The following is a 118153-nucleotide window of genomic DNA, read 5'->3' as shown; positions in this document are numbered from 1 at the left end:
AAGTTATCAGAAGTGGTCCTCCTAATATTTACACATTTTATTTCTCTTCCTGATTGCTATAATTATCTAGCATTAATTAATTCATAATTAATAAATTTTAAATTTGGGTTTTCAAGAATCCTTTCCAATATGAACATTATTATATTATACAGTTTTTGCACTAAGAATTAGATTCTAGATTCTTTTATTATCCACATTAATTACACACAAATACTCAGCAAAACAGAAAGTAATCTCTTTGAATGTCAGAATTGAACATTTTTAGAATAATCTTATACTATTTTTAGCCTGTAGACTATCCATCTGCACAATCAATATGAGACCTAACTGGTGTACCAAAAACTTCCTTAAGGCTTTGTGCCAACAAAAATAACATTATTAAGAACTTTCATAAATGTACATTTTAGTAGGTAATTTCACTTTAAAGATTCTACATCAATGAATCCCCCTGCAACAAAGGTTTTTCTTTGATTAAGATTTCACACTGTATTACTTAGAGGTCCTTAGAAAGACTAATTTTGTCACAAAGAACACTCCTCTGTAAGTGCTCTCCTTGATCTGTCTCTGTGAGAATTATCTCCACTGAGAATAGAAAATGCATCGTGGAGCAAGAAAGGAATGGAGCAATAGGTGTTAAACTGAGGAACTCTGGTTCCTTTGGCCATAGCAACCCTTCTTCACTTTTCAGTCATCTCACTGCAATCACTTGGCTACGCTAACGCTCTCTGCTCTGAAATTCACACTTTGCCTGAAAAGAGATTCATTAAAAAAAAAAAAATACTAGTAACTCACATTTCAAGTATACACCACAAAAATTTTTAGTGAGAAGCTACAAAATTTTATGGTGTGTTCACAGCAGAGTTAAAAAATACAATAAAAGAGCAACTAAACCGATACTCTACCATTCATTCACTCAGCAAATACTTAACTGAGTATCTACCATGTGCCAGGTCGTGGGAGCTGCGGATACACTGGTAGAAACTCCCTGTCCTCACAGAAGGGTTTACATTCCATTAGAAGAGACAGACAGTAAACAAAATAATACAATGATTTCAGAAAATAAAAAATTCTCTGTTCTTCTGGGAGAAGGGGTATAGAACAGGAAGCTCCTACTTCACAGAAAAAGAAAACTATCCAGGTTAGGGGAAGCAACCCCTCCCAGTCCTGCTCTCTTCCATCGCTTTCCAGCCATCCGCCACTCTGGGAGCTTCTTTTCGGAACTCTTGTCCATTTCCTTCCTTAGGCAAGCTCTAGGCATCATCTGGTCAGGCATCTAGCCTCTGCCTCTTGAGCATCTTCAACTTCTCCCTAACTACTTCTACCTTCTTCCTATCAACATTTAAGCACATTCAAATCCTGACCTCCTTAAAAACGTCTCTTCTTTAGGGATGTGTACACACTTGTCTCTGAGTGCTCATCTTTCATTCGGCTTTCAATATGCTTTTATCTGACATCTGTCTCCACCACTCCAATGAAACTATTCTCATTACGGCCACCACCACCTTTTTTAAAAAATTAAACATGAAAGCCCATTTTCAGTTTTTATCCTACCTTTATCTTCGTAGTGTTTTAGAATACTGATTTTTGCTTCTTCAAATTCTCATATCCTTTAGATATTGGTATATCCTAATTTTCCTCTTACATTGCATATACAGTAATATGCATTCAAAATACCTGGAAATCTTGTTAAAATCAGAATCTGATTCAATAGGCCTGGGCTGGGGTCCAAGAGGCTTTCAGTAGGGTCTCTTGCTGCTACTCCGGTGTAATCCTCAGACCAACAGCATTGGTATAACCTGGGAGTTTATAAGAAACACAGAATCTCATGCCCCACCCTAGACCAACAGAACCAGAATCTGCATTTTAACGAGACTCCAAAGGGTTTTATATGCCCATTCAAGCTTGACAGCATCCCATCCCAGAATTTATGATTCTATAAGCCTGGGAAGTGGGTGCAAGAATATGCATTTCTAACAAGTTCGTAGGTGATATTGATGCTGCTCGTCCAGAAACCACACTTTAAGAACCAATGGTTCTCAACATGGCCTGTACATTAGAATCACCTGCAGAATTTTAACGTGCTTGTTGATGTCTGGTCCACCCTCCAAACAATTAAACGAAAATCTCTAAGGATGTGGCCTGGGCTAGTTATTTTTAAAAGCTCCCCTGCTTGATCTTAAGGTTCCTAATTTAGATAATTTAGAGGTGTGTTGTGGGAGTAGTTAGTCTTGAAAAGAAAACAGTATAGGATGAATGCTAGTCATATTATGGTACCATTGTAATAACATTCCTTAAACATCGATTCTACCTAACTCTGCCCGGTAAATAGTCACTAGAAAGATAATCACCCACAGTTTTGTCCTAGGCCATATCTCTGAAATTACCATTTCAAATAATAGGACCAAACAAATGATACTTCACTTTTAAAACTCACAGAAGAAAAATCTATTATTTGTCAAATGAAAAAGACAATTGAAAGATAGTGTTAGAATTTTGTGTTAAAAAGTATTTGAGGGGTACCTGAAGGGCAGAGTCGATTAAGTGTCCGACTCTTGGGTTTGGCTCAGGTGGTGATCTCAGGGTCTTGAGACTGAACCCCAAGTTGGGCTCCACGTTCAAGGTGGAGTCTGCTAAAGTTTCTCTCTCCCTCGGCCCCTCCCCACCCTTTCTCTCTAAAATAAATAAATAAAATTTTTTAAAAAGTATTTAATTTGGTGCAAAATTAGGGTCTGAAAGATGAAAATTTCAAGGAATATCACAAAGAGAAATGTACTTAATATTAAATGTGTTTTTTTCATTTTCACTAAAAATTGAAAATAGCTTTTTTCTGACTGTAAATCCTTACTGACATACACATGCATGCACACAAGTGTAAGAAATTAAAACCAACTGAAAGCCAAAGTCCCTAAGATAAAACACCTTTAGCATTTGACTAAGGTTTCCTGCATCTTTTTATAAAACTGTGATTTATTTAACAAAAAGTTATAGTGTATAAGGAATACCATGTACCCACCAAAAACTTAAGAAATAAAATATTATACATATGGTTGAAACAAAATACTATATAGTTGAAACTCCTGGTATACTACTCCCAGTTCCTATTCTCCCATTCCATACCCCACCAAGGGTAACCACAATCATAAATTCCAGTGCTTATTTCTATATTCATACTATATATTATATACATATAATACATACACACATACATATGTATGTATGTATTTGTATGTTGGTATTTACAAATAGTATACATTATTTTTCATATCTTAAAATTTTATACCTATCACATAATACTGTACATATTCTGCAACTTGCTTTCTGTCTTAATGTATCTTATAAGGTTTATCCATATTAATACAGATAACTCTAACTAGATAATCTTCACTCCCATATAATATTCCACTGAGTATAGTAGTTTATTTTTGTTTTCAGGATGGTGAATACTTTTTCCAAATTTTCACTGCTATAAATAGTGCTTCAATGAGTCTAATAAATACCTTCCTGTGCACATTTCAGGAAAATTTCAAGGCTATATATATATATATATATATATATATATATACATATACAGCAACAGAATTGTTGACTTGAAGAGAATCCCAATCTCCAACTCTGTTAATGTCCAATTGCTCTCCAAAGACTTTGTACCAGTTTATTCTCCTGTAAGTTATATACAAGATTCCCAATGTTCCACATGGTTGCTAACATCCAAATTTTCAGACTAAGTTTTGGCAACCTGAAAGGTTTCCTATACTGACTTTAGTTTGCATTTCCCCAGTTACTGTGAAAGTGATCATTTAAAAAATATTTTTGTCCTTTTTGACTGCTTCTGTCAATGGCCTGTTCATATCCCTTCCCTATTTTTCTTTTTTCCTCTTGATTTGTAGATCTTTATATATTCTGGGTCTTTTATAGGTTATAGGTTTTGCAAATACCTTCTCCCAGTCTGTGGATTTTCTACATATTATTTAATGATTCAGAGATGTTTTAGATGCTAATGCAGTTAATGTTTATTAATCTTTTCCTTTTATAGTAGTAATTTAAATGTCTTGGGTAATTTTTTTAATCATCCATGATAATTACCAGTTTTAAACACTGTAAAGATAGCTTAATGTTTTAGGAATCCTAGCACTTTGTGCTGCTGTATGAAAACTAAAAGATGAACATGAGTAGAAACTGAAATTGACCTAGCTTCATTGTCCAAGGTCAATGACACACAAAAAGTAAGAAAAAAAGATAAAGGAAATTAGATACTTCATCATTAATAATTTAAGGAATTACTGGTAAAAATTTCTTCAAATCATCTTCCCATTTCTTTTAAAAATAAATATGGTGTTATACTAGAGTGTGTGTATATATACACGACTTATTACACTGTTGGTGATTTCTAAGAACCTGAGAAAACTGAAGTCCATACGTCAACGGAAGAGGCACAATTCATCCTGAAGTGAGGAAAAAAAAAAAAAAAAACCACCCGGAATAGAGATTTTAAAATTAAGTTTAACGAATAATTAACAAATTCTAATAGATGAGTTTATTCATACTCCCAGTCAAAGTCAATTACTTGTTCTTTTTCAGTTACAAAAATGGTTCAGTTACAGTCACAAATGAATGAAATAATTGCAAGGTTAAGTTTGATTTTCATTTATAATACTGGGTAAAGCACAGATTCAAATACAAGCTAGGACGTACAGTTAAGGGACAAGATTGTAAAAACACTTTGGCAAGGAACTCATCTATGTAAGTGATGCCTGATTTTTAGAACAAATTTCCTCTGTGTTTTATTTTTGTGTTTTATCTATTTAAAAATACTGCTTTAGTGTAAGGGGGCAAAAATCCAGATAAAAGTCATTTAACTGTCCATGGGGAAGACTCTTTCCTATTATCCCATTCTACAATAACAAATAATTAAGGGATTAAAATATCCAAAAGGATTTAGGCAAACAATATAAAACAGAGGATTCTTACTTTTATTTTTACAAATACATTTCATAATCCCTCCATGCTACCTATAAAATAGTTTTAAAAACTTTAATAATATCACCACTGAAGAGTTGATTTTTTGTTTTTACTGATAACTGATCCCACAGAGCAGGTTGGGAAATAAGATACAAATTCCCACCTTTGAGGTTTTACCATGAAAAATTCAGCTGGGGCGATGATTTTCCTTTTACAGTGACTTCTCCATTAACCATAATAATGAGGAATAAAGATGCCAGGATATAGAAAATACACTAAGGGTTCCAAAAACTCATTTTGGAACACCATCTTGTTCTCTAAAATCATCAAATGATCTAATAGGCAGGAGAGGAGGAAGAGGACTGTTTTGTCTTTCTCACTTTACTGTGCATGCTCATTAACAAATGGAGGTGTTAATGAGCACAAAAGTATCTCAAACATGGTGCAAAAAAGAAATAAATAGCAAGTAAATCCAACTTACTTAAGTTCTCCTCTCAGGATATGACAAGGCCAAGCTAAACCACACTCGCCATGTCCCACAGAACTCGACAGAGCCAACGCTGCATCATCCTGCTCTCACCCTGGAGTGTTTTCGTGGGAGCAACACCAAGCCACTTTCCAGCAAAGTCTTTAGGGGTCAGTTAGGGATATGTTGTCATTCAACCACATTGGCTGCCTCTCTCTCCAGAAATTATGACAGGCATGTGTTTTTAAAATCAGGTCTCCCCATTTTCTAAGACAAGAACTGGAGTGCTGCCTTTAGCATTTTAGCTGTTATTAAACCAAAAGTATTTTAGTTTCTATCGAAATGATAATATTATAGCTTCTATTATTTCATTTAGGTATTCAACATTCTTTCTTTGAATAGCTTTCATTTTTAAAGTCAACAAATGTTTGTCCAGCTACTGGAAAAATCAGAATAGAGTATTAAATCAGAATAAATATGAGTATTAAATTTATACCGAAAGCATTTAGAGGCCCCAACTAAAAAAGAAATTCAGTCCCACTCTGGTTATATCGAAGTCTATCATATCAAGACTTAAAATTAAGTAGGACATTGATTGGGATATGGACATGGATATGTATTTTACAATTTCTTCCTAATACATATTCACTATAGAAAGTTTGGAAAAAAAAAAAAGTAAAAAAGGAAATAAAAAACCCCTAATCACACCATCAAAAATATAAATATCAGTCACTAGCCAGGCTTTTCTTCAGTGTAAATGTATATCTATATTTTTAAAACAGAAATTGGTTTTATTCTGTATCAATAACTTCATCGCAACTTATAAATAAAGACATTGGGGAGGGTATGTGCTATGGTGAGTGCTGTGAAGTGTGTAAACCTGGCGATTCACAGACCTGCACCCCTGGGGCTAATAATGCATTATATGTTTATAAAAATATTTAAAAAATTAAAAAAAATAAAAATAAAGAAATTTCTCATGTCATTAAATCCTCCCTGAAAGCCTGTGTTTTTAATGGCTGTATAATATTTCAACTGATGGATATACTATTCTATTGTAGTTGCTTCCAATAATTTTGTTATAACAGCAAACGTGTATATAAATCTTATCAATGGTTCTTAATACCGCCTTAGAAGAGATGCCTAAAGGGAGAACTACCAGGTCAATGGCACACACTCTTTAAAAGTACATCTTGACAGGTACTGACTATTTGTTAGATATAACAATTTATACTTCCACCAGCTGTGTATGTGAATAATCATTTCACTGTATCCTCACTTGCAGAGATGTTTATCATTTTATTATAACTTTACTCAATTGTTAGATTGAAATAATATCCCTTTGCTTAATTTGGGTTTCTTTGATAAAGAAAAATTTTTATTTCGTCTATGATAAATGGGTGTCTAAATGCTCTCTATATGTCTTTTGTAAATGTTTTATTTAAACCAACATATAATTGTATACAAATCAATAAGAAAACACCAAAACCTTAATAATAAAATAGATAGTTGCATACATACAGATTTGTGGCAAATAATTTCTCTAGTTCATCATCTGGCTTTAAATTTATATGTTAAATGACCTAGCAAACATACTCCCAGGTATATAGCCAAGAGAAATGAAAACATGCATCATAAAAATTTGTATAGAATGTTCATAATAGCATTATTCATAATAGCCCCAAAGTGGAAATAACCCAAACTGATGAATGGATAGACAAAATGTTGTATTATATACATACAATGAAATACAATTTGCCCATAAAAAAGAATGAAGTAATGACTTGTAATGGATGAACCTTGAAAATATTATGCTAACGAAAGAAACCAGTTACAAAAGACCAAATATTGTGATTCTATTTATATGAAATACCCAGAACAGACATATCTATAGAAACAAAGTAGATGAGTAATTGCCTAGGACTGGGAAGGAGGGGGTGGTAGACAGTGACTGCTAATGGATTCCGGGTTTCATTTTGGCGTGATGAAAATGTTCAAATATTCGAAACGTCAATATACTATAGTCTATTAAGATGTACAAAAATCTCTTGCTCTGATTTTTTTAAAAGATTTTATTTATTTATTTGACAGAGAAAGATCCTAAGTAGGCAGAGAGGCAGGCAGAGAGAAAGAGAGAGAGAGAGAGAGAGAGAAAAGCAGGCTCCCCGCTGAGCAAAGAGCCTGATGTAGGGCTCAATCCCAGGACCCTGAGATCATGACCCAAGCCGAAGGCAGCAGCTTAACCCACTGAGCCACCCAGGTGCCCATGTCTCTTGCTCTAATTTTAGAATTTTTTAAACAGCATAATTTTTGAAGCTATGTTGTTAGGTAACACAGAATGTTCAGGACAATTATATCTTCTTGGGAAACTGTTATTAATATAAAATAGCCCCCCTTGACCTGTTCAATGCATTTTGCCTTAAATTCTGTTTCGTCTGATATTAGCAGTACTAGGACTTTCTTTTTCATTTGTGTGGAATATTTTTCTCCAAATTTCTAATTACAAGGTTGCTTTTATTCTTTAGAAACATCTTGCATACATATACAACTTAGAGCTGTATTTTATTTTTAAAAGTATGAGATTCTACTAACTGGGGAATTTAACCCATTCATCATATATCTATCACCTATACTTATTCCTGTCATCATGTATTTTATTTATTTACTATACTTCCTTGTTTTCTGTGCCTTTGGCTGGGATGATGAGCTTTTAATTTTTTATTCTCATGATGTGCATTAAATATCCTATTTGTGATTATTCTTCATATATTTCAGATTATGTTTTTCTAATGAAATATAAAGTTAATCTACATCTTAATTATTTTCCTGAAAAAGAATCTTGTAAAACTTCGTTTTCTTCTATTCTCCCATGTTAAACTGATCTGGCCCAGATTGATATATTTAAAGATTAACATCATAGATAAAACACTCTGAGGCTCAACTAACATTTTACTGCACATGTGTGTACTATAAAAAGCTCTCCACTGTTTCTTCACCTCAATACTGTGCCTTCACGACACTCCTTTCCCTTTTTTCGTCCCCACTCCCGCTTTTTTGGGGTCAGGAGTATTTTCATAAATAATTCTTTCAAAGAAGATTTGTAACATTCCAAAAAGGTAGATCACTGCAGGTCCAAAAATGTTTTTATTTTCTTCTCACATCAAATTGCTGAGTTGTCCAAATATAGAATTATGGGTTCAAATAACATCTTTCTCACACTTCAAAACTACTGCTTCTATCTTCTATTACTTGTTTTTACCAATAACAGGACTGCTTCTTTCCTTTGTAGGTGAACTGTTTGCTCTCTAGAAGCTTTTAGTCAGTTCTTTTTTTATCACTAGCATTCTGAAATTTCATATGAAGATGTCTGAGTGTAGATCTTTAGTTATCCTTTTATTCAATACTACTGGGCCTTTTCAAAACTTGTCTGTCTTCAGCATGAAGAAATTTCTTCCTATTATTTCTGTGATTGTAACCCTCCTCCAGTCTCTTTATTTGAATTTGCTATGAGTTGAATGTTGAAGCTTTAAAATGGCCTCTGTATCATACAACATTTTATTCATACTGTCCAACTTTCTCAATTTAAGACTGTATTCTAAAGAATCTCCTAGCTCAATCATTCAATTCATTAATTTGTTTTTAAGCTGTGTCCACTCTATTTAGACCATTTGGTTTTTTCCATCTTGACAAGCAGATTTTTTAATTCTAAGACAGACTTAATTCATTTTATCCTAGATTTGTTTTACATATGCAATAACTTCTCTTTTCTCTCTGTGAATATTAATTTTACTTATTTCAAAGCCTGCTGCCTATTCATTGTTATTTTTTGCTCATTATATTTGGTGCCTCATTTTGCTAAGACAAGTTTTCCTCAAATGTTCTGTGATTCTTAGCAGAAGATCATTTCAGAGTCCCCAACTGTCTGTGTATGCTGTTTTTGTTTACCAGCATTGGAATCCATTGATGTGGGATATGATGCCAGGGGTCAGGGATGTGCCAAAAGTTTGTCTTCCTGGCACGAGACTCCTTGAACTTCCTCACAACCAAAGGCTACTTGAGGGATCTCTCAGCCTCCCTCTGGTCTCTGGGTTATACCTAGTGCTTGAGCTTGGATTCACAGGATGTGGAGGGAAGGGGTCATGATGGGCCTAGTTGTTCCACATGCACCTCCTTCTCTAACACTACAGGTCCCCTCCCCACTACTTGAACGTGATTCTCGTTTGAGAACACTATTGATCTGTACCGTTTTTAAAAAAGATTTTATTTATTTATTTGACAGAGATCACAAGTAGGCAGAGAGAGAGAGAAGAGGAAGCAGGCTCCCTGCTAAGCAGAGAGCCCGATGCAGGGCTCGATCCTAGGACCCTGGGATCATGACCTGAGCCAAAGGCAGAGGCTTTAAACCACTGAGCCACCCAGGTGCCCCTGATCTGTGCATTTTAAGCTGCAGCTCCATCAGGTTTTATTTTTCCATGAATGTGATTCTTTATTTTTACTATCTCTCAGGAATTCCTGAAATTTCCATCCACCAACCCTTTTATTCCCAGGTTATCAACTTATTCATATGTGTTTATTATATGGATACAAATATACATGTGCACCTTCTCTGTCATCTTAAAGAAGGTGGAATCATGGATATGCCAGTAATAGTGGTGGCAGAACTAAAGGATATCATAAGCTCAGCTTACCATCTTGATCACTTTCTCAGTGTCATTATTTGCAGAAAAGTCTGTACTCTAATGTTAATATGGCTATTCCTTTATATCTCAGACTTGCATATCCAACTTCTACTTGACATCTTTTGGATTTCTTACAGGCATCTCAACTTAACATGTCCAAAACTGAATTACTGATCTTATCCCCACCAAATCTGTTCTGTCAGGCATCATCCACATACTAGGACTCCTGGAGCAAACTCCCTTTCCTCCACTTATTACCAAGTAGGCCTTACAAAACAGATTTAACTGCTTTCCATTTCTACCGCTATTAACTTTGTCCGAGCCACCACCATCTCTCACCTGAACTAGTATAACAGCCTCTGAATTGGTCTTACTGCTTCTCTTCTTCCTTTCTACGTCATTCTCCCCAGATTAGCCAGAGCCAATGTTTAAAAATAAAAATCAGATCATAACATTCCCTTGCTTAAAGCTCTTCCATTTCTTCTTACTGCTGTTGGAACGATGAACTCTTTCATGTTAAATGCTATATCTCCGAAGAATCTGGAGTCTAAGTCTCTGCTATTTACTAAAGACTTCTTTGATGTCAATAGCTTATTAGCCTGCCTTGGTTCTATGAGTTTGACTTCTCCTTTTCTTTTCTTTGTTCTACTACCTTGCTGAGGTATTCCATAACTTCGTCTTGAATTAATAGTTATAATTCCTCTTAACTAAAATACCTATGTAATAAAACTGTTAAAGTTATACTCTTTAGATACTAGGCATTCCTACCTAGCTATATAGCTAGATCTCCCCTTCAGCAACTATCCTTCCCAAATGAACGAGTCAAGTCAAAGGTCTAGGTGCCTCTTAGTCTAATTTGCTATAAAATGGGAATACTCCCAGTTAAATTCAATATGTGACAAGTTAGTCTAGGCTTTGTCAATGTGTGAATCTGGGTAAAAATCCTAACTACTCTGGGACACAGCTTCCTTTTCTGTCAAATGAAGGGGTAGGGTTATATGATTTCTAAGATCTCTTCTATTTCTTGTGGTCACAGATCCATGACCTAATACATTTCTTAGAGAATAGTACAGAACCTATCATTCAAGTCCCATGAAAATTATACAGAAGATAATATTTTATTTCAGATTCTAAAAAGACTTTCATTGAAAAGAAAAATAATTCAACTTGAGGTTTCTGAAGACAAGATATCATGGATTCACTTTGCCAAGATTTAGTGTTGTCCTCATTGCCCAATGAACACACACACAACCTCAAGAACTGAAAATACAGTGATAGTAATAAGCGCCACTACTACTACTGCTACACAGTAACAACTGAAAGGCTCTAGATCATACTGGATAATGAGCAAAAACTCATTATAATAATCAAATAGAAATAGGAACCAGAAAAAGAAATAAGGCACAGTAGGTACCAAAGGCTTTTTCCTGAAAGATCAATAAAGATCAATATTTCATACTGGCTTACACAAAGAACCAACATACCCCCTTGCTCCATTTACTCTCTTTTTTTACAATAATGGTAAAGGGAGAGGCTCTCTGGATTACGTTACTAGTCTGATCTAATGTTTTAATAGTCTTTAAATATGACTACAGTCCATTCTAAATCTTAATCCAAACCATAAACACCAAAAGAGGAAAAGAAAAAAAAGAAAAACTCCCCCCTTCTCTAGTAACATAACTCCTAACTACCTTCCCATCAACTGTGTAACCTCTGAAAATGGGAAGGTATTCCCACCGACACTTAATTACTATGCCAAGTCTGCATACTATTGACAGGTTTCACAAAGTAAATGACCCACACTGCTTTACCTGGTACATTCCAACTCCAATGTGCTTCGGCTCGATTTTCACCAGCTCAGCTAATGGGTCTTGTACACGCCTTGCTATGGAAACTGAAAAAACAGAAAATAAGTATGGCTTAATGTGAAAAGCAGTATCCAAATAATAACTTAGTTAGGCCTTCATAATTCAAGTATTTAATTCCTTCCTTCTTCTCCCACACAAAGAAACCAACAATTTGACTAAATTTCAGTTTCCTTTTTTCACACAAAAGAAGTGAATGCAAAATTTCAGGATTACTTTTGTTACCAGAATCTGTAGGCATTCCGGAGCACAAATAGACTGAAAGGTTAATACATCTAGAAAAAGAGATATAACACTTACTTGCTATACTTAAATAATCACCTGTTCATTCTTCAACCAGAGCATATCAGCGCACCTCACACTTTAACGAACAAGTCGGTATTTGTTTCACTTTTAAATAATCCTGCATTATTATGACATATATTTGCAAATCAAATATGTTATTAGGACTAGGTCCTGATAGTAATGAGTAATGGATGGAATCATACCTTACTGCAACTGGAGACCAAGTCAGTTGGCTCATGAACACACTTGTATTGCCTTAGATGTCATTGCAAGAGTAACTGTGAAGTGATCTGAATCTCAGCTGCTTGTCTCTGAACACACTCACTCACAGTTCTAAATCACATCCCTTTCCTGACCATAACAATCCACAGTCAAGAGGTCTGAGTTAGCTTCCAACATCCCTTTATCTGTTGTCATGTTTTTACTTGGTCATCATTTCTCATCTTTTTCTTACGAAATGGTAACAAAATTTCATACCTAATTTAACTTATAAGATAGATTTAGCTGGAGAAAAGAAATTTGGTATGAATATATATATATTTTTTAAAGATTTTATTTACTCATTTGACAGAGAGATCACAAGTAGATGGAGAGGCAGGCAGAGACAGAGAGAGAGAGAGAGAGAGAAGCAGGCTCCCCACTGAGCAGAGAGCCCGACGCGGGACTCGATCCCAGGACCCCGAGATCACGACCCGAGCCGAAGGCAGCAGCTTAACCCACTGAGCCACCCAGGCGCCCGAAATTTGGTATGAATATTAAGGATACGTCCAAGGGTAGCTCTTTTTTTTTTTCTTTTCCCAAGTGGTACAGTTACATTGGGTCAACAGCTTTCATTTTGTAAATGCCGGAAAGCTAGTCAGTGTCATCTTCTCACACAGAAAGTTGGATGAAATATAAACCCATTCAGTGAAAACTTTAAGGCCATCAAAGGAGATCCCATGCCTGTTCTTGTGTTATTAAACTGTTCAAGGTCTGGCAACAGAAGCCACCACTTGCAAGTGACTATCGGATACTGATTTGTACAACCTCTTCATCAGAGATAAGCTCTACTCTGAGCATTCAGTTCACTGCATGGACATTCAAGTCTTTTTCATGTATTTTATTATTACTTCTCACAAACAGTGACAATGGCAGCTTGCAAAGCCAGCTTAGAGAGCAATAAGCTGGTGTCATACAAACTGCCTATTTCCCCACTGAAGAAGATGCAGACTCCAGGCTTCAAGGCCTTCACATACATTTTCTTGTCAAACCTCACAACAGGTTAATGAGTGCAAGTGCTGCAGGTTACAGGGGAACTGCTTCCCCCAGTAATCACATGTATAATTACACAGTGAGAGTAGATACCACCAGGGAAACATCTGATAGTCTCTGGAAGGAAAGATCATTTCTTTATTCTAATCTTCAAAAATATAATCCAATAAGACTGATTTTCATATACATACATTGCCAAAATACTTTCAGGTTAAAAACAAAACAAAACAAACAAAACACAACAACCCACAACAGGAAACCAAGTGAAAGACACAGGCATCAGGTACCAAAAATTCAAAAAACAGGTATTAATAATAGATAAATCTCTCAAATCTACCCCTCCAGGAAAACCCACATTACGAAAATCTAAACTTAAAAACTGGTTAGAGCAGTTGCATAATTTGTTAAGTGTGAATAGGTTTCTCTTTTAAAAAAATTTTTTTAAGTATAGAAAAGGACTTTGACCTATTTTCTACCTGGTTCCTCCTAATAGGTTCACTGCTAGCATCTCCTTTGTTCATACTGATTTGCTAAATGACAGTTTCTAGATGACACATTAATTCTCCAGGAAGTCCTAAGAGCCTCTGGAGTTACAACATCCCCAGTAAACAACCTCTACATAGACCCTAATGTTTCTAGAACTGGTATTTTGCTTTCAGATGCTACTCACTCTGCAGAGCATAAAAACTCAAGCAAGCATAGAAGAGATGGGAGATAGAAGAGGAAAATGAACATTGTTCATCGGAAGGATGTTCATTGTTCACGAAGGAGGAATCTAAACACGGTTTAAAGGAAAATTGGAAAGCTGTATGTCCAGGCTTTCAAGAGAAGATGGTGCTGGCAGGGTAAACAAGAAAGGGATTAACAGTAGTAATGCACACCCGTAGGTTGAGAATGATCGGGCTGACAAAAGATTCCTGAAATTAGGATACAGATAGGTAGCTCAGGTAAAAGAAGTCTTATAGAGTGCTGATATAGAGAACGAAGACTAAGGAAGAGTCACAGCCCAAAAGTTGAGGGCATGTGCACATTGTGAGATAGAGAAGAAAAGATGGACACAGTGAAAGAGGGTGAAACTAAACAGTGAGGAAAGTAGCAACAGAAGTAAAAAAAAAAAAAGTCTAGAAATGTTTAGCATAGTAACCATATGTCCGCAAATTTTTACTACTGTGTGGTATATATTCAAGAAAAATGAAAACATATGTCCACATAAAATTCTGTATATGAATGTTCATAGCAGCATGATTTATAACAGCCAAAAAAGTGAAAACAACCCAAATGCCCATCAGCAGATAAATGGATGAACAAAATATGGTATACCCAAATAATGGAAAATTATTTGGCAATGGGAAGGGATGAAGTGCTGATACATGCTACAGTGTGAATGAACTCCGAAAACATTATGATAGTGAAAGAAGCCAGTTACAAAAGACCACATGTTGTAATGATTCCATTTATATGAAATGTCTGCAGTAGGCAAATCCATAGAGACGGGAAGTAGATCAGTATTTATCAGAGGGTGGGGGAAGAGGGCAAGGGGGACCAACTGCTAATGGGTGCTGGGTATCTATTTGGAGTGATGAAAATGTTCTAAAATTGGATAGTGGCGATGGCTGCACATTCTGACTGTACTAAAAAACACTGACTTACACACTTTAAAAGGGCAAATTTTATGCTATTAAATTATATCTCAATGAAGCTGTTATATGTTTTTTTAATGTAGTATATCTAAGCATATACCAATACTATTTTGCCCACATGATGTCAATATATCTCTATGTCACTTTTACTATTCACCATTGTTCAGAAAATTCTAGTCAGTACAACTGGACAAGGAAAAAAAGATGGTATCATTACTGAAAAGATTTGATGGGACCGTAATCAAAGGAGTGAGACTGATACAAAGCGAAGGTCAAGCAAAGGTTTATTTCACACCAAGCATCAAGAATCAAACCGACAGGGGCGCCTGGGTGGCTCAGTGGGTTAAGCGCTGCCTTCGGCTCAGGTCATGATCTCAGGGTCCTGGGATCGAGTCCCGCATCGGGCTCCCTGCTCAGCAGGGAGTCTGCTTCCCTCTCTCTCTCTGCCTGCTTCTCTGTCTACTTGTGATCTCTCTCTGTCAAATAAATAAATAAAATCTTTAAAAAAAAAAAAAAAAAAGAATCAAACCGACAGGTCAGGGCCGCCACTTACAGAGAGGGTGACCCCTCTCTGCCTTGCTGACTAACTTTTAAAGGGCAAAGGCCATGTGGTTGAGCCTGGCCACACACAGGTGGCCAATGAGATTGCAACACACAGAGAAAGCTGCCCAGTCATGCTAGGTCACACACAAGTGACCAATTGAATCACAATTTACGCTATAGTAGATATTTGAACTAGCCTATTACCTTGGTCAGAATTGGCACCCGAAAGGTGGGGCCCACACTCCTCGGTAGCTAGGGAGACAGTATGTGTGCCCCACTGTTTGGATGTCTCCACCTAGCCTGACTCACCCTTGTATTTGGGCTCTGTTACCTGGGACTGGTTTCCAGGACTTGCTTTTAAGTAAGGAAGGGCGGGGAGGGCAGGGTCAGTTTAAGTTTTACTGCATAAATAACAAAATCACTGTTTAACTGGATGGCATCGATAGCATCGCTCTGGCTAAATAGGTCCTTACAGATTAAAACTAGATTACTATTTACTGATGATGTTTGACCGCTTTAGAAAACCCGAACAAGTCAAATGAAAAAATATCAGAACTCAGACTTCAATTGGCTGGTTTAAAAACACCCAGGCAGGGTGCCTGGGTGGCTCAGTGGGTTAAAGCCTCTGCCTTCAGCTCAGGTCATGGTCTCAGGGTCCTGGGATCGATCCCCGCATCGGGCTCTCTGCTCAGCTCTCTCTCTCTCTGCCTACTTGTGATCTGTCAAATAAATAAAAATCTTTAATAAATAAATAAATAAATAAATAAATAAAAATAAAAACACCCAGGCAATAACTGATAGAGTACCATATGCCATCAAAAACCAGTAAGAAAATATTGTGAAGGGCAATCCATTTACTCTGTGTGTGTGTGTGTGTGTGTGTGTGCTGCCTGTGAGTAATAAAGTGTACAGAACTTGGATAAAGGTGCCAATTTAACAGAATTTCAATTAAATGGCTCCAAAGTGTATATGGAAAAAAGGAAATGCATAAGAAAAGTACAATTAAAAAAAGATTAAAGCAAGTCACATCATAAGCCACCATAACTTGAGAGTCTTACACTGTGGCAAAGTGAGACCAAGGAAAAGAGGACTAAAAATACACATAGGAATTTCATCTTTAATGTACGGTAATCTGTTAAATGGTAATAATGTAACTCAGTGGGGAAAGGGAGACAACTAAACTGCTACTGAACAAAAAGTTAAGCATTAGAGGAAAAAAATAGGTTAGTTATACCCAAAGGAGGGGTGAGAGACTGAGTGCTCTCATAGGTCCGTAAGCAGAGCTACCTCCTAGGGTTAGGCAGGATGTCTGGTGCACAGACCTGCACAACCACATGACGTGACCCTGAAAGCACCACCCCCCTCATTCAAAATGTATCTTCTATCCAAAGGAGAAAAAGGGTTCTATGGGTTTTGGTCTTCAGTACTCTGAAATATCTAGAATCTAAAAGCCATTCTAAAGCAAATAAACTTAATGCTTGAAAGACTGTACTAAACTTCATTCTCCTAAAAATTTACCTTATTTTGTTATCTAGGAATATCAAAGTGAAAATTTTTATTTGTTAAAAAAAGTCCCATACTCCCCTCAATTTCCCCTTCTCCTTGCCATCAGATAGCAATAGAGGCAGATAAGACTTCCCATGCTGTTTTTTCATTCAGCAATTCCAAATAAGAATTTTTTCATTATAAAACTTATTAAAATGTTGTTTCAATAAATGATCTTGATCCCCTAATTAATAATTTCATTTTTGAACAAGAAGCAGACTAATCTGTTGGCCAGATAAAAATATTCTTTATCTTAATTGTAGTGTCAGTGGTTGTGGTAACCTGATTAGTTTAAGCTTTTCAAAATTCACAGATAAATTCAAGAATTCACCTAAAAAGGGTGAATATTACTTTATGTCAAGTTCATTTAAGTGAATAAAATACCTTTCTTTTCTCTAAGGATGTAAAAGTTTTCCTTCCTTCTATATAGTCTTTACTTCCTCTCAGTGGCTTTTGCACTACCGCCACATCTGTCTTCAACAGTGTTAAGTCTCCTCACATAATAGGTGACCCTTGACTGTCCACCAGGGCAAGGGTACCAAAAAGCTGACTGTAAGTGCTTTGCCTAAATGTGACGTTTATCAACTGTGGGCTTCATTTTATGGTGATTTGGCTCATTTCTTGTGGCCCTCTGATCTCAGTTTCATTAGGTATTTTCTCTTGTGCAGGTCAGTATTCCCCTATCTCCTGCATGGAAGATTTAGTAGTAAGATCTCTACATCAGCATGTAAATAATTATTTAATCTGTCTTTTTTCAGCAGCTGTCCCCATTATTATGTATAACCTGTGTCCTCCAGCAGAGAGACTTTCTATTTAACCCTCTCCAGAGGAAAAAAATCTCCAGTCTTCTACAAAGATGAAAGAAGGAGAATCACTCAACTGTGTGGAACAGGAGATCTAACAATTTTGGTTTTTTAAATTGATGTGAAATTCACATAACATAAAATTAACTATTTCCAAGTGTACAATTCAGTGGCATTTATTACACTTAACACTATTGTACACACCACCACTTCTACCAAGTTCCAAAACGGTTTTAGTGCCCCAGAAGAAAACCCTATACCCATTAAAGTAGTCCCTCTTCATTTTCTCCTCTTCCCAGTGCCTGCTTTCTGCATCTATAGGTTAGCCTTATTCTAGACATTTCATATAAATGTAACCATACAGTATGTGGCCTTTTGTGTTTGGCTTCTTTCATTTAGCATGTTTTCAAGGTTCACCCACGTTATGGCACACGTCAGTGCTCATTCTTTGTTGTGACTAAAAATAATAGCTCGTTGTATGGATATATCACCTTTCGTTTATCCATCCATCCAGTGATGGACATTTGGGTTGTTTCCAGCTTTTGGCTATGTGAATAGTACGCTATGAGCACTGCGTACACGTATTCGTTTGAGTCCTTGTTTTCAACTCTTTTGAGTACATACTGAGGAGTGGAATTGCTGGGTTAAATGGTATTCTGTGTTTAATTGCATCCAACTGCTTTCTACACAGAACTTTCAATCAATCCTCTCACTTAGGCCTACCTGCAGCCCTCCCAAGATACTTCTAAAGGTAACTTGGTGCATGCATTTCCCAAACCTATAAGGATTCCATGATCATTTCAGATTAGTTCTTGGTTTTCTACAATGCTGTGTTAGTATTCAACTTTCTCAAGTTGGCTAGATCACTTATTATTCAGCCATTTGCTTTCCCATTTCAAAACGATTATTGCTGTTCTTTCCTCTCCCTTCTTTGCCCTAGTAAGTTTGTGCCTTCTTTCCATCACGCTACTGTCACTTTTATGGGAGTTCAGAAGGGAGTAAAGGAATACTCAATCTTCTATTTTAAATCAGAAATCCATAATAAGCATTTTAGTATCACCTACCTACTATTCTATCTAATGTAAATGCCTCTCCAGTATAATGAACTTATTATGGGGGACTGTAAGAATATATAAGGATAACCTCTGCTCTCAGTAAGCTGACAAACTGGTCAAGAAGATACAGTAATATGAAGGTCATCTTCTTACATATGTTTAACACTGCATGAATGTTAAGGTTCTGTTATATTCTGCTATAGTAAACTTATGGAGGGCTGAAAAGGAAAACCCACACCCATAGGTAGGACAGGTCTCATATGAATTATAAAGTCATCCCTGCCATCAATCACTAGAAATGAAGAACTGAGGAAGAAGTGAACTCTAGAAAACCTAGCATGGAAACTCTGACCTTCTTTTAGTAATTGCTTCCAGGATCAGTTCTTGAAGGCTCAAAATGTCTATGTGGATGTTTTGAGTTGACAGGGATCAACATAGTCATTGCCAGGTGAAAGCAAGCTGAGACATAGCAGGAAGGCATACCTGCAGTGAATCCCAAATTGAAGACACAAACAGACTTTGGAATCTGAGTAATTCGGGCCATATAATAATCTTTTTATTATCCCCTATTTTCAGACAGTCCTGTTGGAATGTTACAATCTTGTCTCACCTGTAACACCGTTGACAGTTACGCACCCACATAGGCCAGTGGTGAAGAGGAAACAGTAGCCCCCTTAGCAGGGGGAGGTCTGAGAGACTGCCACTCCCTAGGCAATATTTCTTTCAAATGTTCTTTTGGAAGATTCCCTTTCAGTGCCAACTTGAAAGGTTCTGAATTGAATTTTAATTTATTTTTTGACAGAGAGAGAGTGGGGGAGGGGCAGAGGGAGAGGAAGAGAGAATCTTTAACAGTCTCCACACTCAGTGTGGACCCCAACGTGGGGCTCGATCTCGGAACCCTGAGATCATGACCTGAGCCAAAATCAAGAGTTGGACACAACTGACTGAGCCACCCAGGCACCCCTGAATTTTATCTTTTAATTTAAAAAAGTATCCTTTTATTATACAAGTACACAAGGATTATATATGCACTTATTGATTATGTGGACAATTTAAGCCTTGGTTTATAAGAATAAAACAAAATAATCCTGGTAATGCATTTACCACAATGTTTCACCTACATTAAGTGCTTTAAAAGATTAGTATTAGCAGCTGCCACTATGATTACTGTATCTCCTCCTACTACTATTATTACTATTGTTATTACAAGGTCAGTACCAGAAGAGCACAGGCAAGCAGGCAGAGACCACACTGAGCTGTTGTGATAGGAAAAAGCTTCACAGAAGGACCAAGATTTTGAGCTGGGATCTGAGTTTGAGAAGATGATCATTTTAGACAGAGGATATCATGGAACAAACAACTGAAGGGAAACTATAAACTCTTTTGAATGTAAGAAATAGGTTTTTAGCCTCAGACTAATGCAAAAATTTTCAAATATGTATCTCCAAGTATAGATTTCAAGAACAGCCAATGAAACCTGATGAGAATATTTAAGGAAAATTTTACTTTTTTAAAGATTTTACTTATTTGAGAGAGAAAGAAAGTGCACAAGAACACAAGAGAGGGTAAGGGACAGAGGAGGGAGAAGCAGACTCCCTGCTGAGCAGGGAACCCAATGTGGGGCTCTATCTCCAGACTCCAGGATCAAGACCAAAGCCAAAGGCAGACGCTTAATCAACTGAGCCACCCAGATGCCCCTTAAGGAAAAATTTTAAATGAAAAAGTCCCTTCTAACAAAGTAGTCTAAATACCCCACTATCACACAGAGAGATGCTCTACCAGATTTAATAATTTGCTTATAATACAAATTACTTTCACTAGATGTATGAAAGTATCTCAATTTCTTCACACACAAGATTTTAACTATTCCACAAAACAGAAACCAAAGCAACCTAATACAACTAAAATCAAAGTAGGCTGTTTTAAACATTAATGACTGCCCCATTAGCAAGATAAGAGAAACTGATCATTCGACAAATAGCAAGAAGCTGTGCGTGTTTATGTATATTTAGGTTAATATATTATTTTTTGTCAATAAAAAGCTGTAATAAATATTTTGTAGTAGTAATAAGAGATCTGGAGTATTTTATTAATTTTATTATTAATACTTAAGCACCTAATTTTACTAAAGATGTTTTGGACTAATTTTTTATTATACCTTTTTTTTTTTTTAAAGATTTTATTTATTTGACAGAGAGAGAGACAGTGAGAGAGGGAACATAGGCAGGAGGAGTGGTAGAAGGAGAAGCAGGCTCTCCACTGAGCAAGGAATGTAATCGAGGCTCCATCGCAGGACTCCGGGATCATGACCTAAGCCAAAGGCAGATGCTTAACAACTGAGCCACCCAAGCGCCCCTTACTATACTCTTTAAAAACAGTATTCTTCCTCTTCTTTTCCATAATTTTAACTACTATTCCAATCAACCATTTTCTAACATGCTAATTTGTATACATATATCTTCTAAATTTTCTTGCTTGCTAAAAATAAAAGTCCTTCAAAATATCAAAACCACACACCTTTGTGATGGCCTATAGTTTCTTACCTGCACTTCTCAAATTAGGGTCCAGCCCTGGCATCTCTTTGTTAGCTTCAGGGCTGACACTGTAGATAGACGCCCCTGCTTCACTGACGATACTGAGAAGAAAGAAAAGGGGAGATATGATTTTCCAAACTTTCTCCCTGTCAAAGAAAATTAATGAATAAGACTGGGCATTATAAGAAAAAGAATTGCAGTGCAAAGTGCTTTCTTTATATTTCAGTGGTACCTGTAGCATATAATTTTTCATAAAGTGATCAAGTAAGGTTTGTGTTCTTCACAGAGGAAATACACAGGTTTAAATCCATAACAAATTCATTGAGTTGTTTCCTGTCAGTAGTAAGGACACAGTTTATAGATGAACACAATGGACCCTTTCCCCTAATGCAAACTTTGAATTTCTAGAATATACTGAGATTCTCTTCTGTTCATAATCTGTTACTATGACTCCCAACTGAATTAATCATTCTAAAGTATCATGGAGAACACATACATGTGAGTGGATATGTGCACATATGGGTATATAAAAAATCACTGCCATAAACACTGCCATGATTATTACTCAATTATAATGAACAACCACAAATGTGAATAGGAAACGGATCAGACAGGATATTATCCCACTTCTTTTCAGGAGGGCCTGAAATCATCCTTTTAGTAAACTTGAAGCCTTTCACTTCAGGCAGGTATTAAACCATTATTTAATCAAAACATAATACACATTATCCTCTTCTTCTTCGGCTCCAAATACTTTTCAAACCACGGTGGGAACACTCTTTTACAGTGGACAAGTATACAGTGGTTGACATCACTCCTTCACTCCTTCAACATTTTTAAATTACAAGTATTCTTTTTTTCAGATTTTATTTATTTCTTAGAGAAATAGACATATGTGAGCACATAAGTGGGGGGAGGGACAGAGAGAGAGGGAGAAGCAGACGCCCCACTGAGCGGGGAGCCAGAGACAGGGCTCGATCCCAGGACCCTGAGATCATGGCTTGAGCTGAAGTTAGACACTTAACCAACTAAGCCACCCAGGTGCCCCTAAGTTGGAGGTATTCTTTATGACATAATATGCAAAGGAACATTATCTACCCGAAGTATTCATGATACCTGTGGCTTTACCATGAGACCAGCCAGGTGTCAAGACTCAAAAACATGTTTGTGCTTTTTAATCCACTCTTAGAAACGTCTTCCTTTCTCTGTTCCTCAATATTTACTTTAATTGTGAGACAAGTTTAGTGGGTCACTTTTAACATATTGCCTCACTGTAACAGCTGAACACTGATAAGAAAAGTATGAAAATAGTTAGTTTGCTACCCATCTTTGAAGAATTCTTGACTAAACTTTGACAACAATTACAAGCCATCAAGACTTCAGAAGATTATTTTGGGGAATATGAAGATTTATATGTATTTTTTGCAACCAAGTCTACTGTCCTCAATTTCCTAATAAGAAAAATGAACACTCTGTAATTGTTTACCATCATCAATACTACCATCATCGTACAGAAAGAGGTAACTGAGTGCATATTACACACAAAGTACAAAATCAACCACTTTATAGACTTTATCTCATTTAATCCTTTTATGGTGATTTTTTTTTAACAGATAAGTAATATGCCCAAGGTCACGTGGTTGGTAAACTACTGAGTTGAATTTGAACCCTAATCTGCTTTAAACCTAAGTTACACTCTTAACCAGCACAGAAACAACTTCTGAATAGCTTTTTTTTTTTAAGATTTTATTTATTTATTTGACAAAGAGAGAGATCACGAGTAGGCAGAGAGGCAGGCAGAGAGAGAGAGGAGGAAGCAGGCTCCCCGCTGAGCAGAGAGCCCGATGTGGGACTCGATCCCAGGACCCTGAGATCATGCCCTGAGCTGAAGGCAGAGGCTTAACCCACTGAGCCACCCAGGTGCCCCGTGAATAGCTTTAAACCTCTCATTAAAATGAAAACCCATACTGTTGTGCTAAACAATAAGTGTAATAACAACCTTTTTACGGAAAAACCATCTTCTTCCTTTCTTATGTATCTAAGGTAGAATCTAAAGCACCTAGAAGGCCAAATATATTCTACAGTTTCAGATATGCACTTTAAAATTAAAAGGTAATTGTGCTTTTTCTCCAAAATAAGATATAGATTCCGCTTAACTTCTACTATGTAATGATGAAGGAGAAAACATAATGTTAAATAAAGCTTGAAGTGAAGAAAACTCTTAATGTGGCGTAACAGGATGTTAAAACCAACACTCTAGAAGGGATTTTTCAGTTCCATTATAGTGGCAGTTTCTAACCAGAGGCTCATGATCTTCTGGGTAGGGAGAAACAGGATTAACTAAAACTGCATACAAAATATGGTGTCTATGCATTTTTGTTTAGGAAACGGGAGTATAGTTTTCAGTGATTACTTAAAACCCATAACCCCTCAAAAAGTTAGGAAGCACCATCACAGGGTAAGAATATTCAGTCACTGGTCATGGAAAACTGGTTTCAAACACAAATCAACAGTCTAACAAAGTTTTTTTCTTGAAAAAACCTAGAGTATCCATGAAGTATAGGCTGGACTGATTATTAAGGGAAAGAATATTTTAAAATATTTCACCACAGATTTATTTTCTATCATTTTAAAAAGTCTTCAAAATTGCCACTGTTAAGTAAAGGGTAATGAAGTGGTAAATAAAAATTCCAGTTAACTGTGGCTTTTAGCAGTTTGGTACCTGAGAATTTGCTGGGTGATTCACTGTCTCTTGGAAGTTATAATTCTCAATAGACTGAGGGAAACTGTTGCAAAGAAAAACACTCAGATAATAAATATTCCTCCAAATACCACACTGCCACTTCTTTTAAACAGAGGAATACAAAACAGATGTGACACACTGCACTGAAATATTTTAGATTAATGTTAATATTAAATCAATACAAAACATAGTAAATTTCATATGCTTTAGTTATTAGATAGCATGGGTCCAATAAACAGGTCACTTCTAAGCATAGAACAGAATGCTCCAATACCTAAATGAACAAAAAACCCTCAACACTGATTTCTTCAATATACAACATATAAGGACCTAAGAAGTTTATGTGGCAAGAACTAAATGAAACAAATCAAGCTGGGAGTGGTGATGATTTTTTCCAGGAGAATTTACAAAGATTAAGTGTTTATAATGCTCCCACCCCCATTTTGTTCATTCCCATTTGGATGTCAAAGATAGACACTCAAAAAATATGCTAGATTTTCTAAGCCACTTTCTGTTTATTGCAAGTTTCCCAATAGGCTATGGAAAAGTATTCCAATTATCTCTATATATTTTGAGAAAAGCAAAAATGAACTTTACATAAAATTCAGACAGCTCACGATTTAATAAATATTACATTCCACAAAACTAATTTCTCTCAGGTGTAAAGAAACTGGGTGCATAATCTTAGCAATTTGATTGCTTTATTTATTTTGCCATAAACCAGACAAGATTCTGAGCAGAATTTATTATTTGGGGGGAATTTAACTGACATAGTTGTAAATGAACTGAAGGTTCAATATTATTACAGTGATCTGAAGCCCCTTCAAATTGCTAGTGCACACAAATACTTAAATATATACATACAGTATCTCAAGTGTTAAAAATATGTAGGTAAATTTCAGAAGCTACCACCAGACTTACATTTTACTTAATATATATGTTAATGCGCTAATAGTCTATAATTGAATATGTATTTCTAAAAACAATCAAATTCACACGATTTTAGGGTCTTTTTTTAATTAAAAAAAAAAAATACAAACCACACAGCCAAAACTAAAAAGTAAGTGAAATGCCCAGTATATGGATGCATATACTTTTAAATTCAGTTTTAAAAATTTTAATAAACTCTACATTAAAAATGCTAAATTGTTATATCTCAAGTTAAATTCAATGACATTACATAAACTGATCATTTATCATTTTAATTTACATTAAAAATGCTAAATTGTTATATCTCAAGTTAAATTCAATGACATTACATAAACTGATCATTTATCATTTTAATTTTATTTTTTGGAAAGATATGTTTAAATTACAGAATTTATAAGTGTCTTCTGCGAAAACATTGTATGTTGATGAATCTTTTAAAACCCAATTTGTTGGGGCACCTGGGTGGCTCAATGGGTTAAGCCTCTGCCTTTGGCTCAGGTCATGATCTCAGGGTCCTGGGATCAAGCCCACATCAGGCTCTCTGCTCAGCAGGGAGCTTGCTTTCCCCCCTCTCTGTCTGCCTCTCTGCCTACTTGTGACCTCTCTGTCAAATAAATAAATAAAATCTTAAAAAAAAATAAAACCCAGTTTGAAAGTAGTTTTCTTATAGTGACTATTTGTTCTGACAATAAAGAGAATGGCAATTTTTTTTCTTTTTTTTTTTTTTTTTTTGGAGAATGGCAATTTCTTTTACCAAATTGAGATGGGGTTGGGTGGGGACTCTTTTCATGAGACAGGAAAACCAGCCGTTTGTTTTTTTAAGTTATTAGACTAATACTTTTTACATTCATTTACAAAGTTCCATGATATCTCCTCTCTTCTCCCCATTTCCCAAATACAAAAATAGCTTTGGTGTTTTCTCTTATTTTAAAATAAATCACATGCTTCCTTATGTTAACAGGAGAAATTCAATTCAAAGGTAATCTATTTAAATGAAAATGCAGTTTTTTATTAAGATATCAAAATCAGCCAAGATAGAGAGCTTAAATCAAAAAAAACTGATATGTTCTTGGGGTGCCTGGGTGACTCAGTGGGTTAAGCCTTTGCCTTCAGCTCAGGTCATGATCTCAGGGTCCTGGGATGGAGCCCCACATTGGGCTCTTTGCTTAGCGGCGAGTCTGCTCTCCCCCCCCCCCCGCCTACTTGTGATCTCTGTCAAATAAATAAAATCTTTAAAAAAACAAAAACAAAAACTGATGTGTTCTTCTTTTCAAAAGTACATTAGAATTCTTCAAAATTTACTGTTACGTAACAAGCTTTCTTTTCTTCCTTCTGCCACCAAAAAACATGCACTAAATAGCTACTACATTAAATGCACAATTAATTTCACTAAAGCTTTTAAAAACAATTTATCTAAAAACCATTCTTCCAAATTTTCAGACTAAGGAACATTCATACGGAAAGAGTAATGGCTTGAGCTAAGTTTCCCAACAAGTAACAGAAAGTGCTAAAACAGCCAACAGAGACCTTGATTCTGTGCTTTGCACAAGAGATAACCCATTCTGAAGTATGAAAGGATGGCTGTTGTACTTTTAGGGGGTAGGAGACAAAGCCAAAACCAAACCACCGTGAAAAAAAGGGGGTCTAGGATTTAATGTTTAAAGGATAAAGCTTATTTCTAAGAAAATATCAAAACAATTTTAGGTTCTAGAATTTAGTGATGAACTGCCATTTCAGGGAGTCTCAAATGAACAGTAACTAGTTGCTTTAAAAACCAGGGTAACCTGGTGATAAGGAAGCAAAGAAACAAGGAAAATCATTTGCTGCTGAAGACGTTTAAACTATAGAATTCTTTCAGATGGTACCTTGAAAATATAGATCAAGTTACAAAAACATGCATTCTTTCTGAATCAGCTATTACATTTTTAAGAATTCATATAAAAGAGATCTTAAAATACACAAAAAATGAAAAAGTGCTAGTCAAGCTTTTACTGAAAGAAACTGAAAATCAAAACACCTATCATTAAAGGGTTCATTAAATGAAAACCTATACTGTCGCTAAAAATTGGTTACAAAATACTAGGTGAAAAAAACTGGTTATATGACTATGATATGAAAACAACTCTGATATTTTAAAATATAGATCTATATAAAAAGAAGAAAAGAGAAGGCTTATGTATATAATGTTAATAGTATTTAAATGAGTTATTCCTTTAACTCTAGATTTTTTGGCAATAGCCATGTAATATTTGTAAACAGAAAAAGTTTAGAAATTAAGTCTAAAATAACAATTGTTAATTGCCCAGGAAATCTGATATCACATAATGCCCAACATTTTCTTTTATTCTACCAAACTGTTTTGCATAGTAATTAAAGTTATTTTGAACTTAATCTGGGTAAACATGTCACTTGTTAGTAAAAACTTCCAAACATGGCTTCTAGATCTCAAACGGTAACATTTTATGATATTGCTGTAACATAAAAGGTGGCCAAGCAGAAAAGTCAAGAGTAAGGTCTCAATTTGTACATACAGACCAGATAAGAAACAAATGTATGATAAAAATTTTACAAGAAATTACATACTGTATATCTTTAAGTTTTACTCAGTCCCTGGCCTCTGAACCCACCACCTAAGTTATCCTTCATGATCGCCAAGGAAATATCAATTCACTACCTGCAACATACAAGATGTGAGATGACACAGCAGCGTGCTAGGAAAGCGGTGTATGTGGATAAAACACTAAAAATGAAGTAGGGTGAAGGAGAAAGGCAGAAGGCATACAAGCTCAAAATTTCAAAGCCGCCAAGTTTATCTTCAGCTATGTAACACTAGCACCATCTGGTGGAAGACCAGTTAGAAAGAATTCAATTACCAGTTTAAAAAGAAAGAAACAAGAATTCTAAACCTTCTTTCAGAAGATGAGCATTTTTCAAAGAGAATAAGCCTAGCAATAGTACACTAATCACACGGAGGACCATAATAAGCCTGGGAGAACTTAAAATGTCTCCCAAAGGTGTATGTACTCCCAGATGCACATCTTACTGTATCTTAGCCACAGAGCAAGATTGCAACAGTACAGAATTCCCTCGGCTACCTTTCCTTCAGTGCCCCATACCACAGCAGATGAAAAGAATACTTTCTGGCCACAAAGGAAACCCAAAAAAGGTAGACCCAAATTAGTGACTATGCAGCAGAACTTTAATTTGGAGTTTAAGGTTCCACAAAGCACCAGCTACCTATCTGTCCATGCTAGAAATACACCAAGAGTACTCACGAGAGACTCTGATTCTGCTCTTCAGCATCAGCCGTTTATATGCACAGTGATGCTGAGCCTCTACAGCGAACCACAGTGTGGCAAAACACTACACTGACATCACTATTGCTGCTGGCCCTGGGCCATCCAACAACAGAGAAGACAAAAATCACTGGTATCTTCAAACGCTGTTATGGGGAAAGCAAATCAACAAATTGAGAAACAAAGAGGATGGCGAGCTTGCCTCCTATCTGGAGGTTGGGTCCCTCCACTGAGGTAGAAGCTATTTCTAACCAAGAATGGCACCAGCAGAAATGACCGCTACTTTACACAGTAAGCATCGCTTTTAGTCTCTCTTTCCCTTCCCTTCACCTGCTTTCCTTTTAAAAAATCCCTCCTTTATTTCTCCGCCCCCCCCCCCCATCGACATTTGAGACTAATAAGAAGTTGTTGCAAGTACTGCATGGTACCACTAAGGGAGCTCAAGAAAAAGCTGCCACAGGAGCAACCAATCACAAGGCTGGGAGCCCGAGTCGTGTCAGACTATAAGCAAAAGGACAGGGCCCCCTGCCTCCAAGACAAGAAAATCAGGCAAAGAGAGGAACACCAACTACAGAAGAAAGGGCTGTCTGCGGAAGTACTATAGACATTCCATGTTCATGACTGAAAAGACACAAAAACTAAGAGGGCAGGGAATAAAAGACTGACCTGATTTTACAGTGAAAATGTCCTCTGATCAACATTTTGAAATGTACTGATCTAAAGAACATGATGTCAACCTACCAGCCAACACCCCACCCCACACCAAAAAGTATGCTTCTCCTGATTCTTACATTTAACTCCAAAACTGTCCATTTTTTACTGCCCAATTTTTACTTATTCATATAATAACCAGTTATCTGTATTTGTTTACTCTTTTTCAAATGCAGTTCTATTCAGATATAAATTTGAGAGTTGCATAGAGAATTGTGTTGAATTTTCTTACAAAGGGAAAAATTTGCCTCATTAACTCATCTTTTCACCTTTTCTAGCTTATATACGTCTGCAAGTTTATCCACTAGTAAATATAAAGAGTGCAGATTGTTAGCATACTTTATTCTTTTATTATCCATCCAATAACAGAAGTCAGAATCGAAATTACCAATTAAGAGGATTTAATATTCTCATATTTTGCTAATAATAAGTATTCAATAATGTCATTCTAATTATTAAGTTTTAAGAAAGAACAATAATAACAAAAAAGGAGAGAAGCAAAGGAAATGAGACAATTAAAAGTAAAATAATAACATTAACAATAACTAAAAAGACAGAGGCTGAGACTTACTTTGCCAGTGAGTAGTAGCTCAGCTCTTTTTAGCCACACTAGAATAAAGTTTGGGAAACAGCAATGGTTTTTTCTTTGTGTGTGTGTGTGTGTGTGTGTGTGTGTTCTTTAAGATTTTATTTATTTACTTATTTGTCAGAGAGAGAGAAAGAGAGCACAAGCAGGCAGAGTGGGAGGCAGAGGCAGAGAGAGAAGCAGGCTCCCTGCTCAGCAAATATCTCGATGCGGGACTTGATCCCAGGATCCCGGGATCATGACCTGAGCCTAAGGCAGCAGCTTAAATGACTGAGCCACCGAGACGTCCCAAGGAAACAGTAATGGTTTATGCTACATTCCCTAATACTCTTCTAAATATTACCACTGATAACCTCAGCGAACTCTGCTAATAAATGACGCATATTGATCGGCTTGATCAGCTTTCATACCTTGTCACCCATTCCTACTTTTCTCCCTTCTCATATTAGTTTTATTCCTAACCCTCCACACCCCTATTTTCCTCTGAAGTGAATTTACACCTTGGCAGAAGTCATCGTCCCGGCTCCCTTGCCCCTGTTAAGAGAGACCCTATCTACGAACTTCATCTTACACATGCACCAGATAGCAGCCTGAGTAGCCACAGCCTTCAAAATTTCCTCTGGCCACCCAGATGCTTGGAGGGGTGGAGGGACTAACTTAAACATACAAGCCAGGCATACGATACTACTCTAGATCAACAAATTTTCTAATCGTGGTTTTTGTTTTATTTTTTGCGGGGGGTGGTATGCCTGGGTGGCTCAGTGGGTTAAGCCGCTGCCTTCGGCTCAGGTCATGATCCCAGGGTCTGAGATCGAGTCCCGCATCGGGCTCCTTGCTCAGTGGGGAGCCTGCTTCTCTCTCCACCTCTGCCTGCTTGTGCTCTCTCTCTCTCTCTCTCTGACAAATAAATAAAATCTATTAAAAAAAAAAAGGCTGTTTTTTTTTTTTTAATAGATTTTATTTATTTATTTGACAGACAGAGATCACAAGTAGGCAGAGAGGCAGGCAAAGAGAGAGAGAAGAGGAAGCAGGCTCCCTGCCAAGCAAAGAGCCTAATGCAGACCTCGATCCCAGGACTCTGGGATCATGACCTGAGTGGAAGGCAGAGGCTTTAACCCACTGAGCCATCCAGGCGCCCCCTAATCGTGTTTGTTTGTTTGGTTTTTTTTTTTAAAGATTTTATTTATTTATTTGACAGAGATCACAAGTAGGCAGAGAGACCGGCAGAGAGTTGGGGGGGAAGCAAGCTCCCTGCTGAGCAGACAGCCCGATGCGGGGCTCGATCCCAGGACCCCGGGATCATGACCTGAGCCGAAGGCAGAGGCTTCAACCCCACTGAGCCACCCAGGCGCCCCCTAATCGTGGTTTTTAAAGGTACACTGAACAGATGGAGGGAGAGAACAAATTTCAGTTCAGCTGACTACTCTGTTTACTTCTTTATCTATAGTCAGATCTTTACTTTTTGGGGATCACTGCACATTTCTGGCTCTGCTATATTACACTGTGTAAGTATTTAGGAGAAATAATTCCTTTCAAGGATCTAAACTTCCACTGTCGTTATGGCAAATGAACCTGTTTATGCTATGTTTGTTAAATAACAGCAAGCCTAAAAGAACACAGGAATTTACTAACATATGTGGTACACAAACATCACAATCATAAAGCTTCTTGTGGGGACATAGCAAGAACATGAAAGGCCAGTTTATTTTTACTACCATTGCCCTGTAATTTTCTTTAGCTCTACTACAACATTCCTTAATTCAAATCTTTCCTGAAGCTACAGGAACAGAGTAGACAGAATGTCTACAAACTATACCTCAAACTACCCCCATCTCCATGTGACCTTCATGATCGCCAAGTATGTTTCTAGAACAATGGTTCTCCAACTTGATCCTGCATCACAATCTGTTGCAGGCTGTTAAACCGCAGCGAGCTGGGCCCCACCCCCAGAGTTTCTGCTTCACTGGGGCCAAGAATTTGCATTACTAACAAATTCTCTGGTTGTGCTGATGCTGCTAGTCCTGGGACCATACTTTTTGTTTTATGGTTTTATTGAGGTATAATTTATAGTTCATAAAATTCACCCAATTTAAGTATATAATTCATTGACTTTTAGTAAATGTTATATAACCATCACCAAAATCCAATCTCAGAACATCTCCATCCCCGAGATAGTGTGTGCCCATTTACAGTTCTCATTCCTACCTCCAGCCCAGGTATCTACTTTCTATTATTCTGTCTCTATATATTCACCTCACCTGGACATTTTGCATAACTATAATAATAAAAGCAGTGGTCTTCTATGTCCGGCTTCTTCACTTGTGATGTTTTTGAGATTCCTCCATGTTGAGCATCACTGTTTCCTTTTTATTGATGAAAACTATTCCACTGTTCTAGATATAGCACATTTTATTTATCTGTTCATCAGTCAATGGACTCTGGGGTTCATTACAGTTTTCTGTTATTAGGAAGAATGCTGCTATAAATATCCATGTACAAATCTTTATGTTGGACACACATTTCATTTCTCTTAGGTTCCCAGGAGTAGAAATGCTAAAGTATAAATTTATGCTTAATTTCAAAAGAAACTGCCTCGCTGCAGTTTATTCATTTCCATGATGATACTTGTTAGTGTCTTTTTGAATAGCTATTCTAGTAGTTACTAAGTGGTATCTTTTTACTTATAATTTAATTTACATTTCTTTAATTAATGATGCTGAGCATTTATTCAATGTATATGTTGGCCTTTCCTAATCTTCTTTAGTGAAATACCTATCTAAATCTGTTGCCGATTTTTAATTGGCTCATTTGCTTGTTATCGAGTCATAAGTGTTCTTTATGTATTATAAACATATATTTATAAGCATATAAATATATATAAATATAAGTCTTTATCAGGCACGTGATTTGCATACATCTTCTCCCAAATTTTGGCTTGCCCGGTCATTTTCTTAATGGTCTTTGGTAACAAAACAGTTTTTAATTTTGATGAAGACTGGAACTATACTTTGAGAACCACTGTTCTAAAGCTTCACAAATTCAAAAGAAATAACAAACCCTTGAAAAATGTGAAAGCTTAGTGGTTTCCCATCTGCATAAGCAAATATAAATGTCACTCATATCCACTTTCCTGTTTTGTTTCCTTTTAGCAAAGCCTATTACAACTATCATCCTAAATATGCTCATCATTTTCAGGAGGAAAAGAAAATTTGCAACTAACTGGCTTTAGTATTATTATGGAATGGATAAATTCAGCTGCAAACAGGCCTGAGGTATCAACTGAGAAAAGTGGAGAGAATGCTAGCACAAAAGAATATGAACTTCTGAGCCAGTGTTTTCAGAATCACTGATCAGGCCTATGGCTTTTAATGCCATATTTAAAGCTGTAAGAAATATGTCTACTCTACAGAATAATGGAAACAAAGATAAACAGTGCACCATAGTAGAGGATATAGAGAAAAGAGAATTCCCTGAGATACGTATGATTTATTTTGATATTTTTTTATCCTGTTAAAGGGCTAGCATTTATTTCTTTTTTATTTTGTTAGTCACCATACAGTACATCACTAGTTTTTGATGTAGTGTTCCATGATTCATTATTTGCATATAACACACAGTGCTCCATGCAATACATGCCCTTCTTAATACCCATCACTGGCTTAACCCATCTCCCCAGTCCCCGTCTTCTCTGAAACCCTCAGTTTGTTTCTCATAGTCCGCAGTCTCTCATGGTTCATCTCCCCTCTGATATTTTTGTCTAATTTTATAGCCTTCTTCACTAAAGATTTAAAAACAATTCACGTATCATTACGGCCCTTTCTTTGTTGAAAAGTTATTGAACTCTAAATTAACTTTAAATTAAAAGAAGCCAAAGGTGGCAACCAAAGTTCTAATCTTGTCTAGGACCATAACTTGCAATGTATGAAACATACTTCAAAAAAATATATCAGAAAGGTTTAATTCAGGAAGAAGCAACAGTAAGATTAGTAGTTTCTAAGGTGAAACCCAAAATACTCCATGTTTACTCCTTGATAATTATCCACATCCCCAAATGAAATCTAAGGTTAAGAAGCTTACTGAACAGGGGCGCCTGGGTGGCTCAGTGGGTTAAAGCCTCTGCCTTCGGCTCAGGTCATGATCCCAGGGTCCTGGGATTGAGCCCCACATCGGGGCTCTCTGCTCAGTGGGGAGCCTGCTTCCCTCTCTCTCTCTGCCTGCCTTTCTGCCTACTTGTGATCTCTGCCTGTCAAATAAATAAATAAAATCTTTAAAAAAAAAAAAAAAGAAGCTTACTGAACATTATTTCTACAACCATGACCTAAGCCACATACTCTGTGATTTTTATGGAGAAACCTTAACAATAGGAAGGATTTAAGTTAAAAGTTAAGTTAAAAGATGAAGAAAATCCATTTAGGTTTGCAAAAAGAGTCCTTCTTTATATAATTCAAGTTAACACAGGATGTGAAGCAAAAAGCTTTGTTCACTGTAGAACTACCAGGCTTCCAGTAAAATGCTTTCAAATATTTATGTTCTAATACATGGATATTGTTGGTAACATAAAAGTCATTAGTCCTCACTGCCTTCTAATTGCTGGGGATGGATTTTTTATTTCTACTAACTTTCATATATTACATTACAAAGAATAAGCCCATTAGCCAATATTCATCCTCCCTTTTCCACTGAGCCACTTCAAGCCACTTCAAAGGAAGCTGTCCAAAGAGAGGCCAGAAGATGAGTTTCACAGGTGATCCACAGCCTCTGAACATGGTCTGGCTCCCCATAACTTCACTTTTAGGCATCTTCTCACCCAACTCTTTTATATTTTTTTGCAGTTCAAAATACCTAGAGTCAGTAGAACTTCTCACTCAAACTCTACCAAGTTAGGGCATCACCATCTCTGTGATGTTATGGACTTGAGATCCAACATGAAGATCAAGATAAGAGAAACAGAAGAGTCTACTCAGTAGCACACAGCCAATTATGATTTATCCATACAACTGAAAGGTAACAATAAGCAAAATAGTGTTTTAAGCCTTCATTTTGTCCCAGAGTTCAGTTTCTTTCCTCAGTCATTTAGATGCCAGTCCCTACATGGAACAGACTAATTAGGTTAGCTCTTCCTTTATTCCCCCATCTTTCCTCTGGGTGGCTCAAGGTAGGAAAAAAAAAAAAAAAAGGAACCACCAGGGACCTCAAACAGGATGTCTTACTCCTGGCCATTTAAGATTTGACAATCATTAGTGTGTGCATACATATACGGAAATATGATCATAACAGAAGCTCATCCTTGAAGATCTGCAATTTCCTAGTGAGATTCTTAATAAAAATGAGGAATGTGGAGGAGTTCTCTGGCTGACCCTCACCATTTACCCAGTGAAATCCATAAAATAATCACTAAAACCTTTGCTTACACAAATAGCAAATTAGTAACACACCAAATAAGTATAAAGGAGAGTAAGAACACGCCAAGACATACAAACTTCTACACAAACCCCGTGTGCTCTCCAAAGCTAAGAGAACTGTACCATTTCAGCAATTTATCCATGGATGAATAAATGCGCTCGATTCCTGAGAAAGGGAAGAGTGATCAGTTATATATGTCCTCATCTTGTCTGCTAATCTTGACATTTTTCAGCAAGTAAAAGTTCCAAATGGCAGGTGTCAGGAGGCCTTAGCCTCACATGTGGTGCTAGAAGGCAGGAAAAGCAGCAGCAGCATGTGGTCATGTCAGAGACGCACAGAAGCTGCCTAGAGAGCACATTCTGAAAAGAGCAAACCTCAGACGTGGTTAAATCAATCTAGTGCCAGATGCCGCTACTAGAACAAAGCCTCACTGCCAAAGATTAGCTGCCCAGAGAAACATTCAACTCAAGAGTCTCACAAAAGAGAAAACAGCCGAGTGCAATGGCACCTGTCCATATCCTGTCCGTCTGATAATTTGGTCAAACTGGATCTTCCATGCAGAAAAGAAAATGGCCACAGAATGCTTTGCTTACTCTACAGACGGGTATTATTTTAGCAAGGCCCTTTTCAGTTATTCTAAAGTAATAATACAAATCTCCTGCATTTGCATAATTATAGCTTTTTGAAAGTGCTTTAAGATCTACTAACTCTAACTTCCTATAAGGGAGTCAGGATCACAAGTACCTCTTCATTTTACCTATGGAGTAAGAGAGAATCAAAGAACTCAAATTAGGCCAAGATCATCTGAAACCAAGCCTTAAAAAGAAAAAGTAAGCTCCAGAACTGTTCGGCCAGACTTCTTTCTGTTTAGATATCTACTCTCTGTCTGTTCCTCCCTCCCAGTCGTCTTTTCACAGGTTTTCCCAATAATAAGAAAGTTTTGGAACCTTTTCAAAGTTGTTTGTGAAGGTCAATCAATAAGCATTTCGTTCCCAGAGGTTAATGTAATTTGCATGATGGTCTCTGTTTCTTCTCAGATCTGACTCTTAAGAAACAGTAATGATTTCTGAGGAATATTCAAAGCAGGAGATGCTGGAGAAGCACACAAATACATAAATTGTTTAGGGTGGAACATTCACGATCAGGTCATCTGGTTAGATACATCAGAAACTAAACAAACTAGGATTTTCAGAGAGCAGTACACAATATAATGATATAATCCCTAAAAAAGAAAATCCATTATCATTAGAATTTTATGCTCTATTTGCATATACAAAGGGATCACTGTGCCAAAGATTGTTATGTCAAAACACTAATTTGCTCCCATACCTCAAAGGACAAAGCATATAGACTTCAGGACTTCACTTGGATTCAAGTTAGAGGTTTTTTTTTTTTTTTTTCTACAACGTTTTTCCTTACTATGGCTACACCACTGAAATTAGTTTGTTTGCCATATATTTGTGGCTGTTTCCACACTAAAACAATTCACTGGAATCTTCACTATCTCATCTTGCCTTCTAAGCAACCAGCAAGTACTATTTTTCAACTGTGGGCAGTTGCTCACATAATTTCTCAATTTCATATTTTTAGATCTTATTCTGATCTATATTCAGATCTTATTCTTATGTAAAAGATAAAAGTAAATATCAACACACATCCACATTCACATAAGGACTAAGAGTACTCTCACATATATATTTACTATTTGAAATCAAGCGTATTAAATACAATTTAAAAATAAATTAAATAAAAGTAAAAGTTTCTAAATTAACTTCTTGCTCATCATTAATCTGAAGGTTTTCATTTTTGTAAAACAAGTTATTTTGATATGATTATTTTCCATGTCTGCTATCTTTCTTCCTATATACTTTGCTAACTTAGTTGATTCTTTTTTTTTTTTTTAAAAATTTTTTATTTTTTATTTCTTTTCAGTGTAATAGTATTCATTGTTTTTTCACCAAACTTAATTGATTCTTAAACTTCCCAGCAACTTATATTTTTCTGCTTTCCTCACTGAAATACAGGGATTTGTTTTTTTGGATTTACGTAAATAACAACCAGTCCGTGTTCACATTTGAGGTACAGCAAAGATGAGGGTTGGTAAAAACAAAGTTCCTTGTCAAAGAATGATTGCTCAAAAATCATGCAAATGGTAAACAGACACATGAAATGGACACACTGCACTAGAATTAGATCTGGCACAATTTCAACTGAAATACAAGCAGAACTAAGACAAGCCATATACAGGTATCTCATAATTTTCAGTGTCATGAAAACAGTCATCAGTTTCTCTCCCCAAAAGAGTCAGCACAAACTCAGGCATTTCAATGTTAGTTGGCTAATGATGCAATCTCTTCAACTAAGCAGAAGAACAAAGGAAAAGGCTTATAAAAATCATTGACTGGTCTCTGCAACTTAAAAATAAATCCATATGCAGCCAATTATCTCTTTGGATCTCTAAAATTTTCTAATACCTCTGATGGTCTCCCTGGCCAGTTTAAATACTGGGCCTTATTTTTGGCAAATGTTTTTTTATCTCAACAATCCTCGATGTTAAGAAAATTATAAGCAGAGGGTGCATGGGTGGCTCAGTTGGTTGAGTAACTGCCTTTGGCTCGGGCCATGATCCTGGAGTCCAAGGATCGAATCCCACATTGGGCTCCCTACTCAGCAGGGAGTCTGCTTCTCCAGCTGACCTCTCTCCTCTCATGCTCTCTCTCTCATTCTCTCTCTCTCTCTCTCTCAAATAAATAAATAAAATCTTAAAAAAAAAAAAGAAAGAAAACCATAAGCAGGAAGAAAGGACACTAAAACCAATAAATGAATAAACACAACCTTCTGGTCTCATCTTACCTAAAAATAATGGTATCTCCCCGATACCTTCATAAAATTTCCTGCCCCCAATTTTTAAATCCTGGCCACTAGACATTTACATAATTTTAAAAAACACAATATACTAAAGTTGGGTTGTTCAGATGTTTAGTCATACTGTAACCTACAGGTATATAATATATACTCTTCAAAATTAAAACAATCTAAAAATAACACAAAAGAGAAGAAAGCTAAAGCTGTGTTCTTGAGATTCCCCAAGGTAAGAAAGGAAAAGAAAGTTACAGCTGTCACTTAATATGTACTTAACACCATGTGTAAAGAAAATCTGAGATATAATCTGATCCTGAAGAATTTAAACTACAGACTTCCTGATTCTCCAGTGCTGGCAATCACTTCCAACAGTAACTACACAATGGCTGAAAGAACTTTTAAAATTATTTTATTTTCCCTAAGTTTAAGTATGAAGTCTCTATTCCAAAGTAAATTTTAAATGACTGGATGTTGTTCTAAAAATGTATTTTATATCAAAGGGCTCCAATGAATTTTTTCTGTTAATTTCAAGTTTTCTAATTTAAACTTAGGATGACTGTTAGTTAAATTACAATCACTAAAGTAATGTTAATGTAGCACACCACATACTTGGAGTCATATTCCAACATCATTTTCATTTTAAAGTTATAAAAACAAAAACAAAAATGTTAGAATAGAAACAAACCCAAGTGTATGTATGTTAATGTAACTACGACTTTTTAATTCTCAGAGGAAAATTGGATAGAACTGTTTCTTTTTTATAATTATTTTATAATTATAAACACTGGATTGCTACATGTAATAAATGACTTTACTAAAAATAGATACAAAAACGATTTAAATCGTAAGTCTTTAGGAAACAAAACAAATTATAGACAGAGGCACTCCTACACAGTGATATGGAAGATGTTAACTTTTTCCCCATATTTAAATGGGAGGGAAAAGAAAAAAAAAAAAAAGAAAGGAGAGAAATGGAGGGAGGGAAGGCAAGAGAATTAGACAGATAAATGTTTTCAGGAGAGAGAGAGACAAAGAGAGCGAGTACACACATACATGTACATGACTGGCAAATTCATTAAAAAAGGGCTTTTTTTCCCCACTAAAATATGTAGGATACAAACTAATAATGGCCTGTAAAGAAGTAACAGAATGTAACCAATTGACCTGAAGCAGTCTACTTTGCCAAAGCATCGACCCACTCCACTCTCAGGGGGATATACTGATAGTAAAATGAATGCATTTCCTCACCTGGAATAAATCACTATCGTCATGAACAAGTTTGAGAGTATCCATTTCTAACCTTATCTGGTGGTTAAAAAACAAAACCTCACATATTAGAAACACACGCACACACAAAGAAGAAACTAAAAAATCACCTTTTCCTTTTCTTCCAACCTATGGTTCCCAGGCTTAGAAACCAGGCTTCTGTCAACAGATATTTTTCAAACACCCACTTCAGTTCCAATTTGGCCCTTTAAATATTCCCCAATATACTTGGAGAAATGCAGGCTTTTCAGATAATTTTTAAAAATAATGAGCATGCATGCTTGTGTGTTGTGTGTGTGCATTTTATATCTGCTTCAAGCTTGAACTTCACCATTTAAAAATGTAAATCTGCCATTACACAGAGAGACACAGCAGATCACTTGTATCTGCAATTACCACTTTCAAGTGCTAGGAGCAAAATTTTATTTTATTTTATTTATTTTTTCAGGAGCAAAATTTTTAAGCAAGTAATACTTCTGAGTTGGAAAGAGGTAGATTATAATACAATTAAAGAATAAAGAGGCATAAAATTTACACATTTTATACCTAAATTTATTGTTCTTATGGAAAGCTGTGTTTTCATCACAAAGGTTAAGAATTTACGGCATCAGTCCCCACATCTTAATATCTGTTGGGGGGGGGGGTCTTTCAATTGTGTAAGAATAATTTAGGAGAGCTCCTACGAAAACACCTGCCAAGAAGCTTGAGCTATCATATTAAATGGATCACAGGGCTTACAAAGTGAACAGATGTTCAAAGGCATGCTCGGCACCGAGTATCACAACCCTAGCAAGAGAAGACTTCAATTCAGGCCCATGTCTAAGTCATTTTTCTGAATTGTTTCTTGTCAAATTAAAATGTCAAAAATTATTCTGTCAAATACTGTCCCTAAGGAATGTAGGCTCAACCCAAAGAGCAGCTACCAATTAGTACAGCCTGGCCTTTTAATAGGGAAAAAATTTCTTTTTCTATAGATAACTGAAATTAGCAGGGTCCAAAAAGAAAAGTTTCATCTCAGCAGTTAGTTTAAGTGCTACTGATAGCTATAATCACATGCAGGCTGCAATTCCTTTTGAAAGGCTTTTCAAATGAACAAATACAAAGAAAAAAGAGAAACACAAGTGTTTTCATAGTGAATGACTGCCTAGGATTACTGAGTTATAAAAAGCCAAGGTTAGAGACCCAGATATACATGAGTATTGTGAACTAACAAACCAAAGTCAAATGAAATCCTTGCTCACTCTTTTGACAAGGTCAGTGCACCCATCCCTTAGCACAATAACTGATTGAATTTCAAGTTATAGAAGGTGCTTCAGGAACATAAAATCCACCACAATCATTTAATGTTTCTCTATTGCCTTGGATGAGCAAATAAAATCCTCTAAGGAAAATATTTCCTGTTCACTCGGTTGTTTTCCGAAAGCTTCATGTCACTCAAACTGCCTTGTGGAAGTGTTCATTTGTTAGGAGTGTAAGTGTGCAGATGTAATTGATGTTCTCTGGTAGCCAATCATATTCTATCTTTTTTTACCTGGAAGTCCTGATGAATTTATATAGTACAATTATCTGTAATTTACTCACAGAAGTAGAAGTCATGTTTGTCCATTAGAAAGAGCTACTGCCCGTCCATGAACTTCCCCCCAAAAGTTCTAAAACTTGATTTCAAAGGACAGAAATAAAAGCAACAGGACAAACAAGCTCACGGAATGGAACTGCTTACATGAGGTACACACTTCAGTTATCTAGGCTTACAATTTGGCAATAGTCATTGTATGACCTGTGGCTACTAAAGTAATCAAAAGGTTTGATTTTAACTGTGGCAAGAGACAATGTTAGAAGCAAAAAGTCAATGGTATATATTTCTATGTATATATATGCCTTCTGCACTTTTCACTGAAAGCTTCTTTGATTTGAAATATCAAACATTTCCCAATGTTGTTGCTTCCTAAAGTCTCCATTCCCAGGGACTAAGTTTCCTGGCATTGTAGCTCAAGAGATGACAAACAGATCATTTCCTATTCACTCCACTTACCTCATCATCAACAAGACTGCTAGAATCCAGTTATGTTAAGAATTATTTTCAACAGCCACCTTCAATTACAAATGTTTGACATGATCACAGACTTCCAATGCTAATCCCCTTTCAAGTTGAAATACCCACACAAGGGCCCTTTGAGACACACAGCATGGCTATTTTCTTCACTTTGCCTTATCCTGCAAAGCAGCTGAAATACACTTGAATCTTTTCTCTTCACCCCCATCACTACCATCCATCTCTTATGCAAAGCAGCATACGGATCCACATGCTTTTGTCAAGACCTGAGTCTTGACAAAAGGGTTTTCATGGTTAAAACACTTTTTCTAAGTATGCTTCTAAACCTGAAGGCCGTTTAAAGAATAGGAAAAAAAAAAAATCTTCATGTTATTGACTCTTATCTCCCCAAGTTTTCTACCTATCTTCCTCAGTTTACATATATATGCATGACCTGAGTATACCTAATTTCCAGAGCCCTATTGCTAACCACAATTCTGGACTTAGAAACTCTCAGTCTGGTTTATTCAAGAAGAATACCCATCACTTAACCCAGATGGAAAGAAAACCTGAATCCATAAAAAATAATCCTATCAACATACTAAACTACACTTATCTGCTGAAGAGATCTTTTTAAATTTCAAAGAATAACACAATACTCCGGCACATCAAATTCAGGCATTTATGCCAAGAGCATATATCCAAGTCTCTACTATTTCCAAGTGACAATCAACCTGGGTTTTGAACAAAAAGAGGATGATTTTGCTTTATGTGTAGGTGGATTCATGAAAATCCGCTTTTAACCTGTATTTTCCTAAGTCAATATCCATTTTAAATGTAACAAGAAAGCTCACTAGATAAAGGAAAAAGTGAAATTTTAATAGTGCAAAAAATTAATTGGTAAAGCAACTGATCATCCCCTCCATTATGAGGTTTTAACTTGTGATTTTCTGTTTAGAATTTGCATAATTGAATTATACTTTTCTTTAAGCCTGTATCATACCTATATGAATTATGGAAACATGAACCTCTGTGTTTTACTGTTATAAGACACAAAGGTACGTCCCCCTTAACCTACAGCTAGTTTAGATTCCCAAGGGAAATGGGAAGAGGTTAAAAACCTCCTCTTGAGCATGACCAAGCAAGAATATAATAACCACTCACAAAGTACCCTTGGAGCACACCCCCTCAGCTAAAAGGAAGCGAAATCTGAAAGTGAAGGGAATCAAGGTATGTCACCCCCAAATTTGCCACTTTAACAGAATAATTATTTTAAGCTGAAGGAATCTGAGGAATAGCAGGTACAGGAAGGAATCTCTAACCTCCCCCAACATGAATGAAGCAGGTCATAAGACTCACGTCAGAGCTGTCTTCCCTGTATCTGAGGAAAGAAACTTATCTCTGAAGATGGAGGGATGCCTGGAAACCCAACACACAGGTCTTGCTAAGGTTTCACGAGTTTACTACCCTAAGCCCAAACCCTTGTTGTCCTATTTCCATTTTCATCAAACCTAGTATAAAAACACTCAGTCTTAACCAATTCTTTGGGTCTTCATTCCCTTATGAGAGCTCATGTGTCATGTAAAACTTATATGAAATAACCATGCATGCTTTTCTCTGTTAATCTGTCTTTGTCAGTTTAATTTTCAGACCCAGCTAGGGACTTTAAGAGAGTCAAGGAAAAGTTTTCTCTCCTCAACAAAGCCAAGAAATCAACTCTACCTTCCTGGTCATGCCACTATTCTTACATAATACTTAACCCATAGCTCCAGCAAGGTCATATCCACAGGACACCACACCAAAAGTGGTGGAGAGATCTTATTCTTCCCTCCGCATTCTTCATCATATAAAACTATGTGAAACCAAAGTTGATCAGTCAGTGATTACTTCCTATCAGCTGCTGAGATTTCTGGACCCAAAACTGCCAAGTTATATAACATGGGCTAGTTTACCCCTGAAAGTCCAATCCTCCTGAATGCTTTCTTAAAAAAATGACCAGTTGAAATAGTTGCAACTTAGCACTGAGACCACCTTAGTTCATACTGAATTCTAAAACATTTAAAAGTGGAAGAGGATGGGAAACTCAAGAGGTTCTATTCCACTATTGTAATAAAATACTATTCGAGGATCCACAAAGAACAAAATCTAGCTGGCTTGTTCACTGAGTCTCATGTCCCTTCTGGGACATGAGGACTTGGATGAGGTCTTTGAGGGTATTCTGACTCCAAAACTGTACAATGCATGATTTGGGGAAATTAATGCTAAAAAACAGATGAAAATGGATTAATCTGAATATAAACTCAGCCTTGTTTAGAAGTTTTTTGCGATCCATCTTTTCCAAATGAATAATCAAAGATAAAATATTAAATTAAGAGTGTTAAAAATTGGTTAAGTTTATTCTCTTAAGACAAACTTTTCAGAAACACCTACCAGATTTAACTATTTTATTTATTTGAGATAGAGTGAGAGAGAGAGCACGAGTGAAGCGAGGGGCAGAAGGAGAAGCAGACTCCCCACTGAGCGGAACTCGATCCCGGGACTCCAGGATCGTGACCTGAGCCGAAGGTTGTCACTTAACTGACTGAGCCACCCAGGCGCTTCAACACCTACTATATTTAAACAATAAAGAGATAAAAAAAACATGAGTCCAGGAAATAGCATGAGATTTAAGATCAGATAACCTGGTTCTAAGTCTCCATTCCACTAAGTCTTTGATCCATACTGGCCTGTAGTCCAGTTTCCTCATTGGTAAAATGCAAGTAATACTTAACAACCAGGGGCTTCCTGTTAGAAATGAGTAAGAATCAGTGCAAAGGTACGTGAAAGTAGTACACAGTAGAAAACCCACAGGATAGTATTACAAAAATGTCTGAATTAAAGAATTTACTAAAATCTACTTTTTTTTACCTGTAAGAAAAAGACATCATGAGTTAAGTTAGAAATACACATTATAATATAAAATGATTTACTACAAAGTAGAAATATTTTACAAATAAAACTCCTGAAGTCAGTGTTTGAAAGCAAGTTTCCTGATTTTTGACTGAAGTAACCTTTCTTCTATGCCAATCTGAAATTCTTATTGAGAATAATTCCCAGTTCATGAAATCACAATCCACAAAGCAATGACCTACTGACAAAGCAAATAAGCAGGAATACTTTGTTGTGGTGAGGTAGCATCTTGGCTAATCAGCAATACTAAATAATACAAGTATAACTAATGTGTATGAAATCTCAAAAAACATGTAAGAAATAAAATTTATGTAGCAACTCACTTATGAAAGAAAAGGAAAAAGAAAAGGTTATTTTACTGCCATACATTATTTCCTAAAATGCAAAAACACCATTCAGAAACACATCCCAACACAAATAAGTAAACTATGACTTAGTTTAGCTAGCTTCTAGGCTAAAACTAGGCAGAAAAACAATTTTCTTACATGCCTACATAATCCATGATTGGAATGAAAATAAATGAACATCATACTTCTGGACCCTCTACAGCAAGAATAAAATGGAATAGGGGATATTAGAACTGTCTGAGACCTTCTGGCTCCATCATTATGGAAATCAATGAATAATAGTCTGACTCAGGTTTCCAGAGGAAATATCTATTTTCATCACAATCTCTCAAAGTGTTCCAATTTTAAAAATCACTAACAACTTCCTTATACCTTCAAATGTTATAGCACTAACAATTTTCAAAGCATTTTCAACCCAAAACTCCATGTCTGTCTTAGATTATGAATAGCTATGACAGACCATATTCTTTACCAAGTTATCTTTATTTGGTCCTTCTATCACTGGATGTCACTCTTTCATCTTAAAAGGAATTTCCGTACCTCACAAGAAAACATACTACTGAGCAAGATGACTGAGACATTTAGAAACCAACAGTGCTTTAAACTCAAGAATAGCAAATTTGGTGAGAATCTGGGCCTAAGAGTAGATGAGATGATACCCTATGGACATGAAGTGTGGAGGCACTTCAGAATGAAATGGGACTTCTTATGAGTTACTGAGTAGTAGCACTTACAGTTCTCAACACTGTTGTGCTATAGTATATATTAGTTTTCTTTAATTGTCATAACAACCCTAGTGTTATCCCATACTAACAGCTGAGGAAACGGAGGTACAGAGAGGTTGGGCAATTTGCTGATGTTTATACAACTAGTCAGTGGCAAAGTTACAATAAAAACACATAGTGTCACCTAAGGGCCCATATTCTTTTGTTTTTTTTTTTTTAAGATTTTATTTATTTATTTGACGGACAGAGATCATAAGTAGGCAGAGAGGCAGACAGAGAGGTGGGGGGAGGGGAAGCAGGGTCCCTGCTGAACAGAGAGCCCTTCGTGGGGCTCGATCCCAGGACTCTGGGATCATGACCTGAACCGAAGGCAGAGGCTTTAACCAACTGAGCCACCCAGGTGCCCCAAGAGCCATATTCTTTAGCCATTGTTTTGAGCTATGTCTTATATTCAACAAAATGCAGATATCATTAATCTTCATATTCCTGAGAGGCAGATATTATTCTAATTTTTCTAATTAGAAAACTGTAGCTCAGAATAAAGAAACTTTCCCAAAGTCAGACAGCTAGCAAGGAGCAGAGCTGAGGTTCAAACCTGAGACTGTAGGAATCTGAAGTCTACACCCCCAGACTTAGCACTAGAGGTCTCACGCTACTAAAGGGGTAGATACTCCTCCACCACCACAACCTCTCACCAATCATTGTGATACTTATTTCTCTGCCTCTGGCTCTTCTATGCAATACAGACTCTTCAAGGAATCTACTGAATATTTAACTAATTACCCACAATACTTCCCGACTTCTTTGAGCACTTGCTAGGAGACTTATTTTGATGAAGTCCAATTTATCTAATTTTTTCTTCTGTTGCTCATGCTTTTGGGGGTCATATGTTAAGAGTTCTCTGCCAAATTCAAAGTCAAGAAGATCTACTCCTATGTTTTTGTCATTGCTATGTTTTCATCTAAGAGTTTCATAGTTCTAGCTTTTATATTCAGGTCTTTGATCCATTTTAAGTTAATATGGGTATGTGCCATAAGTTAAGTGTTGAAGTTCATTCTTCTGCACATAGCTATCCAGTTGTGCCACTGCCATTTGTTGAAAAGACTATTTTGCCCCACTGAATGATCTTGGCACTCTTGCTGACATCGGTTGGTCAGAGAAATGAAGATTTATCTATGGACTCTCGGCTCTACTCCATTGATTTATATATAGGTCTCTCCTTGTGCCACTTAGCACATTGTCTTGATGATCATTCTTTTATACCAAGTTCTGAAATCAGAAAATATGAGTCTTTCTTCCACTTTGTTCTTTTTCAAGTTGTTTTGGCTATTCAGGATCCTTTGCAATTCCATATGAATTTTAGAATTGCTTGTCAATTTCTACAAAGAAGTCAGCTGAGATTCAGATAGGGATTGCACTGAATAAGTCCATCAGTCTGGGGAATACTGCCGTTTTAACAATAGGTCCTCCAATCCATGAACTTGTGAGGTCTTTCCATTAATTTAGACCTTCTGAAATTTCTTTCAATGTTTTGTAGTTTTCAGAATGAGTTTTATACTTCTTTTGTCAAATTCATTGCTAGGTATTTTATTCTTCTGGATGCTATTGTAAATGGAATTTTCTTACTTCATTTTTGGATTGTTCAGATGTAGAGAAATATAATTGCCAAGTGGCATTTGGTCTTTTATCTTGCAGCCCTGCTGAACATTTTCATTAGTTGAACATTTTTTTTTAGTATATTCTTTAGTGTTTTCTACAAATAAGATCATGTCATCTCTGAACAGAGATAGTTTTAGTTCATCTTTTCCCATCTGGATATTGTTTATTTATATTTTGCCTAACTGCCCTTGCTAGAACCCAATACAATGCTGAAAAGAAGTGGTCAGAATAGAATCCTTATCTTGTCCTGGTTGTAGGGAAAAGTATCTAGCCTTTCATCATTAACTGTGATGTTAGCTGTGAATTTTTTCGCATGCCATTCATCTGGTTGAGGAAGTTCTCCTAATCTTTGTTTTCTTGGTATTATTATCACAAGATGTTAGATTTTATCAAAAGCTTTTTCTGTGTCTACTGAAGTAATCATATGAATTTTGTTTTTTATTCTGTTCATATTATTTATTACATTAACTGATTTTTGATGTTTCTAACCAACTTTACATTCTTGGGATAAGTCTCTCTTGGTCATGGTGTATTGCTTTTTAGGTTGCTAGATTTGGTTTGCCAATATGTGGTTCAGAATTTTTACACTCATATTCATAACTGATACCGGTCTGCAGTTTTCTTGGTCTGGTTTTGGTATCGGAGTAATACTGGCCTCAGAGAATAAGGCCTCAGAAGTGTTCCTACTGCATTTTAGAGGAGTGTGTGAGGATTCAATATGGTTGTCTGTTCATTTTAATATATGGTAGAATTCAGTGGTGAAGCCATCTGGACCTGGACCTGATTTTCTTTGCGGTTAGTTTTTTGTTTTGTTTTTTGCACTAATTCACCATCTTTATTAGTTATAGGTCTATTCAGATAATCCCTTTTTCCTTGAGCCATTTTTAGTAGTTTGTGTCTTTTCAGGATATGTCCATTTCATCTAAGTTACCTAACTTATAGGTATACAATTTTTCTTATTCCTTTAAAATAATTTTTATTTTTATAAAATTAGTACTAATGTCCTCTTTTCTATTTCTGATTTTAGTCTTCTTTTTTTCTGAGTCTAGTTAATGACCTGTCCATGCTGTCGATACTTTCTAAGAACCAACTTTTGATTTCATTATATTTTTCTTTTCTATATTTCATCAATTTATGTTCTATTCTTTATTATTTCCTTTCTTCTTCTTTCTTATCACTTTCTCTCCCCTGTTTTTAGTTTGTTTTTCTTTATTCAGTGTCATGTGGAAGGTTTAGTTTTTTTATTTGAGACTTCTTTTTCAACACAAACATTTACAGTTAGTTATAAGCTTTCCTCCCAACACTGCTTTAGCTGTATCCCATAAAGATTGGTATGTTATGTTTTCATTTTCATTCAATGTGTCTTCTAATTTTTTTATTTCTTCATAATTAATTATTTAGGATTAATAAGTTAGTATTGTTCAATTTCCATATATTTGTAAATTACCCAAATTTCTTCCTATTTTCATTCCATTGTGTTTATAGAACATACTTTGTACTGTTTGTATCCTCTTATATTTTGTTTATCAGCATCACTGCTTTGAATTTTGTCTTTATTGTGGTAAAGTATCTGTAACATATTTTTAATTATTTTAACCACTTATAAATGTACAAGTCAGTGGCATTAAATACATTGTTAAATGTTTAATAATTACCAGTGTCTATATCCAGAACCTCTTCATCATATCCAACCAAAACTTTATGCCCATTAAATAATTATATGCCCTACCACCTTTCCTCCCACCCCTCCTCCTGTTAGCCTTTATTCCCTTTTTGTCTTTATAAAGATTGCCTATTCTGAGTACCTTATATAAGTGGAATCATGCAGTATTTGTCTTGTGTCTGGCTTCTTCATGTACTTACCGGTTTTTTGTATCTCTTCTTTGGAGAAATGTCTATTCAAGTTGTTTATTCATTTTTATTTAGGATGTCTGGCCTTCTGGTACCAAGCTGTAGGAGTTCTTTACATAAAATTCTTTAAGCGGCACTCTCTTCTGCTGCTTCTCTAGATTTCTGCAGGTTTTTGGCTGCATCCTCGTGGTAAATGTGGAGATCTTCTAGCTGTCATCAAAGATGCCAAAAAACAAAGTGCTCTTTGGCAGTCTGTGTGAACAGGTGTGAATCCACTTTCTCACAAGGCATCCCAGGCTGAAGGAGTATCTCTTCCAGATGCTGTCCAGTGAAACCAGATTCAGAGCTTGAGCAGATAGATTCCTGCAGGCACATGCCTGATTCGAACCAGCAACAGCACGTAAGTACCACTGAGGCCATAGGGTCTGTTGCTGCTTCTGTATTGCTCACTGCTGGCTGCCTGATGGGCCCCCTTTGACATCTGGAAATGCTTTCTTTTGACTAGTAATTGCCTGGGTTATAATTTTCCATCCTTTTACTTTAGTCATTTCTGTGACTAGTGTTTACATATATTTTTTTAAACATGAAGAGCAACTTTACAAGGTTGCTGCAAGGATTAAATGAGTTAATGTATCAAAGTATTTAAAAGATTGCACCACCGCTATATGAGAGGCAAATTCCATCCTTCCTGAAGAAAAACACATTAAATCCAGGCATCAAAGATTCTAGAGTTAAAATTCCAGGGAAAATGAATACACAATTTTTAAAAAATCACATAATGCATGTGCCTAAGTCAGCGGAAGTGACAAAACTTGCTTTTGAACCAACAAACACAGCTGTTGGAATTATCACATGAAGAATATAGTGTATGTATGCTGAATATATTTAAGGAAATAGAGTATACAATGGAGGAGATGGGGTACAAAGAAAATGTGCTTAACCAAAGATAACCTTATAAACTCCTTAAATGGTCACCTGGAAGCACAACAGGCCAGATGAAGGTTTGGTTCCTCTTTTCCTTTGGTAAATAAAGGCCTTCTCTTCCCTGAGCTAACAAGACCAAAGTTTAGTTTGTAAGGGGTGGGGTGTGAGGTAAGGTGGTGGTATGAGCAAAGAGGTGGCCACATTGTACAGCCAGGGACCCTTATACCAACGTTCACTGATTACATATTATGTGCTGACCCCCATTCTAAGTATTTTTAAGTGTATCACCCCACTTCACCTTCACCCAATCTTCTGGAAGATAGTATCATTCCCACTTTTAGAGACAAAGAGACCAAAAGATTAAGTGATTTGACTATACTCACTGTAGCAGTAAGGGATGGAGCTGTAATTTGAACCTGGCTCCACAGACTGTTTTTCTTAACTAGGAAGTAGAAAAAGAAACCCACACAAGTTCAAAGAACAAATATTCCAATTTCCCTGGCATATAAGAATTTCTGATATCTGAGAATACCTGTTCTGAGAGGAAAGGGCATATAAGTAGAATCCACTGAAAACAGGAACCACAATCTCACTACAAATACTGGAAGCAGATCAGAGGAAGATTTAAATGAGATTACTTTGAAAAATAAAACAAAATATTGAAAATGGACTTATTTTAGCTATTTTTAATAAAATATAAATGTATAAATTATAACTTGGTGTTAATTCCTATAAGGAATGTTAACTTATATGATTCCTTAATGAATGGCATCAGTGGCATAACAAAAGAACTATGCAGACTCAGATTACAAGTGCTTGAATGATGAACACCATGCCTTGGGTTGAGAAGGGAATATTAAGAGATTATCTTGGAAATGTAGATTGAGGCCAGCTCATGAAAGGCTCAAACTCTCAAAGGAAGAAGAATGGCAACAGGAGACACTGAAGGAAAGAAATAGTAGAAACATTCCAGAGGGAGAATCAACAGGATTTGATAGCAATTTGAATGGAGTATATTGCCGAATAAGAAATCAAAGATTATCAATATTGTGCCCAATGGAATTGCTAGCAAAGTAGAGGCTTATAAAAGAACAGAAACACATGAAGAAAAAGAGTTTTAGGAGCCAAAGCACGGAGTTAAATTTGGCTGAATGTGAGGCACCAGAGGGATACTCAAAATGACTGGCAGCAAGCCACTGAAACTTGAGTCCAGATCTCTGGAGAGAAATTCAAACTAAGGATGTACATTTAGAATCCACAGATACAAAAGATGAAGCCCCACAAGTGGATGGAGAAATTATCAAGGAAAGAATATCTACAGAGAAGAAAAAGGGAATGAAGAAATTATTTGGAGCACTAAGTTGAAGAGCAAAGAAGAGGTGCAAGGGTGCATAGAAAAAGAGTTATGAGAAGTAGAAAGTAGATTATTGAAAAGAGGTGGGAGAAATAGCAACATATGAAACGGAAAAAGAGTCTAGATGAGCTGGACCAAATAGTAAATGAAAACGATCACTTCTGTATAAAAACAAATAAAGGATACTGTGCTTACACTGGATTTGGGGGACAAACTTCCCTCCAAGTTATTAAATTCAACAAGACAGATATATTTTACATTTTCCCACTTAACACAAACCTGTCACTTCTCACTAAGGAAAGGTAGCCAGAAGGAGAAGATGACCCCCCCCCCAAAAAAAAGCCAATAAGAAAAATGAAGAGTGGAAGGAAATCAAACCTGAAAGGTCTAAGATACTTCAAAAGTCCAACAGTTACCAGATTCCCCAGGCAGCTTTTTTATCCACTTCTCATACTCCTCTGCCAAAAACCATGAATAAGAAAAATATCAATCTCATCTGAACATTTAGGCAGGAGTCTCTAATATCCTTTCAGTATCTCTACACCCAACAAAATTTATTGAAACATAAAAAAGACTGATCTCTTGGTAAAAATTTTACTTATTGGGGCACCTGGGTGGCTCAGTGGGTTAAGCCTCTGCCTTTGGCTCACATCATGATCCCAGGATTCTGGGACTGAGCCCCACACCGGGCTCTCTGCTTGGCGGGGAGCCTGCTTCCTCCTCTCTCTCTGCCTGCCTCTCTGCCTACTTGTGATCTCTGTCAAATAAATTAAAAAAAAAAAATCTTAAAAAAAATTTTTTTTACTTATTATTTTTCCCACCGAAGTCAAAACCACCTAAAAGTAGCATTTCATATTTAGAATGAGATACAGAATCACCTAAAGAGCCTGATAGGGAAAGCCGCAGCCCAACCCACCCGATAAAAAAGTGGAGGTAAGAAAGTAAAAAGATACCTGGGTTCCTCTTACATAAACAGTGAACTTTTTAAAAAAATTTTTTAAAAGATTTTATTTATTTATTTGAGAGAGAGAGTGAGTGAGAGAGAGAGCGAGAAGGAGACTCCCTGCTGAGCAGGGAGCCCCACTCACAGGGCTTGATCCCAGGACCCCAAGATCCCGACCTGAGCCAAAGGCAGACGCTTAACCTTATGAGCCACCCTGGCATCCCAACCAGTGAATTTTAATTCAAAATAAGCCTAGGACCTGGAAGAGAAGGAAATCACTGATCCTTAGAAATCAGCGCATATGATCTGAAATAGAAATGCACATGTTCAAAGTATTTCTCATACACTGAAGACACTACAGAAGCTTCTTCACACCTGTATCCCTCTTCAAAGTTTTAGCATTTTGGCCACACCAACATCTGAATTCAGAGCCAAGAGACATCCGCAATGTATTACTTAAAATATATTAAGTGGAACTTAAAATAGCGAGTAGAACATTACAATGGCAACGGTTTCAAGATGGAACCGTGGAACTGCCTGAATCTAAACCTGTTGGGAGTCAGGAGGGCAGTCTATCACATGTCTTGTGGTCCCTTATATTCCTAGATTCACAAAAATCATTCTGTTGAGAGGAAAAATAAAATGCTTTGAAGAATAAGAGGAGTTTTAGATAAACAGTAACTAAGGAAACAAAAAAGTCAGTGGAAAACATACGAATCAACCGAAAACCGGTGACTCATTTGCAAGCTCAACTTGCTTATCACTAATTGATAAATTTATAATCCTTGACTCTGTTGATCCTTTCAATCAAGCCTAAGACTAATTTATAGTTCATGTTTGAATGATTAAATATACAATATTAGAGCTAATTCATGTGCTTTAACTACACTGACCCCAAATTAGATAGGATACACAAAACCTCAGAATTAAGGGAAAAAAACCAAAAGGGCATGCATCACTATGCCAAACAAAGGACCCCACACTACTCTGCCTCACGAAAGCTAAAAAGCTTGCAAGGTAAGACTGTGATGATCTTTTAGGCAGGATAACATTTCTTTGTTTCCCAATTCCCTGGCACTATGATGAGTCATACCAAATTCTTAAAGGAACATATCTTCTATGCAAAAAAAGATTGCTGTTAACTGTGAAGGGGGATAGGAAAACGTGGCATGAATGGAAAGATACACATCTTCCAGCCTTCATTCTACTACCGATTTCCTAATATCCACCCTTCTCAACCCTCAGTCACCCTTCCTAATGCCAGAGGTTAGCCATATAATGGTGCACAGCAGTGGTAGCAAGACGTTCTGCATTTCCTGTATCAGAAAATGGGCAAGATGTACCTCTTCTACTACCTTCCTAATCATAGACTCAAATGCCAAGTAAACTGCATACATTGCTCACTCCCCACAAGCCATCTTCAGGAGACCTCTGTAGCACTACGCTGATAGTGAGAAAGGCTGTTACCAAACTCCTCTGTGTTAGTTATACTGTTGGTTTCTACACTTTACAGGTCAAAGAGTTTAGTTCAATAAATTGCAAGATAAATTGGTGGGTTGAATTTATTCTCCTGCCATATATGAATAAAATGTTAAGCAGGTAAGTGCAAACAAAATTACTGGATATTAAGAGAATATGCTATTTTTAAAGCATTTTAATACTACACCAATACATTTTAACAAAAATCAATTACAAAAAGTTTTTATTACAATAGATTTTAAAAGACTTCTATAAGTCAAGATTAAGTAATTGGAAAAAAGTATAAATTTGAAAGCAGATTTCATTTTCTAAAACATTCTCTGATTTCTCTTTTTCACTATTTAGATTAAGACAGTTCTGTGGTAAAGATGTTAGAAATAGATCTATGGATAATCCATATCTGAAAAGGAAAATGCTTTTAAACATTTTTTCTTAAACAGAGAGAAACATCCAACACATGCTTGGGAACCAAAGAAGGAATCGGTTTCAAAACTGAGCTACAAGAATTCTACCCCCATATATTTAGCCTAGAACAGAGACAACAGCCTCTAAAATATGCATTTACAGGAAAATAAATATTCCACAATACATATGGCAAAACTTGTCTGAGTCCTGTTTCTTTTGTTCTTAAGACTCAGTTTCCCGCATTATTATGTTTAAAAGCTTTTTCTCAGATGGGTCAGTAAAGAATGAACAGGCTGTGAAGTTAAACAGGTAAAACAAGCTGAGTAAGACCCTGACTTTGCCATTTACTGTGTCTTTCATGGAGGTTTGATGAATTTTCTCTGGCCACCCTCTTCAATCTCCTTATAACCAAAAGGAGTGTCTTCTCAATTCTAATTGTAAGTGCCACTTTGGAATAAAGATTCCCCAACCCAAAGAAAAACACAAAACCAAACCATCTTGGGAGGAGGAGAGCTGAAAAAGAGTATGTCCGTAACTTCTCGTTTACTCCCTTCTGTAGCTAACTATTGCCACCCAACCACCACCACACCAGCCACCACCATAACCAGTCCCCCCACAAAAGACTTGAAACAACTGCTTTAAATCTCTTTGAGTGCAACAAGCAATAGCTTGTAAAAGGATGCAAACCAGCTGAAACATTTGACAGACAGTGTTAAATACCAGGGAATTCCTACCAACCATTTTACTTTAAAAGGTACTTTGATGTTGGCTATCTTTCATGTACCTCTTTCATGGCACATTAATAAAGAAAACGGAGCTGAAGTAAATCAAGTCCCAAGGTCACATCTAGAATTACAGCACTGTAGGTACCTGATGAAATACGGATTAATGCTGCATGAGTAGTGAATAAATAAAAGCACCTCCACCCACCAATCAGGCAAGTTTTACAAGTGCTTCTGAACTTTATTCTGCAACTAGACCTGAGACATCTTTAATCCCCCATGCCCCTGAAACCTAATTATCATAATGTGAACCCAAATGTTAGGGTCCCTTCAAAATGCAAGTGCTGTGAAGCAGAAAAGTAATGGGAATTAAGCTGGGTGTAACCTTAGAAATGTACGGATGTGGGGGAACTTGAAAGTGGTATTTCAATAAGTTAGAAGAGCATAATACAAAGATTTAGCCACATAAAATACATTAGACTCAAAAGGTTCCTCCATCAAAAACAAAAACAACGACAACGACAACAACAAAAAACATATAAAAGACAAACAAGTTGGATTAAAAAACTGTTTGCAAGTAAAAGTTTCTGGTCCCAGAATCTTCAAGTCCCATGCAATCAAATGAAAAGGATCTCAAAAACAAATAATTCTAGCAATTTTGCATTCTCCTAGTGCAAATGAAATGAGAGACAGAATCACAGTGTTTCTGTACTACCCAAACTTCTCTAATTAAAAAACAAAAAAAGAATTAAAAAAACCCTTACATGCTCCCAAATAATCAACTGAACTTGTTTTTTAAAATTCCGACCAAGGGCCCTTTAATGCCAAAGAAAAGAGGAAAATAAGACTCAGAATGGGCCAAGGAGTTAACAATCTCAAGGTAAAACTCATCCATTAGTAATTTGTTGATAATATAGTCTTATTCTTTACATATCTAATTTATTGAGGGACTACAACTTTAAAAATAGTTAAAATACATAATATAAACACATTTATCTTGTACTCACTACATGTCTGTGTTCACTACAACAGAAAATTCAGCATGAATCCAGATTGCTCTGGGCCCTAAGCACAAAGACAGTTACTTAGTATACCAAAAGATCTACAATACAACTTTATAACATAATTCCTATCTTTACAAAGTAAAGCATTTATGAAAGGTCTGTAAAAATTTATTTCATCTACTTATTTATAAACATTAGAGTATTTTTTTAAAGATTTTATTTATTTGAGGGAGGGAGCACAAGCGGGGACAAGGGCAGAGGGACAGGGAGAACAGACTCCCCACTGAACACAAAGCCCAACACAGGGCTCATCCTAGGTTCCTGAGATGATGACCCAAGCTGAAGTCAGATGCTTAACCAAGTCAGGCAACCCTATAAACATTAGAATCTTAAAAATTGTTCAATGCAACTGATGTCTCTATGACAGAAAATAGTATTTACCTGACATATGTATTTTAATAACAGAACTGTGAACAGATGAAAATGGCGAATTCACAGTAAAATGTTAGCTTGGAGGAGGATCTTGGAGTGAAGACTGTACATACACAAACTGGGATAGAGAAAAAATGTAAAACAATAGCTTAAAATAAGGCATTGTTCCTTCCATTTCTAAAGGTTATCAAAAGTACTTGTAAAATCCCAGAGTTCATCACTTGTTACATTAATGCAGAACATACTATTGTTTTTAATTTACATTTTAGGTTCTGTTATAGCAAACACACTTGTCTAAATAGAACATCTGTTTTGGTTATAATACATTGTATCTTTGGCAAGGACTTGTAATAAAACTAACAAAAACAATCACGAATCTTTATTGGATCTGGCAACAAAAACAGATTTGTAACCAAAAACCTTAAAACTAGAAATGACCATCACTGGGCTCTAGGCCAGTTCTAATCTAAGTCAATAAACAAAGATCTGCAAGAAGGGCTACAGTAAAGGGGGGTTGGGGTAACTCCTGCAGATATTTAAATTGGACTTAGAGATACAGAAACACATGGGTTACAAAACTGGTAAAAAAATATTTTATTTTGATTGAAAACTGTCAAACTGAATCTGAATCCAAAATAGTATTTCAAAACCACACATACACACACACACACACACAGACACACATCCATAATTATTCGTCCCTTATGCCTCCTTTCCAACATATCTCATTGAAATGGTCTATTTAAATATATATTTATAAAAGCATTCTGGCCATTTCCACAAAATGAACATAAATTTATATGGGCTGTAAAATAATTTTACTTTAAAATGTATTTAATGTCACAAATATCCCAGAAAGGAAGCCTTATAAACAAGTCTAGTGTTTATGATAGTCAAAGAAATGAAAAGCGGATTACCAGCCAATAGGTGAAGGATACCAAAATCCTGGAATATCCCAGTACATTTTCTCAAGCCATCAGTGTAGAAAGAAAGGAGACAAATATTCTATCACCTTAACTTGTCATTAAGCATAGTATTCAAACTAATATCCAAAAAAACTCTCTTAGGCTGTCCCAGGTTTCAAGGTCAATTCACGGCCTTCATCACTTCTATAAAATAGAGATAGAGGAGACAGTGTTTTGAAATATAAAGAAATTGATCTTACATGAAAAGCAGAAATTATTGCACTAGTCAAAAATAAATAATGGGAGGGGGCACCTGGGTGGCTCAATCAGTTGGGAGGCCAACTCTTGATTTTGGTTCAGGTCATGATGTTGGGGTTCCAGGACTGAGCCCTGTGTTGGGTTCCACATTCAACCTGGAGTTTGCTTGGGCTTCTCTCTTTCTCTCTCTGCCCCTCCCCCAGCTCGCATGAGCATGTGTGCTCTCTAAAATAAATAAATCTTTAAAATAACTAATTAAATAATTAAATAAATAACAGCAACCACAACTTTTCCTCCATATAAAATATTTTTAACTTCACAACATAATGAGCTTTACATAGCTAGATGTATCTTAAATCACACAGCTAAGCATATTTATTAGATGGGAAGTAAATTTTTTTGAAACAAAACCAAAATATTAAGTCCAGGTGGTTCAGGAGATCTGCTACATTTTACTGTGATAGAGTCCTCAATGGTCAGATTTCAAGGAAACCTTAGAAATCACCCTAACAAAATCTCTACTGAAAATTCCTTTAGCATCACAGAAGTCATTTGCCCCTGTGCCAGTTCATCTTGTTAAACTGGGTTCAACAACTCAAGAGTTTCAAAAACTTTCCTGATCCTGACTCTAATACATCTCACCATCCACAAACTTGAAGATCTTGACTAAATCACTGAGTAGAATGTTAACTCATTACAGCATCTGTGGCAAGCCCCTAGAGACCTCACACCAGACCATCAATCCAGTAGCTAATTGACATCCTTTTGGGAGCCACATAACCAAATCTGTATTTCTCTAGTTTCTGCATTCAAGTATCAAGAGACTTCAAAGTTGTACTGAGATCTAGATGTGCCTACCAGTTCTCGTTTTTCTAAACAGAAAATGAAATGGAATAAAGCCAAAAATGTTTTATTTATAGGAAGTATGTGCTGATTTCCAGTAGGTATGTTATATTGTCCCTTCCTAGGTGCTCATTAACCATCCTTTTCTGATTTCATAATAACCTTGCCTGATCAAGATCACACTCAACAGTCATTTGCATCTGAATTCCCTTTTGGAACATTAAATACCATCCGCCCCTCTCCAAGCTTCCATAATTTAATAATTAACCAATAGTGTCACCAAAATTTTATTCCCAAGTCCACCCAGAACTCCAGAAAATATTTTAATCTGTGCCAGAAGATGAAATGAGAAAGTAAACTCTCTTACTAATGCCCTATTTTAGTTACATTCTGGTTTTCTTTGGTGATCTTTATTCTATATTCTTAGCCCCCAATCATTCTATCTCACCAATCGAAAGAAGAGTTGAGCACTTCCACTCTCTGACAGTCCCTGGTAAGGAGGATGACATTATGTACAAGCAGTGGGCTCTCTTCCTTCACTCACTCCTTCCTAAGATAATCATTATAAATCTTTTATGCTACACTTAACATTTGTGGGGAGGCAATAGAGGGATTCAGGCCTGATGCCTTGGTCTTCCTGTACTATTTTTGGCAGACCAGTGACTCTTCTTTTATACACTCTTGGTCACTTCCTTTTTTTTTTTAAAGCTTTATTTATTTTATTTTTATTTATTTATTTTTATTTTATTAACACATAATGAATTATTTGTTTCAGGGGTACTTTTTATCAGCTTTGCATTTGACCTTGTAAAATATACAACTAATTGAAAGTTTGCAGCCAACTCACACAAACTGATTTACTTCCCAATCTTTTTCTGATGGTAGAGCCCCTGGAAGTCAAAGTGCTCCATTTAGAACATGATGGAATATGTGAATTTTAAACCTATGATTGAATATACAGGCCTAAATCAAATACTAGATAATAGCAGACATCAAAAAATTAAGAAAAATATATCAGTGTAAAATAAAAATTGTTCCAAACTTGGTTTGGCAAAGAACCATTCTTGTATAATGTAATTTACAGCCTCCTTCTGGGGGTGGTGGTGGGGGGCATTCTTCATAGAATGTGCGAGCTATTTTCATATACTTTAATGGGTATAAGACTTAGCAAACCAGACACCCAAATGATCTTCTTTTCTAACGTAATTATCCTACATTCTCATTTTCCTACAGAATTTTGTAACCAAGAGTGAATCTCTGAATTGGCCGACTAGAAGACTTTTCCTTTGCAAGAAGATTACCAAAAAACTGACATATGTAAATGAGGTGTTCAGAAAGTTTTCTTCGACATGAGGAATTTTAACTGAGAAAATTCTATCCATTAACTTTTTCCACAGAATTTGGAAAGAATCGTAGTTCAGAATTTTAGTGGTGAAGCACATTAGTCCAGCTTACATTTTCTAATGTGCTGAGGACTGCTGCCTTATTTTCTTTCCTTAAGAGGATCCTTTGCAATTTTTAGGGTAATCTGAATTACATTTCTAAGAGTATCCCAACAGTATCATTAGGGACTCCTATAATCTTACCTCTTAACTTTGCCTTTTTATTTTTAAAGTATGCTGTGGAGCTGAACACAGGGCTTAAACTCATGACTCTGAGATCAAGTCCTGGGCTGAGATACAGAGTCTGACATATAACTGGCTGAGCCACCCAGGTGCAGTGAGCCTCTCAACTTTGCATTTTTAAAGGTTCAAATATGGGATTTCATATAGCAATATTTTTCAAACTTTTCTATTATGGACAATAAGAAATATACTTTACATGTATATACCCAAAACCTATATTCATGGAACAATACCTAGATTTAATAACATGAGATACACTCTACTTTTTATCCTTCTTTAATTTTTTTTTTTTAAGTGCTGATTGGGACCCACTACATGGATGTCACCTTCCTCCAATGGATTGCACCCCACAATGTGAAACCATGGCTCTAGAGAGCTCATATGACATGGAAAGATAAGGGTAATGAGGACATGAATGTGGATGCGGATAAATGAGGGGCATAAACTCATCATGCTTTTCTTCAGCCTTTATACCATAACACATGGAAAGAATTTCTATCACTAATAGATAACAATATGTGTTATATCTAGATCTACCTACAACTGCACTTGTTACTTTATCTTCTTACCTTGCTTTTAATTCTCCATACAGAATTCATCACTAATTAGCATAATATATATAAACAAACACATACACTTATCTTTTCATCTATTTTCCCCACTAGGTAAAAGCTTCAAGAAGTCAAGTTAAGGAGTGCCTTGGTGGCTCAGTTGTTAAGTGTCTGCCTTCGACTCAAGTCATGAGCCCAAGGTCCTGGGATTGAGCCCTGCCTTGGGCTCCCTGCTCAGTGGGAAGCCTACTTCTCCCCCTCCCACTCCCCCTGCTTGTGGTCCCTCTCTCGCTGTTTCTTTCTCTGACAAATAAATAAATAAAATCTTAAAAAAAAGAGAGAGAGAGAGAATAGAAGTCAAGTATCTCCCAGAACAGTACTTCGTCGGCCACACAGTCTGAGTGCTAACAGTACTTTGCTGACCATATGAAAGAACGTGTAATGGGATGTTTTTATTCAGGCTTAAGTCCTAAAAGTCTATTGTGCCACTAGAATCAATCACCTATAAAAGGGGGTGTGTGTTTGAGAAGGACAGGAGGGCCTTGGAGCCGAAAGAGAACATTTCTTCAAGAAGACCGTTGGAATGCTGTGGCATTTTTCCTGCTGCCTGAACATCTCATGTGGAGGAATGTCCCACTCACCCCATGCCAGGTAAGAGGAGCTTCCCTGGGACCAATATGTGAGTGTGACATAAGAAAGAGCACAGATGTAAACACATACATAAAGGGAGGAGGGAGAAAAAATGGGGGGGGGGGTGAGAGATAGAGAGAATAACAAAGGGAGAGAGCCACACTAGGGATAAGTTACTGATCCCCACTATGAGAGAAGACAAGGATGTATGAACCAAACAGGCCTGTAGGAGGCAGTGTGAGGGAGCTCTAAAGAGATTCTGTCCAAGATGAATGTGTAGCAAAGTGATTCAGATAAGAGTAGTCCGCCTGGGGGTGCCTGGGGGTGCCTGGGTGGCTCAGTGGGTTGGGGCCTCTGCCTTCCGCTTGGGTCATGGTCCCAGGATCCTGGGATCGGGCCGGCGTCTGGCTCTCTGCTCGGCGGGGAGCCTGCTTCCCTTACTCTCTCTCTGCCTACTTGTGATCTCTGTTCCCCCCAAAAAAAATCTAAAAAAAGAGTAGCCTGCCTGAAACCCAGGACTGAAGGAGGGTCACGGTCAGCCTGAGAACCTATCTGCAAAGTCACAGAAACAATTCAAGGATCCTGTTGGAGAAGATCTCAGGAAACAAAAATAAAAACCAAATTCTTCAAAAGTTCTTCATGGAAGAATGAATCTACAATTGCATGTAGGCCACCCAAAGGGCCTTATCCTCAGACTGCAACTGTCCCCAGTGTGTAATAATACTATGGCTCCTTTTCCCTCTTCTCAACTCTGAAGACTATACTTAAAGTAATCTGGAAATTCAGCTGGTGAGTTGGGCAGAAAGAGAAGAATAACAAGGAGGGAAAAGCAAGGAAGCTAACCATGCCCCTGCAAACCCCTAGAGTGAAGAAGTGGAGTTTCCCCGGAATGAAACAGAACTGACACAGAATGCACATCAAGTTTGGAGCCTTGATTATTAAAGGAGGTATTTCGATTGTTGAAATGAGACTGTTCTCCAGACTAAAAGGGACTGAAAGAGCAGAGACCCTTATCACAGCCAGGGATGGAAGAACTACTCAAGCACGAGCTGAATAGGAATGGGATAGTAAAATAAGCAGTTGTCTTCTTGCTCCTTACTGAGTGAGTCAATCTCATTCAATGAAACACTTATACATGATAAATAATGTGGAATGAATGAGAACACACAAATAAAATATGTAAAAATGTTGAGACCATTCCCTAGTGAGATTACAAATTATTTTTATTTTCCTCTTTATATTTTCCCAGATTTTTCAAGATCTCTTTTAAGCTTCAAAAAAACAAAACAAAACCACCTAAATTGCCAGAAAACAATGTTTCACATGTTTTAGTGCACATTCATAAAGTAAATAAAAAGCTAATTCTTAATTCAAAAGTATAAATGTAGATGATTAAAAATGATCACCTAATTTTACCTTATGTTTTGTCTTCAATATCTGAAAACACCAAATTTTAAATTTATAGTAGGTAAAAAACTGAAAATCAAGTGGAGGGAGGGAAAGAAAAATAGAAGATAAAGTTGTGACCCTGTTTGCCAGTAATATGGAAGATCAGTTACCTGGACCTAAAATGTCAATTTTATTGAAAACAATGAGAAGTCCTAGATGTAATACATCTTATTTAAGAAGTGAGTTGGCAAGAAAGAAATGTTCAACCTAAAAAAAGTGAAGTGAATGTGGGAACCTTGATTTCTGAAGCTGACTTTCATTTGAGGGCATCTGTTGAACCAGGTGAATTTTATTTTCCATCTCACAAAGCTTCACACAAATGGAAGACTAGAAGACAAAACCCAGGGTCCACCTATGATATGGGTTAATAAAAGATTCCCCCAACTACTCTTACACATATAAAATCCCCAAAGTAGGGTTCCTGCTTGGCTTAGTAGGTTAAGCACCTACCTTCAGCTCAGGTCATGATCTGAGGGTCCTGGGATGGAGCCCTGCATTGGACTACCTGCTCATCAGGAACCTGCTTCTCTCTCCCCCACTCCCCCTGCTTGTGTTCTCTTGTCTCCCTGTCAAACAAATGAAATCTTAAACAAACAAACAAACAAACAAAATACGGGGTTAAACCCCTGGTTTAATATCCCAAAGTATATATATCCCAAGGAGTTAAACCCCCACACAGACATACCCCAAAGGGTTAAACCCCCAGTTTAAAGGTCAAAGAGAAATAAGCTCACTGCACCCTATCCCAAGGATATTGTGTTGAAAATGGACTATCTCAAACCTTGTTACAGGGGGAATCTCTGATAAGAACACGGAACCATAAGCTATCTCTCTAGTGTGCAGCCTAAATTCATACTACCTGGGTGGCCAGAAAAAAAACTCAAACTGAGAATTTAATTTAAGTGATTCCAAACTCAGAGTGTCTACAAGAGCCTGAGAGAAGCAAATGCAAACCCTTTTTGGAGTGTCTCACAATCAACGCAGGCCTCAATGAATTCCCACAGATAAAGTTCCATGAAAATAAGGAGTTTTCAATAAAAATTAAGTAACAGAAAAGGAAATAAAGCAGCAGAACCAGCAGTAACAACAGAGAGCAGAAATAGACTTCCAAGGATTTTCAATACTAGAATTATCACACAAACTATAAAACAGCAATGGTTGGTATGGTTAAGGAAATAAAAAATAGGTGTGAAAATTTATTCAGGAAAAGTAAAAGACTATAAGAATGAACAAGTGGATATGAAAAAACACAGAGCTTCTAGAAATGAAAAATAAAACTGAAGTTAAAAATTGAAACAGATGGCAGCTACACTCATGAGAATAGCATAACGTACAGTTGTTGGATCACTATACTGTGTGCCTGAAACTAATGTAACATCATGTGTCAACAACACTAAAAAAAAAAAAAATTACACGGATGGATGTCAATTCTCCACAAAATAAACTGTAGAGCCAATTTAATCCCAATCAAAATCCCAGCAGGACCATTTGCAGAAACCAAAAGGCTGATTCTACAGTTTATGTAGAAGCATAAGAATCCTGTAATAGCCAAAACAATTTTGAAAAAGAATGAAATTGAAGGACTTACACTATCTAATTTAATAACTTATTAGTGTTAAGACATACAAGATCAATTAAACAGAACAGACTCCAGAAATAAATTCACATGTATATGGTCAGTTGATTTTCCATGAACATACCAAAGCAGCTCAATGGGGAAAGGAATATCTTTCACAAATGGTACTGGAATAATCCAGTCATAAGCAAAAAAAGAACTTCATACCATATATAAAAGCTAACTTTAAATGGGTTATAGACAAATCCCATACTAAATGTGCCTGCAAATAAATACTGAAATTACAGCTGATTAGTCTGTACCCATAGGTTTAAAACTAAAGATATATCAAAGATCGAAAATAACCAGTTGTCAAACAATAGATAACTAAAATATGGTGCTACCAAACAAGAGAATTAAAGAAGAAAAAGGAGAGAGGAAAGGAGAGAAAAGATGAGGAAGGAGAAAGAGAAAAGGAGAGGAAGGGTGGAAAGGGAAGAAATCAGGTGGCTCTGCTGTTTACAAAACGCGACAGCTGGCAATAAAGACCTTAAGAAAGAAAGGGAAAAATCAGCATCCATTCTTTTTTCAAAACTACTCTCAAAACTAATTAACAGCTTTCTATTCTATTTCTGTTACCTAAGCTGATTAAGGTTCTCTGGTTAATTTTTGGTTTCTTGGGAGAATAAAAAAGCTTCAAAGCAATCATAACTGTAACTGAGATGATAATGAGGTTTTATGGTTTTACAGAGAAAAGTGAGAAGACTTAAAGAAAAGTTAAAGAAATAAAAACTTGAGGGAAGCCTGCATTTAAAAAAAAAAAAAAAAGAAAGAAAGAAAACAAAAAACCTTAATATTCTTGGACATATAAGAGATTCCTATTTTCTACAAAAACTAATATATTTTCTAATATTCTAGGCTCAAGAATAATAAGAAACTCAAAAGCCATAAAGAAAAATAGACAGATAAACCTTAAAAGATAAAATTTAGCATTCTATACAAAATAAAGCTTGAATTTAAACATAAAATGGAGAGAATTTCTTGCATAATCTGCTAAAATTTGTTGTAACAAATGGATCAATAATTAATATAAAAAAACATTTAAAAACATTATGAACCAGACAAAAACCTCCAACAGAAAAAAAATGAGCAAAGGATACAAGCCAATCACAGATACACAAAGAAGTCCAGAAATGGCCAGTGAGCATACAAAAATATATCTGACTCCATTAATAATAACAGCAAGTATATGCTAAGTGCTATTCCAAGCAATTTATAGATACTAACTCATTTAACCTCCACAATAATTCTCTACGATAGATACTATTATCATCCCCTTTTACAGATGATGAACCTGAAATACAGAGGGTTAGGTAATTTGTCCAAGATCACACAATTAGTTAAGAATCAGTGCTGTTGGGATATCAATATGCAATTAAAACAAAAATGACAGAACAAACATGCATTGTAATAATACTCAAAGTCCCAGAAAAAGGGGAGTAGAGACATCTGTAGATAAGAGTATTAATTGGCATAGTCATTCTGGAAGATAGCACAACAATGTACTTCAAAAGCCCTACAAATAGGCAGTTTGAAAATTAATTTTCTCAAACAAGCAATAATTCATACAACCCAGTTACAATGATTACATTGGAGTGGAGGCGCTCCAAGGAAAAAACACACAAGAAGCCTAAAAGCTGGGAACAAGGACACTCATTTTATTCTTCAAACTGTATATAGAAGTTCTGTACTCTTTAGATCTATTTCACACTAAAAAGTGCTTTATTTTCTTCCCTTTTTATTGGGACTTTTATATATACTTGTAATATAAATATTTTTAAGTAAAGACATCCCAAATTAGCCAACATGCTCATAAGAGGGAGAAATAGCATTGAAATAATCTCAGTAATAGATTGGGTTTGGTAATTAAGCGCTTTGCAGTTCAGAAGCAGTGGTAAGTTAACTCTTAAACCTACAGCCCACTTCTTGGAACGGATTCGAAGGCAATAAAGGTATGTGCAAAGATTTAAGCACAAAAACATTCATTATAGTTTTGTGGGTAATGGTGACGATTAGAAAAAGCCAGCTGTCACACAATGAGGACTGACTAAAATACAAGATCATAGAAGAGTTTATCCGTAGTAATTTTAAACGACTTTGTGAAGTCCATCTATTGGCATGGGAATATAGTAAGTACAGGAAATGCTGTAAAACATGTACAGTGTGAGTTTCTTTTTTTATAACACACACAATCTAGAAATATGCTCCCAAATATAACTAACAATCGAGCTAACAGAAAAGCCTATCACTTGTCTGTGTTTTCCAATCTGCAGTAATAATAAGTATTATTAACACCTTTAAAGAAATAATGTTTGTCTTTTAATTTTAAACCAAAAGATTTTCATTAGCTTCATTCTTAGGCATTTTTCACAAAGGAATTAACCCTTTGAGGCTCAAACAATTCAATTAAGTTAGACTCTGGAAGAGACAACTAATCTCAAGCAACAAAATCATGATTTCTTAAATTATATTTTCTATTAAATGATGGGTACTCTTCTAGAATAAAAGAAGAGAGAGGTCTAGTGTGTACTTTACAGACATCCAGTGCCAACCCCCTTTTCCTAATACGATCTAGCCGTCTGCTTATGCTTCAATGGCAAAGCCTGCTGGTCTACATCTAACCTCAAACCCACAACCCCATACCTCTCTCACAGCACCCGTTCCCTTTTCTCATTCTCTCATCACACATCACACCTCCTCAGGTCACTCTGTTACTTGATTCATTATCCTAATGAACTAGGGCATTGGGAAGCAAAATTAATTTCTTTTCTCCTGTTTTCTGTATTTGCCTGCTCAAACTCACTGTATACTGCAGTTTTCAGGGCAGAAGCATGAAGTGCAGGGTCTGAATTAACAGCACAAAATTTTCCTTTACATTTGCTGCTCCCAGGTTTTTATGTGGTCTCATGTAATTCTACAGAATGCCCACAATGCTGTAATTTCTAGCAATGTTTCCGCTACCAGTATAAAGTGTGCCAACCATAGTTTGAAATACAAGATGGCAAATATTAAAGACTTCTTTTAATTCTCTCACAGTTCATTAAATAAATATGTAACTCTAACCATGTAATATTTTTATTTCAGAAACTATCATTTATCTTGGGTAAAATATAGCCTCTAATCTACCAAATGCAAATTTCTCTATCAATGAAAAAAGAGAGAAAACAGTAAGTCATAGATTTACCAGAGCATTAAGCAGAGGGGAAATTGTCTACAGTTGTTCCATATTGTAATTCTGGTCAATAGCTTGAAAAGATTTATCTGGTTAAAAATAATTTAAAGCTTAATGTTTAAGAATCTAAATTAGTAAGTATTTGTTGAGATGGACCTGTAAGTACAGATGTTATGTTTAATGGGAAGGAGGTAGAGATAAATAAAACATGATCCCTGATTTAAGAAGGTTTCAGTTTGGGAGAAACTAGATACACTGCTCATAAGCATGTCTCAAAGGAGCTAGCCATTTCTACATTTCAATAAATTTTACCACTTCTATAAAACAAAACAAAACAAAAACACTACTTTTTTTACAAAAGGAAAAACCAAGACAAAAGCAGGAAAAAAAAGTCAAGTATAATAATTTAACATGAATGGAAACAAATATTTAGATATTCAAAAAATAACATGAGTGCCTACTATGCGCCAGAGGATTGAAAATAGCGAATCATACTAGCACACTAGCACATTTAATAATTTAATGATCTGAAAGTTCTAAGTACTACAGATTTATATTAGATAAATATTTGTAGATATTTATATTAAATTAACATGAACAAGTTAAAAAAAATCAGACAAAAAAGTTTATTTGCCTGAAATAAACTGAATCAGCTATATCGGGTCCTTGTACCACATTCTCAAAAGGACTGGATGCATGTGCACAGTTTCTGGAATAGGGAAGATCCACAGTACTCCCCAGACCAACCTGAACAAGAAGAGGAAGAGAGGGGGAAGAAAAGCTGAGGTGGATTTTTCAATCTGGTCCTTTCCTGAACCACAGCCCTGTGGTACCTACAGCTTGTCCCTGACCTCCTAAACCCCTTTGGTTACCCTGCATTTGTTTTCTTGACATCTTGATTATCCTCTTGGAATATGGAACACTACACTAAATACAAAGCCCTCCTCTTTCGGCCTAAAAAGAATCTTAGGATTCTTCTTCCTGTGTTGGGTTTTGTTTGTTGATCCTGTTAGTCACATACTCATCAGCTGACTTCCAGCAGTGGAAGATGGTGCTTGTGCACTCTTCCGAAGATACCAGCTATCGTAATTGTCTTCTGTCGTAAAATTAAACCCTTAAGAACTTAATATTCTACTGTAGCTTGAAAAAGGTAAGTGTGGGGGCACCTGGGTGGCTCAGTGGGTTAAGCATCTGCCTTTGCCTGGGGTCATGATCCCAGGGTTCTGGGATCAAGCCCCGTGTCCTGCTCCCTGCTCAATGGGGAGCCAGCTTCTCCCTCTCCTGCTCCCCCTGCTTGTGCTCTTTCTCTCTCTCCCTGTCGAATAAAAAAATAAAATCTAAAAAGGAAAAAAGGAAAAGAAAGAAAAGAAAAAGATAACCCTGGCTACCTGAGGTCCAAAGAGAAAGTAAGGAAACGATGGTGAACAAAAGCAGAACTACAACAGATCTAGGGGTAGGACTACAGAAATGGGTCATGCTAATCCAAAGCTATTCAGAAGTTAACTGGATGTCTATATAAAATGAAAGCTTGCAATGAAGACACGAACAAGAAAGGAATATCAGAAGTGCTTTAACTGGTAATACTTACCCTTGGCTGTCAGTTCTGAAAACCAACAATTTATAGGCCTCAGAACTTTGGAAGAAAAAAAAGCTAAGTTATCCACAGTTCTATGTACTAGTTAATAATTAACTAGAGCTCTCACACAAGGCACAGCCTAGAAAACCCCATGAAACCAAGTAAGCCCTCGCTTGCTATTTCTGTGAGAGTTTTCAGGATACTGAAACTCAAATTTCTCTAGGAGACAGACACTTTATGTCGTACTACAAAGTACTTGTGGACAGCAAGAGGTGGTCTGCGGGCAAAGAAGATGCATATCATAAAAAGAGAAGAGAGAATTTATCACAGAAGGAACTGGAGAAGTTCCTTTGCCTCTCAAAGAAAACAAACATTCCTAACATCCTTACCAGTAAACAACATCCAGTGGTGCAAAGTAATTTTTCATTATCAGGTCAGCAAAGTAAGCTTCTGTTTCCCGGCAGGCAGTTCCATTTCCAATCACCACTGTGCTGCAGCTTCAAGGGATAAACAAGATGAGAAATGGAATGAGCTCAAGGCATGCTTCTAAGTCAATCAGGAGAAAATGCACAAAATGCACAAATACTATCACAGGATGATCTTATTCTCTCATATAGCCAAGCAACATCTCCACAATCTCACAATGGAGGGACAGACTTTTGTAGAATAAAGGACAATGCCCCTACATTTGGTATGGGAGGCAACGGAGAAGTATTTTACTGTCATACCATCAAGAACAGTCAGCTTTCTTCCCATCTAGAAGGAACCAAATTTACAAATAAATAATAAACTCTGAAGCATTCTATGCCACAATAAAGACATCATGACTGAATTACGTGATACAGTGCCAAATAATCCCTGAAGCTTCAAACTACTATCACATCCACTCCTCAGATCCAAAAAAGGAAGGAAAGAAGGCAGGGAGGAAGGGAGGGAAGGGAGGAAGAACGGGTGTGAGAGAAAGAGAGAAAGAGAGAGAGAGAAAGCCCAAATAAAAGAATTCAATGCTCACTTTTGCTCATATTACCACCTTTTGTTTAGTGAAGGTGGCACAGGAAGGGAGAAGCATCCCTCCAGAGTCTCCAAATGTAGAGTTCTCCAGCAATTTGCCCCAGCATTGTTTTACATGATTCCTTCTCTCTCACCAAGGCAATTCCCTTAATCCCTCCCTCCAAATTAGGAGCTTCAAAGGTATCTCTGATTGGCTGAGCCAGTGAAGTACTCAAAAGGTTACTTATTTTCATACTTGAAATTCAGCAAAAGCCTCTTTATTTTCTCTGCCTCTCGGAAGCCTTGTCCACAATGCAAGTAAACCACATCGGTATGAAGTATCTGACCTTAGAGAAAATGAAAAGAATAAGCCATTTTGTAAGAAATCACAAAACACAACACAAAGATGATTTGATTAAGTAATTTATACTAGACAAGGGAACTCCTTTGTCTTAAAAATGCAGGATGAATCATTCATATTCACTAAATCAGATTCTTCCACTCTGAAATTTTGTTACCTCCGAAGTTATAAGGACACTACTTTGCTACTTATCATTATTAACTAGATTATATGCCATGATACCTAAAAGAGAAATGGTTTTTAATAACACTTAACATTGAGCTAACATTTACTGAATATGTACCAAATGCCAGACAATGTTGTAATACTATTCTATTTCTTCTTTGGGTTGTAGATACGTGCATTTCTTTCCCTGCATAATTCTTAAGCTGCATATTTATGACTTTGGTGTTTCTCTATATTATATTTCAGTGAAAAATAAATTCAACATTTGAGGATAACAACCTCAAGAACAGAAATAATGAGCTAAGTGACCAACTTAGGAAGCTATGAAAAGAACAAGAGAATAATGTCAAAGAGAGCAGAAGGAAGGAATTAATGAAGTTAAAAGCAGAAATTAACAAAATAGAAAAATATATATGTAATGAAGAGGACTGGTAAAGTTTAAAGTTAAAAATCACTTAAGAAAAACATATACTTTTAACAATACCAATCAAGAAAAAGAAAGAAGTTATAGATAAATAAAAAAAAGAAATAAATCATATTAGACATGAAAAGAGGATACAACTAGAGCTTTAGCACAGATTAAAAAGATATAAAGACAGAAAAATAATAAAATTTAAAAAAAGATATAAAGACTATTATGAACAATTTCATGTTAATTTAAATGTTGGAATGGATAAATTCTTGGAAATGTCGTACCAAACAGATAGAAGATACATACATATATATGTGGGAGTGCATACAGTATTTTTAAAAAGTCATCCTGTAAGTAATACAAATAATATCAGATCCAAATACGAACACGTATGGTATCTCAAGAGATTCAGGAAAAGATATTGGTAAAATATGCTTCCCATTTACTGTAAAAATGTATAGCATAATAAAAAAAGAGCAACTAGGACAGCAAAACCAAAAACCCAAGGCTATCTGTAGCAAAGTATTCTACAAAACTCAAAAGATGAACAAGTGGGAACAATGCAACTACCAAGACCTACATGCACTGGCACTTTTGTGGGAGCAAGAAGAGACAAGCAATGAAGTATCTCACAGACCAGAAAATATCAAAAGGTACTTCCCTGTAGTGTGGGAAAGACCTCTGCATACTACAATTTATAATTCAGTAGAAAGTCTGCCCATTGAGTTTTGGAAGGATTGGAAAACTTTGGTCTCTATGAACTTGTGAAACCCAGGCAGAATATCCTTTTCAAGACAAAAACCCCAACTGAGAAACTGTTGGAAATCATATCCCCCCTGAGTAAGATAAGGATAAAATGGTCAAAGGAGAAAGAAGTCCAGGTAAAATGGAGAAAGCATCAGGAAAACAGATTCAAGAAAGTAGAAGGCTATCTCTTTATTCATAGAGATACTACAGTGCTTTCCCCCCAACGCCAGTAATTTGGGGAAAAAAGAAGGGACAGTTCTAGAGATATACAGCTAGAAAATCTTTCCTGACCTGGTCTTCTACCCTAAAAGCTGAGGAAAATGAATTTTACGTAAACCTAAGCAACAGAAAAGGATGACGGTCAAATTCCATATAGAATGACTATTTTTTAAAACAGTAAGTTAAAAACAAAGACTAGTATGTCTTTACAGAAAGATGTGCTCACAAAACGCAGAGAAAAATTGTAACTTAAAGAATGAGCTACCAAAAAAAAAAGAAAGAAAGAAAATGAGAATAACATAAATCAGAATTAGAAAACCCCAGAAATTGGGGCGCCTGGGTGGCTCAGTGGGTTAAGCCGCTGCCTTCGGCTCAGGTCATGATCTCGGAGTCCTGGGATCGAGCCCCGCATCGGGCTCTCTGCTCAGCAGGGAGCCTGCTTCCTCCTCTCTCTCTGCCTGCCTCTCTGCCTGCTTGTGATCTCTCTATCAAATAAATAAATAAAATCTTTAAAAAAAAAAAAAAAAAGAAAGAAAAGAAAACCCCAGAAATAACATGTGAGAACTCAAAACTGAATTAGACATGAAAGTTATTTCAGGAGCACCTAGGTGGCTCAGTCAGTTAAGCATCTGCCTTCAGCCCAGGTCTTGATCCCAGGGTCCTGGGATCGAGTCCCCTATCAGCCTCCCTGCTCTGTGGGAAGCCTCCTTCTCTCTCTCCCTCTGCCCCTACTCCAAGCTTGTGCTCTTTCTCATGCTCCCTCTCTCTTTCAAATAAATAAATCGTTTAAAAAAAATCAAAGTTATTTCAGAAAGAAAAATCTAAACCAAAAGAAACAACGAACAAATAAATGTAATAGTATATATTATTGTATATAATATATATGTATATAATGTATATAATATATAGTATATGTTATTGTATATAACATATAGTAATAGTCCATAATATAATAATATAAAAATAATAAGAGAACTTTAAGGTAAAAATAAGGAAAATACAAAAGCTCCAAAAAACTGAAAGTGATAAAGTTCATTAGAGAACTGAAATCTATTTTTTGTAGGTACCAAATGGAAATTCAAAAACTTGAAAACACCATAATTTAAATAAGAAACTCAATGGATAGCTTTAATTGCAGATCAGACATAGCAGAATAGAGGCTTAATTAATATAAAGACAAACAGTATAAAATAGAAAAGAATGAAAAACAGAAAAACAGCAAATTGAAAGGTCTAATATATATGTAATTGGAATTCCAGAAAGAAATACCAAGAAGCTCTACAAATCCCAAGAAGAATTCATGTAAAAAAACCTCAGAAAACCAAACACACAACACACACACACACACAAAACACACAACCACACACAGAGCTAAGCACATCGTAAGAAAACCTCTGAAAACCACAACAGAAAATCTTAGCAGCCTTAGGAAAAAAGAAATCATTACCTTCAAAAGAGCAATAATAAGGTTTTTGTTTGAGTTCTCATTCTCAACAAAAAGTGTAGTAGCCAGAGGGGGAAAGAACACAAACAAAAAATGAAATGACACCTATAAAGTACTGAAAATAACTGCCAGTCATGAATTCTATACCCAGCAAAAATATCCTTCATAAATGAGGGCAAATCAGAAACATTTTAGGAAAAAACTAACACAATTTCTCACCAGCTGACCCCATATTAAATGTAACAGGTTAGAAGGTCAAGCAGAGAAAATAATCTCAAATGTAGACACAGAAATGCAGCAAGAAATGAAGGGCAATAGAAAGGGTAGATAGTAAATAAGGGGAAAAATGCTCGGCAAAACAAAAATGTCTGGTAGTTAAAATACACAGAGTTAAAATGCATCATAATAAATAGAAGTTGATGGGGAATAGTTTTTCAAGCTTGAGCCTAGTTAATCTTCAACATCTCCACTATGACACAGGGAAAGGCACAGTATAAATGATAGTAACATGTTGAGATTTTTGATCAACAAATAAGACAAACATGAAATTTGATTTTCTAGTTCCCACACTACAGTGTGTGAGAAAACCATTTGAGAAATTTTAATTTCTCAAAAATTAACATTATTTCAAATCCTCACAGTATGTATGATGTGAAACTTAGGCCCAACCAAACAACTTTTCATTGAAGAGCTGAAAGATATACTTACTGGTAGGAGAAATTATAGCTAATTTGCAACCATGTTTGTAACCAGGATCCACTCCCATCAAGGTGCGCCCTGGAACAGGGCTTGTTAAAAGCAGCTGACGAAGGTTACGTCCAAACATCATTACTGATTCCTTCTCTGCATCTGATGTTAGTTTGGCTCTTTAGAAACCAAAAAATAAAAGGAAAAAGAGAAAGTATTCAGTTTTTTTATTCACCTCAAGTTTCTTCCTGCAAAGAACAGAATTCTTTCTGTACACTTATTCCTCACAGGAGTAACTTTTATAACAAAATAAAGGAGAAAAGATCATATATAAAATTATACTGAGTCTATTTTTGCTAACTGCAATAATACATGAAACCACAAACAATTCTGAAGCAAATCTCAGTGTCATACCTATATTCCTTTTCTATCTGCCCTTTTATATACGAAATCTATATGTATAAATATCTGTGTATGTGAGAGAAACAGAGTATATAAAGACCTGGACATCATGTAACAAGTCAAGTTAAAGTTTATTAGGTGATTAAAAATATAAACACAAGATTAGTGATAAAGTATTGAATCCTAAGTAGTCTCTTCCATCAGTACTTAGCTTTACACTTTTACCCATACAAATCACAATGTCATCTTCTTACTCTGTTCAGTTCTCCACATTGAGCCCCCACCTTGTCATTGTCACAGAGATGTGACATGACCAAGGATATTAGTAATCAGTCCAGAACCATGCCTCATGCATACAATTTCCCAGGTTTTCTCCAGAGAAGTTATTAGAATTCTAATTTTAAAACTTTTTTTAGGATAAAAATATATGTCTATAAAGGAATTAAAGGCATCTAAAAACTAAATTGTAACACCATTCACTTTTTTTTTAAGTATTTACTTATTTAAGTAATCCACACACACACCACACAATGTGGTGCTCGAACTCAAGACCCAGAGATTAAGAGTCACACACTTTTCTGACTGAGCCAGTCAGGTGCCCCTTAACACCATTCATCTTCTTAACAAAAGCTCTTAACATATTATCTCCTGAAATTCTTGTGAATTTTATAAGAAGACATAAAAAGTATGTCTTCTCCCTTAGAACAGGTAAAGACATTTACGCCATGGTCACAAGAAAACCGACAGTACAAAAACCATTCAAAGTACATTTCATATCAGTGATGGGGTAGAATTATCTATATATCTGAAGGCACACGCAGCTAACTAAAGTCTGCTTTTTGTGTCTGAGTCAGTTTCTTAAGGCTTCCTCTCATCTTTTCACTTCCTTCTCCCACATTCAGCCAAGCAACATGAAAAATATCATGATTGGTATTTCTGAATCTTCACTTTTAACTTTATTTATAAAGCAAATGTTTGCTGTCAGTCTTATATAAAGTACCCTGATCAGTGTGAGATACAAAGCTGAAGACAAGATCCCTGCTCTGAACATGACTGCAGAGTGGAAGAAACAGCAAAATAATCAGGTAAGTATAAACAATGGTTAAGTGCGATGCTTAATGAGAACATATGGGAAGGACATTAAACCACAAAACTCTCTAAAAGAGACGTCTACTCAGGTCAATCAAGAAGAGTAAGCAAGAGTTAAGCCAACAAAAGCAGAGAGAATAGAATGAAGGCATAGAGAAAATGTTGCAGGCAATGGAAGAACCATACATTAACGTGACTCATTATAGAAGAAGCAAGTAATTTCATACGCTAAAGTAAAAAATACCAAGACATAAGGCTGTAGAGCCAAAATGAAATCAGACCACAAAAGGCTATGCATGGTCTTCTAAAGAGCTTTGATTTAATTCTAAAGACAAAGAAGAGCCACTGGAGAATTTTAAGTAGAAGAGTATGAAATAATCAGACGGGAGTTTAAGGATGGCGATGTGAAAGGTGTAGTATGGCAAAACAAGACAGAGATCATCTGTGATGCTAGAACAGTAATCCAGAAAAGAAATTATCATACCCTGAACTAAAACAGTAACCACAGACACCAAAAAGTGGCAAAATTCAAGGTATAATAAAGGATGGGAAAACAGGCAGCACTTGGTAACGGACAACACAGATTTGATGAAAGAGGTAGCTATGAAAAACAACACAAGGATGAATCATCTTGTTACAGAAATAAGAAATCCAAAGTAGACTGCATAGTGTATAGTCAATTGAATCAAATGTCTGCAAAATAATAGAGTCTGTATGGTTGTTTTAAGTACTCACACATGAATGGAGAAAGGTCTGGTTAACAGTGATTATCTTCAGGAAGTGAAATTTTGTGGGTTTTTTTCCTTAGTGTTTTACCGATTCTTTCAATTTTTCTACATTAGGACAAATTTCTTTTTAATTAGAGAATCAAAGTAATTTTCTTTAAAGAAAAATCAACTGGGAGTTTTCTCCCTCAACTGCTGTTTAGGTAATTATAAGTATTTCTATCAAGAGACACATCTGTAGATAGCATCTGCAAACTGACTTACAGACTAAAATAAGATATATTGTTTTAACTAAAGGCAATTTAGAAAAAGAGAAGAGAAGTGCTCTTGTTTGCTCACTGCTAAAAGAAGTCAAAAAAGGATTAAACATTAAACAGTCCCACACCAAATCGCTTACATCAAATCACAATGAAGTCATTCCAGAGGCAGTGAAGCTCCTCAAGTCGAATGTATGCAAAACTGTCAAAAGCACCACTGGGGGGGAAAAAAGCACCACTGGACATTATATGCTCCACGAAAAACCAAGATAAAGAAAAACAAGAGGAAACAAAATTTTGAATAAGGTAACCTTCTCTTTTTCCTTGTGAACAAAACCCCTTATTTTTAAATTTTATGCCCCAGCACTCAAAAGCAAGAGATGTTACCTCACGCAGACTTGAAACGAAATAGGATTTGAAGAGAAACAATATTGTTAAGGGACAACTGAGCTATGAAGGATGAATCAAGAGAATGAATGACTTTGATAAAAAGAAGCCTGTCAAAGAAGCTTTGTGTTTTTTTTATACTACCTCCTCAGTCCCTGTTGTCAACACCTCCAAAGTCAATGGCCAAGTCCAGTAAAAGAAAAATAGGCAAACATTCTAAAAGCTGCTATCTATTCTCATAGGCTTGAAGAGATGGCTAGAAATCTAGAGTTTTCAAGTAACCCTTGCTAAAATCCGTATAAGAGAAAATGAAGAAAGTCTGCAACACATAGAAAGGAATATATCAGGGAATGGCTAGTTTGAAGACTGACTACAAAGACAGGCTAGAGATAAGCAGAAAAGAGGGTTTTTGCCTCCTCAAACTTCGTTCCATCTCTTACCCTATAAAAACCCACAATCTGCCCCTCAGCTCTTTTGCAGTTCTTCTTTGTAACTTAATCCTTCCAATAGTCCATTTAGATGGTCACTTTTTTTTTTTAGATTTCATTTATTTATTTGACAGAGATCATAAGTAGGCAGAGAGGCAGGCAGAGAGAGAGGAGGAAGCAGGCTCCCTGCGGAGCAGAGAGCCTGATGCGGGGCTCGATCCTAGGACCCTGGGATCATGACCTGAGCCGAAGGCAGAGGCTTTAACCCACTTAGCCACCCAGGCGCCCCTAGATGGTCGTTTTAATCATCTCCTCTAATATGTGCTCATCGCTGCTGATAATTATTCACTTACACAACTCCCACTTAGAATTAGAAACATATATTGGCTTTCTCTCTTCCTAGGAATAAATTCATAGTAATAAATTTATCATGTGACCCACTGAGCACATGATGAATTTCTCATGCTGTTTTGGTTCTCTTACCTCCAAAAACTGCTTCCAACTAAATTCTCCATTAACTTCTTAGTTTATTACCCCAAGCTAAACCTCTCATCAATAAAACCATTCATTTGTCCTGGCTGTCAATCTGCAAAACTGGTACTATAGGACTGGAAGGGATACACATTAACTGGTCAAGATTTGAAAAAATTAAGACCTCTGTTTTGTGGTTTATACATGTGAATGCCTCTACAGACTGAACTCTAGGCTTAACTATATAATTGCTTTGTGATCCTGACTCAGTTCTTCGGATGGGTTAATGGGTCAATGAATATTTACATCAGGCTTTAATGGGCCTATTACCATAAATAATAATAAACAGTGCATAAAATTAACTACGACAAGATACGTACCTGAACTCTCTACAGAGGAGAGGATAAATAAGGCGTTTGAAAGAATCATCGAGTGAATTGTGTAAGATCTTCATTAACTCTGGCCTTGCAAAGCCACGTGGTCTCCACCTGCAAAAAAGAAAAGCCTACACTAAAACCCATGTAGTAATAATAAGAGCATGAAAGGACTCCTAGAAGAGGGGAGAGGAAGTGGAACAGAAAAGGGGGAAAAACTTTATTGAAGCCAAAGTAACATAATCTGTGAGGAAAGACTGTAATGTCTGGAAATTATTATTATGACATCTGGAGTTCTTATTTTTAAAAACCTGGTAACCACAGTCACATAGAAAACGTAAGGGAGGAAAAACCTTTCTTCTTCTGGGAAAAGTCTCCAGACCATTATTATTAATGGTGAAAATCTTAAGACATAAGAAAGTCACCAGAAAACAACAAACGCACTGCTATTAACTAAATTATATCCCCTAAAATTAGTATGTTGAAGCCCCAACCCCCAATGACATTATATTTGGAGATGGGGCCTTTGGGAGATAATTAGGATTAGAGGTATCCTGACAGGGCCATCATGATGGGATTAGTGCCCTTAGAAGAAAAAATCAGAGACCCTACCCTCTCTCTATCCCCCTCTCTGCCAGCAGGGTGAGGACACAGTGAGAAGGCAGCAGTCCACACACCAAGAAAAGGGTTCTCACCAGGAACCAAATCAGCATGTATCTTGACCTTGGACTTTATGACCTCCAGAACTAGGAGTTAATAAATTTCTGTTGTTTAAGCTGCTCAGTCTATGGTATTTTGTTATGGCAGCAAAGCTAAGACAACATGTAACCTTCTTTGCCTATTCCTTGATCTCTTCCTGAATTAAAGCAAACTGAGCAAAGGAGGAACTCTATTTTAACCTTTGCCTCTTGCCATTCCTTAGCAGAACTCATTCTACTGCTCAGGCTACAGTGCTCTATAACGCAGTGTATCTGAATGCATGCCGATGGATATAAATGTCAGAGAACTGAATGGCAGTGGGCACTGGATAAAGAACAGTAAGAAAAACACAAGCTAAAAAGGACAAATTTGCTCAAGCCCTTCCATGTTTCCATCCATCTATAGCATCTCTGCCCTTGCCCTTCAACGACCCTTGAGAAACCATTAATAAAATATCTATTTTATAAATCACAATAAAATAAACCATTAATATACCCTTGGAACACTCTCATCTCTCTTACTTATTCTGGGTAGGAAATAAACTAAATTTCAGTGGACAAACATTTAAGCAACGTTTCATAGTAACACCTAATTGAATCCTTGCCACAGAAGGTTATTATCTGAGTAGAACAGTTTTTTAAATTTGAATGAAAGTGCTTTCAAGACATACATCCTTCCACTCAAATCCCTGTTACTCACTACTGTCACCTTCTCCCGAAAGCATGATGGTTAGGAAGGAGTAGATGATTCAGACATCCATTATTAACATTACAATTAATACTACTGTTGTTACTGTTATTGCTGTTGTTATTATTATTAATTTGGAGAACCCAATGTCATGAAAGACGTCCCAGAAGAAATATGTGAGATGGGTTTTAAAAAATGAATTGTGCTTTACCAAACAAGACCCAGAAAAAAAAGCGTACCGTAAGAAACCATAGCACATGGAAAAGCATACAGGCATGAAAGAACATAATGAGTCCTTTCAAGAAGACTAGTACTGCTAGAGTATAACTGTCAGGATCAGGTGGGAGGAAGATGGGGCTAGAAAATATGGAAGTGGCCAGATCATTAAAGGTCTTATACAGCATGGTATGGAGCTTGGCAAGTTAGGAGAGAACACAGTCCTGGGTCATGGGACAATATGCCTGGAAGATAATCCTTAGAGGCCAGAAGACCCTTTTTTTTTAAGATTTTATTTATTTATTTGACAGAGATCACAAGTAGGCAGAGAGGCAGCCGGCGAGGGTGGAGGGGGTGGGGGGGGCAGGCTCTCTGCTGAGTAGAGAGCCTGATGTAGAGTTCGATCCCAGGACCTGAGCCAAAGGCAGAGGCTTAACCCAATGAGCCACCCAGGCGCCCCTGGAGTGATTTTTTAAATGTATGTGTTGGATATCTGCTGGGGGTCATGCCCTTGAAGACCAAACTTAGGTTCCCCCATTGCTAGTAGGAGAAACACAGAAATCCTTAATATTGTTTGCCCAATCCCTCTGGAAGCTTCAATAGTTTTTCACAAATCTAGCTCCTGCCCCCACATCTACTCTGGGTTCCTTCCAAATAATTCCCTATACTGCAGCCAGAGTGATCTTAAAATACAAAGTGATCATGACAATCCTCTGTTTAAACCCTTTACTGGCTTTTCATTACTCTTAAGAATAAAATCCTTGCCCTGTCTAGAAAATTAAGTATGATCTGATCAATGCCTACAAGTCAATCCTCATTTCTTATTGCTTCCTGTTCGTCTCCTTCTGTCTCTGACCTACACATGCACAAAATCCAGACTACATTAGGGCTCCCTGTTACAAACTCATGAAACACGGCACTTGCCCTTTATAATACTCTTTAACTATTTGCTCAGGCTCTTCTCCATTAAACTACATTGTCACCAAGGACAAGCAACATATCTGTCTGATTTATAGGTGAATCTCCAGCATCTAGCATAAACCTGAATAAATGAATACATGAGAAAGGTGGAAGAAGTAGGGACAAAGAGAGTAAAACAAAAAAGAGGAGGAGGAAGAAGAAAAGATTTGAGTATCTCCAGTCATTCAAATGTGTTTAAAAAATGAAAACAATGCCTTGAGAATGGTTCTTTGGTTCCCAGAAGTATTTTAGCTGGCTCTTGTTGTAGTTCTTTAGTTCCCATAGAAGAGTTTCTTCAATTATCTATATGAAGAGAAACTTCTAGAATGTAACTGAAACTTGTATCACTATACCATAGTAATGTATAGCTTAAGTCACATAATATTAATGATTCAACTGGAGGAGAACTGAATGAAATAAAATATAGATGAGCCAAGAAAAACCATTTATATCTCTCCAAGGAAATCATTCCTTAACATTTATTTAGTGTGAAGGTAACAGTTTAAAGCCTAAATAATAAGTGCCTTAACTACAGACTCTGATACTGTGTATTATGAACATTCATAGGAAAATTAGAAGTTGTCTCCAATTTACTGTGATCTATTTACAAAGGCCATTTCTAAAAAGGAGTTTCATACAGCAATCCCACTTATAGTAGCAAGATACCACCGAAGGCTACACAATTACATGGAATAGCATTTAATTCTCTTAAATCTGTGAAAAGGTATTACTCATCACTTTGACAATAAGGAAACTGAAAGAAATTAAGTAATGTGCTCATAGTCACAAGAATAAGAAGTCATATAACTGGAATTCAAACTTAGATATATCCATTTCTAGGATTTTGTTCTTTTTATGAAACTCTCTTGGAACTTCATCATATTTTAAATTAAAATTATCTAATTTCTTTATACAATTGTTTAAATCTATAATATCTTTTAGGTATTTATTTCCTTTTATTTTTAACAAAATTTGTTTGTTTACACAAGAAATAAGCATTCATTTAAAGAAAACTCTACAGGGGACTATACAACAGAAAATTAAAATCTCACACAAGAGCTATGAAATAGATCATCTCTATTTTTTCAAAAATCTTCTTACACATACAGAGAGACCTATTTTTTGCCATTAATGAGACCATTCTATAAATACTAATTATAAACCGTCTTTTAACTTAATAAGACATATTTATATCTCAATTTTAGCTCTATCTCAACTTTCTTAAGATGGCTGCATAGAATTCCACTGAATGGATATAACATAATTGGTTTATATGGCTTTTACAATTTATGTACTGACTAATATTGACATAGTTGTTTCACTTGATGGGTCCTTGGTTAGCATTATTTGGTCATTAAACAAGCTGATCCTTCATGGAATTGGATTTTGGCAAACTGGTTTCCAATCAATTGATGAAAGAACGATATTGGACAAGAGAGCTAACTTCCGAAAAATATAGCACTTGTTCCTCCCAAAGAAAAATTCATCCACCTCTTCAGAGAGCTTTCCCAGCAATCTCCCTAAATTAAGGTTACACAGAACTAGCTTTTGAGGGGCATACCCCAAATCTACACGTCGTAACTTCTAGGCAAGCTTTTTTACCTTTGCACCAATTTTCTCATTGGTCAAATGGCAGCTACAAATCTGCTCTACTCACTGAACAGATTATTGTAAGGATCAAATACACTCTGAAAAGTCAAAACTAAAAGTTAGGAGTTCTATACAAATCTGTAGTGCTATTTTAAAATGTTCCCTTAGCAAATGAAAATAATAAAGAGTTATATGTTTGGACAATTCTCTGAAATATCCAATAAACTTAATGGTTGTTTCAATCATCCTTAATGTACAAAACTTTTAAGTAAATTGCATCTATGTTTAGAGACTTATATTGTCATATCTAATAAATTGTTTCAATTATCCTTAATGATCAAAAGATTATAGATATGCCATATGCACTATGTTTTTGTTAATTTAGCTTTTCATAAGAGAAAACACTCTGTATATGGTTCGAATGGTACAAAAAAGTATTAATGTAAAAGTCCCTTTCCTGAGAGATAACCACTATTAATAATTTATTTTAATATTTAATATATCCTGTTTCCTATTTAAACATACACAACATTTCTACTTTTTTAATGTAAAAAGGACACATATCCATTGTCTGTCAGTATCTATTTGTTTAACAGAATGGACAATTTCCCGTATCAGTACATATAGATCTCAGTATGCTATGTTAGAAATGGAAGACAGAAAATTCTGTAAACCTCTATAAACAGACCTGTTTTGGATGCACCACCTGCAGAATTCATTCTTTATTCCATCAGAAATGTTGACTTTGACAGTCAGTATCTTCAAATTTTCTCCACGGTTAATTGCCAGAATCTGAATGCACACATATATAGCAAAGACTGATGATCTACTAAATAGGTAAATGGTCAATTTAACCAGTCAACACTGGTGAAATAAACAGAGTGGTTATCCAGCCTACAGCTGTATCAATTTTTTATTAATTTATTTACCAAACATGTATTTAAAAATAATCATTTCTTTAAACTTTTTTCAAAAAGTCTTTTTTTAAATAAAATACAGGTACAAAGCCTATGACATTCACAGGAAGAGACTTTGGTGATCTAAAAATCTTTTCAGATTTGATTAATCAAAAATTTTTGATCACCCGGAGTTACAAAATTTTCTTTCTATATTTGTGAGAATATATTGCTAAGATAAGGATGCATGCAAATTCCCAAGTGGAATAGTAACTACTAACTGTTGTCATTTATTAAGCATTTACTAATTGTGAGGACTATCTCAGCCCTTTAAATATTTATCTCATTTAACTTTCAAAGCTAACAGGGGGATATATATTATCTTCACTTTACATATTAATTTTTTAAACTAATTTATCCCAAATAACAAAGATAACAGGTGAAATAAAAATTTAAAATCAGATCAGGTTGTCTGTCTCTTAAGCAAATGTCTTAAGATACATTAAAAACATTCCTTTAAAGCAAATGTCTTAAGATACACTAAAAACATTCCTTTAAAGAAGTGTACACAAACCCAAAGCAAGTAGGATAAAGGAAATAATAAAGAACATGGGAAAAATTAAGAATAGAAAAACAACAAAATAATGCTAGCAAAACCAAAAATTTTTTTTTGAAAACATCACAAAATTGAAAAGCCTTTCACTAAACCAAGAAAAAAGGGGGGAGCTTTCCAATTACCAAAATCAAAAATACGAGGGGCCATTACTATGGAAGTTATAGAAATAAAAAGGATCATAAGAATACTATGAATAACATATGTCAAATTATATCACTTAAATAAAATGGAAAAATTCTTAAAAAGACAGTCTGCCAAAACAGAATAAAACAGAAACAGAAAATCTGAAAAGATCTACAATAAGTAAAGAAGACTAAATTAGTAATTTAAAATTTTCCCACAAGAAAATGTCCAAGCCCAGATGGCTTCACCACAGAATTCTAGCAACCATTTAAAAAATTAACATCAATTATTCTAAAATATACCAACTCTTCCAAACTCTTCTAAAATATACCATAGAAGAAAAAGGTTCTCAACTCCATTTACCCTGATACCCAAACCGGACAAGAACATTGCAAAAATGAAAACCATTCTCTCTTACGAATACAAATATAAAAATCCTCAATTAAAAAATATATAAAATATATAAAATATATTTTATATATAATACATTTTATATATATATATATGTATATATATCCATAAATATATAAATCCATAATATATAAAAGGGATTACACACTAGGACTAAGAGGGACTTATTCCAGGAATAAAAGGTTGGTTTAACAACCAAATATCAATTAACATGATATATCATACCAATAATATAAAAAAGAAAAGTCATACAATCTTCTTACACAATAGATGCGGAAAGAATATTTGACAAAATTCCAGGTTTGTTCACAACAAAAACACTCAACAAACTAGAAAAAGAAAACAACTTCTTCAATGTGATAAAGATCACATATAAAAACCCCACAGATAGTATCATATTTAATGGTGAAAGACTGAATACTTTCCCTCTAAAATAACAAGGGTCTCCTCTTGCCACTTCTATTCAACATCATACTGGAGGTTATAGCCAGGGCAATTAGACAAGAAGAAGAAATAGAAGACATCTAGATTGAAAAGAAAGAAAACTATCCCAATTTGCATATAATATGAACTTATATATGGAGAACCCTAAGGAATTCACTATAGAACTATTAGAACTAATAAAGAATTTGGCAGGATTGCAGGATAATCAATTTCTATACACTAGCAATAAGCATTCTAAAAAAACAAAAAACAAAAAAAAAAACCCTCATTTACCATAACACCAAAAGGAGTAACATACTCAGGAATAAATATAACAAAGGAAGTGGAAAACACACACTCTGAAAACTACAAAACACTGCTAAAAGAAATTGAAAGAATGGAAAAATATCCCATGTTTAGCAATATCTTAATTATTGCTAAAATAGAAATACTACCCCAAATAATTTACAGATTCAAAGCACTTCTACCAAATCTCACCTAGTTTCTTTGCAGAAATTGACAAATTCTAAGAGTCATATAGAAATTCAAGGGACCCAGATTCAATCTTGAAAAAGAAGAAAAAAGTTGTACTCCTACCTTCTGATTTCAAAACTTATTACAAAGCTATAGTAATCACAAGTGTGTACTACTAGCATAAGGACAGCCACATAGATCAGCAGAATAAAACTAAGAGTTCAGAAATAAATCCATACACCTACAATCAATTGATTTTCAACAAGGATGCCAAGACAATTCATTGGGAAAAACAGTCTTTTCAGTAAGTGATGCTGGGATGACTGGATAGCTATGTTCAAAAGAATGAAGCTGGACTCCTTTACATCCTCATACACAAAAATTACTCAAAACTGGTCATAGACCTTAACATAAGACATAAAGCTATTAAACTCTTAGGAAAAAATGTAAGAGAAATTCTTCATGACTATGAGTTAGGTAACACCTTACATGTAACACTACATGCATGATCAACAAAAGAAAAAATAAATAGACTAGACTTCAATAAAATTACACATCAAAGGACACCATTCAGAAAGTAAAAAAAGAATACACAGCATGGGAGAAAAGCTTTGCAAATCATTTATCACATAAAAGAATTAGATCTAGAACAGATAGGTAACTCTTAAAACTAATAAGAGCAAAGGCCATGTCACCTCCATACAAGTAGGAACCAATATATAGTAAGTGTCCAAGAAAAATTTTGGGATAATTGATGACTCTTCATGTTACCTTAAACCAAACAAACAAAAACCTTTTCACGTCTGTATATCACTGTTTAAGTTAAAAAATTAATAGTTGTAATGATGGAAAATATCACATGAAAGGTAATGCACTCTAATTTTTTTCATTATCTTTTCTTTAAACAGTAAAATGCAGATGGAAGGAAAAATTAATTTTAAAAATGCCATACTGAGGACGTCCAGGCTTGGAGAACACTGGCAATCTCTTGATCCCAAATCTCCCCCTCATCTTCCTATGAAACCTTAATAAAGAAAATAAAACAACATGGACCTACATCTTTGGCATTTCTAGAGAAAAGAACTAGATTGCCATCTGATTTCTCTCAAGCAACATATAAAGCAAGGCAACAACAGACCAACATATTTAAGAAAGTTAAAGAAAGAAAGTAAAAACAAAACATATTATACTGATCTAAGGGGTTCATGTATCAAACCCATTGGAAACAACTGTGAATGTGTTAAAACTCAGAGAATACTGTACACATACATCCTCCTTGAGAAATACAGAAGTCAGTAAACTATGGTCCATGGGCCAAATCCAGTCAAACCTCTGCTTGCATAAATATAATTCAATTAAAATCTATGCGCCCTTGTTTCTGTATTATCTATGACTACTGTCAGCTGCAATGGCAGTTGTGTAACTGCAGCAAAAGCTAGCTGGCTCAGAAAATTTAGAATTTATTCTCTGGTCCTCTACAGCAAAGCTTGGCCAACTCGCTACTGGACTAAAGAATAAGCTTCATCACAGCAAAAGACTGGAAAGTTCTGGCAAAAGGATTAAAGGCAAGCATTTCATGTAACTGTAGGGCTAAGATTAAAACAAGGGAGGAAGCGATTTCCATTAAGAAAATACAGGTTGCAATGCTGATACCACAGTAAACTTAAACCTAAAAACCATTAAACAAGATAAAGAAAGACAGTTTATGGTAAAGCCACATTCTGGTCTTGGAATAGAGCAAGGACTGTTAGCACACTTTAAAGATGCTGTTAGGTGTGACATCACCAACACGATAAAGAAGGGAACTCCAAAAGTCTATCCCTCTACAACAGTAACAAACTGACCAAAACTGTCAAAATCAACCTTTTCAGAACTTTGGGACCTAATAAAAAGCTTACAACCATCAGAGGAACTTTTAAAGAAAATTAATTTACCCATTTGCCATCCTCTACTCTGCAGATGAGCAGTGGCTCATACATCCCTAGCACAGGTTGCTAGTGCCAAAGGGAGCAACATGGACTTTATTCTCAAAAATTTGTGATTGTGTGTTCTGATCATCTCATGGTTCCCTGAAGGATGGACTCAAGGGCTTGCCTTTGTTTTGCCTGTCTCAGAGTTTCCCCAGGACAGAAGCCATTTCTTTCAGTGGCATTTGTCAAAAGTTTTTAAAGGCAAATAAATTAGTCACAGTGTTGAGGGGTAAGGAACAACAGCAGGTTGTTACAGGGATTATAGTCAAACAGACCAAAAAACCTGGATGATAGAGAAGCTTAAATATTAGATACTTGAGGGGAAAGGGGCTTTTTAAAGTTCCTCCACAAATCAGAGAATCTTAGGAGTCTGTATGCATGCTTGGGTCTAGACACATGTTCTGAAAAGACCTTAAGCTTTCACCTTTGACTAACCTTTGGGCACCATGCAAACAGGGTGAAGGTTAAGGGCAAAGCTGTAAACAGCCTTGCTATACTAATGTGGAAGGATTACCCCCCAAGAGTCAATCCGCAAGAACTAGGAGAATGTATTTTTTTGTTTTGCCTATGTAGGCATTATGAAAATCTCTATCAAATAACTAGCGGTCCACTAAGCTAATGGAAGAGATTTCAGTGATCACACAACAAAGAATAAACATATTTCAAAAATAGTTTACAAGGCACTAAACAAACAACAAAATCCCCAACAGCAGCAACAACAAATACTGAGGGAGGGGGAGGATCTGATTTCAGTATTGCCAACTTATAATATTCAAAATGTCAAGTTTTTAATATAAAATTATAAGACATGCAAAGAAACAAGAAAGTATGACGCATTTACAGGAAAAAAGAAACTAACAGAAACTATCCCTGAAGAAACTCAGTCATTGGTCTTACCAGACCACTTTATTTTATTTTATTTTATTTTTAAAGATTTCATTTATTTGACACAGAGAGAGAGATCACAAGTAGGCAGAGTGGCAGGCAGAGAGAGTGGGGGAAGCAGGCTTGCTGCTGAGCAGAGAGCCCAATGTGGGGCTCGATCCCAGGACCCTGAGATCATGATCTGAGCTGAAGGCAGAGGATTAACCCACTGAGTCATCCAGGCGCCCCGACCAGACCACTTTAAATCAACTATCTTATATATGCTCAGAGTTCAAGGAAATCACAGACAGAGACTTAAAAAAAATCAGGAGACTGTGGTCTCAACAAACAGAATATCAATAAAGAGCTGAGAATTACAAAAAGAAACCAAATAGAAATTCTGAGCTGAGAACTACAATGACTAAAATGAAAAATTTACTGAAAGGTTCAATAGTTCATTTGAGCAAGGAGAAGAAAGAATCAGCAAACCTGAAGATAGGTCAATTGCGATTATTCAGTCTGAGAAGAAAAAGAAAAAAAAAAAAGAAAGAAAAAAAGAAAGAAAGAAACAGCTCAAGAAACCTGTGGGACATTATCAAGTATACCAACGTATGTATAACAGGAGACCCAGGACAGAAGAAAGAGGCAGAAGGAATATTTGAAAAAATAATGACCCAAATTTCTCAGTTTTGATAAAAAACAACCAACACATCCAAGAATCAGAATGAACCCTAAGAAGGATTAAATTCAAAGAGATCTACAGTGAGACACGTTATAATCAAACTGTCAAAACCTAAAGCCAGAGAATCCTGAAAGAAGTAAGAGAAGTAATTCATCATGTGTTAGGAACTTGGTAAGTTTAATAGCTGATACTTCATCAAAACCATGGAGGCCAGAAGACAGTGGGATGATAAAATCAAAGAGCTGAAAGAAAAAACTGTCAACCTAGAATTCTACACCTAGAAAAAGTTCTGGGGATTGGTTGCACAACAATGTAAATATACTTAACATTACTGAACTATGTACTTAAAAATGGTTAGGATGGTAAAGTTATAAGTTAAATACATTAGCATTTTACCACAATTAAAAATAAATTCAAAAAAACAAATTTTAAGACCTTAGAAATAAACACTGAGGGAGTCTGTCACTAGTAGACCAGCCCTACATGAAATGTTACAGGAAGTCCTTCAGGTAGAAATGAAAGGACAGTAGACAGTAACTCAAAAGCATACAAAGAAATAAAGAACACTGGTAAAATTAAGTAAATGTAAAGCCAGTATTATTTTATTTTCAGTTTGTAAATCATCTTTTCCCCCCTATATGACATAAAAGCCACTTTCCACATTGTAGATATAGCAATTAGGAAAAAATTAGTAAACTGAAAAATGATATTAAGGGACAGAAATATATAACTATAATTTACACAACTAAGTGAGATCTCACACTTTATTCTAAATCAGATTATCTCTAATTTGTATGTCATAAGGAAAAGATCCAGTATTGAGCTCAAAGCCAAGCACAGTGAGAAGCAAAGTCTACTATGAAAGATCACCAGCCAAAATGTCAAGATATCTGAAGTGGTATATTGTCAACTCTGCTAATAATACTCAGTTTTATTAACTTTTCTGGGTCTTAAGTTCCGCAATTGTGAAATGGGAAAAATGGGACATTATAAGAATTTATATGAAAAAAAAAAGAAGAAAATGGTTGCCTTAAAATTCTTCAATTCCTTAATAAGTAAAGTAATAGGCAAATCCAAAGTATCATCATTATTATTACTATCAGCATTGATAAGCAGTTTCTTTATTTACCTGATGATGCTGGATGTTTCTTATGTTGCATGAAAAATTCTGGTACAGCAGAAACTTATCAACATCCTTCTCATTTACTTTTTTTGAGGACACCTTTGCCAGAGATGATTGGATACAAATATACCTATTTTGGCACCTGTCCAGATAAACAAATATTCAAAAAGCAAGCAGTTATTAATATGTGCGTTAGTAAAGAAACACATTATATGGAAATAATGTTAGCAAAAAATTTCTGCTATTACCAAATGAGATTTTTTTTTTAATGATGCCCAAGTATAAAAACGTATTGACCCATGAAAAGAGGACTCTGCTAGCACAGGTCCTCCATATCTATCTATCTATCTATCTATCTATCTATCTATATATCTCAACCCAATCCTCCTATGCAAGGCCTAAATCAGTTCATCTGCAGTCATGTAAGAGACCAAAACTACAAATACCAGATCAATAATTCTGTTCTAGAGATCAACCTTTTCTAACCACTGAGTTAGGCAGTCAGAGCCATGTAAAAGCTAAAAAGAAGGGAAACGAGGATATGGCAGGACAGCTTCCAGGGAGGCTGTATAAAACTGAAACAAATTTTGGGAGGATAATTACTTATAAACACATTTAAACCTAGGCGATTCTCTTCCTTTAACTCATTCCTACTAAGAATTACTATTACTGAGGAAATAGGAAACTTCTCTCCCTGTATTAACAAAAACCCTGAAAAGTCACTGCAGTCAACTGATTCATCTCTAACTTTCCTCTCTGCACACCTCAGAGATATGGAGAAATAAGAGCAAACTGCTGGCAAGACCCTGTCTTCTCTGCTGATACACAGCTAAAAAACATATTAAAATAGGGTTTTAAGATAATATCTTTTTTTAATGAGGCATAAAATCCAAAAGCCCAAGTAGGGCCTAGGTCATGAGGTTTTAATCTCTTATAAATGGACCATGATACCATGGATAAGCAGCTCTCTCCATCAGCTGAAATTCATTTTGAGGTCAGCACTTTTATCTATACCTGATATTAAACATTCTCAAGTTAACTCAATCACTTATTAATACCAGAAATGAGATATTATAATACATGTAAAGTACATACATCACAGTATGTCTAAGAAGCATGTCACTCAGTCTAAATGGATATGACTCTCTCTCTAGCATACATCGTATAGTGCAATGGTTTTTCAACTGTTCCTCAGAGCCCTCCACTGAGGTGTGTCAGCATAAGGAGGATGAGCAGGCAGAGTTCCAGGCTCCCTGCCTAGAATTCAATTAAAGCAACTTTACTTTTATCTGTTTTACATATTAGGGTTCTGTTGCTTGAACAAAGAGTTCTGCTACCAAAAAAGGAGTCTAAAAATAAAGATTTTAATGAACACTAGTGTTAGCACTAACCATATGACCCTTAACAGCATGAGTCCACAAAGCAGAAAAGTCTCTAAAAGAGTTACTCACAATTTCCGAATGAAGTCAAGCGTGTCTTTGTCTTTAGCAATCATGTCTGCTAAAATATGCTGCACTCCTGTTTCAATATCCTGGAGTGCTGAAAGTCCTTTAGGAGAAGGGTAAGGAGGAAAACAAAGAAAGAACTACAGATTGGTTTTTTAAGTCGATAATTAAATCATAATAAATTTATTTCAGTGGAAATAAACCCTTAAATTGAAAACCTTAAGACAGAGAAGTATCATAGCAGTGACTAGCTTACCTCTGCAAAAACATAACAAGTCTCTAAAGCAGTAACACAAGACCTTTACATACCATATAACCTAGTGGCAAAAAAATGCAGCTCTGGAGCCAGCCACCTGGTCAAATCCTAGTTTCATCAGTTACCAAATGTGTAACTTTGGACAAAATTACTTGACCTCTCTGTGCCTCAGTTTCCTATAAAAATGGAATAACAGCACCTGCTTCATGAAGTGTTTATGAAGAATAAATGTGCTATGGGAAATATGTATTAGCAGAATTATAACCTAAGGTATACTATTTCATACCAGTTACAAAAACTACTCTTTACAAGTAATTTTGTTGATATTCTTATTTTGACTTATGAGGCATTTATTCACATTTTTAATGACCCATTTGAATTTCTCAAATCTCATGAGCACCAAACAAGAGCCATTATGTCATTCATCTTCATAGTTGAATTGTCTACCAATGGTGCATTAAGTTCTTTCCAAGTGCTTCTGGTTTGCTAATTTATAGCAGTGACTCTTGAACATTATGGCCCCTGTGATATCAACTTCTATATACACTGAGAGAGATCATTTGCATTGCTTTTTTTCCATTTCGTCTTAGTTCTATATCCGTTAAAGCTTTTCTTTTCGTATTAAAGTTTGAAATACACAAGCACTAACTATCACAATGTTTTTCTGAGAGCATAGTTTTAATGAGTAATAGATATAAAAGACAAAGGGAGTAAGAAGACAGACTTATGGAGTCATTAATAAAGAGATATGCCGGGACGCCTGGGTGGCTCAGTTGGTTAAGCGGCTGCCTTCGGCTCAGGTCATGATCCCGGCGTCCTGGGATCGAGTCCCACATCGGGCTCCTTGCTCGGCAGGGAGCCTGCTTCTCCCTCTGCCTCTGCCTGCCTCTCTGTCTGCCTGTGCTCGCTCACTCTCTCTCCCTCTGTCTCTGACAAATAAATAAATAAAATCTTTAAAAAAAAAAAAAAAAGAGATATGCCTTGTTGGATTTTGTTATAACTAATCCTAACTATTAAAATAACTACAATTATTTTAAAGAAATTTAACCATTAAAATTACTACAAATTGTTTACCTTTTTTTTTTTAGATTTTATTCATTTATTTGTCAGAGAGAGAGGGAGAGCGAGAGAGCACAGGCAGACAGAATGGCAGGCAGAGGCAGAGGGAGAAGCAGGCTCCCTGCCGAGCAAGGAGCCCGATGTGGGACTCGATCCCAGAACGCTGGGATCATGACCTGAGCCGAAGGCAGCTGCTTAACCAACTGAGCCACCCAGGCATCCCAAATTCTGTTTACATTTTAAGAGAGTTTCCCTATAGGGGGATTTTCAGGAGTGAATTACTTTTGAGAGATAGAAGGTTGTATATGTAAAGGACCTAGAACAGCTGTGACATATAGTAAGCAGTAAATAAATGTCTATTCAGGTGAGGTTCTCCCTATTATCAGGCTTCATCTCAGAAAACCAGTCACTATGCACTAATTCCTGGAGTTCCAAAGCACCTTACAGCATCATTACACAAAATTTAATAAAAATACCAGGAAATAAGTCAGAAGTAAAGATGGAATGTATCTCCAATGAGAATTATCAATGAGAGAGAACAGAAAAAAGAAGTTACATATTTTATTATGACAGTAAGAGACCTTTAAAAAGCCCCCATCATTTTTGGCAAATACAACTTGAAAATTTTTTATAATTAATAAACCTTATATAATTAAAATTACACTAGAGCTCTAGAGCAACATTTTGTATAGTTTGGGGATTTTTGTCTTGCAGAGCATTCCAGATCATTTTGATACCCACTAAAGTTCAAAACAAAACAAAAAAACACTGCTGGGGAGGTACCTTGAGCTACCTCTAGAGCAGAGGTTCCTAATGGGAGGTAGAAATGATCAGAGTCACTTGGGTAGCTCATCCAAATTATATTACCTCCCTCTCAGTCCCAACTTGGAAGAGAAAGGACTGGGAAGAATCTTGTATGTTTGAATAAGCATCTTTTTCCATCACACAGAATTGATCATTGGGGCTTAAGACAGCCAAAAATAATAAGAGTTCAAAAAGTTTAGAACCTCAATGAAATCAGGAGAAAATAAGGATCAGAGAAGCAGAAAATCGTATCTCCTTTGTTGTAGTAAAAACTTCCCAGCCAGTTTCTTCAAAGCTCCACAACTGTAATGAAAATTGAAGGGCAAACACTTCTTTTCACTTTAACTGCAATAAGGATACCTCTTATTCCACACAACAGAGCAATCAGCTACTCCTCCTTCTAAACAACATGGAGATATTCTGAAAATTCTAGGATATAGTCCATTTGTGGCACGTGTATCTCTTTGATTCAGACCAAGTTCTTATTGGTCTGTGGCAAGTAAGAGGTGTCCTCCACTTCACGGTGAAATAGCTGGTTTCTTAAACATTTCTTTGAGACATGACAGGAATGATAAAAAATATTTCTTTAGAAAACTAAGAGAATTGAGGATGATCATGAGTATGTGTATAGCCCAAGCAATGAAGGGACAGAGAAAAGAAAAAACAATCCAAACAAACTTAAAAACCAGTATCTAACTTGTTTGGAATTAATTGTAATTCTTCGACATTTATGATCAGAGTAAAAGGAGGAGGGAATAAAGTAAACAGGAAGTTCAATATATGCGCTAGTACTTCCGTAACTGCACTGAGCACTGATGGAGCCCCATTATCAGAAGTATCACCAAGTGTCCATCGCCATGTAGTTCATGAGCATCACCATACAGAGCCATGCCTTAAAGAGGCAGAGTTATCAAACCTACCCAGTAGGAACTCAGTATGTGTGCAAACTAAGGAAAACTTTGTACCAAAGGAGGTGAAAGGAAAGGAAATCAATCATAAAAGAGTAAAAACAGACAATACACTTTTGTGTATCTGATATTCTGAAAACTCCAGTATTTGATTCTAAGAAACCATACTATCACTGGGCAAGAAAGTCCCCACTGTGGCTGACCTTAATGCTTGGCTTTACAGTCTCAGCCACTAGTAAAACATTAAAATTGCATCATTGGAAAATCCAATTAAAAATAGACATTAAAAAATTAAACAAACTTGAGTTTTACTCATTTCAATCCATCTTTAAATTCAATACTTCTGTGCTTTTTCTTTCAACTAATGCCATTTTCAAAACAAATATTAAGATGAGTATATTTGTATATGAACAGACATTTGTATTTTTAGACACTCATCCTTAATCTTTTAATTGCAAACTCACACTGCTGAATAGTTTAAAATGAAAGCAGGTTATAATATGCTAGCATTCTCTATAGTGTAGTACAGAATGTGGATGTTCTTATCAGAGACTGCCCCCTATAGACACTTAGTTCTCCTAGCCAAAAGAATAAACAGAAGGCTAAAGAAACTAGAATGAGCATAGTACTTAGGAGAGCACCAATCTTCCCATCCATCCTATCCTGTCAGAGCACTCCTATAAAAAGCCACTCTTCCTCAAAGAGCTCTCACTCTAGGGCTTATTTTGTCAATAAAACCAATGTATTTTGACATGTATCAGTAGTCACTTTCCATGGGTTTCTCTTAGAAATTCTCTCTCCCCTTCTCTCTTTCCATCTCTTTTATTCTTGTGCATACATACATAAAAGGTTAGGAAGATACATTTCAGAAAAAGGACCCTTTACTCCTGGAGAGTAGAAGTGTGGAAATAGAACTTCACTTTATAACTAATTATGTCAGAATTGTTGAAATTCTTTTTAAAAAGCAGATGACTTTTATAATGAAATAAATGTTTAGAAAGAGTCAAAGTTTTACAAGACAATATAGGACATTCTTTAAAACCTTGGGAAATGAAGCAATTTCTCTAAAAAGGAAAAAAAAAAAGCAAGTATCTTAGAGAAACAATTAGCAAAATTGAAAAGGTTAATAAACTAACTAGTAAAATTAAGACCTTCTATTTTCTATTTATTTAATAGGCAGCATAAAGAAAGTGAAAAGAAGTTACATACTGGGAGAAAAGATCTGTAATACATATAACACAAAGACTATCTTAAAAAGTACTTATAAATTAATTAAAAAAAAGAGAAACAACACGATAAAAATGGGCAAAAGACTAGAACAGGCACTTCATCAAAAGAGGAAGCTGAATGGTGGCAGGAGGTATACAGGGGTTTATTTTATTAGAGCTATTTATTCCTTATGTGCTATAATACTCTTGTATAGTCATTACATAATGAAACAATTTTTTTGACATAGTTTTCAAATTAAAAAAGGAAAAAGAAAAAGAAACAAGGATAATCTCTTGAAGTAAAGCTGGTACCTTTCACATTGGGTCTAATGTAAGATAGCAGATTGAGCTCCCCTGGATTCTCAAGCAATGTCTTGGCTGCTCCTTCTAATCCCAACTGCTTAGCTCTTTGGGCTTTTGTGCCTTTGCTCCCAGTTTTATATGGAGCTGACTAGAAGGGGAAAAAAAGTCAAAAAAACATACCATATCATTCAGTTAAAAAGCAAGTCAAAATTAAAACACAAAATTAGAAGACACGATGGGAATGCTAAAGACATCCTTTTCTCAACTCTTTCCTCTCCCTTCAGAGATGAATTAATACTAACCAGAGACTACCAGCTAAACAAAGATGGTCGTTCCTTATCTGATTCTTTACACTTTTCTATTCACTTCACATTAGTCATTTGTTTGTAGTCACTCACCTTAAAAACTCTGCCTGGATTATAAGGACTAGAAGGTCCTCTGCTCAACCCAAGGGAGCTCCTCTAATAGCTAATAGCCACCGACACATAATGTTTCTACTTCTTAACACACATTCACTCCTCAACTTGAGCCATTGGGCTTCTCTCCTCACACCATGCTGAAAGCAGTATCCCAAAGCGGCACAATGATCCCCTACTTACCAAATATACATTTTTCAGTCCTTATCTTGCCAAATCTCCCGCTACATTTATTTACTTAACAAATGATGATTACCTTCTTCTCAGACTCTCTTCCCTATAGTTTTTCATGGTGTCATTACTCCTGATTCTTCTATTTCCCTAACCATTCTTTCCATGTCTCCTTCTTCAGTTCTCCCTTCCTCCACCCATGCTTCAAAAGTTAGTGTTCCTCAATGGTCTATCCTGACTTGGTTATCCACAAATTCTCCCAGAGTGAAATCTTCCATTCTCATGGTTCTAAAGACCAACTACATGCTGAAGACCCTCACAGCTAGGCCTCCAGCTGAGCACTCTCCTTTAGGATTCTCAATTCCATAACCTACACTCCTTTGTCTCCCCACTCAACTGAGAATGCCCTGGAGACAAGAAGTCTGTATTATTTATCTTAGCAAACCATACAAAAAAGCATTTGATAGATATTTACTGAATAAGCACTTTATTGAATTAAATAATGATGGCTGATGCCTTTAGCTTTCTATTTCCAGATCTTATTTAACTATAAAATGATCGAAATCATAATATAATTAGGTAGGTATTATATTAAAAGATTAGAAGAGGAGCACCTGGGTGGCTCAGTGGGTTAAGCCTCTGCCTTTGGCTCAGGTCATGATCTCAGGGTCCTGGGATCAAGCCCCGCCTTGGGCTCTGTGCTCAGCAGCAAGCCTGCCTCTCTGCCTACTTGTGATCTCTGTCCCTCAAATAAGTAAATAAATAAATAATCCTTAAAAAAAAAAAAAAAAGATTAAAAGGGTTCCCTGGACCCTGGGTGGCTCAGTCGTTAAGCACCTGCCTTCAGCTCAGATCATGATCCCAGGGTTCCTGGGATTGAGCCCCGCATCAGGCTCTATGCTTAGCAGGAAGCCTGCTCCTCCCTCTCCTACTCCTCCTGCTTGTGTTCCCTCTTTTGCTGTCTCTCTGTCAAATAAATAAATAAAATCTTAAAAAAAAAAAAAAAAACATTAAAAGAGTTCCTTACCACATGTTCTAGTTCTTCAAAAGTTTTACAGTTCAGCAAGGCTTTTAACAAGCACTCAGACATCTTCCCCTCCTTCTTAATTTTATGGATTGTACTATGAACCTTCTTTGCAACAGCCCTGGAAATAAAAACTTTTGTAATATACAAGACTTATGTGTCAAAACTTCCTTTTTGAGCTATCTCGAACTTACGGGAATGTTGTAGGTGAGATTAAAAACATTTTTCTCCTCCTAGCCACTTAAGAATAAGTTACCATTACCCAAATATTTTAGTGTATATTTTCTATAAACAAGAATCTCCTCTTACATAATATAGCCATCAAAACGAGGTAATGAATATAGATGTATTATTATATTCTAATCCGCAGATCTCACCCAAGTTTCACCAACTGTTTCATTAATGTCCTTGACAGCAAATTCTGTTAAGAGTGGCTTGTATGTAATTGCCATGTGTCTATGGTCTCCTTCAAGCTAAAACAGTACCTCAGTGTCCCTTTGATTTTCAAAGCTTTGATACTTCAGATGTTACAGGCCAGTTATTTTGTAGAATGTCCTAGTTTGAGTTTCTCTGATGTTATAGAAGTAATGCCGTGTTCTTATCACCCCCTCACTTTAGGGGGCAAATGGTTTTCACTTGTACATTACTAATCACCTTAGATCATCTGATAGTGTCTGTGGGTTTCTCTATCATGCAGCCACTTTATTTCTTTATAATTAAGTATTTTTTGGAAAGGTACTCGAAAACTATTTAATTATCCCACTCCTTATTAAACTTTCAATTTATTTGCTGATTTATTTATATCACCACAAACTCAGGGTTTTTAATTTAATGGTTATAATCCATTATGAACACTTACTTTGACGCTCAATTATTCTGAATTTGACTGGAAGTAACCCCTCCAGGCTAGTTTCTGTGTTCTTCTAACATATCCCCATCATTCTTAGAGCACTTCCTTATTCTCTGGCACCCAATATTCCAGGCTTTTACTTTCCTTGCCCCAGCCCTGGAATCAGGTGAATAGTACATAGAAACCAAGTTATGGGTGCTAGATGTGCTCATTGCTACTGGGTATCACCACTCAGGACCAGCAAACCTAGCACCCATACCTGGTTTCAAAATACCATTCTCCAATGGAGAGAGCCAGGATTTCACAAAAAAAAGCTGATTCCAGGAATCAATGCATGGGCAGGAGCAAGGGCACAGTCATACCACCATTTTATGATGATTTTGTACTATGAATACAAATCCTATCGTTATATCTAATGCCTCTCATCTTATTTTGATACCTGTTACTACTTACAGCATCTGCCTAATTGGAACTGCTAAAATGATGGGAAAAAGTTAGATGAAAATATAGATTATTAGAAATGATTGATAAGAAAAAAATTAAATCTACTTACAGAAAAGAAAAAAAAGATTGTAAATTAAATAGGAAGCATATGCAGTACTTAGATTACAACCTGTGTATCTTTTACATTCCTGGCAGTCCAAGACCGTTTTCAGGGGCTGAAGCCCACCACAGTTATTTTGACAAAAGGCCAGTGTCCTACTGGCTTGCATATATGGAAGAGGAAAGGCATCTTTAGAGAAAATAGGAAGCTCTTCCTACTATATATAATCAACCTTTGTTATTCACATTTTTAATAGTGACCCTCAGTAAAAAATTTTTCACCTTGCAACCTACTACACATATACATGTAAATAATTTTAGATAAAGTTATAGAAACATAACATAAATATATGTAATAGTTACATAAGCATATGGTAAATATTTTCATGAAACAATATTTACTTTTACTACATAAATCATACTCTTACATTTTCTATTCTCTATTTAATTTTTGTTAAAATGGTAATGACCCACTACATTAGTTTCACTGCTCCTTTACAGATAGCAATTAAAAGATTGAAAATCAATGCTCTAGTTATAGAAAATGTTGAGCTTAAGAAAAAAATAGAGGGACGCCTGGGTGGCTCTGTTGGTTAAGCCGCTGCCTTCGGCTCAGGTCATGATCCCAGGGTCCTGGGATCGAGTCCCACATCGGGCTCCTTGCTCAGTGGGGAGCCTGCTTTTTTCTCTGTCTCTGCCTGCTTGTGTTCTCCCGTGCACTCGCTCTCTCTCTCTCTCTCTCCTTCTCTCTCTCTGACAAATAAATAAATAAATAAAATCTTTAAAAAAAAAAAAGAAAAAAATAGAGACCATATCCCATTTCCAAATCTCTGCATGGTCTACAAACATCTTCCAAGACCCAGTCAATGCCCCCACTTACTCAGAGAAATATCCTCCACTAATATTTGAAGTATTTCACTACTAACAGATATCCAGGGAATGAACACTTCTGAAGTGCTTTTTTATTAACAGAAAAAGAAATAATAGTAATCTTGACATAAAGCTTCTATTTGTCCCCCATACAACCAAAAATTATTAGAATACCTTTAATTTTTAAAGTAAACTATCCTTGTTTGTGATACTTTCCTCAATTTCAGATCCCCAAATCCTCAGATTTTCTTCACTATCTTGCCTTCAACCAAACAGAAAGTTTACTTCCCAATTCGTAAACTACTGGCCTTCATTTTGTGGCCTGTAGATGGTTTCACCTGGCCCTGAAAATTTTTATATAAAAACTCAGATTACCAGGTTCTTTGTGGGGGAAAAAAAATAGGACAAGCTGGCAAACTGCGTGGAGAAGCCCACATGTCAGTCATTGGCTGGAGTAGATGCTTCCCCTCTTAGGAGTTAGGATTTCTAGTTTGTATCCCTTGATGCTTTATTATACTAACTTGGGCCTGGAAGACTTAAATCTGAAACCACTTGATTAGCTAGTTATTTACTTCTGAGCTGGCTAATTGATTTTGCCTCTCAAGGAAATAGAACTCTCCACTTATTAGCATTTTAATCCTCCTGGCACTAAAAGAACTTCAACAAAAGATATAGAAATACTAGTGACATGCAGGTTCCTCCCACCCAACAAGATTATTAGGCTGCTTGTAAAAAATAACTTTTAGCACTTTTAGAATGGCTTGAAGGTAAGATTCTATCCAATTTTTATCAGATCCTTGTCGTAGAGTTGAAGAACAAACACATTAACAACACAGTGCTTGGCATGTACGAGACATGCAAAAAATGCATGAATGGTGAAGAATGTTTAAATAAACTCTACTGAAAAATACAGTTAATCTTATAGTCTTTGCATGCTTATTTCTGAGTCATTACAGTAAGTCCAGAGGTATAATTTTTTAAAGGATGCTTTTCATTCTATAGCTATACAAAACTTAAAACCCACTAATATCAAATTACCATGCTCTTTAAAAGATCAGAAAAAGGAAATATACATACTTGCCACCAAACTCTATACTGTGAAAAAGCTCGCCATTTAGGGACTTCATAGTATTAAGAGGAAGATTCTGTTTCTGTTTCCTTCCTTTGCCATTACACACAACTATTTCTACGAGAGAATATGAAGGTCAAACTCTTAAGCACACACTTTTAAGGCAAACCTCCTTCTTGCTCATGTGTGCCCAAGCTATTCATAAATGCTCCAGCAGAGGGACTCTGTACACACCTAAAGAAGTAAAATGAACCTGACTTCCTCTGTCAGAAGGCGACTACATTCAATTACAATAATTCAAGAAGACAAAACAATGCGACTGTTGAAATATGCTGTCATTCACTTCCTCACTGTTTCTCCTCACTGGCTCACAAGGCCTCTTTCCACTCATAGTAGGCTCCTCCCTTCCCAGGTTTCTTACCGGAGCTCCTCCAAGGTTTGTCGAACTTCTCTCAAGGAATCAGCATCGAGGTTATTAATAAGCTCTTTTCGATACCGTATAATGAAGGGAATTGTGTTATCATCATTAAAGAGACGAATAATGTTGGCACAAACCCAAAGTTCAATATTAGTTCTCTCAGATAAAACCTGCAAATAAGGACACTTAGTGATTTAAACATTTATATGATAATGTCTGGTTCAAATATAATCAAATAATGTTCTTCAGTCACTTAGGAACACTTGTGGTGGTTTGAAAAAATACATACATGTACTAACAATCATAAAACCATCATTTCATTAATTCAGTAAAATCCAATCAAAGCCACTCTGTAATCATTCAAATTCTACAGGACTCAATAAGACTCATTTTTCACCTCTCAAGATTAGCAGCAAAGATCAAGGAGTTGGTAACTCATTGTGTTGACAAGTGTCAACACATGACACTGTGTTGTCTCACTGCTAGTGAGAAAGTGCAATGGTATAACCTCTGCAGGAAGAACAAGTTGGCCGTATCTATCAAAATTTATAATGCATAAACTCTTTGACCCAGCAATTCCACTCTGGAATTTATCCTGGTATATTCATACTCCTAGAAAATGATACTATTTATAGTGATATCTTTTGAAGAACCTTTTCCAGCATAATAAAAATCAGCGAAAACCTAAGTCTATACTAGGAAACTGGTAAATAAATCATGATATGATAAGAGTAGAATGAATACCATGCAACTAATCTTATGTGAAGTGATAACGGAATGACTCACGAGACCTAGGAACATGGCTTACTTTCAGAAAAGGTAATGGATGAGTAAGGGTAGGAAAACTTTTCTGTATCTTTCGATTTTCATATCATACACATATACTGCATATTTAAAATAATTAATTTTTAAAAAAGCAAATCTATAGGTTTCAGGAGAATGTACACATAAGCAGAAAAGTTTAGAGAAGTCAGCCTGAAGAAGAGAAAGAAGGAAAGGCAATTTCAGTAACTGATCTCAAAACCTAAGCAGATTTTTCGAGTACAGCACAAAAGACATAAATTTTATTATTATTTCAATCCTGATACCCATGATCAGCCAAAATTGGAAGGGGGAAAAAAAAACTAGAAAAGTTACTTAAAGAATTATCAGAATCAATTAATTAACAAAATCAAGTCAATATATAAAACAGGATGAATTTCAAAACTACAGATGAAATAAGAAGCTGAAATCCAGAGATTATCGAGGGAGGGTACTCATTCTCCTAGCCATCTCAAATCCTGAGGCCCACATCTTCCCACATTTTGATGCATTAATACCATCTCTCTGATGAGTGAGAACGCCAACTTGACATCTCCAGCCCTGGCTCTCTTTCACATGAGCTCCAGACTCATTTAGACAACTACCTGCGATATTCTCTTGAAAACATAATGGGCATCTCAAACTTGGCTTTGCAAAGTCATCTCCCTCTCAGACTTATTCCTTCTCCAGTTTTCCCCCTTATTATGTCCAAACAGTAATTCAAGCCACAAAACTAAGAGTCTAATCCTTTTGTTTCCTTCAATTCTTAATCTGCTCTATCGTAAGAACTAATTAACTCTAACTACAAAATATTTCTGTAGTCTATTACTGTTCTTCATTTCTTCCTCCCCACACCTGTCTAGTTCAAGCAAGGATTACTCAACAGCCTGTAACTATTCTTGCACCCATTCCAATCCCATCTATTCCAGTCTTCATAAACCAACAAGAATTATCTTTTTAAAATGTATATTGGGGGGTGCTTATGTGGCTCAGTGGGTTACAACCCTTGATTTCAGCTCAGGTCATGATCTTAGGATCTTGGGACTGAGCTTGGGCCCCACGCTCCATGCCCATCGGGCTCCACGCTCAGCGGTAAGTCTGCCTAAGGTTGTCTTTGTCCCTCTCCCTCAGTGCCCCTCCCCCCATCCCGCCTGCATGCACACGTGTGTGCACTCTCTCAAATAAATAAATCTTTAAAAAAAAAGATAAAATATATACTGAATCATGTCACTTAACTAGTTAAAACCTTTCAATGATTTCCCATTGCACTTAGAATCTAAACTCCTTACCATGACCCAAAGACATCAGCCTACTGCCAACCTCATCTTATCTAATCCTCCTCTCATTAGAAGCCTGACCCAGTGGGCGTGGCCTGGGTGGCTCAGTTGATTAAGCATCTGCCTTCAGCTCAGGTCATGATCCTGGGGTCCTGGGATTGAGCCCCACACTGAACTCTCTGCTCAGTGGGGAGCCTGATTCTCCCTCTCCCACTGCTGCTCCCCCTGCTTGTGCTGTCAGTTAAATAAATAAAATTTAAAAAAAAGAAGAAGAAGAAGAAAAAGAAGCCAGTCCCAATGACTTTATCTTATTTCCTAGAACAAGCCCAGTTGTTTCCCTCTTTAGAGACCTTCTGAAGTTGCTCTCTCATCCAGAAATGCTGCTCTTGCTTGTAATTTTCCCTGACCCCTATAAAATCAGACTCATTAGTATTTTCTCAAACCTGTACCTCTTCCTATTTCTTATTCCAACTAACATTGTCTTCTACAACAGAAATTCTCAGGAATATTATGGCTATCTCCTCCAACACCACCTTCCCACTATGTATTAGCTATGCACCTTGAAAGAACTTAACCTGAACTCTACCTCCACAGCATTTTTTTCAGTATCCAACTGTTTTATATATAATAGCCAGAGTGTGGCCAGAAAGATTGGTCCAGTCAGCATGAAGTTCAAGGTTTGGGTTGAAACTCTGGACCCAGGTACAGTTTCTTCTAGAGAAACATGGTTTATACACATAGACTCTTAAAGCTGAGAATGGCAGTACTAAGAGAATCATGGAAAGACTGTTTCAGTGCACTGATCAAACTTTTCCTGTTACAGAGGTCAAGAAATCACCTTCATTGTGTAAGCTAGTTTGAGACGGGTTTTCTCTTACTGCAACCAAAAAGCATTCTAGTCGATGTCCTCAGTATCACTGTGAGCTCCCTATCATGACCATATAAATTATCATTAAGGAAGCAAACTGCATTTCTAAAATGTCTGTTCTTTCCCTTCAAGTTCCCTTTCTGCTAATATCATTTTTTATCTGAACCACAGAGCAGTTCTGTTTTCTATGCTTTCCACCCAGCCTCTCTGCATTACTGTTGACTATGTTTCTAAAACACAGATATAATAAATCAGGTATTTTTTCTCTTTTTCTTCTTCTGAACAGAAGCTCCAATAACTTTTATCTACATACTGGTAAAAGTTCAACCACCATGGCATAGTTTTAAAATATTTTCCTAAGTGTGGTTCCAAATTGCAGTGTCTTATAGGAGTAAACAATCTAGAAGGGAAAGTAAATGTTAATGCAAATAAATACAAATAAAACAGGATGTGCCAGTGATACACTGTTTTCAGGGAAGAGAAAGGTCCCGCAGGGGTAATCAAGGAAGGCTTCTTACAGGAGTAGCATTTCAACTGGCCCTTGAAAGACAGGCCAGATTCTAAAAGACAGATATGAAAAATGAAAATGATCAAAATGCTCATCATTTTGGAACTGTGTGATTGTTAGAGAAACCCATTGGTTCCCACCAGCCTAAACTATCTCAGCTATTGTTAACTGAAAGGGGCTCAAACATAGCCCAAGGTCCACATGTGGGTCATATGTGGTCCTAACAAATCCAGAAGCATCATATATGTTAAGGGAGTGTACGCCGCTGCTTATGTAGATTTGCTCCTTGAAATTGAAGACAACAAAACCCCATATAAGCAGTCTATACTTTTGGGTCTCCAGATCATCCAATTCCCTGTCTTAATTTAGTCAAATGTTTATTTGACACATTATATGCCAATATAGCTCATATTATATGCCAATAACCATACCAAGCCAGTGAAAACAAAACGTAAAATGCCAAGTCCCTCTTTCCAAGGAGCTTACAAGCTAGAAAGAAGACAGACAAGTAGTTAAAATATATTGTGATCTGTACTCTTGCAACAAGCACATAGATTGTTTCTATAGATTATTTCAAGAGCACATGGGAGGTAGAAACATCTAATTCTGCAGCGATGGAAAAGCAACAAAGACAATGAAGGTATTTCCAGGCAGCCAAATAGGGGCAGGAATTCCATGAAGAAAGAACAGCATATCAAAAAACACTCATGAGTTATTTCGTTCAGCATAATACCCTCTAGTTCCATCCACATCGTAGCAAATGGCAAGATTTCATTTCTTTTGATGGCTGCATAGTATTCCATTGTGTGTATATATGTGTGTGTGTATATATATATACATATATATGTGTGTGTGTGTATATATATATGTATATATATATATGCTGAGCGAGATAAGTCAATCAGAGAAAGACAACGATCATATGATCTCCCTGATATGAGGAAGTGGAGATGCAATGTGGGAGGGGGTTGGGGGGTAGGAAAAGAATAAATGAAACAAGATGGGATTGGGAGGGAGACAAACCATAAGTGACTCTTAATCTCACAAAACAAACGTAGGTTTGCGGGGGGAGGGGGGTTGAGGGAGGGGTGGGGTTATGGACATTGGGGAGGGTATGTGCTATGGTGAACGCTGTGAAGTATGTAAACCTGGCGATTCACAGACCTGTACCCCTGGGGCTAATAATACATTATATGTTAATTTAAAAAATTTAAATAAGTTAATTAGTTAAAAAAAACACTGATGAGAAACCACTGCACACTTTTTAAGTTGCTGTAAGTTCAGCAATGCTAAAACGTACAAGGGGTATTGAGATGAGGTGAGAAATGGAAAGGTGGATAGAGCTAGATGGTGAATTCCATGTAGACTTTGAGCTTTATTCTATACTCAGTATTAAGCCACTCAGTTATGATTTGCTCATTACTTTATTTTAGCTATTGAGTCAACCTCCCTGTGACATTTTACAAGTCAATGAGCTCTGTGGACTAGAGAAAGTGTCTCACAAGTGTAGTCCCCAAACCAGTAACATAAGCGTCACCTGGGAACTTGTCAGAAATGCAAATTATTGAGCCCCACCCAGATCCACTGAAGAACCGCCTCTGGCGTAGGGCCTAGAAAAATGAGGCAAACAACAAAGACATAAAAAAGCAGAGATCAAACTTTAGGGATGTGTAAGAGTAAGGCAGAGAACTACTACAGTTTTTACTTTTAAATGATTTTCATTTATTACTTTAATAATATTTGCAGTTAACTGGTTAGGAATGAGAGTAAAGTAAAAAGGAAGGCAGTCTCAAGACTTTTTTCAACCCTAACACTTAAATAAGAGAGGCACTTGTTGTGACTGTTGCTTGAAGCTAACACCTGTATAGAGATTACTGTGTTCCACACTTCACATATTCAGTATTAACTCAAATTATACGAGCCTAGGTTATTATTACTCCCATTTTATAGATAGAAAAACTAAGGCCCCCAAAAGTTAAGTAAATTGCCCAAAGGACCACAAGTTACATTACTTTTTAAAAAATCTGATTTGTGTGCAAAGCAAGATGACTTTTTTTTCAGGCAAAAATACAGGTTAGACAATAACCTCACTTCTCTTCTTGAATCCCACTGCAGATGAAACATGCCTTCATACTGCCCTCTGGTGTCTAAAACTTGCAACAAAATGGACTTCTCCCAAAGTGTCCTGAGATTTACTCCTCTATATCCCAGTTCCCTCAGTTAAAAAAAGAAAGTATCTGAGTATCAACAAACTATAGCCTTAATCATCCTGGCAGCACCTATATTTTAATAGAACTAAAATTATATTAAATTCTACTCTAATGAGTAGAACTGAAAGATAGAACTCTCTACTCAAAATCATTCCCCAATCAGCAGTTCGACACCTCCTTTCTCAAAAGTTTTTGATTCCTGCTGTTCTCTTTACCCCTGCCTATTTATTTTATTATATTAATTATCTTATCACATGCAGAAGCTTCCTTAAAGACTGCAAAAGGAAAAACTATGCTGTTAGAAGTTAAACAAGTGGTTAAAGGAAAGGGGACAGGAGACTGGAAAACCATATAAAGGGGATTATAGGGTGCTGATCAGGTTCTGTTTTTTCATCTGGAAGCTTGTTACTTTTGAACATTAATAAGCTATATATACTCCAAAATAGCATATATACTTCAAAGTAGAAGTATATATACCTCAAAAATAGATTTTTGGGGGCACCTGGGTGGCTCAGTGGGTTAAGCCACTGCCTTCGGCTCAGGTCGGGATCTCAGGGTCCTGGGATCAAGCCCCGCATCAGGCTCTCTGCTCAGCAGGGAGCCTGCTTTCCCCTCTCTCTCTGCCTGCTGCTCTGCCTACCTGGGATCTCTCTCTCTCTGTCAAATAAATAAATAAAAATCTTAAAAAAAAATAGATTTTTTGGGGGGGGATGCCTGGGTGGCTCAGTTAGTTAAGTGTCTGCCTTAGGCTCAGGTCATGATCCCAGAGCCTTGGACTGAGTCGCACATCATGAGGCTCCCTGCTCAGCGGGGAGCCTGCTTTTCTCTCTGCCTGCCTCTCCCCCTGCTTGTGCTCCCTCTCTCTCTCTGACAAATAAATAAAATCATTAAAAAAAAAAAAACAGATGTGTTTTAAAGCCCATAACAAATACCGGCTAAATCATAAAAACAAAAAGAGCTAATGCAATTGTTTCACTTAATCACTCCTGGAACAAACAGGTAACCTAATGGATGGTGTGTGCTTACATGCAGACCTGCAGTGAGAAAGCCAGCTCAGACATACTCACCTCCTTGCAGTCCCACTTCTTTCCCTAATTTTGTCATCCCCTGGTCTTCTTCACCCACACCATTTCCCATCATCTCTTGCAAGAAATATAGCTAATAAAGAGAGTTTGGCTTGCTTTTCCTCTCTAATCTGGCAAACCTTACTAACATATGTGGCTACTCCACTTCTTACTCCCAGCCCCCTCAAAATAAAGAGACTCTAATAGCAATCACCATTTTGAAGCATTTAATTTTCTCAAAAACTGGTTGTAGCTAGTCACCTCTTCAAATTCTAAAAAAGGTCACGGTATTTATATCACATTTGCATAATTATACAATGTTCTTTAACAAAAACTATTTCGGATCGCGACCACACATTTGCAGTTTGGGGAAAAGGGCTGAAGAATAGGTTGTGTCTGCTCAAAGGGATCTGGAAATCCCTGTTTCTGAGTAAGAAATGGACACAAAGTATGTTTACACATAAAGTCTATAAGTAACTTAAGTACTTAAGTATTGGCAATGCAGTTTTCTCTCCCCAAACAAGATGGTGATGTTCCTGAAAAAGCAGCTGAATTTTCAGAGTTGAGAAATACACCGTGAAGGGAAAAAACAAAGGATCATGACCCCATGGTGGACAGCAGATATGGGGAACTGCACACAAAATGAAGGAAATAGAAATGACATCTCCCACATGATCAATTAGTAATGATTAATAATCTCTATACAATTAATTTCCATTGACAATACCTTATTAACTAGGTATCTTTCAGTATTTCCCCAAAGAACTTGGCCACATATACACATATCACAGGCATTTCAATGAGTCTAATCCTCATCCAAAGGGTCAAGGCCTTCCTGACTGTCGGACTCAGCACTGGTGACTCTCATTCTTCTGTCTCCTCTCCCCTACCACCTGCCACCTGCCACTGCTGTCAACCATGTTTGGAAGCAGGAATGCAGTGCCAAGATAAAAGTATTCTTTGCTGTTTATGGAAGAATGAGAAAGGAAAGAAAAAGAAATCCACATATACCACAAGAACTGTCTGAAAAAATAACTGAATGTTGGACAAGGAAGACTGTAGCTGGTTAAACAAAAAAAACCCAAATGCAAATCACACCTAAAGTTTCCCAGGCAACCCCTAAAGCCATCCGAAAATGCTGAGCTTACTAGTTGTCAGGGTGCCTGGTGAAGGTGGAAGTTGTAGCAGTCATTTCTCCCAACTCACAAGCAAGGAGTGCCAGATCCCAAGAGCAGTCCTGTTTGAACTGTCAAAAAATCACTTCCAATAAGGAGGAGGAGGAGAAAACAATACTTGGAACTGAAAAGAAAGAGAAAACTGAGAAATAGCCTTCCTCGAATCCTCACGGTTTTCCAATTTCTGGTTCAAGGCCTTTGGGAGACTTGATCACACTTTGTCCCTTCCATTCTTTGAAAGACCCCATGTCCTTGGTAATAAACTCTTTCCTGCTTCAAATCATTAGAAGTATGTTTCTATCACTTATAATTAAGAGATAATGGGCTAAGGCAGGACCATTTTCATCTCTTTCTCTGTTACTCAGCTTAGGGGATGGGTGTGAAGCAAAGTGTCATAGGGTAAGCCGCCCTTAACCTTGAAGAACTTATCTCTGTATTTCAAGAGATTTCGTGGTCTCTGAAACCTTCTTCCCTCCTTCTTGCTGCCTGTCCAAGATTAGAAGCAGATTTATGTCAATAGTAGAGACATCAGCTTCTAAGTCTTAGTGAAAAGAAAGGGAAATGGGAAACACCCACCTGCCCCTCTGAGTCTGGACTGGAACTAAGCAAGGGGTCTGCCTTTCAAGAAAGCCTGCAGGTGAATCTGATGCAGGTGGTCCATGACCATTCTTTTAAAACATGTCCTTTTAGGGGGTGGGGATAGGGAGAAAACACAAAAAAAGTAAAACATGTCCTTGTAGGCCTAAGTGAATAAAGAAAACGATGGTACAGAAAGGAGCCTAATGATATACTGTTTCTCCAAGAAACTTTGGACTGTTTAGTTCAGGAACAAGGATGAGAAGAAAACTCTGAGGCAACATTCTACTCCTTAGTCGGCCAGAGAAGAGAAAATTCAAAAATAAAAGTTACCGGTGATGTCCTACTAACAGGTAACAGAAGAGACAACACGGGGGAAAAAATTCCTCTGAAGTAAAATGTTAACACACAGCTAATCCCAGACTGAGAAGTAGCAGCTGGAGCAAGCCTAGGCCCTGGGCTCTAGAGCAGTAATTCACAGAAGGGGAAGAAGTACCCATCAGAATCACCATGAAACAGACAAGAGGGAGGGAGGTCATTCGCATCTGCCCTGAAGGGCACTACCATAATTAAGTGTGAAATGTCCCCAGAGTGTGTTGGCACAGACAGAAGTTGAGAATCACCATTTAAAAGTCACTCTTCAGGTCTTCTCTGCCATCCCCAAAGCCAAACAAGAAACTGGGAGAAATCCAAGGCAGCTCAAGTTGGAATTCAGCTAGATTTTTCCTAAGAAATTTCTAGACCCTGTTCACAGTATATTATAAGATCACATTAAGAATCGGAGCTGTACTAATGGTCAATGTCCTAATCACTCACACTACTTTGATCGGGAAAAACAGTCCAAGTTCAAAACAAATTCTTCACAATGAACTTACGAGGGCCTGGTCTGTTGGTGCAAGATCTCTATACAGTGCATGTTCACCCAAACACCACGGCAGAAACCCACCCTGCCTGAGGTCACAGCTCTTAGCTCAAGAGCTGATGATGATGAGCTATAAAATGAAACACATACCTAGGATAAGAATCAGTGGCCAAAGCCTCCAGAAATCACTAGAAAAACTGAAAAGAGACCTGAAAATTCCCAACCCTTTCTTAGCCAATGCCATTCTTATCCTAATCAAAAAGAAAGGAACCCCACGAACTAAATGACTGCACATACCTGTACTATGTCCCAGTTCATTTCCACCTCCTCTTTAATGCTGTTGGTATTTGCTGGAAACCTCACAGGCTGCCCCTGAGGACATGCTTCAGTCTTCACTTTCTTTAAAGGGGACTGACCAAATGTAAAGTCATCTTCATTCTCTTCCTTCTTACACACACTTTCCCACACGGTGCTCGTGGATGGCGTCTCTGTACGGTTGGCCATGTCGGTTTCTTCATCAACTTTCAGCTTTTTGGTCCTCTGACCCAAAGATGACTGAGCTGAATTCTTCCGTTTTGTCTTTGCTGGTTTCAGAGTCTTCGTGCTATCCAATTTATTTTTTCTGTCTTCCAAATCAACATCAGCAATAGCCACAGAGTTATTCTATCAAACCACAAACAGAAAACATGAAAATTAAAAGATAAAAACTAAATATCCTGGAATATTATTCAGGAATAAAAAAATTACTGATACACACAATTACGTGGAAGAACCTCAAGGAAATTATGTTGAATGAGAAAAAGGCAATTGCAAAAAGTTACATACTTTAAAATTTACATAACATTAATGATTAATGCTTTATTTAGCATTCCCGAAAAAATTAGTGATTACTGGAGGGTCAGAGATGGGGGGTAAGGGTCCGAAGGGAGGTAGGTGTGGCTACAAAAAGGCAAATACTAGGCAGTACTAGGGATGCTTGTGGTGATGGAACCATTCTGGATGGTGGATACACATACGCATACAGGTGATAAAATTGTACAGAACTAAACATACAGAAATACACAAATAAATGAATACAAAAAAAACTGGAGAAATCTCATAAGGTCCCTGGATTTTGTCAATGTAAATATCCTGGTTATGATAGTTTACTACAGTTTTGTAAAATGTAACGGTTGGAAGAAATTAAAGGGTACAACAATCTCTGGATTATATTTTACAACTGCATGTGAATCTATAATTATCTAGAAATAAAATGTCTCATTTTTTAAAAATGAGTAAAGGATAAGTTTATGGAAGCTAGAAAAAAAACCAAGATTTAAAACTTGCAATGAGGGGCGCCTGGGTGGCTCAGTCATTAAGTATCTGCCGTCAGCTCAGGTCATGATCCCAGGGTCCTGGGATGGAGCCCTGCATCAGGATCCCCGCTCAGCGGGGAGCTTGCTTCTTCCTCTCTCACTTCCCCTGCTTGCCTTCCCTCTTTCACTGTCTCTCACTGTCAAATAAATAAATGAATAAAATCTTTTAAAAATAAAAAAGAAAACTTGCAACCAAAAGTCAACCCTTTGGGGGAAAAAAGTAACACTAGCATACTCAGGAAACACAGCAGGCTAAACCTGCCACCAATTTATGCAGAACACTAGGAACAGAAAACAGCGTGACAGCAGAGTGGTGTCAGGCATTTTTTTAAGGAGGAATCTACACAGTAGTCCACACTAGTGTCCAGGAGCCACTCTCTCCACCACCCCCAGCCTTTGCAACAGCTCAGGTGTGAAGGAATGACAGTTGGCATTCATTTCAGCACTGGAGTGATAAATAACATAAAAGACCCTACCTGCATGGAGTTCACAGTTTCACAGGCCGGCCTGTTTCTGGTTACCTAAATAGACATTGATGGTGCCAACTCAACTAAAAGAATTACTCCCAAACTATTTTTTAGTCAAAAATTCAATTTTCTCTCCTATCAAGTATTTTTCCAGAATTACTGACTACTGAAAATACTGTGAACTACAACATCCCTCCCCATCCTTAAACTCACCCACCACCACCTAACCTGGAGATGATGTACATTAGAAACCCTCTGAGTATTACATTTTTAGCTGAAACATAATGGATAAGAGCAGAGATATAAAAATAGAATGACGCATAGGTTCGTAAGAGTTGATAGTAACTTGATCAAATGACTTGATACAGTAAAAGAAAGGTGTCAGCCATACAGAGGGCTGCAACCATAGAGGGGCAGAACAAGAGGAATTGTAAAAAAGCAAATATGATCAGCATTCTTCTAAGCAATGTAAAAGGAAGAGGATAGCTTAGCAAACAGACTCTGAGTATTTTGGTCGCAATGGTAAGACAGCCCTCCTGAGATGAATCCATCACACGACCTTAGATTCGAGCATTTAAAACATCTGATGTCCTTGTGACAAACATAAGGCCTAGACCACAGGAGGCATTCAATAAATCTGAAAGAATGGATTTATCTAATTCTCCCAATCTGGATCCATGCTCATAGAGTAAATCTCGGATTCTTATTTAAGTGCCTACTTACTTCAGCCTCTGAGGAGAGACAATACCAGTCAGAAAAATTTCATGTCCTTGTGATTATTATATCAAATCGTTAATTATTAAATCAATACTCTGGTTTTGCACACCCCTCTTACGAGCACAGCTGAGGTAAAACCACCCACGAGAGATGTTTCGGTTTCTGAAATGCTGACAAAATCATGTCACTAACTTAGAAACCAGTTCCATCACATACTATCTATTACCCATGAGCAAATCACTTCACATTTCTTGCTGTGGCTTTCTCATCTATAAAATCAGGATGGTAATAGCACACGCCTCGAGGGGTGGTGGTGAGAACTGAGTAAGTTCACACAGCCGTAGTGTGAAGCATGTTGCCTGGCTGACAGGAAGCACAAAAACATCTGCAGATCCCACCATCAGTACCACTGCTACCGTATCTAGACTACCTCCTAGGAGAGAGAGAAGGAATTAGACAAAGAAATGAAGAATAAGTACAACGACCGAGAGAAAAATAAGAAAAGTCAACAATCATAAAGACACTTGAAAGGTACCCTCTCTGGAGTCTTCAGGCAAGATTTACCTATTGTTTCTCAGTGTTGTCCGCAGAGCCTTTCAGGGGCTCTGCAAGGCCACACTCTATTCATAATAAGGCCAAGTCACTGTTCCCTTCACCGCCACACTCTTAGAGTAAAACGATGTGAGTTTCACTTAACAATGCAGTTAAAAATTACTCATTTTTAGGGGTGCCTGGCTTGCTCAGTTGGTAGAGAACATGCCTCTTGACCTCAGAGTGGTGTGTTCAAGCCCTACACTGAGCGTGGAGCCTACATTAAAATAAATTAAATAAATAAACAAATAAATAAAAACTATTGACTTTTATAGTTTCAGTCCTTGAAAACACACCTTTTTAATACTCCATGCTGGAATGGTGAGTACACATAGAACACTTAAGCTGCACGCCAAGGCATACAGATGTGCAGTGGTCATCTCAAACAAAACCTCACATGCACCATTTCAGTTGTGAACTGAACCAGCTTCTTTTTCCAAAAAGAGGCATTTTTACTTGAAATAATTACTGACAAAACTATGGTTATTCAGACTTGGGACACTTTTCCAGAAATGACCTGTGACTGTCACCTGAAGGAAACACCTGACATTTGCAACTAACAGTAAATTTCAGGCTTTAATAGTGAAAATTAGAATTTTGGAAATTGTATCCTCTCTGAACTTGACAGCTTCCCAACACTGTGATGAGACTGGAGGTTATACTAACAAATGTGGTTTTTTGACACCAGGTAATGAAAGATGATAAAAATCCGCAAGATCTCCATAAATCAGTGAACCGGTATTTTCCAAATGATCAATATATGTCACAAAATCATGCATGGGTAAAAGACCCATTCAAATAACACGAACCCATGGATTTTAATGTAGTAGAGTACAAGAAGTTCATTAACATGGTTTCAGATTTCACAATGAAACAAACTTTTAAGAAACTACCACTCACTGAATTTTGGTACCGCATCACATAAGCTTTTAAAATGCATCTCCCTTTTGCAAAGACATATCTGTGTGGAAGCAGGTTTTGTTTTTACATTTCAGTTATATTCTAGTAAGTCAAATAAGACATTAAAGACATATGCAAAAATGTAAACAATGTCATTCTTCTCACTAATTTTTTTTGTTGTTGGTTGGGAAAATATATACTTATTTTTCATTAAAATAAAATTTAGCTACATTAACATGTAATAGGTTTTTAAAAAAATTCATCAATATTTTAATTTCTCATTTTCAACTTTTATATGGTAAATATTAGTATCAGTAACCCACATAACCAAAAGTTCCTTGGGTTCCTCAGTAAGTTTTAAGAGTATAAAGGGGTTCAAAGACCAAAAGTTTGAAAAAGGTAGATCTAAACTATTGAAAACATAGGGAAATATCTCTCCATTTTATGAAGCTTCTAAGATTCTATAACTATCTCAAGTTTAGTAAGCCTCCATGAGAACATTTTTCTTCCTTATGTTCAACCTGAATCTTTGGCAGACTGAATAATCAAAGTTCATTTTCTTCTGCCCTCACTGTTTTTTTTTTTAATCAGCCTTAACACTCCACATGGTTATTATGTAGCCTATGACTAAACCCAAGACTCCAAGAAGAATTTGACTATTCTTCTTTTTGCCATCTCTGAAAGCAGTCAACTGTCTAAAGCAAAAAAGTGGCTCATTGTGTCTTTTCCAGTCAAATCAGTCAGCAGGCCTTGGCCCTGGCTTGTGTTGTACTGTGTGAGCTCGACAGATAACTGGAGAGGGATAAGGAGTTGAAGGGAGGCTTCTTAAAAATTAGATTTAAAAGAGCATTTTCATACTCTTTAGTAATTGAGCCACTGGAAGAAAAGTTGACGAGAGAAAAGAAAGGGGATGACTAAAGACACACAGACCTTGAGCAAGAGGGGACAGCAATGACAGCCCACTGGTGGGACTAATCCTGGACGGGGGGGGATGACATTTCCTCCACCGTAAAACGCAAATATAGCTAGCCTGGTTGTGAGATAATGAGGAGCTTCATGAATTTTTAAGTATGTAAAAAGCAATGTCATCAGCTGAGAGGGAGAAAGGAATTTAGAAGTTTAAGAAACAAGAAAAAACTGGAAAAACAAATCCGCCGGAGGAAAAAAATGGGTCTACCAGGTATTTTTAGTGTAATTTTGAGGTCTGAGATTATGAATATAAAGAAAAACAAATTAGGTCAAGGTTGTTTCAGCAAGAGTCAGCTGCTCTGTGCTGGCAGAGCAGAGGCAACGGGTCACCCCGTGTCAGGTCTGATCAGCCGTGGGCGACTGAAGGAAAGAAGGGCAAAACTGGTGAGACTAATAAAAAGTGGTTTAAGTGAGAGGTTATGTGGTCAAGACTAGGTAGGGTAGGAAAAGAAAAGGGCTGACTGATGGTGATCCATGAAGCAGATCTGGGGAAGCACTACAGTCCAAGGACTGGGTCGTAGCCCTCAGCCCCCGCTGTCCACAGAAGTCACCTGAGGAACTTCAGGCAAACAATACCGCTGAGGCCTGGGCCCATCCCCACCCTCAGGATTCTCTCCAGATTTAAATGATCTAGGACAGGGGCATTTTTTCAAGCTCCCCGGGTTGAGAGCTACCAAGGAGAAGATGTGACAAGGCTATAAAAGTGTGGCCGTGATGGCACCTGAACAGTGAACTAGGAGAACAGGAAATGGTGAGATGGTGCTCCGAACACAGGATGCTTGGAAAGGAATGACAATAGCACAGTTTCTGATGATGGCAAGATTCAGGCTGAGCTCACGAGAGGGGTGGTAAAGGCAGAGAAGAAGACACGGTCCCTGGAGATGAGGAGGTCGAAGAACAAAGGCATCAGGGAATGCATCCCAGTGGAGGAGAAATCACGAAGAACAACAGCACAAAGTGGCAGAGAGGAGATAAGAAATGGAGCTGAGCAAATGTCTTCAGTGACCAGTGTGGCGAGTAGGTTGGTAAATGCCAGCAACATAGAGAGGAAGAGACTAACAATTAATTTTGTCTGTGATGTTTGCTAAAAATAAAGTTAAAAGGAGGCTACTGATTCTCATTCTACCCAAAATAAGGTTTTCAATTATCTTGTTCGGTGGTGGCTACAGCAGATCAGAGCGCCAAACCTAATGGAATAAAGTCTTCTAACATGCTCAATGTGCTTTTGCTAAGGTATAAAATGTGTGAATTTTGGCAATTCTGAAAGAAATTCTAAAAACCCCCCAGAATGTTTCTTAAGTGAAAGAGTTTCTATTCTAATTCTTTTTTATACACATATAACTGAGCATCACTGGAAGGATCAAGAAATCACCATGACAAGGGTTCTTAAGCTATACCTTCTTGAGCTATATGTTAGTATTTAGGAGCTAGGCATGTGTACATTCTGCTGAAGAGAGGGTTCATAACTTTTATCAGATTCTCAAGGGTTTTATGGTCCTAATGCCAAAAACCACGGAACTAAGAGATATTTCGTAAGTTAGGCAATCAAGCTACTTTTAGGTGCAACCATACCACGCTTAATGAAAAACCTCCAAATTTTGCCAATAAGATAATAGAAGTCAATACTTTCTCAGCTCTAGGTAAAGCCTGCTCACCCATTCAAATGTGTTCAGTAAGAAGCTTGTATATAAAGATGAAGAAACAGAAGTACTGGATAACAAGAGAAAGACTGATTTAAATAAAAGCCCTAAGAGCAGAGCAAGGTACGATATAATGTCCTCTACTGTACACAATAAATGTGTCCCTGAAAAGTCAGGCTTCTAAACCATATTAAAAGAGTATTATTTCAAATGTACCATGGAAGCAGTTTCTTAAAGGAATACCACAGAGAATAATTTTGGAAATGCACAACTCTTTGTAATGCAACAAAGCCTATAATTTATTGTTGTTGTTGTTGTTGTTGTTGTGTTTTAATCCAGATTTGTATAGATACAGCATTTGCTTATAGCAAAATACATCAATATGTCAGTTGACAAATATTCTTTCCCTTCGAACACAGTGAGTCTAACGATAAATACTACTAGAGCCCATGGTAGAGAATGCCACTGCCCTGTACTTTTGTCAACTACCTACTCTGTCCTGCTCTCTGTAAGGAGAAAGTAGCATCACCAATTAGGAAGGCACTACAGTGTTCCCTTTACCCAACTAAAGCGCCTACCAGCTCCTCCTTAACAGCCATGCCTTCTGAGCCATCGCGGATCTGTAGTGTGGTCTTCTTTACCCGTGGCACCCTCTTTGGTTTGGATTCTTTGGGAACAGGCTGCTTGCGACTTCTGACGACTTTCTTTTGGGGCTCCCACACACTATCTTCCTTGTCATCTTCTTCAGAAGCAGATGATCTAGAAGTAAATTGACAGAAAAATCTCTAGGAAAAATGAAGCCAAATGTCAAAGGCAAGAGAGACATGCTTCTTGAAAGAAAATAAAAAGTAGGAGGTAGGAGGTAGGAGGTGTTTAATACAAAATGCAGTGATGTGAGCACAGGCTATGAACAGATACAGCTAAGTACTAAAACAAGAGTTGATGGAGGACCAAAGTAAAAATAGCCCCTGATATGCTATGAGTCACAGGTCTCTCTATTCCCCCCTCACTCACCCAGCATGGGCGTGTGCGCACACATATACACACACACACACACACACACAC

The 118153-nt window shown here is 36.5% G+C and overlaps 1 protein-coding gene across 1 annotated transcript; it reads right to left on the bottom strand.

The window, feature by feature from the left end:
• Window positions 1-11867: 11867 nt before the first annotated feature.
• LOC116862911 (S1 RNA-binding domain-containing protein 1) lies at window positions 11868-117847 on the bottom strand (the record flags this gene model as incomplete). The annotated part of the gene is made up of 14 exons (XM_032850365.1): window positions 11868-11998; window positions 21635-21726; window positions 69262-69369; window positions 70119-70209; window positions 73919-74076; window positions 78037-78144; window positions 82871-82974; window positions 89771-89906; window positions 91216-91312; window positions 95757-95895; window positions 97362-97479; window positions 101112-101278; window positions 110747-111112; window positions 117667-117847. Coding segments are annotated over 14 exons (1978 nt in total), but the record flags the coding sequence as incomplete, so codon positions are not given.
• Window positions 117848-118153: the final 306 nt, after the last annotated feature.

The sequence above is a fragment of the Lontra canadensis genome, unplaced genomic scaffold (genome assembly GCF_010015895.1).
Source record: "Lontra canadensis isolate GAN:19392208 unplaced genomic scaffold, GSC_riverotter_1.0 scaffold376, whole genome shotgun sequence".
In the NCBI taxonomy this organism is placed as follows: Eukaryota; Metazoa; Chordata; class Mammalia; order Carnivora; family Mustelidae; genus Lontra; species Lontra canadensis.
This window is presented reverse-complemented; position numbering and strand designations above follow the sequence as displayed.